We start from the raw sequence: 143,632 nt of genomic DNA on the forward strand, positions 1-143,632 counted from the left end.
CCTGGGACTCGGACCGTGGCTGAGGAACCTTGTGATCTATGCTATAGGACTGCTGAGTGTAATTTTACTGTTTTTGCTTATTTTGCCTTGTATCTTTAACTGTATTCAAAACATGGTCAGCCGTACAATAGCAAAAACATGGCAAACTAATCTCCTTGCTCAAGAAGAAAACGGGGGAAATGTGGAGAGTATTATTAATAATTGGTTAGCTGAGAAAGGCCATACTGACATAATGCCACTGGTTAAGCTGAAGGAGAAAAGTCAGCAGTCAGCAAGCTGAAAGGAAGAGTCAGCAGTGACCTTGCTGCAACATGAGGATAGGGAGTTGAGATTAGTCCTGAATATATCCTAAGAATATGTAGAAAGTATCAAAAGTAGAACCATAGGAATGTAGAAGTAGGCGTAGGTGCTGATATGTAACTGACCAATCCTGAGCTCAACTTTTGCAATATGTATGAAGCTCATTATTAACTGTATTTAACCCGCCGTACTGATCAATAAAATCGAGCCTGTGATGATCAAATTGATGTCCTGGTTCCCTTCCGCCGACAAGCAAGATATTAGGAAGGTTAAAGCTTAAGAATGGAGCTCTGTGTGTTGTGTTTTAAGGCTTACAAGCAGGTATTGTATTCGAAATAAGCAAGCATTGTTTTAAGCAAAGGTACGTGTGCTTATGGTGTGTGAAAAATTGTAAAAGTTTAGTAGTAATAAAATGGTTCTAAAAATAGTAATACAATTAGAGTAATAATAATTTGGACAATTTGAATTAGGACAATACGAGACAACAAATACAAAGAGTTACGGACCTCTGGGTACCTTTTTCTGGGCAGCATGAGCCCGAAAAAGGACCCCCGCTAACAAAGATTAACCCTTAAAAACAATAGCCCATTGCATATTCATGCACTTCATACATGATGCATAAATTCCATTCAAACACAGGATTCTGTCTGGTCAGTGTCAGCTTCTTCCTCTGAATCCTAACAGCACCTTCGAGGCAGGAAGAAGTTCGTTTCTTCTGGTAAGAGAGCAATAAATTATTTTTCTCTGAAAGATTCAGGTGTCCTGTGGCTGCTATCTCGCTGGAAGTCCTTTCTTTAAAAAAGTATCCTACGTGGCATCGTTTCTATTTTAACAATTTTTATAACCTAAAACTATATTTAACATGGTACTTAAGAGAATTAATACAGCATTACTTTCTAACACAACACATATAATATTCATTTAATATTTGCGAGAAGCCAATCATAAAATACAGGCATTTTCACATTTACCATATGTATTTTGGTGTATTGATTAGTAGTGCTGTATTAACAGTTTAATAATAAATGTAGTCTTGTAATTAAAAGGTAACTTTTGTAGTTAAAAGAAGAACTATGTCAGTGAGGTTTTTTTAAAGAAAGGAATGAGGCACTCGCATCAGATAGCAGCCACAGGACACCTGAATCTTTCAGAAAAAAGAATTTTTTGCTCTCTTACCAGAAGAAACGAACTTCTTCCCGCCTCAAATGGGCTGTTAGGATTAGAAGGAAGAAGTTGATGATGGCCAGACAGAATCCTGTGTTTGAATGGAATTTATGCATCATGTATGAGGTGTATGAATATGCAACGGGTTATTGTTTTTAAGGGTTAATCTTTGTTAACCGGTGCCCTTTTTCAGGCTCGTGCTGCCCAGAAAAAGGTACCCGGACATCCATAATTCTTTGTATTTGTTGTCTCGTATTGTCCTAATTCAAATTGTCCAAATTATTATTACTCTAATTGTATTACTGTTTTTAGAACCATTTTATTACTATTAAACTTTTAAAATTTTAAAAACAAGTGATTGGCGTTTTTCACAGGAGTTGAGTCCCAAATATATTTTGGTGTCGCTGAGAGAGGTATTTTTAATTTATTTGATGAAGGGGGTACTTTTGGATCTCTCAGGAGTGCAAAGGGGAGCAGGGGAAGCGCTGAGTGCCTAGAGTGGGGGGATGCTGGAGAAAGGGGACCCTGGAACACCTGATGTAAAATTTCAATAGCGAATGTGAATTTTACTTCTATACCTTTTATTTTAAAGCAAGCACGCAGCGCTGGGTGGCTGGGGAGTCACTGCTCCACTCATAGCACACACAGTTCAGTAAATTATATATACCGTTTTTAAGCCTACAAAGCATTTTCCAATATGCTTGGTTAGTCCAAATTAGCAAATATCAATAAGCTGGGAGCAGTAATTTCACAATATTTCTAGGTGGTCATTGATTGCTATCCTTCTTGTGATTGTCTGGAGGGAGGCCTTGCACTGGTGTCTGCTACATGATTTGTCAAGTGCATCAAGCTTTTTATTATACATAAGCTTTTAATTGCTTTGTTACAATATCTCTTAGCTTTACCCCAACTTCCTCTATTTTATTCTAAGCATCAGTCGTCTTGCTGCCTCATCTCTTTTGCTCTACTATACTTCTTTGATTTTGATGCTTTATTTGTCTATTTGGTCAGAAAGTTTCAAAACCTTTCTTTGTGTCTTGTTTTGGACACAGCAGATAGAAGCATTTGCTGATTCCATTCCCAATTGGCACGTGTCACAAAAACAATTTCCACAGAATCAGGGGAGGGTGAGCCCTGGGACCCCCAAAACCCCCTCAGCATGCCTGAGCAGGACCCGGGAGAGGGGGAATGCCCAGGACCCACAGGCCCCCCATCAGCTGTGAGAAGAGGGACCCCCATAAGCCCAAAATAAGGACACTGGAAACGAGGCACTCCTGGGAGAGGTTTTTGGAATTCCTGATTTTTGGAGGTATTTCTGGCCACCAGACACTCAGTGACTTCTAGAGATGGACTTGGCCAGTGGGACCTTCAAAGCCAATGTCCTGGCTTAGGGCAATTTTGGGAGGAAAAACTCTAAAGGTGTTTCCTGTAGAAGAGCAAAGTCAAGTGGCCCCTCCTCCAGCTGGTTCTGGAAAAGTATTTTCTTTGAGAGAAGTGGAAAAAAACTGTTTATTGAACAGGCAAAGCACTCACCAGCCCCAAAAATGAACAGTATTAAACAATAAAATCTCTTGCTGCTCCAAAAGAGATGACAAACTCACAAAGTCCCTCCGTGAGCTGTAGCATGGCTTGCTCAGTCTCTTATCAGTCTCTTATCAGTCTCTCTGGGGCTGGAAATGCCATGGCCCAGCCCCGGTGGGGCACAGGTGTGAGCACCTGGTGCTCTTCTGGGTGTTCAATCCAGAGCAGGTTTAGACAGGTCCAAAGAAAAGGATAAACCAAAAACCACAGTCCAGGGAGCTTCTCTTCCTCTGCTAGCTCAAACTGACTAACAGCAAAGGAGGGCTCTGTCCCGCTGTCTGTCCATCTGCAGACAAGAGAGGAGGAGGAATGTGGAGGAGTGAGAGAGGTTCTGAAAACAAACTCCGTGCTTCTTCTTCCTCCCTCTCTGCTCTCAGAACCAGTGTTAAAGGTGCAAAGCTTATTTCAGACAAATGGGGATACGAGCATCATAATTTCACCCCTGGGACCCCCAAAAGACCCTCAGCCTCTGTAAGCAGGACCCGGGAGAGGGGGAATGCCCAGGCCCCACAGCCCCCCCAGCAGCTCTGAGAAGAGGGACCCCCATAAGCCCAAAGTGAGGACACTGGAAACAGGGAACTCCTGGGAGAGGTTTTTGGACTCCTTGATTTTTGGAGGTATTTCTGGCCACCAGACGTCCGGTGACTTCTAGAGATGGACTTGGCCAGTGGGACCTCCGAAGGCAATGCACTCACATCTTGTTTTTCCCCCAAATCAGGATTTCCCATTCCCAAACCTCATCTGGATGGAGAAGGCTGTGAGGAAGAGGAAGATGCCCCAGGGCACTGAGGCAGGTGAGAAGGAAGTCAGTGCCCCTTTTCCCCTCTGTCCTGCTCCGTCTCCCAGCCCAGCACGGCCCCAGGTGCAGCACAGCCCCACTGCTGATGCTGTCCAGCCAGGGATGCTCTGGGGGATCTCCTTCCCCTTCCCTGTGGCACGGAGGCAAATCCCAGCCTCTCCTTGTCCTTCCTCCCCCAGGGAAGGAGCTGAGGATGGAGACCAGGGAGGACAAATCCTCACAGCAGAACCTGGTGGAAGAGGCCATTTTGAGCAGCTCCAGGGCACAGGAATCCACTGGGCAGGAAAAGCCCCGGAGATCCTTCAAGAGGAGGGGCTGCAAACCCAGCCCAGGGTGCTCCGAGGAGGAGAGACTCAGCCTGTGCCTGGAAGGCAGCCAGAGATCTGGCCAGAGCGCTGAAGTGGTGGTCCATGAGCAGCTTGATGATGGCAAGAAGCCCCACCAGTGCTTGGAATGTGGGAAGAGTTTCGGCAGGAGCGACCACCTGCTCATCCACCAGAGGACCCACACCGGGGAACGGCCCTATGAGTGTAGGGAATGTGGGAAGAGCTTCAGGATCAGCTCCCACCTGATTGTCCACCAGAGGACCCACACCAATGAACGGCCCCACAAGTGTGGGGAATGTGGGAAGAGCTTCAGGATCAACTCCAACCTGATCGCCCACCAGAGGATCCACACCAATGAACGGCCCTATAAATGTGGAGAATGTGGGAAGGGCTTCAGGAGGAGCTCCAGCTTGAAACTCCACCAGATGATCCACACTGGGATACGACCCTTTGTGTGTGGGGAGTGTGGGAAGGGCTTCCGTGACAGCTCCCGCCTGATCATCCACCAGACAATGCACACTGGGGAGTGCCCCTACACGTGCTCAGAGTGTGGGAAGAGCTTCATTGAGAACTCCAGCCTGATTCTGCACCAGAGGATCCACACTGGGGAGAGGCCCTACAAGTGCAGGGAATGTGGGAAAAGCTTTAGGCAGAGCTGCCATCTGAATGCCCACCAGAGGATCCACACTGGGGAGAGGCCCTATAAGTGCAGGGAATGTGGGAAAAGCTTCATCGACCCCTCCGGCCTGAGTGTCCACCAGAGGATCCACACTGCGGAGAGGCCTTACAGGTGTGGGGAATGTGGGAAAAGCTTCAGTCGGAGCACTAGGCTGATTCTGCACCAGACGATCCACACCAGGGAGAGGCCTTACAGGTGTGGGGAATGTGGGAAATGCTTCAGGCAGAACTCTAGGCTGATTGCCCACCAGAGAATCCACACTGGGGAGAGATCCTATGAGTGTTCTGAGTGTGGGGAGAGGTTTCAGAGCCGATACCGTCTCCTCAAGCATCAGCAGATTCACACAGAATAGAGGCCGTTCTGCTGCCCTGACTGCAGGAAGGGCTTTTAGAAAAACTGCACTCTCGTCACCCACCAGTGGATCCACACTGGGGAGAGGCCCTGACAGTGTCCCAAGTGTGGGAAGAACTTCTCCCAGAACTCTGCCGTGACCCAACACCAAGGGAGGCAGCAGTAAGGGATGCCCAACAAGTGCCCTGTGTGCAGGAAGAGTGTTGCCTTGATTTTAAAGATTTTCTGAGCCTTCTAATGTTTACATTCTTGTAGCAAACTTTCTCAAACACTTTCTGTAAATAACTTCTTGTTTGGCATTCTTTTATAGAAGAAGAAAAATATGATGGACTGTTAGTTTGTCCAGTGTCATTGGAGAGGTGGCACTTTCACCCTCCAATCCATGGTCGCTTTTAGAAAACTGTAAATGTTGGAGTCAGGAAATAAACTTCCCTTTTCTTCCCCTTGAGAGCAGCAGTGTGTGCGCTCATGTTGTTTTGTGTCCTACAGTGACAGGAAGAGCTTTGAGTGCTGCTTCAACTCCATCCCCCATTGGGGACCCCCACTGGATGGTCCACAGTGACCCTCGCTGGGCGGAGACTTGGTCATCCATGATCCTGGTGATCCATGTTGGGAAGACACCTGGCTGGTGGTCCCCACATCTTCCTGGCTCTCCTTGGGCACTTGGACACGGCCAGAGAAAAATCCATTGGGATGCAAACAGACATCAGAATTTCATAGTGGACAGCACAGTTTTTTACTTTCGACCCCAAAACAGTCTCACCTTTTGCATCCAGTCATTGCTTCGAGTGGCATCCAGAATTCCAAATGGTGTTGGAGGTCTTTTCCAACCTGAATCATTCCATGAGTCTAATTCTCTCTGGCCCACCAGCATCTTCCACAGCCAAATGGTGATTGACTGGGGCAAAACCCAGGATTTTGGAGACAATGGAGTGGAAATCTTTCTAGAAAAGGTCCTTTCTACCCGCCCAGGCACACGGATACTCAGCCAGCATGGACACATAAATGCTTTTATTTTGGCCTTTATTTTCTTTCATTTTTCATTATCCTTCACCCAACATTGGGGTAAATATAAAGACATTCAACTAAGACATGGATGGTGACATTGTGGGACTTGGGTGGGGACATGGTAGGGATGGGGACAAGGACGTGGGTGGGGATATGGTGGGGATGGGGACAAGGACCTGGGTGGGGATGTGGTGGGGATGTGGACAAGGACCTGGGTGGGGATGTGGTGGGGATGGGGACAAGGACCTGGGTGGGGATGGCGATATTGGGCATGGGGGGTGTCACAGATAGAGATGGTGGCATGGGGCTCTATGGCCATGGATGAGGAAATGGGGGACATGGCCATGGATGGTGACACAAGTGGCCTAGAGACAAGTCCATGGGTTGACATGTCCATGCCATGGGGTGTCCCATGGCCAAGGACAACACATCCCCACCACCACCATGATACTGTCCCTTTCATGCTGCCATTTATTCCCTGCTCCTCCCCATTGTCACCCCACTGTGAACCCAGCCAGGGACAGGGGTGACATTTGGGGACACTCCTGTCCCCACTCCAGCACATACCTGGGGCCAGCAGAGAAGGGGATGAAGGACGACGGGGACCGTTCCTTGCTGTTTTCCAGACTGAACCTCAGAGGACTGAACACCTGGGGTGACACCAACACAGTCACACCGAGGGGACACAGCTGTCACCACCATGGTGACAGGGACACCTCATAGGGTGGCCCTACCTCACGCTTGGGCCAGAGGTCTGGGTTGTGGTGGGTCCCATAGATGCTCATCAGGCAGATGACCCCTGCTGGGATGGGAATGGCCACTTTAGGGACAGCAGATGAGGATGGGTGGTGACACTGGGGACACCCTGGCCATGCCATACCCTTGGGGATGACACGGCCATCGCGCAGGGGGATGTCCTCGGTGCAGCGCCAGGACACAGCAGTGACAGGAGGGTGCAGCTGCAGGCTCTCCTTGATGCACGTGGTGGTGAAGGGCAGCTGGGACAGGTCGTCCCTGGAGACAAGCGGGGGTGGCATCGTGTCCCCAAGCCACATGACCGGGGTGGCCCTGGGGACATCTCACCATTCAATGTCTGCAGTGTCCCGGCCAGCCAGGAGCTCCTGTACCTGCTGGCGGCATCGCTCCTGGTGCTCAGGATGGCCGGCCAGGTTGTAGAAGAGCCATGACTGGCCACTGGCCGTGGTGTCATGGCCTGTGGGGACACTGGGTGAGTGAGGGGACACTGGAGTGGCTCCTCCCCAGTGGCACCTGGGAGCTCGTGCTCACCCTCAAACATGAAGGTGTCAGCCTCAGCCGCGATGTCCTCGTCCGACAGGGTGCGGCCATTCTCGTCCTGCAGAGGCAAGATGAGCCACGGGCCACTGGGGCCACCAGTCTGTGGGCCACCTGGGGCCAAATCCCATCCATGGCCACCACCCTATGGCACCACCATCCCACTGGCCACCAGCTCTATGGTCAATGCTGCCCATGGCCACCACTGTTCCCCTGTAGCCACCAGTCTATGTCCAAGCCTCCCATGGCCACCAGCATCCTACTGGCCTCTATGGTCAATCCTTCCATGGCCACCACCACTCTCTTGACCACTTTCATGCCCCATGGCCACCACCCCAGCCCCACCTTGGTGAGCAGCAGGATGTACTCGCTGGGCTGCCTGTACCAGGGACGATGTGGGGACACTGTGGCCACCAGCATGGATGATAGCAGGACCATTGGGCCACCAGAATGGCCAACAGGGACAGTGATTGGACAGGATGGCCAGTGGGGACCATGGCAGAGCCAGCACAGCCACCAGGATGGCCAGCAGGGACAATGGTAGGGCCACCAGGATGGTGTCATGATCCGCTCGTACAAGCGAGGGTCATGATGGTTTGTTAACTGATCTGAGTGCAAAAGCAACACGGAAGGGGATTTTGGTATTAATCAAAACAAATGCACCTCTTGTTGAGTGCCCACAGCAGATGTGATGGAAGGATTAGAAAGGAGAATAAAGGAGAGAGAGAGAGAGAGAGAGAAAGAGGGGAGGAATAGCTGCCAGTGGAGAGATGAAACCCTTGTGGTCCAGCCAATAGATCCGTCTTGTCACGTCAGGGAGAATCTCAAAGTCTTGGTTCTGTTATAGTCCTCCACCAAGGGGGGGAGCAGGTAAGTCTATTGAAAGCACCGAGAGGGAACAGGTGAGTTTACAGACAGTCCATGTTCTCAGCAGTGAGTGAGACCAATTGTTTTCTTGGTCCAGGGAACACACCTGCAGGCAACACTTGGCAAACATCTGGCTTCAGTTCGGCCAGCCCCCTGTGTTAGAGTTATAGGGGTCTCAGTCTCAGCCCTTGGGAGGGGGCTTCAGTCTCCGTCACAGCGGTCGTGAGGCAGCTGAGGGAAACCTCAGAGTGTCTCTTACAGATGATCAGTGGGGACAGGTGTCAATCACTCCTGGCCGTGGGTCTCATAGCTGAAGATGCACTTCTGGAGCGTGTCCAGGGTGAGGAGGCTCAGGGGCTGCAGCTCCTCCAACTCCACCGGCCCCCACCAGCTGCCACTGCTGCAGCCGCCCACTTGGCCTGCGGGGAAGGGCTGGGTTGGGGAGGGAACAGGGAGGGGATCAGGGACATGGGATAAATTTGGGGGTGGGACAGGGGTGGGAGAGGGGGAGGAGTTGAAGAGAAGGTGTGGAACAGGAATGTGGTGATAAATGAGGGGTGGGGTTGGGGTTTGGGGGCAGCTTTGAGTTTGGGGTATGGGACAGTACAGAATTTGGGTACAGGACGGGGCTCGGGGTGCAGGACAGGACTCAGGATGCAGCAGTGGGTGCAGGACAGAATTTTGGGTGCAGGACTGTCCTATGGTGATGTTATGATGCCTGTATCCCCATCCATGTGTTCTGTTTATGCTGGATATTATGTTCTGTGCCTTCAAGACTGGCTCTGAAGAGCGAAGTTTTGTTTTGGTTTTGTTATCAGCCGCTCCCCCACGGCTGGCGGGACACAGAGACAGGGCAGTGCATGGTGCTGCTTTTGCTTTTTGCTTGGCTTTTTGCTTTGCTCTTGCTTTTGTTTCTGCTCATTACTTAGTTTAGCTAAGCACTCCGAATTTTTCCCTGGACTGTTTTTCCTTTCTCTTTTTTGGAACCACTCCAACCTGCTCCGGACTGGGACCTGGGAAACACTGAGAGTTTGCACCTTGTGGCTGCAGCAGCTGCCCCAGCACCAGAGGGACTGATAACAGAGCGACCACTCCCAAGAGAGACTTTCTGAATTTGTCATCTTTTTCAGAGTGGTGAAAGAGTGTTGTCACCTGGTATTGTTCATTTTGTGTGCTGGGGGTGCTTTGCCTGTTAAATAAACAGGTTCTTTCCACTTCTCTCCAGGGAATCCTTCCTGACCCAGTTGTGGGGAGGGGCAATGTGCGTTTGCTTTCTGGAGGAGCCCCTTTGGAGGTTTTCTCCCAATTTTGCCCTAAACCAGGACAAAATTTGGTGCCCAACGTGTGGGGCTTGAGAGAGAGTGGAAAAAACCCTGTTCTGACTGCATTTTGGTTGCCATTACTCTGTGTTGGTATAAAGCAGTTAATGGCCATGTTTTTTGAATTCATAATGTCTCTTGGGGTGGAGGCTTGCATGCATTTCTGGTCCCTAGGTGCAGAGGATCATTAATGGGACATCACACCATGATTAATATGATAAGGGAAACCAATTTATTACAAAAAGCAAGCCATATTTATATTGTTCTCTATTGTTCACACCTCAAGCTGATACATGATTGGTTAAATCCTTTTTACGCACGCATTTTGATATTTCAGTTAATTTTAGTTAGTCTTTCTTCTTCATGCATCTCGCTGTGGTTTTCTTGTCTGCCTTTGCATCCTGAACCGTCTGCTGCTGAGCGTGTTCTCCTTCTTTTGTGTCCTTCAAGGGCATGGTGACCTCACTCAGGTTCTATGAAGGCTGGATTGTGAACATGTTGCATATGTCCATTGTCCTCCAAAAAACCCTCAGCACTCCTCCCGGTGCTTTCTGGTCATTCAAGTGCCCTTCAGCTGACTGGTTTCATGCTTTGAGCTTCAGGGAATTGCCCAATCTTTCTGAAGCTGAAATAAATATCATATTAGTCAACATCTTAATTGTGTTTATATCTCACAGAATTGCCTTTTCTTTTGCCTTTGTCTAAAACTGTTCCTGTGCGGAAATCTCTGGGGGATGGTGGACATGTCAGATGCTGCTGGGACATCCCAGAGCACTTGGACCTTGGCTCTGCACAGGAGAGCTCTTCATCCCCTTTCTCTCTTTTCCTCCCTCTGGGCATGGAGGGAGCTCCTGACTTCAGTGTGTGACTCGTGTGTGCAAAGAGCAAATCTGGGCAGAATTGGGGCAGGGAGGGTTTGGGAGGACCTTGGGATCTGTGCTGGGCACAGAAGGTGCTTTCCACTGCTCTGAGGCTGTCTGCTGTGGAAAGTGGATTTAATATCCAGCAGAGGAATGACTTTTGCATTTGATGGAACTGTGTCTTCCCTTGGCTTTGTTGGCTGAAAAGATACAGAGGAGCACACACAGAGTTACCAACTGCTGGATTCCAGCAGTGTTCAGATAGAAATTACAAAAGGAGGCAGGGTCAAGATGTGTGCTTGCCTTGTGGTCAGTCTTCAATACCCCTTGGTCTCTCTGGGCCCTTCCCCCAGGTGGGGCTTGGGCTCATTTGGTCCCTCAGGAGCTGGGCTGGGGGCTGCAGAGGTGGCTGTGGAGCATTGTCTGTGCTGTGCCAGGGACTGGCAGCCACTGCTGGGCTGGGATAGAGGCTCTGGGGGGATTGGGGCTCCAGGGCAGGGCAAGGCTGGACCTGCCCCTTCCTCCCTCACACATTAAATGTTTAGAGCCAACAATCTCCTCCAGTCTGTCACAACAGGGAATGCTGGAAGTGAAATCCCAGTTGTGGCCATGGGCACCTGGCTGAGAAGGACAGTTTTGTTCCATAGGAAGGAAAGCACAGAGCCTCAGTGTTTGGAAGGCAGGTGAGAGTCTCACTAGGCCAAGGCCAGCCAGACTTGTCAGGAATGGCAGATTTTTTTTGGGAGCAGTCTTTGGATTTAGGGAATTCTGGAGGTGGAAGACCAATCTCAGCCATGCATGCCTGGAGAAGTAGGACAGTTCTTTCTCATAGGGAGGAAAGCACGGAGCCTTCCCCAGTGTTTTGGGGACAGATGGGAGGTGACTCTCCTGAAAACATTGCCTGCCACACTTGTCCTGGCAATATTCCTATGGGAAAAATTTGGAGTTGAAATCCCAGTTCTGGCCATGAGTAATTAGAAGAGATTGACAGTTCCTTTCCTAGCAAGGAAAGCACAGAGCCGCAGTGCTCCAGGAGCTGATGAAAGGCAGCCTTTGACATTCCAACATCAGCCAGAGCTGTCCAGTGGCCCCTGGGAGGCCAAGCCAGCCAGGCCTGTTCCATGTTCCCTCAGTTCCATGAGACCCAATGGTCCCTTGCTTCCATGTGTCCCTGAGGTGCCATAATGCCCCCTTGGTGACACCAGGCCCTGAAGGGTCCCAATGGTCTCCATGGTTCCATCAGGCCCCACAGAACCATAATGGTCTCTGAGTCCATGAAGCCCCGCTGTGTCACCAAGGCCCCTTGGTTCCATGGGCTCCAGGGGTGCCACAATGATCCCCTTGGTTCCATGAGGTTCCATAGTGCCACCACGGTGTCCTTGGACCTGCTGGGACTCTCAGTGTGTTCCCAGACACCCCCAGCATGGTTACAGACACTCCCAGTATATCCCAGTTGCCTTCAGCATACTCACAGTCATTCCCAGTCACATCCACTTGGCCCAGTAAGATTCCACTTTCCACCAGTATGATCCCAGTCACTCCCAGTGAAGGGAACGGACCGGGATGGACTGGGACAGGCTGGGATGGACTGGGACACCGGGATACACCAGGCAGGATACACTGGGACACACTGGGATACACTGGGACACACTGGGATATACTGGGATACACCGGGACATACCAAGACACACCAGGATACTCCAGGATACACCAGGACACCCTGGGATTCACCGTGCCCAGCACTGGGACCCACTGGGAGCAGGATCAGAGCACACTGGGACTCAGCAGGGCCAGAACTGGGGCAAAAGGGATCACAGTGGGACCCACTGGGATATACTGGGAGTGACTGCAACCATACTGGGGATGACTGGGAACACACTGAGAGTGACTGGAGTCACTGAGTCTACATTGGGGGCAACTGGGAAGACTGGGATCACAGTGGATTCCTACCGGGGTCATACTGGGAGTGACTGGGTCTGTGCTAGGGTGTCCTGGTTTTGGTTTGCTAATATAAGATCTCTTTAATTTTGAGATTTTTTTTGGCTAATGCACTAAAGAATGTGGTGGGTTTGGTGTTGGTTAATTACTAATACACTTATTTTTGGTTGTGAGATAGGATTAGGAGAAAGGTAAAGCAGGCTCAAAACTTTAAAAGGGTAGAAAGAAAAATTTTAGTAATAGTAAGTAAAAAGAAAAAAAAAGGTAGTAAGAATCAAAGCAAACTTTTTAGAATACTTCTCCCCACAACTTTTTCTTTCTCACTGACAATGTAAAGAAACTAAACTTAAGATTTCTAGTCAGTTTACTACCTCTCAAAGAGTCTTTTTTTAGTTCACTTAGGGAGAGAAGTCCCTCTTGATAAAGTTATGGAGACTTTTCTACAAAAGGAAAAAAACAGTTTTCTCGTGGTTCTCAATTTTGTCATGAATAACAACTGCCAGGGGAACCTTGCTATCGTAAAATCTTTCTTATTTCTACAAACCTTCCCACAGCTTGGAGACGGGCTATGTTGATTGATGGGGTATTGTTTTAAAGATGAACTGTTCAAAGGCAAAAGTTCTCATTATCTATCTCTAAAATCATCTTCATCTCTGGGAGCACAGATCTTCATTTTTAGAAGCACAAGACTGTGCTCTTTCTTTGTGCAAACTTCTCATGAGATTACAGCTATTTCAACATCTGCTTACTTTAACATAGAAGCCTTTACCTAATATCAATTCAAACACTTTCATTTCCTTATAGTTTTATGTGTTATAAGGGAAAAGAGTCTTTTCTTTATAGCTTACAAGAGGATTTCAGCTCTAAAAACAAAGCATCTTCTCCCCCTCCCTTCTGGGCCTTACTTACCTTCTTCTTTATTACCTTTAATATCTTCATCTTGTTTTTAATATACGTGCATGTTGTTCTTTTCTCTCACTCAGAAGAAGACTGAAGCACTGAAAAAGTTAACATCACGCCTGAAGCCTACCTAACCCACCAATAACTACTAACAGAAAGCTGTGGCTCAGTTGTGTTCAGATCAGCTTTGTAGTTAGTGTTTAGTTTTCTACACCAGCCACAGAAGTCTCTGGTCTCAGCCAGGCTAAGAAGAAGAAGCAGCAGCCTGACAGCGAGATCTTCACAGCCACAGCCAGCCCTGCTCTGGCTAAAGCTCTGCAGCCTCCCCTGTCTCCTTGCCCGGCAGCTGCTGAAGCCCAGCCCGGCCAAACCAGAGCCCATGGAGAGAGAAGCCAGCAAGCAGCCCAGGAAATAGAGAAGAAGTCCAGCCTGCAGCAAGACGGCCCAGCCCAGCCCAGACACAGAGCTGAAGCCCAAACCGAAACCCAGCACCTCCCTGCCGACCAACAAAGAAAAGAAAAGTTTCTGAATTTTTTGGTCTTTACCATGTGTGTTTCACAAAAGCGTGTCTAGCTTTTCAGCAGCTCAACAGACTCTCAGATACACAAAAAACTTTGCATCACTTCCCTACATTTCCTCCCATTCCCAAACGTAACACAGGGGCCACTGGGAACAACTGGGATCAGACTGGGAGCAACTGGGAGCAGCTAGGACCAAGCTGGGAGCAACTGGGATCATCATGGCATCAGAGTAGGATCATACTGGGAGGGACTGGGTCTGTGCTAGAGGCAACTGGGATCACACTGGGAGGAAATGGGGACATGCTGGGGACCAATGGGATCATACTGGGAGCAACTGGCACCACACTGAGGGTGACTGGGATCCTTCTGGAATCATACTGGAAGTGACTAGGGGCAGGCTGAGGGCAATTGGGACCATGTTGGGGCAACTGGGATATACAGGAAATGACAGGAATCATGCTGGAGGTGACTGGGAGTGGCTGTGAGCAAATGGAATCATACCGGAAGCTACTGGGAGCAACTGGGAGTGAGTGGAAACACATTAGGGACAACTGGGATGTACTGGGAGAGACCAGGAGTGACTGGAATCACAAAAGAACCATAAAGGAAGTCACTGGAATAATACTGGGAGTATCTGGGATTGACTGGAATCCTACTGGGCGTGACTGGAATCCTACTGGGTGACTTGGAGTGACTGGGACCATACTGGGGGCAAATGGCACTGTACTGAGAGTGACTGGGTTCATCCTGGAATCATACTGGGAAGGACTGGAACCATACTGGGAGTGTCTGGAACTGTAGTAGGGCTGAATGGGAACACCTGGGATCATACTGGGAGTGACTGGGATGATACTGGGATCACACTGAGTGTAACTGGAAGTGACTGGGACCATCCTGGGGGTGACTGGGAGCCACAGGGCCCATGCTGGGAGTGACCTGGGGGGAACTGGGGGAACTGGCCCGGCTGGGGCTCAGGGTTGTTCTCCCCCAGGGCTGCCCTGGCTCCTGCTGCCACCCTGGGCCCCACAGAGCCGAGGGACAGGGGACAGCTGAGGGACAGGAGACAGGGGCAGGGACGTGGAGAGGTAGAAGGGAGTTCCAGGGGGTCCTTGAGCCCAGGAAAGGGGAGTCCAGGGTTTCCCAAAAAGGGGGGACAAGAGTGGGGACAGCAGGGATGTTCGAGAACGAGGAGTTCAGGGGGTCTCTGGTTTTGCACACAGCTGGGGCTGGGGACTGGGAAAGGCAGGAATGGGGGACCAAGGCATTCCAGGGCATCCCAGGGTCAAGCCAATGGCCAGTCTGGAGGCTGGGAGCCATGGAATGGCCGGGAAAAGGGGAGCAGAGAGCCCTGATGTCCAGGAATGGGGTGTGAAAAATGCATGTATTTTATGATTGGCTTTTCACAAATATTAAAATGAATATTATATGTGTTGTATTAGAAAGCAATGCTGTATTAATTTTCTTAAGTACTGTGTTAAATATAGTTTTAGGTTATAAAAATTGTTAAAATAGAACTATGCTATGTAAGATGCTTTGTTTAAAAGAAAGGACTTGCAGCGAGATAACTTGCAGCCACAGGACACCTAGATCTTTCAGAGAAAAAGAATTTATGGCCTTCTTATCGGAAGAAACAAACTTCTTCCCACCTTGGAGGTGCTATTAGGATTAGAGGGAAGAAGTTGACACTGGTCAGACAGAATCCTGTGTTTGAATGGAATTTATGCATCATGTATGAAGTGTATGAATATGCAACGGGCTGTTGTTTTTAAGGGTTAATCCTTTGTTACCAGGGGTCCTTTTTTGGGCCGTGATGCCCAGAAAAAGGTACCTGGACGTCCATAACTCTTTGTTTTTATTGTCTCATATTGTCTTAATTCAATTTGTCCAAATTGTTATTACTCTAATTGTGTTACTATATAACCATCTTATTACTATTAAACTTTAAAAATTTTAAAAACAAGTGATTGGCGTTTTTCACAATTTGGTAGCAGAGGATGGTTACTAACTCCTCGCTGCCGGTGCTTTGGGAGAGTCAGAGTGGGGAAGGCGCGCCCTGCCCTCTTTGGCAGCCTCGCTCTGCTTCCCCTGAAGTGACCGACAGACGCAGGTTACGATCTGTGGACAAAAGGAGACAACAAAACAAAGAGAACGGGAAAAGGGTCCCTACAACTGCTGTAATTTGCCCCCTAAGAGTAGTAGTGCGCACGAAGAACCCGGGAAGGAAAAAGGATTGGTAAGTATTTCTCGGGGGGCAGGTACGGGGGGATGAATGTGTGTGAATGAGAGGCGGGCTGGTTGTCCCAGACCTGCCAAGTGAGTGCGGAGTCTCCCACGCTGCGTTTCCGACTTTGCGCTGGAAAAGCGGCCAGTAAAGAGACAAAGCGACTCATAAGAGAGTGAAAGAATCCCCGGGGGTGACTGGGACTGGGTCTCAGGGAGGGGTTGGACCCCTCAGTGGTGGGGAGCAAGGTTTCCTAGCCCAATCCACTAGGAAACAGGGCAGGAGGGGCTCCTAAAACCTGCTGGGTTGAGGGATTTATATTCCAAGAGCATCCAAGAGCAGGGTTGAGCAGAATTCTGTCCGAGTGAGGATATGCCCGGGAACACTCAGGGTGGGACAACACAGCTAGATTGGGGGATAAAAAAATGCCCAAGAACATCCAGGTTTGGACAACACAGCAGAACAAATTAAATGCCAAAGAGCATCTGTAGTTGTACCACACCGCTGGGTTGAGGGACAGAAAATGCCCAAGAGCATGTGAGGTTGAACAACACAGCTGGATTGAAGGAAAATTACCCGAGAGCATCTGGGGTTGGACAACACGACAGGATTGAGGGAGAAATTGCCCAAGAGCATTTGGGGTTGGATAACACAGCTGGGTTGAGGGATATCCAATAGCACCGGGACTGGCCAGTAACACCTAAACTTGTAATAGGCGATGTGAAAGTAAAAGGTACCTTATTGTTGTTTTGTGGTGTGTGAGAGTGACACACACACAGAGCCAGCCTCAACTTCCTGGGCAGGTGGGAAGGGGGAGGTGTGGAAAGAGCGAGTGACCTGCACACCAGGCTGCAGCTCCCGGCTGGGTGGGGGCTTCTGGGCCCAAGAGGAGCGAGTGACCTGCGAACCAAGCTAGCGTTCCCTGGGCGTGTGAGGGGCCGTAGCTGAAGAGTGTGAAAGACACGCAGACAGCCTCACAGGGGAACGGGCACCAGAGGCAGCCAGAGTCAGGGCCCTTCTAGGGGGCCTGGTGACACTGAGACCTGGAGGTAAACCCCAAAGCGAAAGAGGGGGCCACAAGGACCTGTGATTTCCCAGCAATAAGGATCCCCTTTGTGTCTTGAGAGTGTGAAGGAATGTGTGAAAGTGAATGAGAAATAAAAGTGAGTGAATGTAGACGAATGAAAGTATAGGTAATGTCGATTGTGCATTTTAAGCCTTACCGTATCTCCTTGGAGGGAGTTGGATTGTATTGAAAAGCAGTGTGAGAAAAAGGGGTTTTTTTGGGTGTAAGTAGTTGAAAGAAAAGTGGTATTTAAGTTGTTAGTAAAAAGTGAAAAACAGAAGCAGGGGACGAATAGATAGAAAACTGAAAAATGAGACAGAAATTCAGTAAGGTGGATACAGGAAAAGAAAAGCAGAAAAAAAATACCAACAGAAATACCCCAAGACAGCACTTTGGGAGTTATGTTAACAAACAGAAATACAACTCCTTGCAAAATACAGGGTATGCAGAAGTTGATGAGAAAAAACATGCAAACTTGTGAATTATATACTTAAAAACAGCATTAGAAAATTTAACACAAAAGAGTTATATATTGATTCAAGGTATGCCTTTAGAGTAGCACATACCTTAAGAAAAATTTTAAAAGGGAGATTGCTTAATTAAAGAAGAAAAAGATTAGTACATGAGAAACTTATTTTCGAGGTTTTAGAGGCATTACAATTACCTAAGAGAGATAGCAATAGTACATATTAAAGGACACCAAAAGGTAAAGACCTAGAAATAAGAAGAAATAAAATAAATAACTGGCAGATCAAGAAGCTAAAGATGCAGCAGAAAATAGAGCTGAAAGAGTTAATATTAACTCCAAATGAAGAAAAAAAAAGGGGGGGGGAATTAAAACAAGATTGTGGCGAACAAGATAAATCGGGGAAATAGAAACATCTTGATATGGAAGACAATTAGATAATAAAACGCTTACGAGGGAATAGCAGAGGACGTGTATCAAAAAGCCCGGTGGGATACACAGGCTAGGTGTGATCATTTTTTTAAAAGAACTATGGGTGCATTGAGACCTTTAGAGTAAAAAACAAGTACCTGAAACATGTATAATTTGCCAAAAGATAAATAAAAGGGTGATGAGAAAAACAATATGAGAAGGTCGTCATTTAGCTCGTCGACCATTTCAAAGCATCCAAAAAGCAAAACGGGGAAAGTATAGAGCTGAGAACAAATTACCTCATCCATTCCCGTTCGTTCCCCCACTCGTTCGCACCAGCCCTCCCAGCCCCTGTGCCGGCTCCGGCACAGTCCGTCTGTCCCGGTCCGTCTGTCCCGGTCCGTCTGTCCCGGTCCGGCCGCCTGGCCCGCGTTCTTGCCGGGGGTGGCGGTCTGTCCTGCCGTGTGCACCGTGGTTACCGCGCTGATCGCACCGAGGGGAGTCCCGTCTGTCCCATCCCCGGCTGCCCTGACTCTGTCGGCTCCCGCCGCTGCAGCCGGGGTCAGTCCCGGCTTTGTCTCTGCCGGATCAGCCACCGTGAGCCGAGTGAGGGCGATCCCCGCTCCAGCTCGGTCTGCACAGGAACAGCCCCTCGGGCGATCCCAGCCACAGACCCCGCCTTTGGAGCCCCCAGACCCTGAGCTGTGCCGATCCCCTCGGGCCATCCCGGCTGCAGACCCCGCCTCTGGAGCCCCCAGACCCTGAGCTGTGCCGATCCCCTCGGGCCATCCCGGCTGCAGACCCCGCCTCTGGAGCCCCCAGACCCTGAGCTGTGCCGATCCCCTCGGGCCATCCCGGCTGCAGACCCCGCCTCTGGAGCCCCCAGACCCTGAGCTGTGCCGATCCCCTCGGGCCATCCCGGCTGCAGACCCCGCCTCTGGAGCCCCCAGACCCTGAGCTGTGCCGATCCCCTCGGGCCATCCCGGCTGCAGACCCCGCCTTTGGAGCCCCCAGACCCTGAGCTGTGCCGATCCCCTCGGGCCATCCCAACCACAGACACCGCCTCTGGAGCCCCCAGACCCTGAGCTGTGCCGATCCCCTCGGGCCATCCCAGCCACAGACCCCGCCTCTGGAGCCCCCAGACCCTGAGCTGTGCCGAGCCCCTCGGGCCATCCCAGCCACAGACCCCGCCTTTGGAGCCCCCAGACCCTGAGCTGTGCCGATCCCCTCGGGCCATCCCAGCCACAGACCCCGCCTCTGGAGCCCCCAGACCCTGAGCTGTGCCGATCCCCTCGGGCAATCCCGGCTGCAGACCCCGCCTCTGGAGCCCCCAGACCCTGAGCTGTGCCGATCCCCTCGGGCCATCCCGGCTGCAGACCCCGACTTTGGAGCCCCCAGACCCTGAGCTGTGCCGAGCCTCCCCGTCCTGCCCTGAGCTCCATTCCCTTGGTAACCACAGCTCCGGCTGCTTAAGGAAACTCTCTAAAGGAATCACTTTATTGAAACACTAAAAAATCAGTTAGAAGAAAGCCCTCTCCTGATTCTTCCTAAAAATACGTGAGAAAGGCTGTAGAAGATAAAAATCCAAAAAGAATGGGATAAAGAGATTGGTCTATTTCCATTAAGAGAGGTTCTCAAAGGGGGGTGATGGATCAGAGTTTGTAAATGCTTCTTTGACTTTGTCTGTGGTCTGAAATTTTAAGAAATAAATAAAAGAGATATTTGGAGAATCCCATAGGCATAGCTGAACAATTAGACCAACTTTTAGGTCCAAACATGTATACTTGAGAACAGATGTGGTTGGTAATGAAAATAATATTTTTCTCAGGAAGAAAAGCAATTAATCAGAGCAACTGAAAAAAAAGCTTAAGAAAAAGATAATCTGCAGGGACCCCCAGAGAAGACAAAATGCCAACTGTACCTCCTGAATGGGGTTAAAATAATGAGGAGGGGAGTAAACACATGAACAGTTATTGTAATTACATAACCAAGAGAATAAATGAGACAGCATATCAAAGGCGAAATGTGAAAACAAAAGATTTTTGAGAGACAGCTTTTAGAGGGGAAAGAAAAAACTCCAACTAAATAGATAAACAAACTTTAGAGAAAAAGGAAAATGGTCCTAAGTAAGCAGAAGATCTGAAAATCTTTAAAGAAATGGGCCCATAAAAAAAAAAAAAAAAGTCATAGGCTTTAATTTTTTTGGGGGGGAACAAATACCATGAGGAGCCTGTGATAACTTTAAAAGTGGGTCCCCAAGAAGAAGAATTGGAATTTGTTATAGACACAGGGGCAGAGAAAACCTGCCTGTTAAACGTTCCAAAAGGTTATAGTGTGAGCAAACATATAGTGAAAGTAACAGGGGCAAAAAGAGGAAGTTTTACATTTCTGGTCATTAAAGATGTGGTAATTGAGGGAAGAAACTAAAATTTAGATGGGAGATGTGTTATTGGTCCCAGGGGCAGGTAGCAATTTATTGGGAAGAGTCTTACAAGTGCAATTAAGAGTAAGAGTTATATCAGAAAATAAGAAAATGACAGCTAGAGTTTTGAAATTAAGCCAAGAGGATGAAGAAAAAAAAATCAACAAAGAAGTTTGGGCTGGAGAAAGAAATAGGGGAAGAATAAATATCGACCCCATAAGGGTTACAACTGAGAGAGGAGAAAGAGAGAAGTTGAAGTAGAGAAGTAGTTAGGAAACTCTGAGATGTTAGAATGTGAAGTGATGACATCTTGGTGCTAGAAGAGAGCAGAAGTGTGAATGCAAGTTTTTTGCATGAAAGGCAGAGAAGTATCTTAACACATGGTTGTTAAGAGGTTATTCAATGCCACACTGGGGTCCGGAAAAGCCTTAGCAGAACGGGCCCTCCTTGAAGAGAAAAGAGGATAAGTTGACGAGAGAAAGAGAAAGAATGTCAGGAGCACCTGGGCACGCCAGGTTTGGGGTTGTCAAGGCTGGGAGGTGTCTGAGCGCTCCCTGCGATCGGCGGGGTCTCGGGGGCTGCGGCACGGACCGATCCATGGAGGTGCCCCGGGCGGGGCTGGCAGCAGAGGACACAGGTTTGCGGCCAGGAGCGGGCTGGCTCCGGGGCAGAGCTGCCGGGGGGCTCCCAGACTGTCGGGGTGCCGAGCCCAGGATGGCAGCGTCAGCCTGGAAGTAGGCCGAGAGAGAGAAGGGGAGAGAGAGAGAGAGAGAGAGGGAGAGGGAGAGGGCAAAAGAGACCCAGGGCAGCCCCCAGGGTCCCCATGCCCGGGGCTGCTCTCCCCTGCCCCGGCCCTGCAGCCAAGGGGCCGCACCGGGGGAAGGGCCAAGAACAGCATTGACAGCAGGGCTGTGAAAAGAGGGGCAGGGGGGACTAGCACTAAAAGATAAAATCAAAGCAGAGATTGCTGACTCTCCAAACCTCACAAAGCGGTTTGTTTTTCTTAAGTAAGAAGTTTTTTGGATTTTTTTTTTCTTTTGTGTGTTTTGTTTGCCGTTAACGAGAAGGCTTTTTTCCTGAAGAAGAGGCTGCTGTAGAGAAAGCTTTTAGCTAAACCCAGAAAGTTTAGAAGGAAAGTGAAACGTAAAAGTTAATGCAGTATTATCTTTCTTTTATTATCTATGCTATTAAGAAGTCCTTTCCAGGTACTACTGAAGCAACAATCAAAATCACGGAAAGAGAGTGAATTCATGCCAGCAGAATCAAAGGACTTGTGAAGAAACTTGAGGAACGGACTATCATATTTAAACCGGGTGATACTGAACTGACTTTCCAATGGGGACTGAGTGGTAATGGTTTGAGAAAACCCAAATGATCCAAGAAATGTACAAAGAATAACACTGAATTAAGAAATAAGATAATGCTTATATCACTGGATTTGAGCACTGCCTGAATAAAACATCTCCTTGGGGGAGGAATACCTCAGATAGAAAGATCAAGAACGTTTTTGTATTCTGACCTTAGCCCTAGAATTGTACAAGGGAGAAGGGGAATTACTATTTCCATTGGTAAACTTTACTTGATTCATTCCAATACTGGACATGCTAGGTGGGTTATAAGTAAATGCTTAAATTGTAAGAGTAATTAGTGTTGTGATTCGCAAAATTTATGCTCTTATTGCAAAAAGTGTTAAAGTACTGACTTGGTTTTGTGGATGGGAATTATTAGTGCCTGTTAAATGAGAGATACCTGAGGAACAGTCAGAGACCACAGTTAAAGAGTGTCAAAACCAATTTGCCTAGCAATTAGTTAAGAGAAAGTGACAAGAAAATAGAGGGCAAGACCAGATTGGCCTCTGTATTTCACCACCAAGAAGATCAAATAAACCTGCTGTGGGTTGCAACCTCACAGGCATGGGAGGTGGGAGTATAAGCCATACTGGACCTCTGTTATTCCTGTTTCTGGCACTCACTTGTTGTTTTTCCCTTTCGGGATACCAGCAGGATTGTGTCACAAATGCTACAGAAAGCATCACATAGAAAGAAACCAAAGTTCCTCCTTTATTACACACACCTATGTCAACAGCCACTGTTATAACCCAGCCAAATTAAGAACTTGTAGGCAAAACAGAGTAAATTATTAGATTACAAGAAACTTAAGAAAAAGTGGCAATAGATTTAGAACTGAATGTCCAAAAGGAGAGAGAGGGATTTGTTTTAAATTTAATCTTGAAGATGCGGTTCAAGATTTGGAAAAAAAACCCCAAATAATAAAGGAAAAGGTAAAACCAGCACAGCAATCTAACTCTGTATTGACTCCAAATTATCTGTTGAATTGTATTACAAGACTCCAAGCAGTTATAGAAATGATAGCAAATAAGGCTGCCCAGGCATTAGAGTTAACATTAAGTCAGCTAAGCCAAACAAAAACTGTAGGGTATCAGAAAGGTTCGCTTTAGACTATTTATTGGCCAAAGAAGGGGGTGTTTGTGGAAAGTTCAATATATCAGATCGTTGAAAATTGATGACCACAGAAAAGTCATTCTAGCAAAAGCAAAAGAAATCAAAAAGAAAAATATATACGCATATAACAACCCAGGTACCAGTCCAAAAATTAGAAAACAATGTTAAAATCTAGCTGGTGGGGTAATGTATTAGAAGAAATTAAGATCTTTCATTTGTGTTACAACTGTTTTTATATTTCTTTCTTGTGTAATCCCGTGTTTTATTTTACCAGCATAGTCCAGAAGATATAAGTAGAAAAAAAATATTGCTCAAGCCAAATGATTTACAAAGAGTAAGAGTGGGGATTGTGAAAAATGCATGTATTTTATGATTGGCTTTTCGCAAATATTAAAATGAATATTATATGTGTTGTGTTAGAAAGCAATGCTGTATTAATTTTCTTAAGCACTGTGTTAAATATAGTTTTAGGTTATAAAAATAGAAACTATGCTATGTAAGATGCTTTGTTGAACAGAAAGGGCTTGCAGCGAGATAGCAGCCACAGGACATCTAAATCTTTCAGAGAAAGGGAATTTCTTGCCTTCTTATCAGAAAAAATGAACTTCTTCTCACCTTGGAGGCACTGTTAGGATTAGAAGGAAAGAAGTTGACAACGACCAGACACAATCCTGTATTTGAATGGAATTTATGCATCATGTATGAAGTATATGAATATGCAACAGGCTATTGTTCTTAAGGGTTAATCCTTTGTTAATGGGTGTCCTTTTTCAGGCTCCTGATGCCCAGAAAAAGGTACCCGGACATCCGTAACTCTTTGTTTTTATTGTCTCATATTGTCTTAACTCAATTTATCCAAATTGTTATTACTCTAATTGTGTTACTATTTTTATAACTATTTTATTACTATGAAACTTTTTAAAATTTTAAAAACACGTGATTGGCGTTTTTCACACTGACTGTTCACCGCTGCCAATGCTCACAGTATTCTCCTAACACACTTGAGCTTCCTGTCTTTCAGTGAGAGAAAGATTCAGCTAAAGTCAAGGAAAGAGGGCAGGGGAGATGGAAACCTTCCCTTGGGATGCTTTTAGGAAGGCCTGAAGGGACCCTGCCTTTCCTTGGAACAGAGGTGGTCACCATGCATGGTGTTGCCTGACCTGCCCTAGGTGCTCCTCTGTTCCAGAAGGACTTTTGCCCACTTCATCACTTGTCTGTCCCTCCAATTCCAGGGCCTCAAACCTGCTCTGTGAGATACTAAACCTGTAAGTCAGCTGTAAGTTTTCAGAATATGGCACTGACCGTGGCTCTAAGTAAGTTTTTTTAATCAGGCTTACAATATATTTTGAGAAGAAGAAGGAACAGAAGGGGTAGATACCACACAAGAATCCAGCAGAGTCTTCCCAGCTTTTTTGTCTGGGTTCTATGAAGCACAATGCCCAGTGCTTGCATTATGCTGTCTTTTCATGTGTTCTGGTGACCAGAACCATCCCATGGCCAGGCCCAGGATAATTTGGGTGCCAAAGTCCCATTGCCTGCAAACATCACACTCTTTTTTACCCAGCTGGTGCTCAGCTCAGCATATTTGCTGAGACAACTTTAGGACTGTTTTCCTTAACTTGGCAGTTCTAGCAGATGTCCTTATGGCCCCTAAATTCTGCATCCTTTGTGTCCACTATCAATGGGCATCCTTCTTCCCAAGCTTTGTCAACCTCCCTCTGGGTCTGAGATCAGTGAAACGGGCCCAGCCCTGAGTCTTAAAGACAATTCTAGCAACAACTACTTTGCTTTTCTAATACCTGGCCATCACTTCGAGCTTGTAGGCTGCTATGTGTGTCACAGGTTAAATGTCTCTTCCTGTTGATCAGGCTTGGAAGTGCGGACAGCCCAGGCATGACAGGATATGTTTTCTTCAGGAAATGGGACGTAGGGCCCAGCTTGCACCAGGTCCAGGCCCGCGCCTTCCAGAGCGCCAGAAGGTTCGCGGCACCATTGCAGGGCTCAGGGCGCCTCCTTGTGGGCAAGAGTCGCCTCGACAGCGCGGGCGCCGCGCGGCGGGGCCAGAGGGCGGGAAAGGGCGGGCGGGTGTGAGGGGCGGGGCGGTTCGTGCCTAGAGCCGAGCCCGCGCTGGGCCTCGGCGCCTTCCCGGCTCGGTGTTGGGAGCGAGCTGCCGCTGCTCGGGCTCTGGGAGAAGCGTGCGGCCGCTGCGGAGTCCCAGCCCGCAGATCTGGCTGCTGGCCGAGGCTGCAGTGCAGAGCTGCCATGCCAGAGCTGCCGTGCGCCGTGGCACTGCCAGAGCCCCTGGCAGAGCCGGGCTGGAAGTGCCGACAGCTGAGGGAAGCCCTGCCATGGCAGCGCCCCAAGCTCTTGTTTATCCCACAGAAAGAGAGGATCAGCACCTGGAGGTGACTGCGTCATTCCTGGAAAGGGACTATCTGCTTACAGTTGCGATGTCTGGCAGCAAGCAGGACGGCGCTGGTGCCAGGGAGCCAAGTGAGGGCAAAGCAGCCCTGTGACAGCCTGGCCCAGGGGCTCTTGTGGCAGCAGGCAGCGTGGGGATCAGAACAGAGGCAGGGGGAGGCAGGAGCTGCTCGGCCATGCCAGGGCTGGGAGCCTCCTTCCTGCCCAAGTGGGGCCCAGCTGGGCCAGGGGGCAGCTCCTGGGACAGCCGTGCCCGCAATGGCCCCTGCTCTGCAAGGCCTCCAGCGCTGCCCATCAGCCAGGCAGGGACAGAGCAGCCTTGGGGCCGATGCTGCTGCAGGCTCAGAGCCCCGCACAGCTGCTCATGCCCGGTGCCATTGGCTCTGTCCCCTGCAGCCTGCATGCTGTGTCACCGTGCAGAGGCTGAGCCCTGTGCCTCCCCTGGCCCTGGCAACTGTTCCTGTGCTGCTCCTGCACTGCCCAGGGCACCCACGGGCCCTGCTTGGGCCGCACGCAGACCAGAACCAGCTGGGGCTGTGACAGCTCTGCTGCTCTGGGCCCAGCCCTTGGGCAAAGCACCCACCTGTCCCTGGGCTGGGGGCAGTGCCCAGGCTGGGCTTGGCAGAGCCCGTCCGCTCCTGGAGGGCTGGGGGCACTGCTCTGGCCTGGCCTGGCCCGGCCCTGGGGTCCCTTGGCATTCCTGCTTGCCCTTGCATCCACCAGGGATGGGCTGCAGCTCAATGGCCCCGGCCTGGCCGCACACTCAGGCCTGGAGCCTTCCCATGGCTCCCCAGGGCACGAGAGCCTCAGCCCCAGCTCCCAAACACGACCTAACAGGGTTTGCTGATATTGATCCCTGTTAGACCTTTGAAAGCATGTTGAAAGTAACCTTGTTTGGCAACTCCTTCAAGGAACAAACGTGATTCGCTTCTAATCAGTAAAAACTTTATTGGTTTGCTTGCACTTCCTATAGGGTATCCTAATGCTTCCTTTGGCGTTCCAGAAAATAATGAAAATCTAACAAATTCTAAAGAGAAGTTCTTGAATCCACTATGAGGAGAAGTCTCTACATTCACTATCCTTACATACACTTAAGTAGCTGCTCCTGTAACACACAAAGATGTAGTGGTTTACCTGACTGGACCACACAACAGGATGTTATACACACCGCTACACTAAAAAACTCCTCTTCCCTGTTCATCACAAATTTAAAGCTCTTCTCGAGGTCCTGACTTAATTTTACATGCACATTCATACCTGCAATCCCTCCCCATGCTCAGTTTTCACCTAGACTTACCAGGGAACAGATGTTCCATACTTACCTCAAGCAATAATCTACGTCTGTCTTCCTAACCCTCTTTTTCTTCACTGACTTCTACTAATCTACAAAATAACTTGGACCCTCTGCACAAAAGAAACATCCAATTAATAGCCTTAAACACTTGTGATTGTGCTGCTACTTCTAACAATCTTGACCACCACAGCACTAAAATCAGAAATCAATTCTTCACATCCTTCCTGTTCTCCTGCCCCCACCACGCCTTGGCTCCAGCAGAAATGTTCCCTACTGCAGCCTGGTGTGCTAAGAACAATCAAAGGCAGCAGCACTTTTCCTCAACATGCTGCAATCTGAATTGCAGTGAAATTGCAGCTGTTGCATTAGAAGCTCAGCACCAGCACCCCACATCTTCCCCCAGAACTGAGGCCTGCTGAGGCCTGAGCTCTCCATTTCAACACACCCTGTAAATCAGGCTGCCTGGAAGATTGCAGGCTGGTAACTGTGTGAACACAGCAGTGCATTTCAGCAGAGTTATGGAATCAGTCTCATGGAAGGCACATCCTTTAAGCTTAAGACTCTATTCTACAAAATCTAGCCAGCAATTGTTTTGGTGGCCTGTGCAGGTTTTGGGGACTGTGCATGTTTCCTTTGGATGTTGTTTTCTTTGTTTCTAAATACAAAATTCACTGGATTCAGAAGCAAAACCCCAGCTTCATTAGAACAAAGAACCACAGGGACATATGTGGCTGACAAGAACACTCCTCATTTCTAATAGTAACACCAGAAAGAGAGGAAAAAGATAAAGATGATTTAAATACCCGAAAGGATCCGAAATGTCTACATAAGCTGTCAAGTGACTAAGTTTTTGGTAACCTCTAAAAGTCCAGATTCCTATTCGGTAATTGTCTGAAAGAAAAGAAAGCCAGAAAATCTGGTTGACCTTTATTTTGCCAGGACTTTCTCACGGGATTCTACCACAACTTGGATCACAAGTGAGGGTGGCAAATTTTGACTAGAAAACTTTGATAACTAGGCAGCATTTTTTCCTCCTCACTGAATTACAGGAAGGGTTTAAAAGGAAAAAAAAATATAAAAGAGCGTAAAGAAATTCTATCATACCTCTTAGGCGTTCATCATCTTTGGAGAACAAAAAAAAAAAACTCTAGCACTTCCTGTGCATGGTAAAGAAAGAAACCTAGAAAAGGACAAAGGGATTTGAGCATCCTAAATTGTACTATCAAATTTCATGAACACAAGTTAATCCTGTAGTGCTTCAGAGAAATGCCATACATTGAAAAGCTTTATTCCCTAGAAACCAAATAAATCTTTTTATTTTCCAAATCCTCTTTTAAAGAGAAAACTGACTGTGTCTTTGGCTTTTGGCCAAACTCAGTTTGGAGTTGGTCAAACCAAAATGACCCAGTTAATTTCCTGTGCTCTGCTCTTTCTTTCCATATTCACATTCACATCCAATGGGTTGCTGGGAGTTTTGACTCTGTGCAGCACAAACGGTTTTCTAAGATGACTTTCATTGCTCAGAGGTGTGCAATGTCAGTTTCCCATTCCCTGAGTGCTGCTATTAATATTCCCACAGCATCCAACTACTACAGCCAAGTAGACAACAAAGAGAAATGGAACTTGCATTTCTTGGTCCTGTTCAATTTCTGACATCTCAGGCTCATCGTCACCCTCAGAACTGCTGTCCTGGAAACGTGGATCCTCTTGCCATGTGGCTTTTACTGGCTTTATTGTCCCAAGCGCGTGAGGCTCTGCAATGACAGCACCAATAGAGAAAAAAAGCCAAAACCAGATTATTCCTATAATCATCAGGAAAAATTCATCCTTTCACGTGAAACACTTACAGTGGAGAAGAGAGATTTAGGAAGGACAGAATCTGACCCTGCCAGATTTTCTAAGCTACATTTCTGCTCCACTTTGTATTTTCCACTTTGTTCCAGGGATCCCTTATGTATTCTTAAACATTTCTCATTGCATTCAGAAGACACTGAATACCTTTTCAGTTCAGCACAAGTCTGGGGGGCTCGTTGCTTTGTGCTGTTGCGTTGGGTTTTTTAATATTTTGGGTAACTTCACGGGGTTTCTTTTCTCTCCTACATGACTGGGACTTGAGTTAATGTTGTTTCATCTTCATTTCAGACGGCCTCGTTTTATCTAAGGTTAGGACACCCCAATGATCATGTGTCATTCCATTTCCTTTTTCTAAAGGTCCAAGAGTAGAATTCAGTAACAAACAGAATGTTCATGGATCTTGGGGCCAGCTCTCGGACTTTGCTCCTCCCTCTACATTACGCACATTTCCTTAAAAGCCTTGTGAGTTCCTATGAAACTTGATATGACTGGTGTGTCACCTTTTTCCCTGTTTGAGGAATTCAGGGCATGAGAACAAGCTTTTTCACCACTCAGCAAAAACCCCCAATGCCTTCTCAAAGCATGCCTTTCAGAATTCCTGAGATGCAAGCATGAGGCACCTCTCAATAATCTACCACAACCCTAGCAAGCAGAAATGAAGATCAAAATGCTTCTGCCTAATTACTGACTTCTGTTGCTGAAAATCCCCTGCATCCTGACCTTTTTTACACCATATTGCCCTACAGTGCCTGCCAGAAGCTCTTCCTTAGCAATGGCACTGTTAGAAGGGTTCTGCTGTTACCTTCTTTGATGCCCAACTCCTCTGTGCCTCCAAAGAAAGAAAACTTGAAGTAACTCGTCTCCTGAGCTGCATCATCCTCAGGCAAAGGTCCCAAATGGTCATCTGGGGCAGAGTCCTGTGCATCCTCTTTGTCCCAGGGTATTTCCTCAGTCTGGTTTGCTCTTTGAAGGTCTTTCAAAGAATAAACCAGAATAGACGGAGGAAATACCGTCTATTCTGGTTTGTTCTTTGAAAGGCCTCTTTCAAATCCGCAGCAATGGTGTAGGAGTTGTCTTCAGACAGTGAGGAAGTGTCTCATCTCTTTCTTCTTTTTTTGGCTTTACTGAAATGAGATTGTTCAAGGATAGCAACACAGCACACGTCCTTTTCGGACACAGCTTCCCTAAGAGCCACCTTGCTCTGAATGTCTCCCTAAGCATATCCAAGCCCATTAAGGAGTGGTTCATTATCAAGGGTAAGCAGTGGGGAAACATCTGAGGTTGAAGTCTAAAGGCAGGAACAAGAGTCCTTTTTAATTAGCCACATCCTTAAGTGACTTTTCACTGAATACACAGTTACACAGAAATCAAGGTATTTAGCCCAGACTTCTTCCTGCCAGTAGAAACATCAAGAGCTAATAGGGTTTGCCCACAGAGCTGCACATCTCAGGGTCCCTGCACTGACCGTTCTCACCTTCACTTCTGGCAAGGAACACACGGCCTAGAAAGAAAAGATGACGGCGCTACGTGCTGCTGTTGGAGGTCCCAGTTGAGGTCCGACGTCGCTGGTGGGAGCGGCTGCTCCTGCGGGATGTCCCCGACCATGTCCCCCTACGCCTGGGCCTCTCAGCACTCGCTGCTGTCGTCCTGCTCCTGTCCTGGCGACTCCTGGACCGCACAGTTTGAGTCGAGGCCCGGCGCTGCTGGCGGGAGCGGCTGCGTCTGGGGAATGGCCCTGACCATGTCTCCCTTCGCCTGGGCCTCTCAGCCCTTGTCCTTGTCCCACTGCTGCTGCCGCGGCGACTCCTGGAGCGGACAGGTGGACTCTGGGCCCAGCCTTGCTGGCGGGAGCGCCTGCGTCTGGGGGATGGCCCTGACCATGTCTCCCTTCGCCTGGGCCTCTCAGCCCTTGTCCCTGTCCCACTGCTCCTGTCACAGCAGCTCCTGGAGCGGACAGGTGGACTCCGGGCCCAGCCTTGCTGGTGGGAGCGCCTGCGTCTGGGGGATGGCCCTGACCATGTCTCCCTTTGCCTGGGCCTCTCAGCCCTTGTCCCTGTCCCACTGCTCCTGTCACAGCAGCTCCTGGAGCGGACAGGTGGACTCCGGGCCCAGCCTTGCTGGCGGGAGCGCCTGCGTCTGGGGGATGGCCCTGACCATGTCTCCCTTCGCCTGGGCCTCTCAGTCCTTGGCCCTGTCCCTCTGTTCCTGTCATGGCAACTCCTGGAGCGGACAGGTGGACTCTGGGCACGACCTTGCTGGCGGGAGCACCTGCGTCTGGGGGATGTCCGTGATGGTGTCTCCCTTTTCTTGGGCCTCTCAGCCCTTGGCCCTGTCCTACTGTTCCTGTCACGGTGACTCCTGGAGCGGACAGGTGGACTCTGGGCGCGACTTTGCCGGCGAGAGGAGCTTCGCCTGCGGCTGGGCCCAGCACGTCTGGAATGGACCCTGTCCTCAGGGTCAGGGGACGTGCTGCGTGTTGCCCTTGATCTGCTGATGCTGCTGGTGTCCAGTGAGGAAGATGGCAGCGCCTGCTGCCATGCTGTGTGTTGGGGCCTGCTGTGGCTGCCCGTCTCTGGAGATGGAGGTGGGGAAACCAGCACCAGTGGCACAGGGCTGTGGGAGCTGGGGCTGATGGCCTCAGATTCTGACCAGCCACGAGCAGATTGTAGTCCTGACTGTCTGGCCGGCCTGGGGCCATTGAGCTCTGTCTCATCCCTGGAGGCTGTAAGGGCAAGCAGGAATGTCAAAGATCACCCAGGCCCCGGCCAGGCCAGGCCAGAGCAGTGCCTCCAGCCCTCCAGCAGTGGATGCTGCGCTCTGCCAAGCCCGGCCTGGGCACTGCCCTAGCCCAGGGACACCGGGGACTTTGACTCATACATGTTCCGAGCCCAGCACAGCTGTCACACTCCCATCTCTGTGTGCTGTTCCTCAGGCCAGAGCAGCGCCTGTGGGTGCCCTCAGCAGCACAGGAGGAGCACAGGAGCAATTGCCAGGGCCTGGGGAGGCAAACAAGCTCATAGCACTGAGAACAAAAAGTGTACCAGCACGTGGTTGTCTAGCCAAGCGCTTCTGCTTCTTCCTGCTTTGAGCCCTTGTCGAGACACAGGTTCCCTGCAGAGCCCCAGGTGCAGCTTCCCAACTTACCCCTGTTCCTCTGCCTCCTCCCTGCCCCCAGGGTAAAGGCAATCCCTGGCATTGCATTGGCCGTGCCTCACTCCTAGATCTGCGAAGGCATCGTTGTCCTCCCACGTTGGCTGTCTGATGGAGAAAGGAAGAGATGATGAATTTCTGCTGCTCTCCCTCACGGAGGTCCAGGGTGTCCCAGCTCTTTCTCCAGCACTTTTCCAAGTTGGGGGTGAAGCTGAAGCCCAGACTCACAGGACAGGGCAGGGCCAGGGCTCCTGGGGCAGGGCCTGGCACAGCACAGCACTTGCACCCTCCTGGCTGGTGGGCCAGGCAGAAGGACACCAACCTGAAGGGGACTCGGATCCCCAAGATGAACATTTCAACAGGGAATTCCCCACTGTCTCTGCACAGGGGGCACTGGAAATAGAAAGCACCAGCGCGCAAGGCCTGTCCCTGCAGGGCAAACACAGGCAGGGTGAGCGAGGCCCTGCTGCTGCTGCTGCTGAGCACCTGCTGTGCCCCAGGGCTCAGGGGAGGGCTCCTACCTGGATGCAGTCCCTGTGGAACCAGGCCTTTTTGCACGCTGGGCACACCAATGTTGTGAAGGTCTTTCTGTCCTCCACAGGTTCCATGCAGATGGGGCAAACGGTGTCCGGCTCAGGAGTCGCATCCACCTCCTGCTCTGGACGGTGCTCAGGGCAGAAAGAGCTGGGGGCAAAGGGATGGGGAAAGTGAGAAATGCTGGATCATTCCCCAGGGGTGGCCATAAAGAGAGATGAGGTACCTGAACGGAGTAACGTATAGATTGACACAGCCGCCCTCCTTGGTACAGGGCAAGTGGAACCATCTGTCACAGTTCTCCCTGCAGCACATGATGGTTGCCCCGCTCTGGCCGCAGACGCAGCAGCGCTGGAAAGAGCCAAGCAGCTGCATCAGCAGCAGCAGCAGCAGCAGCAGCAGCCTCGAGGCCTCCCCAGGCAGCCCCAGGGCTAAGGGCAGGGCGCAGGACGTGGCCGCTGCCGGCTCCCAGCCCACAGAGACGCCAGCTGGAGGAGGGAGGCTGTTGTGCCAGGGCCTCTGTGCCAGAGCTGCTGGGAGCCAGACTTTGTCCCGACTGTTGGGCCGGCCTTTCTTTCCTGCAGTCTGGGCTAAGCTCTGGCAAACCTCGCCAGGCACAAATCTCCCTGCTCTTGTCAGGCTCTCACCTTCTGTGCCGCCCGCCGCACTGCAATTAGGAGATCTCGAGGGAGAAAGTCCATGAGTCCCCCGCGGTCCGTCTCTTGCCGAAATAGTAGAGTGGCGAAGAACTGCAGCCAAAGGGAGAAGCTGATGAGGAGGGGGCGGGAGGAGCTGCCCATTGCAAAGGTGGAGGGAGCGCCCGGAGCCACTCACCATGCAGAACACGTGGGCACAGAGCCCACCCTTCTGCAGTTTGTCACCGCATATGTCCGGGTCAGCCTCGGCACGGCGACACAGCATGCAGGCTGCAGGGGACAGAGCCAATGGCACCGGGCATGAGCAGCTGTGCGGGGCTCTGAGCCTGCAGCAGCATCGGCCCCAAGGCTGCTCTGTCCCTGCCTGGCTGATGGGCAGCGCTGGAGGCCTTGCAGAGCAGGGGCCATTGTGGGCACGGCTGTCCCAGGAGCTGCACCCTGGCCCAGCTGGGCCCCACTTGGGCAGGAAGGAGGCTCCCAGCCCTGGCATGGCCGAGCAGCTCCTGCCTCCCCCTGCCTCTGTTCTGATCCCCACGCTGCCTGCTACCACAAGAGCCCCTGGGCCAAGCTATCAGAGAGCTGCTTTGCCTTCACCTGGCTCCCTGGCACCAGGACCCTCCTGCTTTCTGTCAGACATGGCGGCTGTCTACGCTGAGTCTATCTCTTCGAGGGACGCGGTCACTTCGAGGTGCTGTTCCTCTCTGTCTATGGGAGAAAGAAGGGGGTGGGGAGTTTGCAGAACAGGCCCAGAACCACGAGGCTCTACTCCCTGCTCAGCCCTGCGTGAGCCCTGCTCCTGTCTGTTTCTCCTCCCGTCGTCGCCTTGAGTAACACTGCAGTGTCCTCTGGCTGTTCCTCTGCTGATTCTGTGATTTTGGGAAGGGAGAGGCAGGTGAGCCTGCAGCACAGGCCCAGAGCCCCGAGGTGTGGGGCCCCTCTGGTCCCTGGAGAGCCACATCCCCGCCCTACCTTCTCCTCCCGTTGTCAGGTCGCACTGACACTCGGCTTGAGCCCCGCGTTCCCTTTTGTGGCCTTGGTGGCACAGGTCACAATGGCCACTCTGACATCAGCACCGTGTACCCAAAATCGGGGCAGCCATGGCCCCAGGTCCCTGGCAACCACTTGTGGCGGCCCCCTTGGGCACCGAGCTTCTAAAATGGTCCGAGAGTTTGCTCAGGGTGGAAGCAGGGCCAGGACTCCTGCAGCAAGTGCAGGGTCAAATGCCAGGCCCTGGGGCAGCCATCCAGGGTGGTACTGTAGGCACGGAGGTGCTGTTCAGGCACTGCCACACTAGGGCTCCGGCCCCGGCCAAGGGAAATTTCTGCCCCTGGCAGGCGGTGGCCCAGAGAGCCCGTGCGGAGTCAGCTGCACTACAGGGATTCAAACCCTGCTCTAGGTGAACTGATGTTTTCATCAAGACCTGTCTGCAGAAAACTAAGATGAACCTGATTTGATGCTGCTGCTGATCACCATTGGGTACAGGAGATAAACCTGGACACCACCACAGCTGCCTCCGTTATCCTGCCATCATATGAACTAACAACTTTGACTTTCCATATAAATGGAAAAATTAGTATTAAGCTTCTGAGAAGCGTCATCTTTTATACTGACTCAGCAGAAAGACAGAAAATTCACTGAGAATTTTCTGTGTACATTTGACAGGAGAGCTTGCAACTGTCCTCCACTCAAGTCAAATACAGGAGGATGCTTTTCCTACATTATAGGAACTTTGCCAGTTTGGTCCATGCTTTCCTACTAGAAAATACATTGGAAAAAATTAGGAAGAGAAGCACAAACAATTCTTGTCAATTTTTCTCTTTCGTGTCTTTGCAAACATGCTCCTGGAAATGCAGATCCATGACTTGTGGAACAATCAGTGGCATCTCTGGGAAGCAGGGCAGGGACTGACAGGCAAGGACACACTGCACCTGCCTGATGCTGGGGCAGCAGGAGTTTGCCCATTTTCCTGTCTCCATGGGAGAGCCACCTTGGCTGGGAAACGATCCCTTCACTGGTCTAGGAGGGAGGCACGGCCAGTGCAATGCCAGGGAGCGCCTTTACCCTGGAAGCAGGGAGGAGGCAGAGGAAGAGGGGGGAAGTTAGGAAGCTGCACCCGGGGCTCTGTAGGGCTCCCGGCTAGGTCTCGAAGCACAAGGAGCCAGAAGAGCTTGGCCGGACAATCCCGAGCTCTGGACACCTTGTCCTCAGCACCGGGAACCCGTTTGCTTCTCCAGGCCCTGGGCACTGCTCCCGTGCTGCTCATGCAATTACACACAGACACAGAGCTACCTGCTCTGTCTCAACCCTCTTCAGCACTGAACAGCACAACACAGTAACATGTTCTCTTCAGTACATGGTCTAATTATTAATAGTCCTGCAAAGACTCACATTCAAAGCACACACAAAAACCCCAAACCCTGGTACAAACCTTGCATCAACACAAAATGCATGTTGCTGTTCAGAAACACAGGGCAGCACTTTTGGCCAATGCTTTTTCCTATAAGATCTTTCAAAGGATTGCAAAAGTGACATTGTTTGGCAACTTCTTCAAGGAACAGACAGGAGAGGCTTCTGAGTTTTTAAAGATTTATTGGTTTGCTTTCACTTTCCTTTTGGCATCCTTACACTTCACCCAGCATTCCAGAAAATCGTGAAAATCCAAAATAATATCAGGGGAAGTTTCTGAATTCATTCATGTTTCTCCCAAAGACTTTCTTGACATACATACAAGTGACTGGTCCTATGACATACAGAGACGCAGTGGTTTCCCTGACTGGACATTACAAGACAACGTTATAGACTCCACTATACTAAAACACTTCTGTTGCCTGGTAATTACAAAGCCTGAAGCTCTTCTAGAGGCTTTTCCCAGTGCAGCTTCATTAGGTTCCTCTCTGCCCAACTCTCGAGCCTCTCCAGGTCTCACTGAAGGGCAGCAGAGCCTTGTGGTGCCTCAGGCCCTGCTCCCAATTCTGTCCCATCAGCAAACACTGAGGGAACACTCTGTCCCTTCTGCCAGGTCACTGGGGAATAAGGCAAACAAGGCTGGGCCCAGCACGGCGCCCTGAGCTCACAGCTACCTGAGTTTGGAGCTCCCCTGTCCACTTCTCTGCCCCACTGTCCCTGAGCTGCCTCAGGGGCCTGTTATGGGAGGCAGGGACAAAGCCTTGCTGAAGTCCCAGCTGGCAACAACCACTGCTCTCCCCTCACAAGCCCAGCCAGTCACTGCAGCACAGGTGGTTATGGGATTGGTCAAGCATGGTTTCCATTCCTGTTATTCCACAGGCTTAGAGATGGCATCCAAGAGGAGCTGTTCTGTCACCTTTCTGGGGATGGAGCTGAGGCTGATGGCCCTGCAGTTTCCTGGCTCTTTCTTGGTGCCCTTTTGCAAGACTGCAGTGATGTTGGCTTTCCTCCACTGCTCATGCCTCTCTCCAGGGCTGTCTCCTTCCCTAACCTGCTGGCAGAGCACCCTGTGCCAGAGGCAGGAGCAGAGATTTCCCTTGGCCCCAAAAGGGAACACTGGGCTCAGGCCGAGTGTCAGTGTGACCTGACAACGGGAGGAGAAGGCATGAAGGAGCAGAGCTCACTCAGGGCTGAGCAGGCAGTAGAGCCCTCGTGGCTCTGGGCTTGCTCTGCAAGCTCCTTGGCCTCTACTTTCTCCACAGAGAGAGAGGAACAGCACCTCAAAGCGACCAGGAAACCCGGCCATGGAGCGAGGCTGGGGCTCTGACACCTCAGGGAAACCGGACACGGAGCGGGACTGGGGCTGTCAGCCCTCAGGGAAACTGGCCATGGAGTGGGGCTGGGGCTGTCAGCCCTCAGGGAAACTGGCAATGGAGCGGGGCTGGGGCTGAGACACCTCAGGGAAACTGGCCATGGAGTGGGGCTGGGGCTGTGACACCTCAGGGAAAGCGGCCATTGAGTGGGGCTGGGGCTGTGACACCACAGGGAAAGCGGCCATGGAGCGGGGCTGGGGCTGTGACACCTCAGGAAACCGGCCATGGAGCGGGACTGGGACTGTGACACCTCAGGGAAACTGGCCATGGAGTGGGGCTGGGGCTGTCAGCCCTCAGGGAAACCAGCCATGGAGTGGGACTGGGGCTGTGACACCTCAGGAAACCGGCCATGGAGCGAGACTGGGACTGCCAGCCCTCAGGAAACCCGGCCATGGGGCTGGGGCTGCAGCTGTGACACCTCAGGGAAAGCAGCCATGGGTGTGGCTTGGCTTTTGACACCTCAGGGAACTCACCATGGCAGCCACCTCCAGGGGTTTTGAAGTACTTGTTTCTTGGTTTAATGCCCTTCCAAGATCAATTTTCCTGATCCTTATCCATGTTTTGGACAAGTATTGCCTCCTGAACAGGCCACCTCCTGGATGTGCAATGATTCCATCTGATCCAGCTGTGCCTCTTCCTTTCTCAAGGGATGGACAGAGGGGCTCTATTGAAGGTGGCATTTCCTGCAGGAAGGGAGGTGATGCCAGACACAGCCACAGGAGGTAGTTGCTCTGCTTCTGGGCCTGAGCCCTGCTGAGGCTTGAGCTGCCCTCTCTGCTGCTTGGCACTGCGGGCACAGCCCGGATAAGATGGGCACAGCCCAGAGGAATTGTCCCGAGCAGGCTCAGGGCACTCGGGTACTGAGCTGTCCTGCTGGGCTCCCTCCGTGGGAGACATGTCCCAAAACCTGGGAGCGGCTGCACAGGGTGCCCGTGGTGGGGAAAGGGCAGAGGGGGAGAGCAAGGCTCCAGTGTGTCCTGAGAGGGCCTGGCTATGTGCCCGTGGGCTGTGGGAGCTGTTCCATGGGCAGGTGGGCAAGCAGGAGGGAGGGACGGAGGTTGGGAGCGACAGCTGTGGCACTGCAGATTTCCCCAAGCATTTAGTGAGGGTTTCCTGTGTGGCAGGGAGAGAGCCCCAGGGCCCTGGGCTGCTCCAGCTGCCCCTCCAGGCATGTTGGACAGCACCTGCAAAGAGCGTACAGAGTGACCAGGAGCCACAGGCTTCCACAGCCTTACCCCACCCCCTTGCAGTCCCCAATTCCCCAAGGGAGAAGGAGATCCCAACACACCATGGAAATGGTTCTGTAGCATCTGTGATCCCTCCTCGACTGGGATCATGACTTGGATTACTTGGAAATGCTGGTGAATGGTGCTTTGAAGACCTTGTCAGATGTTGGAGGCATGTTCTGAATGTACCTTTCCTGACAGAATAATCTGTGTCAGTATGCCAAGAGCTTACCATGAGCCAGTTCCCTTAAATTTCACTGAAGGTAGATCAGTTCTGGAAACCTTACCCTGCTCCCTTCTGGAGCCCTGAGGGATCCCACAGGATCACTGGCAGTGGGAGGAAGGGGCATTTAGCTGTCCATCCTCCTCCCGTGTGCAATGCCACTGTGTCCTTCTGTGTGCTCTGTGCAGCCACAGAGAAGAGCAGAGAGGGAAGGGGCTGGGCCCAGGGCTGTGCCTGGGGGCTGAGCCTTTCTCATCTCCTTTGCCGCCCCCAGGGAGCCCGAGCTGCTTCTGCTGCCACTGCTAAGCCCTGGCCCTGCCTGGGGCTGGGTTTCAAGCTGCTGGCTGCTCCAGGGAGTCCTTTCTGCCCCGACTGCCCCACAAGGGGCTCCTTCCATCCCAGTGTGGGGCCACTGCAGGCACGAGGTCCCCCTGGCCCTGCTCCTGAGTGGAAGGCAGAGCCAAGGGAGTGCCTTGGAGGGCACCAATCACCCAGATGCCCTCACTGCCACTCGGGCCTGAAGGAGAATCTTCAGCAGTGCCATTGGAGCTGTTGTGTCCTGCCTTTCTTTGCAGCTGAGCCTGTTGCTAAAGGTGATCTGGCTTCCCATCCCATGTTCAGGATTGAGCCTCTGGGAGAGGGTGAGGGTACGCCAAGGCCTTTCCCCTGTGAGACCTGCCAGCTCAGAGCCCAAAGCTCGGCCAGGGGGGCATCGCTGCAGGTGCCAGGACAGAGCCATGCATGTGTGTGCCCTCACCCTGCACGATCCACTCACAACTTCTGCTCAGCACTGGCAGGTGTTTGAAGGACGGTGGGCCATGGCCCAGCTGAAAAAGCCCAGATGATTTGTTGATTTTATCCGATTTTGCATAAGCATGACGTTCTGAACATGCCATTAAAGAAATGGAGAATTTCTTTAAAGGTGTACTTTTTGTTTCTCAAGTGATGGGCCAAAAGTTAGGACAGAAGGAGGTGTTTCCCCAACAAAGCAGAGGCCGATTGGCAGCCTCTGCTGCAGGAAGGAAGTCCGAGCCAAACACAGGCATGGGCACAGGCACAGAAGGTAATTGCTGTGCCAGGCTCAGCAGGGCTCAGCCATTGGCAGAGCTGTGTGGCTGCAGCTCTTCTTCTTCTACCAGGGCCTCCCTTGCACAGCCCGGCAAAGCTGGAGGTGCCTTTGGAGCTCGTTCAGAGCCCTGGGAAAAGGGGACTCGTGCACCAACGTCCCTCCCGCTGCAGCTGCTCTGGAGCTGGCCCTGAGTGCCCAGAGGCCCAAGGCACAGGAGCAGCCCCGAGCGGGAGCCCTGCCGCGAGCCGAGGGCCAGAGCCAGCCTTGGCTCCTGACTGGACAGGGGCTGCACTGGGTCCTGACAGGGCCTGACTCTGTGCCCTGGGGCGGGGGGAGCTGTCACGGGGCAGGGAGGGCCAGGGCTGGCAGGGGCTGCTCAGGGATGGCTGTGGCCCGTGTCCCTCCAAGCAGCGACTGCCCAAAAAGCTGCGCTGCCCCCGGGCTCTCCTCCCGGCCTGCTGGGCTTTGTTGGGTGGCACAGCCTGTGCCAAGGGGCAGCAAGGTCCCTGCAGGCCCCAGCTCTGGGGGAAACGGAGAATGTCCTGCCCGCATCCACCGTGCTGCCAGCTCAGCAGTGCAGCACAGCAGGGGCTGACGATCCCCATCGCTCCCACAGGTGCAGCTGGAACCACAGCACATGTTCCTGATTCCCAGAAGGGCCTTGGAAGGGGTTTCTGTCAGGGAACAGGCTTCTGGCTAGGGTTACTGGCAGGCCTGCTTGTCTTGGAGCTGATCTTCATCTTATGCTCTGTCCGAAGTTGGACTTGCTGGAAGAGAAAAGAGTGAGTGTTTAGTTCACCTTTCCCTCAAACAGCTTCTTTTGAAAGTCTACGTCAGACAGAAAACATTCCCAGTGAGGTTGCAGTGTAGGGGTGGCCAGTCCTTGATTGTCCAAAGAACTCTGCTGAGGGTTCTGCTGCTGCCCAGAGCTTTCATTGGCCTCCTAATTGCTGGGCCCTGTCCTGGGGGGGCCCGCTGGGGCTGCAGCCAGTGCTGGCTCCCACTGAGGCTGCCTGGCCAAGAGCAGCCCCAGGGGCACTGGGCAGAGGCAAAGCACGGTGGGGAGGAGAAAGAGCAGGGACGAGATTGCCCTTGAAAGGCAGAGGCGCTCTGGGGCCCGCTCCTGGCCAGGGAGCCTGCCCAGAGCCGTGCCCTGCGGGCCGGGGCCTTGAGGGACAGCTGTGCAGCTGGGCCAAGCTGTGCCAGCAGCTCCAGCCGTGCTGGGGAGCCTTGCCAGCTCTGGGCCCGGCTGTGCAGGAGGCTCCCTGTGTGCCACTGGCAGCTGGGGCCCCAGCCACCTCTTCTTTCCACAGTTCCACCTCTGGACAGGAGTTTTAAGATGGTGGCTGCATGTCACACCCAAACAGCAGGAGCACCTCCTCCAGCAGTTAGAAGGGCCTGGGCAGCCCTGTCATGAGTTCTGAGAAGAAGACTGCAGAACAGCCATCGACAAGGAAATCTCCTATTCTCCTGGATATCCCACTGCCACCTCCTCTCCCCATGTATATCCCCAAGCTACTTCCATCTCTTTTTTAATCCTCCTCTGTCCTGTCCCGACTTCTTCTATAGACCCCAGGAGCAGCCCAGCACCCTCCTGCCCCTCCTGAGTCCAACATGTCCCTTCCTCTGCCCCTGAGACCCCTGGGCCTGCCCTCTTAACAACACTGAAGTTATCCCCGCTCTCTGCCAGGCTAGGTGATGGCCCTTTCTTTAGTTGCACTAAAGGGAAGGTGCCGTCACCCCAGTGTTTGGGTGGCAGCAGCAGCAAAGCCCGGCCGGCAGCACCACTGGCTGAGCTCCATGGCCAGGAGCAGCTGTGGATGCCCACGATGTCAGCAGGCAGGAGCCAGGCAGGGGCTGCTGTGACCAGCGGCGGGGTCCCGAGGGCTGGGGGAGCCCAGTGGGCAGGCAGCAGCATGGGGCTCCCGAGAAAAAGCAACCCCATTTTCTTAATTTTTCACTTTTAGATATTAGAAATTTGTAGAAATATTTCAAAATATTTTTTCTGTAGACAGACACCCCCAAATATTTCTTCCCAATTCCTATAGTACTTAAAGATTTTTTAAAGTAGTTTTAGAATCCAAAAAAATGACCTCATTTTGTCTTCAGTTTTCATTTTTAAAAATATTTAGAAATATCTCTTGTGTAGAGAAATCCTCATATGTTTCATTCCTTTTTCCACAACACATCTGTATTTTTGAAACTGGTTTTAGAGGTCTGGAAAATATTTTCCCCTTATACAATAAAAAATAAAATTGCATTTCACTGGTAATCTTTATTCTAGGAAGAAGTAAGACCCCTTCAGCCAGCCAGCCTGCTGCAGAGGCTCTTTTCCCACAGGAGCTTTGTACCTAGTCACAACCAACATACATAAAACCTTTTCCCAGATATTTCCTGGGATTTATGACAAGCTCACGTCTTAATTTTCTCAGACAAATTTTGAGCACAGTGGGAATGTCTTCAAATTACCATCTTTGTTTGCTTCTGGTGGAACTCCCTCCGTTCTAGAGCAGGGCCTTCTCTCAGCTTCCTGCTGCGCCCGGGCTCTCCTCCCGGCCTGCTGGGCTTTGTTGGGTGGCACAGCCTGTGCCAAGGGGCAGCAAGGTGCCTGCAGGCCCCAGCTCTGGGGAAATGGAGAACGTCCTGCCCGCATCCACCGTGCTGCCAGCTCAGCAGTGCAGCACAGCACGGGCTGACGATCCCCATCGCCCCCACAGGTGCAGCTGGAACCACAGCACATGTTCCTGATTCCCAGAAGGGCCTTGGAAGGGGTTTCTGTCAGGGAACAGGCTTCTGGCTAGGGTTACTGGCAGGCCTGCTTGTCTTGGAGCTGATCTTCATCTTATGCTCTGTCCGAAGTTGGACTTGCTGGAAGAGAAAAGCGTGAGTGTTTAGTTCACCTTTCCCTCAAACAGCTTCTTTTGAAAGTCTACGTCAGACAGAAAACATTCCCAGTGAGGTTGCAGTGTAGGGGTGGCCAGTCCTTGATTGTCCAAAGAACTCTGCTGAGGGTTCTGCTGCTGCCCAGAGCTTTCATTGGCCTCCTAAATGCTGGGCCCTGTCCTGGGGGGGCCCGCTGGGGCTGCAGCCAGTGCTGGCTCCCACTGAGGCTGCCTGGCCAAGAGCAGCCCCAGGGGCACAGGGCAGAGGCAAAGCACGGTGGGGAGGAGAAAGAGCAGGGACGAGATTGCCCTTGAAAGGCAGGGGAAGGGAGAATGTTGCTTATCGGAAGAAGCCCCAAAGAGCTGCTGGAAGGGGTGCTGCCTGATCAAGGACCCCCGAGAAGCGGAGGGAGGGCGTATCGGCTGATGGGGTGTCTTGAGGAGCGGCTGGGGAGAGTGGGGGTGTCCCTTAGTGGGGAGGAGCAGCCGGAGCGCTTGCACGGTCCGGTGGTGGGGAGGCCGGCGGGGCAGTCGGAGTAGGCTCAGCCCGGCCGGTGGGCACGGCTCACCCTGCCCGCCCGCAGGACCACGGCGCAGTTCCTGTTGGAGGCGGACCTGCACGGGCTGCTGAAGCTGGACACGCTGATCCCGAACGCGCCGCCTGCGCCATGGCAGCGCAAGGCCAAGGAGAGCGGCCCCGGGCCCAGCCCTGTTGGCGTGTCCCCCATAAAGCCGGCATGTCGCTCCCACAGCCCCAGGAAGACGCCATCCAAGACACCCGGTGAGCGCCGGCCACCGGCGGCAGAGGTTGAGTGCGGGAGCCTGGCCCAGGCTGCTTGTCCGTAGCCATGGGGCCCTGGGCTCCCTGCCACGCTGCCCTACCGGCTGCTGCTCAGGCAGGAGGAGGTGGGCTGTGCTCCTGACAGCCACCCACCTCCTTGCCAGCATGAGGGGCAGAGCTCTGAGCACTGGGGCTGGCCAGCTGCTGTTCGGCCAGCTGAGCCTTGCTGGCACAGCTGTATGCTAGGACGAGTGTGGGCAGGACTGTCAGCTGACAGCTTTACATCCTGTGACCGTTTTTGTATCTTCCCCTTATCTCTGGACTCTGGAATTGTTGCACTAGACCCAAGGAGTTGCACCACACAGTCCCTAACCAACTTGGTGGCAGGGAGGAAAATATAAGTTAGTTGGGACTGGGTGGCATGTGACCTCAGAGTCCTACTTGTCTGGTGGGTGTGATGTGGAAGAGTGTTGGGTTTGCTCCCGTGAAAGCTCGAATACAGGCTGTTAAATAGCTGTAAGACAATATTTTCATATGTGAATGCAGGTAAATCTGGATCCAAAATTCAAAGCACCCCCACAAAGGCTGGGGGGATTGCTACATTCCCAAACGCAGCACTATGCAGATGGAGATGGCAAATTTCCTCCTAACCAAAGAGAATGACCCTGCTGAGGATTCCCCTACCAAGAAGGTGAGCATGTTGCTAAGTTACAATTACTTCAATAACTGCTACGCCTTCCTGCCCCTTTACAGAGCAGTGAACAATAGGTTCTATCAAGGGGGCACACGGCACTGACAAGTCCCAGCCATCACTACTTGCAGCTCTGGGCTTCAGGAGCCTAGGATGAGACTGAAGCTGTAGAGACTGCCATGCACTCGAAGCCTATGCTGCTTCTGGTAGCAAAATTTAGCTTTTGACTAACGAGGCTTTAAAATGTAGCAGGCAACAAAAACACAAAGCTGTAAGCCTATGCAAAGTGAAACTGCTGGTGGTAGCTATTCTAGGACAAGGTCTCCACAGGGAACACTTCTGGAATGTTTTACACTGTGTTCTGAAATCTGTTTATGAAGCATTTGGTCGCTTTGTGGCTGTGGCTTTTCCCTCTGGCAATGACACTGAATTTGCCATTGTTTGAAAATGTGAGCAGGACAATGTATGAAAGTCTGAGGAAAACTGCTTTGACCTGCCTCTGTGTGACTGACCCTTGCAGCACAGTCAAACATCTTCAGATTCTAAGAGAAGGGGACTTAGGTGTCTGTTTAAATTGTAGTGTGGGAATTGTTTTAAATGCATTGCACTGAGGGTGATTTGTCTCTGTAGGAGCAACAGAAAGCCTGGGCAGTGAATCTGAATGGTTTTGATGTGGAAGAGGCAAAGATCCTCCACCTCAGAGGAAAACCACAGAATGCTCCACAAGGTATGATACAGGCTCCGTGTGAGCTGAATCAGCAGGAGGGATCAGGTCAGGGGAACAGCAACACAGAGGCTCTGTGTGTGGTCACAGGAGAAATCAACTGGTTTCTGAGAGCTGTACAGGCTGGAGTCTCCTTTCTTAAGGTTCCTGAGGTCGAGGGAGGGCATAACAGTTAAAGTGAATTTATTTAGGAGAGTTGCTATGACTGCCAGTTGGTCACCTGTTACAGGGCTTGCAAGGGTCTTCAGGGTGGAGAGAGAGATGAGAATCTTGACCTCATGTTCAGAAGGCTTGATTTAATATTTTATGATTTATATTACATTATTACTATACTAAAAGAAATAGAAGGAAAGTTCTCAGAAGCTAGCTAAGCTAAGAATAGGAAAAGAATGAATAAACAAAGGGCTGTGTCTCAGCAGAGGGTGAGACCCAGCTCCGCTGTGAGTGGTCAGTAAATCCAAACATTCACCCAAGACTGATCATGCATCCACCTGTTGCATTCCCCAGCAGCAGATAACCATTGTTTACCTTTTGTTGCTGAGGCCACAGCTTCTCAGAAGGGGGAAAAATCCTAAAGAAAGGATTTTTATGGAAAGATGTCGGTGACAGCTACCGGTACTGCAGGTTCCAAACGTTCATGAAGTCTGTAAGAGCATCAAAGCCTCTGCTGTGCACTTTCTAGCTTAAACTGCAACTAAATATAATGGGATTCAAAAACCCAAGTGTTTGTTAAATTTGTTTCCATGAATGAGGAAATTGTAGCTCACCCCTGCTCAGCAGTTCATTCTGCCAGTGATTTTAGTGCACTGCAGGCTTGTGAGTGTTTCTCTTAGGACTTTATTTTCACTCCAAGGGATTCCTAGTTGGGTGAGCAGCACTCAGCTGGGAGGAAACTAACTCAGGTTAACAAACCTGTTCCCCTGCACACAGACTATCAGAATAACCTGAAAGTGCTCTACAGTCAGAAAATGGCACCTGGATTGAGCAGGAAGAAGAGCAGATATATTCCCTCAAAGCCAGAACGGGTCTTGGATGCACCAGAGATATTCAACGGCTACTGTAAGTAGGCTACAGGTGTGGAGAGTATTATTAATAATTGGTTAGCTGAGAAAGGCCACACTGATATAATGCCACTGGTTAAGCTGAAGGAGAAAAGTCAGCAGTCAGCAAGCTGAAGGGAAGAGTCAGCAGTGACCTTGCTGCAACATGAGGATAGGGAGTTGAGATTAGTCCTGAATATATCCTAAGAATATGTAGAAAGTATCAAAAGTAGAACCATAGGAATGTAGAAGTAGGCGTAGGTGCTGATATGTAAGCTGACCAATCCTGAGCTCAACTTTTGCAATATGTATGAAGCTCATTATTAACTGGATTTAACCCGCCGTACTGATCAATAAAATTGAGCCTGTGATGATCAAACTGATGTCCTGGTTCCCTTCCGCCGACAAATGGTGGAGAATGCGGGCATAACCGAATCTCTGCCCTTTTTCTCGGATTAAAAGAAAAAGGGATTACACCACGGTCGAGGAAGTTGGATTTGGGTCCTTGCAGCTGGGACGGTGCCGGAATTTGAAGCACCCTTAAGGTTCACAACTGTGACTTAAGCCAATACGTGTCCGCCGGAGCCTGGAGAGCTGCAACAGCGCGCGCTGATTAATAGGTATGGATAGGCAAGCGGCGTATGATTTATTTACTGCCTATTTAGAGCGGCGTGGGATAAAAGGGATAGATTTAAAAAAGGAGTTACCAGAGTTATTAGCTTATGGCCATGCTAAGGGTATCTTTTCTAATCCTCATACAGTTCATGAGCTAGCAGAGTGGAAGATGTTTGGGGAAATATTGTGGGATACAATACTAGACGATGATAAGTCAGCAAAGAAATTCGGGAAGTTATGGCGGGTGGTGTATAACACGTTACTTCAGCAGGTCTCTGAGAGAAAGGCAGCAGAAACGGCAACAGAAGCTCATAAGAGGAATATAGGGTATGGTCATGAAGATGATCCCCTGGCACCTTCTGTAACTAAGGTACTTATGCCTAAGAGTCCCCAGCAAAGTGGTGTGGAGGATTTCTCTATAGGCGCAGTGGAACCGTCTGCACCTTTCCTGTCAGAGGGGGAGGGCGAGTCGGATGGTGGAGGTAGGAGCAAGCCAGCTTTGCCTCCGCCACCAGCTTCAAGCGGGTCGGATGGTGGGGGTGGGAGCAAGCCAGCTTCGCCTCCGCCGCCAGCCTTGCCTCCGCTGCTTCCCCTGAGTGAGCCGGCTCCAGCGGGGGGGCTGATTGCACCCGCAGGCCGGCTCCGCTTGAGTCGGCTCTGGTTCCACTGTCAGCTCCAGCGGGGAAGCCGCTTCCCCCGCGCGAGCCAGCCCCTGCTTCACTGCCTTCCCCGTGCGAAACCTCGGTGTCTGCACCGAAGCGCCAGCAGCATAGCACCCTTAAAGAGCCAGATCCCATCCCAGGGGCGCACCGTGATCCATGGGGGGAGATGGCTAAACAGAGGAGGGAAGCTTGGGCTGCTTTGGCGAAAGAAGTAATGCAAATGGGGGATGGTGAGGCGGTGGAAATAGCTTCTAGTCTTGCATGTCCAGTCACATACACACCACAGTATGATGCACAGAGAAACCTTACGCATAATATAGCAGAATATACTCCCTTAGATTGGAAGCTGTTAACTCAGCTACGTTCTACGGTTAGTCAGTTTGGAGTAAAAAGTGAACCTGTTAGGCAAATGTTAGATTATCTTTTTAATACTCAGGTTTTATGTCCTAATGATTTAAGAGGAATAGTTCGGTTGATATTCACTCAGCATCAGCAGTTATTGTTTAACGCCCATTGGCAAGCGTTGGTAAATGAATCGGTTGCTGTACAACGAGCCCAGGGAGACCCATTACATGGAGTAACAGTAGAGGAGCTGATGGGCTTAGGGGCATATTTGCGTACAGAGGCACAGATGATATCGGGAGCAGATAAACTTAGAGAGTCTATGTGGTTAGTGCGTGCTGCAATAGATATGGTTAAAGAGCCAGGAGGGTTACCGGCTTATATGGGCATTAAACAAGGTAGAGAAGAATTATTTGGAAATTTTATCGATAGAACAACTTCACAGGCATTTATAGCAGAAGCCTTAAAGGAATTAGGATTAGGGTTACAAAAGCAAGCAGAGTCCACTCAAAATCAGGTGTTAGCTGCTCTTGCTTCTCTCCGAAATGGCTCACTGGCATTCACGCAAGGAGGCTCGAGACCATTCATCACACAAGTTGCCGCCGTGACATCGGAGACACCAGCAGCTGCCGTGACATTGCTGCTACCTTCTGTCTGCAACCCGCAACAACCGGGAGCCTCGGCTTGGACTTACCAGCAGCAGTAGACGTCGCACTAAGGACGAACCGGCCTGAGAGGATACCCACTGGAGTAAAGGGTCCTCTTATATTAAATGGACGAACATGTGGAGCATTATTGCTGGGACATTCCTCTATAACTATGTTGGGATTATTTGTTTTGCCTGGTGTTATCGATGCGGACTTTACAGGGGAAATACAAATTATGGCTTACACCCTTTATCCTCCGATTAAAATTACAAAAGGACAACGCATTGCTCAGTTGGTACCACTGTCACAAATGACATCAGGAATGCAATCATTTACTGGGCAAGCACGGGATGAAAAATGTTTTGGCTCTACTGGTGTTACACTTTTAACTGTGGATTTACAAAATAGACCAAAGCAAAAGGTTGAAATTACCTATGGGCATCAAAGCATAACCCTTTATGGATTATTGGATACAGGAGCAGATACTAGCATCATTTCTCCAGAAGCATGGCCACAACATTGGCCTCTATTTCCTTCATCAAACATGCTCACAGGAGTGGGAGGATTTACATTGGCAAGCAGGTCGCCATCTTTGTCTGTGTGCATTGAGAATCAACAAATATCTGCTGTGTTTTCAATTGTTCAACTGCCTCCTACAGTTTCCTGCTTAATTGGAAGGGACATTTTAACACAATTGGGAGTGGTGTTAACTAATCAGCACCCTTTGGGGTAATTGCCATTGCTTGGACTTTCCCCATTCCACTCACCTGGAAAACGGATACACCGGTGATGGTTAAGCAATGGCCATTAAAAGGGGAGAGTCTTATGCATGCCCATGAATTGGTACAGGAACAATATACAAAGGGACACCTACGACTGTCCACAAGCCCTTGGAATACACCTATTTTTGTAATCAAAAAGAAATCAGGGAAATATCGTTTGATACATGATTTGAGGGCTGTAAATGACCAAATGGAACCAATGGGGGCCTTACAGCCTGGTCTTCCAAATCCAGCTATGATTCCAGAACACTGGCCACTTTTAATTATTGACCTAAAGGATTGTTTTTTCACTATTGGCCTGCGTCCTGATGACATGAAGAGATTTGCTTTTACTTTACCAGCAATAAATCGTGGGGAACCAGATAAAAGATTTGAATGGACATCTCTTCCACAGGGCATGCGCAACTCTCCCACTTTATGTCAGCTTTATGTTGATGCTGCATTACAGCCACTACGTCGTAAATGGCCAGCAACTATAATATATCATTGCATGGACGATATTTTGTTTGCACAGCAACAGCCATTCTCCTCTTTACAGATTAACACCATTAAAAATACTCTTGCTGCATATTCACTTGTTATTGCTGCAGAGAAAATTCAGACTACAAAGCCCTGGAAATATTTGGGATGGACTTTGATGGATCAAATAGTGATACCACAAAAATTGGAATTACAATTGGACATTAAGACTCTACATGATGCACAGAAGTTGCTGGGAGACTTACAGTGGCTGAAGCCTATTGTGGGAATACCAAATCACTTATTAGAAGCCCTACGGCCTTTGTTAAAAGGTGTGGACCCTACTACTCCTGTACACCTGACAAAGGAGCATCGTCTTGCCTTGCAGCAAATTAGTAACTGTGTACAGCAAGGGTATGTGTCTCGTCGACAACTCGACCACCCCATTGACCTTACTATCTGGAATAGCCCTTGCCACTTGCTTGGTGCTCTCTCTGAGTTGCAAAAGAAAACGGGGGAGATACGGGTATTGGAATGGTTATCACCACCACTACAGCATAAGAAAACAATATCTTCAAAAATTGAACAATTGGCTGCATTAATCAAAAAGGGGCGTCTCAGAATTCTTGAAGTGGATGGTAGAGGACCTGCTACTATTAGATTACCTATGGAAAAAGAAACCTTGGACTGGTACTTGATTGATTCAAAGAATTTACAAGAAGCATTATTGATGTCACCTGCTAAAGTGGAGACTAGTAAATTAGTGCCTAGAGTTTTGCAATGGATGACAGAATGGAACTGGATCACTCGACCTTTGAGAGAAGAAAACCCCATAGAAGGAGCTATTACAGCTTTTACAGATGCAGGAAAGAAATCAAGGCGTGCTGCTGTTACCTGGCAAGAAAAAGGACAATGGAAGCATCAACTCCTCACAGCAGACCCTGCAGATAGCTTACAAACTTTGGAATTGTTAGCAGTAGTATGGGCGGTGTCCAACTTACAGGAGCCTTTAAATGTGGTCACAGACTCTATGTATGTTGCAGGAGTAGTCAAACGAATAGAGGAAGCAGCAATTAAGGAAGTGAATAATAAAGGATTGTATGACTTACTGATACAGTTAAGGAAGGCTTTACGGGTAAGAGCAAACGGTACCCTTAAGCAGTATATTGACAAACATCAAGATTTGACAGATCCACAAGCATGTTTGGCTAAGGTTTTGTATGTGATTAATCATTTATGCATTTTTGGGGAAGATGATACCCCCCCTGCAATGAAACATCATCCGAGGTCAGGTCAGGAAAATACTAAGGAAACAGAGGTCTTGGTTAAGTATAAGAACCCGAGTACAGGATTATGGGAAAAACCTGCAAAAGTATTATATTGGGGTCGGGGGTATCTTTGTGTTTCCTCACCTACAGGGCCTTTGTGGGTGCCTGCTAAGTGGACTAAACCTGTTTTTGATGCAGCCTCTTGTGAGTCGCCTTACGGAGGAGGACAGGGAGCGACTGGGGAAGAAACTGCTTCTAGTCCTACAACCACTACTGTTACAATTGAAGGGGTACTCGGAAGCGGTGGACAGAGCACTGACACGTCACTACCAGACAGCCCAGGAGTTGATTGGTTTCATTGACTCATTATCAACTTTTCACTTAACAGATCCAGCGAAACTACATTGCCTTGACTGTCACAATCCACATTGTGCTGCCTGGATAGCTCTACGTTGTGGGGGTTGTAAAAGAACTTTTTGGATAGAACAATCATTATTACGAGATTTGTGGTGTCATACTTGTGAACACGAGCATACGTGGGGAAAAAGCTGGCAAGATGAATTAAGGAGACAAACGGGGCAAAACGCATATATAGCTTTAAATCTTTATGAGTCTCCTGAACAGAAGGTTCTTGCTTATTATCGATGGGAAATACAATGTATTGTAAATAGAATTAAGGTTCAAAGTAAATCACGTATAGTTTCTATAAGGTGTAGGAAATTAGTGCCTTTAACACAGCATTCAGTTGTAGGACCCTTCCAAGGGGATCCTGATAGAGCATTAGATTGCTGCATTGACAAGTTGCAAAAATTAAGTTTGAAAGTGGCAGGACCAGTGAAATTAGGAGCAGCAAGATTGAAGACAGATAAGAAAAAGAAGGCAAAAAAGGGAACGGTCTCATTTGAATAGGGGTATCAGTGATTGCTAATTAATTTTCTATGTTTAGAACACTTTTACTGTTGTGGGACCCTCAGGAAGATATAGTTGTTGAGGAGGATAACGAACAAGAACTACGATTACGAAATAAGATACGCCTTGTGTTAAAGAAAGACCTTGAGCTGTTAGCCTCATATAGTAAAAAAGCTGAAGAGGCTTTGAGACCACCACCATTGAATTGGTTGCTTTGGATTGAAGAACCACAATTTTATACTGTTCCTTTCTTATACTCACTTCCTTGTTATGTTTGCAAAAGGGATAATGATAAATGCAATGCATGGGTAGCTTTGCATTGTGCAGATTGTAATCAGGTTTACTGGTATCCACAGAGGTCATTGGGATATTTATGGTGTACATCTTGTTTTGGAAAGTGGATTCGAAATCATATCTGGGTTAGAGCTCTTGAACAAAGTACTGGCCTGCCAGGACGGACAGGATTACAGCTCTTTGAGAGTGCAGAACAAGTGATTATAGCATATCTTAGGTGGAAGTTACAGGAAAACCTTAGAATATTTGAAATTACTAAAGCCTCACGCATCATAGCAGCTCGCTGCAAAGCTGATTTGCCTTCAAACTTACCTCATGCTATACCTGTGAGCAAGGATGCTGATTTAGAATTAGATCAGTATATTCAAGAATTGACTCAGCCTTACAATAGACAATCTAGCAAACCAGGGAAAAGACAGCGAAGAAAGAAAAAACAACGTAAGCAGAAGGAAGAAAAGGAGAAGCAAAGCAAGCAGAAAGAAAAATGAGGTTTGTTTTTGTAATACTGCTCAATGCTGTAGCAAGTGAAGCAGTAGGAGTAACACACTTTAGTCAACCAAGGGAAAATTTATGGGTAACACTTGCTAATCAAACTAACCAATCATCACTTTGTCTTAGTCTTGGAGGAGTCACTAACCCATTTCGAACATGCCTGGTGGGACTTCCGGTGTGGTCTCCGGGAGAATTTTGCAGTTTGATAAACAATCAAACCTTATGTATGTCTAACATGTCAAACATCACATTGCCGGTGCAACAAGGGTATACTGCAGGTCAGAGTGATGGCTATCGTCAATGCTTACTAATCCAATCACTTAACACCTCTTTGCATTCTCCTCCTGAGGAATTGGATCTTTTTGGAAGTACAAATGCCAGCATATCTAACACTACAGCTGGTGGATGGTTTAGCTTCAAACTTTTGGGTGCTCAGAATTTAAACCAACCTAAAGAAACATGGGCCACCCTAGATTCATCCCTGAATGTGAGTGAATTCTCTCCACAGCATTACAGTCAATGTAACGGCACAAATATCACAGCACCAATGAAATTAGCCACAGGAATATTTTTGATTTGTGGAGACAGGGCATGGAGTGGTATACCAGCTAAACCACAGGGTGGAGCCTGTTTTTTGGGAAAATTGTCACTGTTTCATCCTAATGTGTCCTTGCTAATGCAGCTGAGTCAAAATTCAAACAGGAAAAAACGTAGCATACATGACTTAGACTGCAGCAAGATAGGAGATCCACGGTTTTGGGGCACATTCAAACAGGTGGTTGTTTCAACTATCTTACCAGGAGGATCTGCCAATAAAGCCATGAATTTAGCAAAACAATTAGGATGCTGGGCAAGGGATGAGCTGAACAAGACATCACAAATTCTAGACATGTTAACTGCAGATGTGCAAAGTGTTAACCATGCTGTTTTGCAAAATAGAGCTGCTGTAGATTTTTTGCTCTTAACACAAGGACATGGATGTGAAGAGTTCGAGGGAATGTGTTGCATGAATCTGTCTGATCATTCAGTGTCCATTCACACTAAGATAAAAGAATTACAACAGGGACTTCACAAACTTAAGGAAGAAGACGGTTTAGGAATTGACGAATGGCTTAAAGGCCTGGGACTCGGACCGTGGCTGAGGAACCTTGTGATCTATGCTATAGGACTGCTGAGTGTAATTTTACTGTTTTTGCTTATTTTGCCTTGTATCTTTAACTGTATTCAAAACATGGTCAGCCGTACAATAGCAAAAACATGGCAAACTAATCTCCTTGCTCAAGAAGAAAACGGGGGAAATGTGGAGAGTATTATTAATAATTGGTTAGCTGAGAAAGGCCATACTGACATAATGCCACTGGTTAAGCTGAAGGAGAAAAGTCAGCAGTCAGCAAGCTGAAAGGAAGAGTCAGCAGTGACCTTGCTGCAACATGAGGATAGGGAGTTGAGATTAGTCCTGAATATATCCTAAGAATATGTAGAAAGTATCAAAAGTAGAACCATAGGAATGTAGAAGTAGGCGTAGGTGCTGATATGTAACTGACCAATCCTGAGCTCAACTTTTGCAATATGTATGAAGCTCATTATTAACTGTATTTAACCCGCCGTACTGATCAATAAAATCGAGCCTGTGATGATCAAATTGATGTCCTGGTTCCCTTCCGCCGACAAGCAAGATATTAGGAAGGTTAAAGCTTAAGAATGGAGCTCTGTGTGTTGTGTTTTAAGGCTTACAAGCAGGTATTGTATTCGAAATAAGCAAGCATTGTTTTAAGCAAAGGTACGTGTGCTTATGGTGTGTGAAAAATTGTAAAAGTTTAGTAGTAATAAAATGGTTCTAAAAATAGTAATACAATTAGAGTAATAATAATTTGGACAATTTGAATTAGGACAATACGAGACAACAAATACAAAGAGTTACGGACCTCTGGGTACCTTTTTCTGGGCAGCATGAGCCCGAAAAAGGACCCCCGCTAACAAAGATTAACCCTTAAAAACAATAGCCCATTGCATATTCATGCACTTCATACATGATGCATAAATTCCATTCAAACACAGGATTCTGTCTGGTCAGTGTCAGCTTCTTCCTCTGAATCCTAACAGCACCTTCGAGGCAGGAAGAAGTTCGTTTCTTCTGGTAAGAGAGCAATAAATTATTTTTCTCTGAAAGATTCAGGTGTCCTGTGGCTGCTATCTCGCTGGAAGTCCTTTCTTTAAAAAAGTATCCTACGTGGCATCGTTTCTATTTTAACAATTTTTATAACCTAAAACTATATTTAACATGGTACTTAAGAGAATTAATACAGCATTACTTTCTAACACAACACATATAATATTCATTTAATATTTGCGAGAAGCCAATCATAAAATACAGGCATTTTCACATTTACCATATGTATTTTGGTGTATTGATTAGTAGTGCTGTATTAACAGTTTAATAATAAATGTAGTCTTGTAATTAAAAGGTAACTTTTGTAGTTAAAAGAAGAACTATGTCAGTGAGGTTTTTTTAAAGAAAGGAATGAGGCACTCGCATCAGATAGCAGCCACAGGACACCTGAATCTTTCAGAAAAAAGAATTTTTTGCTCTCTTACCAGAAGAAACGAACTTCTTCCCGCCTCAAAGGGGCTGTTAGGATTAGAAGGAAGAAGTTGATGATGGCCAGACAGAATCCTGTGTTTGAATGGAATTTATGCATCATGTATGAGGTGTATGAATATGCAACGGGTTATTGTTTTTAAGGGTTAATCTTTGTTAACCGGTGCCCTTTTTCAGGCTCGTGCTGCCCAGAAAAAGGTACCCGGACATCCATAATTCTTTGTATTTGTTGTCTCGTATTGTCCTAATTCAAATTGTCCAAATTATTATTACTCTAATTGTATTACTGTTTTTAGAACCATTTTATTACTATTAAACTTTTAAAATTTTAAAAACAAGTGATTGGCGTTTTTCACAGGAGTTGAGTCCCAAATATATTTTGGTGTCGCTGAGAGAGGTATTTTTAATTTATTTGATGAAGGGGGTACTTTTGGATCTCTCAGGAGTGCAAAGGGGAGCAGGGGAAGCGCTGAGTGCCTAGAGTGAGGGGATGCTGGAGAAAGGGGACCCTGGAACACCTGATGTAAAATTTCAATAGCGAATGTGAATTTTACTTCTATACCTTTTATTTTAAAGCAAGCACGCAGCGCTGGGTGGCTGGGGAGTCACTGCTCCACTCATAGCACACACAGTTCAGTAAATTATATATACCGTTTTTAAGCCTACAAAGCATTTTCCAATATGCTTGGTTAGTCCAAATTAGCAAATATCAATAAGCTGGGAGCAGTAATTTCACAATATTTCTAGGTGGTCATTGATTGCTATCCTTCTTGTGATTGTCTGGAGGGAGGCCTTGCACTGGTGTCTGCTACATGATTTGTCAAGTGCATCAAGCTTTTTATTATACATAAGCTTTTAATTGCTTTGTTACAATATCTCTTAGCTTTACCCCAACTTCCTCTATTTTATTCTAAGCATCAGTCGTCTTGCTGCCTCATCTCTTTTGCTCTACTATACTTCTTTGATTTTGATGCTTTATTTGTCTATTTGGTCAGAAAGTTTCAAAACCTTTCTTTGTGTCTTGTTTTGGACACAGCAGATAGAAGCATTTGCTGATTCCATTCCCAATTGGCACGTGTCACAAAAACAATTTCCACAGAATCAGGGGAGGGTGAGCCCTGGGACCCCCAAAACCCCCTCAGCATGCCTGAGCAGGACCCGGGAGAGGGGGAATGCCCAGGACCCACAGGCCCCCCATCAGCTGTGAGAAGAGGGACCTCCATAAGCCCAAAATAAGGACACTGGAAACGAGGCACTCCTGGGAGAGGTTTTTGGAATTCCTGATTTTTGGAGGTATTTCTGGCCACCAGACACTCAGTGACTTCTAGAGATGGACTTGGCCAGTGGGACCTTCAAAGCCAATGTCCTGGCTTAGGGCAATTTTGGGAGGAAAAACTCTAAAGGTGTTTCCTGTAGAAGAGCAAAGTCAAGTGGCCCCTCCTCCAGCTGGTTCTGGAAAAGTATTTTCTTTGAGAGAAGTGGAAAAAAACTGTTTATTGAACAGGCAAAGCACTCACCAGCCCCAAAAATGAACAGTATTAAACAATAAAATCTCTTGCTGCTCCAAAAGAGATGACAAACTCACAAAGTCCCTCCGTGAGCTGTAGCATGGCTTGCTCAGTCTCTTATCAGTCTCTTATCAGTCTCTCTGGGGCTGGAAATGCCATGGCCCAGCCCCGGTGGGGCACAGGTGTGAGCACCTGGTGCTCTTCTGGGTGTTCAATCCAGAGCAGGTTTAGACAGGTCCAAAGAAAAGGATAAACCAAAAACCACAGTCCAGGGAGCTTCTCTTCCTCTGCTAGCTCAAACTGACTAACAGCAAAGGAGGGCTCTGTCCCGCTGTCTGTCCATCTGCAGACAAGAGAGGAGCAGGAATGTGGAGGAGTGAGAGAGGTTCTGAAAACAAACTCCGTGCTTCTTCTTCCTCCCTCTCTGCTCTCAGAACCAGTGTTAAAGGTGCAAAGCTTATTTCAGACAAATGGGGATACGAGCATCATAATTTCACCCCTGGGACCCCCAAAAGACCCTCAGCCTCTGTAACCAGGACCCGGGAGAGGGGGAATGCCCAGGCCCCACAGCCCCCCCAGCAGCTCTGAGAAGAGGGACCCCCATAAGCCCAAAGTGAGGACACTGGAAACAGGGAACTCCTGGGAGAGGTTTTTGGACTCCTTGATTTTTGGAGGTATTTCTGGCCACCAGACGTCCGGTGACTTCTAGAGATGGATTTGGCCAGTGGGACCTCCGAAGGCAATGCACTCACATCTTGTTTTTCCCCCAAATCAGGATTTCCCATTCCCAAACCTCATCTGGATGGAGAAGGCTGTGAGGAAGAGGAAGATGCCCCAGGGCACTGAGGCAGGTGAGAAGGAAGTCAGTGCCCCTTTTCCCCTCTGTCCTGCTCCGTCTCCCAGCCCAGCACGGCCCCAGCTGCAGCACAGCCCCACTGCTGATGCTGTCCAGCCAGGGATGCACTGGGGGGATCTCCTTCCCCTTCCCTGTGGCACGGAGGCAAATCCCAGCCTCTCCTTGTCCTTCCTCCCCCAGGGAAGGAGCTGAGGATGGAGACCAGGGAGGACAAATCCTCACAGCAGAACCTGGTGGAAGAGGCCATTTTGAGCGGCTCCAGGGCACAGGAATCCACTGGGGAGGAAAAGCCCCGGAGATCCCTCAAGAGGAGGGGCTGCAAACCCAGCCCAGGGTGCTCCGAGGAGGAGAGACTCAGCCTGTGCCTGGAAGGCAGCCAGAGATCTGGCCAGAGCGCTGAAGTGGTGGTCCATCAGCAGCTTGATGATGGCAAGAAGCCGCACCAGTGCTTGGAATGTGGGAAGAGTTTCGGCAGGAGCGACCACCTGCTCATCCACCAGAGGACCCACACCGGGGAACGGCCCTATGAGTGTAGGGAATGTGGGAAGAGCTTCAGGATCAGCTCCCACCTGACTGTCCACCAGAGGATCCACACCAATGAACGGCCCCACAAGTGTGGGGAATGTGGGAAGAGCTTCAGGATCAACTCCAACCTGATCGCCCACCAGAGGATCCACACCAATGAACGGCCCTATAAATGTGGAGAATGTGGGAAGGGCTTCAGGAGGAGCTCCAGCTTGAAACTCCACCAGATGATCCACACTGGGATACGACCCTTTGTGTGTGGGGAGTGTGGGAAGGGCTTCCGTGACAGCTGCCGCCTGATCATCCACCAGACAATGCACACTGGGTAGTGCCCCTACACGTGCTCAGAGTGTGGGAAGAGCTTCATTGAGAACTCCAGCCTGATTCTGCACCAGAGGATCCACACTGGGGAGAGGCCCTACAAGTGCAGGGAATGTGGGAAAAGCTTTAGGCAGAGCTGCCATCTGAATGCCCACCAGAGGATCCACACTGGGGAGAGGCCCTATAAGTGCAGGGAATGTGGGAAAAGCTTCATCGACCCCTCCGGCCTGAGTGTCCACCAGAGGATCCACACTGGGGAGAGGCCTTACAGGTGTGGGGAATGTGGGAAAAGCTTCAGTCAGAGCACTAGGCTGATTCTGCACCAGACGATCCACACCAGGGAGAGGCCTTACAGGTGTGGGGAATGTGGGAAATGCTTCAGGCAGAACTCTAGGCTGATTGCCCACCAGAGAATCCACACTGGGGAGAGATCCGATGAGTGTTCTGAGTGTGGGGAGAGGTTTCAGAGCCGATACCGTCTCCTCAAGCATCAGCAGATTCACACAGAATAGAGGCCCTTCTGCTGCCCTGACTGCAGGAAGGGCTTTTAGAAAAACTGCACTCTCGTCACCCACCAGTGGATCCACACTGGGGAGAGGCCCTGACAGTGTCCCAAGTGTGGGAAGAACTTCTCCCAGAACTCTGCCATGACCCAACACCAAGGGAGGCAGCAGTAAGGGATGCCCAACAAGTGCCCTGTGTGCAGGAAGAGTGTTGCCTTGATTTTAAAGATTTTCTGAGCCTTCTAATGTTTACATTCTTGTAGCAAACTTTCTCAAACACTTTCTGTAAATAACTTCTTGTTTGGCATTCTTTTATAGAAGAAGAAAAATATGATGGACTGTTAGTTTGTCCAGTGTCATTGGAGAGGTGGCACTTTCACCCTCCAATCCATGGTCGCTTTTAGAAAACTGTAAATGTTGGAGTCAGGAAATAAACTTCCCTTTTCTTCCCCTTGAGAGCAGCAGTGTGTGCGCTCGTGTTGTTTTGTGTCCTAGAGTGACAGGAAGAGCTTTGAGTGCTGCTTCAACTCCATCCCCCATTGGGGACCCCCACTGGATGGTCCACAGTGACCCTCGCTGGGCGGAGACTTGGTCATCCATGATCCTGGTGATCCATGTTGGGAAGACACCTGGCTGGTGGTCCCCACATCTTCCTGGCTCTCCTTGGGCACTTGGACACGGCCAGAGAAAAATCCATTGGGATGCAAACAGACATCAGAATTTCATAGTGGACAGCACAGTTTTTTACTTTCGACCCCAAAACAGTCTCACCTTTTGTATCCAGTCATTGCTTCGAGTGGCATCCAGAATTCCAAATGGTGTTGGAGGTCTTTTCCAACCTGAATCATTCCATGATTCCAATTCTCTCTGGCCCACCAGCATCTTCCACAGCCAAATGGTGATTGACTGGGGCAAAACCCAGGATTTTGGAGACAATGGAGTGGAAATCTTTCTAGAAAAGGTCCTTTCTACCCGCCCAGGCACACGGATACTCAGCCAGCATGGACACATAAATGCTTTTATTTTGGCCTTTATTTTCTTTCATTTTCCATTATCCTTCACCCAACATTGGGGTAAATATAAAGACATTCAACTAAGACATGGATGGTGACATTGTGGGACTTGGGTGGGAACATGGTAGGGATGGGGACAAGGACGTGGGTGGGGATATGGTGGGGATGGGGACAAGGACCTGGGTGGGGATGTGGTGGGGATGTGGACAAGGACCTGGGTGGGGATATGGTGGGGATGGGGACAAGGACATGGCTGTGGATGGCGATATTGGGCATGGGGGGTGTCACAGATAGAGATGGTGACATGGGGCTCTATGGCCATGGATGAGGAAATGGGGGACATGGCCATGGATGGTGACACAAGTGGCCTAGAGACAAGTCCATGGGTTGACATGTCCATGCCATGGGGTGTCCCATGGCCAAGGACAACACATCCCCACCACCACCATGATACTGTCTCTTTCATGCTGCCATTTATTCCCTGCTCCTCCCCATTGTCACCCCACTGTGAACCCAGCCAGGGACAGGGGTGACATTTGGGGACACTCCTGTCCCCACTCCAGCACATACCTGGGGCCAGCAGAGAAGGGGATGAAGGACGACGGGGACCGTTCCTTGCTGTTTTCCAGACTGAACCTCAGAGGACTGAACACCTGGGGTGACACCAACACAGTCACACCGAGGGGACACAGCTGTCACCACCATGGTGACAGGGACACCTCATAGGGTGGCCCTACCTCACGCTTGGGCCAGAGGTCTGGGTTGTGGTGGGTCCCATAGATGCTCATCAAGCAGATGACCCCTGGTGGGATGGGAATGGCCACTTTAGGGAGAGCAGATGAGGATGGGTGGTGACACTGGGGACACCCTGGCCATGCCATACCCTTGGGGATGACACAGCCATCACACAGGGGGATGTCCTCGGTGCAGCGCCAGGACACAGCAGTGACAGGAGGGTGCAGCCGCAGGCTCTCCTTGATGCACGTGGTGGTGAAGGGCAGCTGGGACAGGTCGTCCCTGGGGACAAGCGGGGGTGGCATCGTGTCCCCAAGCCACATGACCGGGGTGGCCCTGGGGACATCTCACCATTCAATGTCTGCAGTGTCCCGGCCAGCCAGGAGCTCCTGTACCTGCTGGCGGCATCGCTCCTGGTGCTCAGGATGGCCGGCCAGGTTGTAGAAGAGCCATGCCAGGCCACTGGCCGTGGTGTCATGGCCTGTGGGGACACTGGGTGAGTGAGGGGACACTGGAGTGGCTCCTCCCCAGTGGCACCTGGGAGCTCGTGCTCACCCTCAAACATGAAGGTGTCAGCCTCAGCCGCGATGTCCTCGTCTGACAGGGTGCGGCCATTCTCGTCCTGCAGAGGCAAGATGAGCCACGGGCCACTGGGGCCACCAGTCTGTGGGCCACCTGGGGCCAAATCCCATCCATGGCCACCACCCTATGGCACCACCATCCCACTGGCCACCAGCTCTATGGTCAATGCTGCCCATGGCCACCACTGTTCCCCTGTAGCCACCAGTCTATGTCCAAGCCTCCCATGGCCACCAGCATCCTACTGGCCTCTATGGTCAATCCTTCCATGGCCACCACCACTCTCTTGACCACTTTCATGCCCCATGGCCACCACCCCAGCCCCACCTTGGTGAGCAGCAGGATGTACTCGCTGGGCTGCCTGTACCAGGGACGATGTGGGGACACTGTGGCCACCAGCATGGATGATAGCAGGACCATTGGGGCCACCAGAATGGCCAGCAGGGACAGTGATTGGACAGGATGGCCAGTGGGGACCATGGCAGAGCCAGCACAGCCACCAGGATGGCCAGCAGGGACAATGGTAGGGCCACCAGGATGGTGTCATGATCCGCTCGTACAAGCGAGGGTCATGATGGTTTGTTAACTGATCTGAGTGCAAAAGCAACACGGAAGGGGATTTTGGTATTAATCAAAACAAATGCACCTCTTGTTGAGTGCCCACAGCAGATGTGATGGAAGGATTAGAAAGGAGAATAAAGGAGAGAGAGAGAGAGAGAGAAAGAGGGGAGGAATAGCTGCCAATGGAGAGATGAAACCCTCGTGGTCCAGCCAATAGATCCGTCTTGTCACGTCAGGGAGAATCTCAAAGTCTTGGTTCTGTTATAGTCCTCCACCAAGGGGGGGAGCAGGTAAGTCTATTGAAACCACCGAGAGGGAACAGGTGAGTTTACAGACAGTCCATGTTCTCAGCAGTGAGTGAAACCAATTGTTTTCTTGGTCCAGGGAACACACCTGCAGGCAACACTTGGCAAACATCTGGCTTCAGTTCGGCCAGCCCCCTGTGTTAGAGTTATAGGGGTCTCAGTCTCAGCCCTTGGGAGGGGGCTTCAGTCTCCGTCACAGCGGTCGTGAGGCAGCTGAGGGAAACCTCAGAGTGTCTCTTACAGATGATCAGTGGGGACAGGTGTCAATCACTCCTGGCCGTGGGTCTCATAGCTGAAGATGCACTTCTGGAGCGTGTCCAGGGTGAGGAGGCTCAGGGGCTGCAGCTCCTCCAACTCCACCGGCCCCCACCAGCTGCCACTACTGCTGCCGCCCACTTGGCCTGCGGGCAAGGGCTGGGTTGGGGAGGGAACAGGGAGGGGATCAGGGACATGGGATAAATTTGGGGGTGGGACAGGGGTGGGAGAGGGGGAGGAGTTGAAGAGAAGGTGTGGAACAGGAATGTGGTGATAAATGAGGGGTGGGGTTGGGGTTTGGGGGCAGCTTTGAGTTTGGGGTATGGGACAGTACAGATTTTGGGTACAGGACGGGGCTCGGGGTGCAGGACAGGACTCAGGATGCAGCAGTGGGTGCAGGACAGAATTTTGGGTGCAGGACTGTCCTATGGTGACGTTATGATGCTTGTATCCCCATCCATGTGTTCTGTTTATGCTGGATATTATGTTCTGTGCCTTCAAGACTGGCTCTGAAGAGCGAAGTTTTGTTTTGGTTTTGTTATCAGCCGCTCCCCCACGGCTGGCGGGACACAGAGACAGGGCAGTACATGGTGCTGCTTTTGCTTTTTGCTTGGCTTTTTGCTTTGCTCTTGCTTTTGTTTCTGCTCATTACTTAGTTTAGCTAAGCACTCCGAATTTTTCCCTGGACTGTTTTTCCTTTCTCTTTTTTGGAACCACTCAAACCTGCTCCGGACTGGGACCTGGGAAACACTGAGAGTTTGCACCTTGTGGCTGGAGCAGCTGCCCCAGCACCAGAGGGACTGATAACAGAGCGACCACTCCCAAGAGAGACTTTCTGAATTTGTCATCTTTTTCAGAGTGGTGAAAGAGTGTTGTCACCTGGTATTGTTCATTTTGTGTGCTGGGGGTGCTTTGCCTGTTAAATAAACAGGTTCTTTCCACTTCTCTCCAGGGAATCCTTCCTGACCCAGTTGTGGGGAGGGGCAATGTGCGTTTGATTTCTGGAGGAGCCCCTTTGGAGGTTTTCTCCCAAATTTGCCCTAAACCAGGACAAAATTTGGTGCCCAACGTGTGGGGCTTGAGAGAGAGTGGAAAAAACCCTGTTCTGACTGCATTTTGGTTGCCATTACTCTGTGTTGGTATAAAGCAGTTAATGGCCATGTTTTTTGAATTCATAATGTCTCTTGGGGTGGAGGCTTGCATGCATTTCTGGTCCCTAGGTGCAGAGGATCATTAATGGGACATCACACCATGATTAATATGATAAGGGAAACCAATTTATTACAAAAAGCAAGCCATATTTATATTGTTCTCTATTGTTCACCCCTCAAGCTGATACATGATTGGTTAAATCCTTTTTACGCACGCATTTTGATATTTCAGTTAATTTTAGTTAGTCTTTCTTCTTCATGCATCTCGCTGTGGTTTTCTTGTCTGCCTTTGCATCCTGAACCGTCTGCTGCTGAGCGTGTTCTCCTTTTGTGTCCTTCAAGGGCATGGTGACCTCACTCAGGTTCTATGAAGGCTGGATTGTGAACATGTTGCATATGTCCATTGTCCTCCAAAAAATCCTCAGCAATCCTCCCGGTGCTTTCTGGTCATTCAAGTGCCCTTCAGCTGACTGGTTTCATGCTTTGAGCTTCAGGGAATTGCCCAATCTTTCTGAAGCTGAAATAAATATCATATTAGTCAACATCTTAATTGTGTTTATATCTCACAGAATTGCCTTTTCTTTTGCCTTTGTCTAAAACTGTTCCTGTGCGGAAATCTCTGGGGGATGGTGGACATGTCAGATGCTGCTGGGACATCCCAGAGCACTTGGACCTTGGCTCTGCACAGGAGAGCTCTTCATCCCCTTTCTCTCTTTTCCTCCCTCTGGGCATGGAGGGAGCTCCTGACTTCAGTGTGTGACTCGTGTGTGCAAAGAGCAAATCTGGGCAGAATTGGGGCAGGGAGGGTTTGGGGGGACCTTGGGATCTGTGCTGGGCACAGAAGGTGCTTTCCACTGCTCTGAGGCTGTCTGCTGTGGAAAGTGGATTTAATATCCAGCAGAGGAATGACTTTTGCATTTGATGGAACTGTGCCTTCCCTTGGCTTTGTTGGCTGAAAAGATACAGAGGAGCACACACAGAGTTACCAACTGCTGGATTCCAGCAGTGTTCAGATAGAAATTACAACAGGAGGCAGGGTCAAGATGTGTGCTTGCCTTGTGGTCAGCCTTCAATACCCCTTGGTCTCTCTGGGCCCTTCCCCCAGGTGGGCCTTGGGCTCATTTGGTCCCTCAGGAGCTGGGCTGGGGCTGCAGAGGTGGCTGTGGAGCATTGTCTGTGCTGTGCCAGGGACTGGCAGCCACTGCTGGGCTGGGACAGAGGCTCTGGGGGGATTGGGGCTCCAGGGCAGGGCAAGGCTGGACCTGCCCCTTCCTCCCCCCCACACAAAATGTTTAGAGCCAACAATCTCCTTCAGTCTGTCACAACAGGGAATGCTGGAAGTGAAATCCCAGTTGTGGCCATGGGCACCTGGCTGAGAAGGACAGTTTTGTTCCATAGGAAGGAAAGCACAGAGCCTCAGTGTTTGGAAGGCAGGTGAGAGTCTCACTAGGCCAAGGCCAGCCAGACTTGTCAGGAATGGCAGATTTTTTTTGGGAGCAGTCTTTGGATTTAGGGAATTCTGGAGGTGGAAGACCAATCTCAGCCATGCATGCCTGGAGAAGTAGGACAGTTCTTTCTCATAGGGAGGAAAGCACGGAGCCTTCCCCAGTGTTTTGGGGACAGATGGGAGGTGACTCTCCTGAAAACACTGCCTGCCACACTTGTCCTGGCAATATTCCTATGGGAAAAATTTGGAGTTGAAATCCCAGTTCTGGCCATGAGTAATTAGAAGAGATTGACAGTTCCTTTCCTAGCAAGGAAAGCACAGAGCCGCAGTGCTCCAGGAGCTGACGAAAGGCAGCCTTTGACATTCCAACATCAGCCAGAGCTGTCCAGTGGCCCCTGGGAGGCCAAGCCAGCCAGGCCTGTTCCATGTTCCCTCAGTTCCATGAGACCCAATGGTCCCTTGCTTCCATGTGTCCCTGAGGTGCCATAATGCCCCCTTGGTGACACCAGGCCCTGAAGGGTCCCAATGGTCTCCATGGTTCCATCAGGCCCCACAGAACCATAATGGTCTCTGGGTTCCATGAAGCCCCGCTGTGTCACCAAGGCCCCTTGGTTCCATGGGCTCCAGGGGTGCCACAATGATCCCCTTGGTTCCATGAGGTTCCATAGTGCCACCACGGTGTCCTTGGACCTGCTGGGACTCTCAGTGTGTTCCCAGACACCCCCAGCATGGTTACAGACACTCCCAGTATATCCCAGTTGCCTTCAGCATACTCACAGTCATTCCCAGTCACATCCACTTGGCCCAGTAAGATTCCACTTTCCACCAGTATGATCCCAGTCACTCCCAGTGAAGGGAACGGACCGGGATGGACTGGGACAGGCTGGGATGGACTGGGACACCGGGATACACCAGGCAGGATACACTGGGACACACTGGGATACACTGGGACACACTGGGATATACTGGGATACACCGGGACATACCAAGACACACCAGGATACTCCAGGATACACCAGGACACCCTGGGATTCACCGTGCCCAGCACTGGGACCCACTGGGAGCAGGATCAGAGCACACTGGGACTCAGCAGGGCCAGAACTGGGGCAAAAGGGATCACAGTGGGACCCACTGGGATATACTGGGAGTGACTGCAACCATACTGGGGATGACTGGGAACACACTGAGAGTGACTGGAGTCACTGAGTCTACATTGGGGGCAACTGGGAAGACTGGGATCACAGTGGATTCCTACCGGGGTCATACTGGGAGTGACTGGGTCTGTGCTAGGGTGTCCTGGTTTTGGTTTGCTAATATAAGATCTCTTTAATTTTGAGATTTTTTTTGGCTAATGCACTAAAGAATGTGGTGGGTTTGGTGTTGGTTAATTACTAATACACTTATTTTTGGTTGTGAGATAGGATTAGGAGAAAGGTAAAGCAGGCTCAAAACTTTAAAAGGGTAGAAAGAAAAATTTTAATAATAGTAAGTAAAAAGAAAAAAAAAGGTAGTAAGAATCAAAGCAAACTTTTTAGAATACTTCTCCCCACAACTTTTTCTTTCTCACTGACAATGTAAAGAAACTAAACTTAAGATTTCTAGTCAGTTTACTACCTCTCAAAGAGTCTTTTTTTAATTCACTTAGGGAGAGAAGTCCCTCTTGATAAAGTTATGGAGACTTTTCTACAAAAGGAAAAAAACAGTTTTCTCGTGGTTCTCAATTTTGTCATGAATAACAACTGCCAGGGCAACCTTGCTATCGTAAAATCTTTCTTATTTCTACAAACCTTCCCACAGCTTGGAGACGGGCTATGTTGATTGATGGGGTATTGTTTTAAAGATGAACTGTTCAAAGGCAAAAGTTCTCATTATCTATCTCTAAAATCATCTTCATCTCTGGGAGCACAGATCTTCATTTTTAGAAGCACAAGACTGTGCTCTTTCTTTGTGCAAACTTCTCATGAGATTACAGCTATTTCAACATCTGCTTACTTTAACATAGAAGCCTTTACCTAATATCAATTCAAACACTTTCATTTCCTTATAGTTTTATGTGTTATAAGGGAAAAGAGTCTTTTCTTTATAGCTTACAAGAGGATTTCAGCTCTAAAAACAAAGCATCTTCTCCCCCTCCCATCTGGGCCTTACTTACCTTCTTCTTTATTACCTTTAATATCTTCATCTTGTTTTTAATATACGTGCATGTTGTTCTTTTCTCTCACTCAGAAGAAGACTGAAGCACTGAAAAAGTTAACATCACGCCTGAAGCCTACCTAACCCACCAATAACTACTAACAGAAAGCTGTGGCTCAGTTGTGTTCAGATCAGCTTTGTAGTTAGTGTTTAGTTTTCTACACCAGCCACAGAAGTCTCTGGTCTCAGCCACGCTAAGAAGAAGAAGCAGCAGCCTGACAGCGAGATCTTCGCAGCCACAGCCAGCCCTGCTCTGGCTAAAGCTCCGCAGCCTCCCCTGTCTCCTTGCCCGGCAGCTGCTGAAGCCCAGCCCGGCCAAACCAGAGCCCATGGAGAGAGAAGCCAGCAAGCAGCCCAGGAAATAGAGAAGAAGCCCAGCCTGCAGCAAGACGGCCCAGCCCAGCCCAGACACAGAGCTGAAGCCCAAACCGAAACCCAGCACCTCCCTGCCGACCAACAAAGAAAAGAAAAGTTTCTGAATTTTTTGGTCTTTACCATGTGTGTTTCACAAAAGCGTGTCTAGCTTTTCAGCAGCTCAACAGACTGTCAGATACACAAAAAACTTTGCATCACTTCCCTACATTTCCTCCCATTCCCAAACGTAACACAGGGGCCACTGGGAACAACTGGGATCAGACTGGGAGCAACTGGGAGCAGCTAGGACCAAGCTGGGAGCAACTGGGATCATCATGGCATCAGAGTAGGATCATACTGGGAGGGACTGGGTCTGTGCTAGAGGCAACTGGGATCACACTGGGAGGAAATGGGGACATGCTGGGGACCAATGGGATCATACTGGGAGCAACTGGCACCACACTGAGGGTGACTGGGATCCTTCTGGAATCATACTGGAAGTGACTAGGGGCAGGCTGAGGGCAATTGGGACCATGTTGGGGCAACTGGGATATACAGGAAATGACAGGAATCATGCTGGAGGTGACTGGGAGTGGCTGTGAGCAAATGGAATCATACCGGAAGCTACTGGGAGCAACTGGGAGTGAGTGGAAACACATTAGGGACAACTGGGATGTACTGGGAGAGACCAGGAGTGACTGGAATCACAAAAGAACCATAAAGGAAGTCACTGGAATAATACTGGGAGTATCTGGGATTGACTGGAATCCTACTGGGCGTGGCTGGAATCCTACTGGGTGACTTGGAGTGACTGGGACCATACTGGGGGCAAATGGCACTGTACTGAGAGTGACTGGGTTCATCCTGGAATCATACTGGGAAGGACTGGAACCATACTGGGAGTGTCTGGAACTGTAGTAGGGCTGAATGGGAACACCTGGGATCATACTGGGAGTGACTGGGATGATACTGGGATCACACTGAGTGTAACTGGAAGTGACTGGGACCATCCTGGGGGTGACTGGGAGCCACAGGGCCCATGCTGGGAGTGACCTGGGGGGAACTGGGGGAACTGGCCCGGCTGGGGCTCAGGGTTGTTCTCCCCCAGGGCTGCCCTGGCTCCTGCTGCCACCCTGGGCCCCACAGAGCCGAGGGACAGGGGACAGCTGAGGGACAGGAGACAGGGGCAGGGACGTGGAGAGGTAGAAGGGAGTTCCAGGGGGTCCTTGAGCCCAGGAAAGGGGAGTCCAGGGTTTCCCAAAAAGGGGGGACAAGAGTGGGGACAGCAGGGATGTTCGAGAACGAGGAGTTCAGGGGGTCTCTGGTTTTGCACACAGCTGGGGCTGGGGACTGGGAAAGGCAGGAATGGGGGACCAAGGCATTCCAGGGCATCCCAGGGTCAAGCCAATGGCCAGTCTGGAGGCTGGGAGCCATGGAATGGCCGGGAAAAGGGGAGCAGAGAGCCCTGATGTCCAGGAATGGGGTGTGAAAAATGCATGTATTTTATGATTGGCTTTTCACAAATATTAAAATGAATATTATATGTGTTGTATTAGAAAGCAATGCTGTAGTAATTTTCTTAAGTACTGTGTTAAATATAGTTTTAGGTTATAAAAATTGTTAAAATAGAACTATGCTATGTAAGATGCTTTGTTTAAAAGAAAGGACTTGCAGCGAGATAACTTGCAGCCACAGGACACCTAGATCTTTCAGAGAAAAAGAATTTATGGCCTTCTTATCGGAAGAAACAAACTTCTTTCCACCTTGGAGGTGCTATTAGGATTAGAGGGAAGAAGTTGACACTGGTCAGACAGAATCCTGTGTTTGAATGGAATTTATGCATCATGTATGAAGTGTATGAATATGCAACGGGCTGTTGTTTTTAAGGGTTAATCCTTTGTTACCAGGGGTCCTTTTTTGGGCCGTGATGCCCAGAAAAAGGTACCTGGACGTCCATAACTCTTTGTTTTTATTGTCTCATATTGTCTTAATTCAATTTGTCCAAATTGTTATTACTCTAATTGTGTTACTATATAACCATCTTATTACTATTAAACTTTAAAAATTTTAAAAACAAGTGATTGGCGTTTTTCACAATTTGGTAGCAGAGGATGGTTACTAACTCCTCGCTGCCGGTGCTTTGGGAGAGTCAGAGTGGGGAAGGCGCGCCCTGCCCTCTTTGGCAGCCTCGCTCTGCTTCCCCTGAAGTGACCGACAGACGCAGGTTACGATCTGTGGACAAAAGGAGACAATAAAACAAAGAGAACGGGAAAAGGGTCCCTACAACTGCTGTAATTTGCCCCCTAAGAGTAGTAGTGCGCACGAAGAACCCGGGAAGGAAAAAGGATTGGTAAGTATTTCTCGGGGGGCAGGTACGGGGGGATGAATGTGTGTGAATGAGAGGCGGGCTGGTTGTCCCAGACCTGCCAAGTGAGTGCGGAGTCTCCCACGCTGCGTTTCCGACTTTGCGCTGGAAAAGCGGCCAGTAAAGAGACAAAGCGACTCATAAGAGAGTGAAAGAATCCCCGGGGGTGACTGGGACTGGGTCTCAGGGAGGGCTTGGACCCCTCGGTGGTGGGGAGCAAGGTTTCCTAGCCCAATCCACTAGGAAACAGGACAGGAGGGGCTCCTAAAACCTGCTGGGTTGAGGGATTTATATTCCAAGAGCATCCAAGAGCAGGGTTGAGCAGAATTCTGTCCGAGTGAGGATATGCCCGGGAACACTCAGGGTGGGACAACACAGCTAGATTGGGGGATAAAAAAATGCCCAAGAACATCCAGGGTTGGACAACACAGCAGAACAAATTAAATGCCAAAGAGCATCTGTAGTTGTACCACACCGCTGGGTTGAGGGACAGAAAATGCCCAAGAGCATCTGAGGTTGAACAACACAGCTGGATTGAAGGAAAATTACCCGAGAGCATCTGGGGTTGGACAACACGACAGGATTGAGGGAAAAATTGCCCAAGAGCATTTGGGGTTGGATAACACATCTGGGTTGAGGGATATCCAATAGCACCGGGACTGGCCAGTAACACCTAAACTTGTAATAGGCGATGTGAAAGTAAAAGGTACCTTATTGTTGTTTTGTGGTGTGTGAGAGTGACACACACACAGAGCCAGCCTCAACTTCCTGGGCAGGTGGGAAGGGGGAGGTGTGGAAAGAGCGAGTGACCTGCACACCAGGCTGCAGCTCCCGGCTGGGTGGGGGCTTCTGGGCCCAAGAGGAGCGAGTGACCTGCGAACCAAGCTAGCGTTCCCTGGGCGTGTGAGGGGCCGTAGCTGAAGAGTGTGAAAGACACGCAGACAGCCTCACAGGGGAACGGGCACCAGAGGCAGCCAGAGTCAGGGCCCTTCTAGGGGGCCTGGTGACACTGAGACCTGGAGGTAAACCCCAAAGCGAAAGAGGGGGCCACAAGGACCTGTGATTTTCTAGCAATAAGGATCCCCTTTGTGTCTTGAGAGTGTGAAGGAATGTGTGAAAGTGAATGAGAAATAAAAGTGAGTGAATGTAGACGAATGAAAGTATAGGTAATGTCGATTGTGCATTTTAAGCCTTACCATATCTCCTTGGAGGGAGTTGGATTGTATTGAAAAGCAGTGTGAGAAAAAGGGGTTTTTTTGGGTGTAAGTAGTTGAAAGAAAAGTGGTATTTAAGTTGTTAGTAAAAAGTGAAAAACAGAAGCAGGGGACGAATAGATAGAAAACTGAAAAATGAGACAGAAATTCAGTAAGGTGGATACAGGAAAAGAAAAGCAGAAAAAAAATACCAACAGAAATACCCCAAGACAGCACTTTGGGAGTTATGTTAACAAACGGAAATACAACTCCTTGCAAAATACAGGGTATGCAGAAGTTGATGAGAAAAAACATGCAAACTTGTGAATTATATACTTAAAAACAGCATTAGAAAATTTAACACAAAAGAGTTATACATTGATTCAAGGTATGCCTTTAGAGTAGCACATACCTTAAGAAAAATTTTAAAAGGGAGATTGCTTAATTAAAGAAGAAAAAGATTAGTACATGAGAAACTTATTTTCGAGGTTTTAGAGGCATTACAATTACCTAAGAGAGATAGCAATAGTACATATTAAAGGACACCAAAAGGTAAAGACCTAGAAATAAGAAGAAATAAAATAAATAACTGGCAGATCAAGAAGCTAAAGATGCAGCAGAAAATAGAGCTGAAAGAGTTAATATTAACTCCAAATGAAGAAAAAAAAAGGGGGGGGGGAATTAAAACAAGATTGTGGCGAACAAGATAAATCGGGGAAATAGAAACATCTTGATATGGAAGACAATTAGATAATAAAACGCTTACGAGGGAATAGCAGAGGACGTGTATCAAAAAGCCCGGTGGGATACACAGGCTAGGTGTGATCATTTTTTTAAAAGAACTATGGGTGCATTGAGACCTTTAGAGTAAAAAACAAGTACCTGAAACATGTATAATTTGCCAAAAGATAAATAAAAGGGTGATGAGAAAAACAATATGAGAAGGTCGTCAGTTAGCTCGTCGACCATTTCAAAGCATCCAAAAAGCAAAACGGGGAAAGTATAGAGCTGAGAACAAATTACCTCATCCATTCCCGTTCGTTCCCCCACTCGTTCGCACCAGCCCTCCCAGCCCCTGTGCCGGCTCCGGCACAGTCCGTCTGTCCCGGTCCGTCTGTCCCGGTCCGTCTGTCCCGGTCCGGCCGCCTGGCCCGCGTTCTTGCCGGGGGTGGGGGTCTGTCCTGCCGTGTGCACCGTGGTTACCGCGCTGATCGCACCGAGGGGGGTCCCGTCTGTCCCATCCCCGGCTGCCCTGACTCTGTCGGCTCCCGCCGCTGCAGCCGGGGTCAGTCCCGGCTTTGTCTCTGCCGGATCAGCCACCGTGAGCCGAGTGAGGGCGATCCCCGCTCCAGCTCGGTCTGCACAGGAACAGCCCCTCGGGCGATCCCAGCCACAGACCCCGCCTCTGGAGCCCCCAGACCCTGAGCTGTGCCGATCCCCTCGGGCGATCCCAGCCACAGACCCCGCCTTTGGAGCCCCCAGACCCTGAGCTGTGCCGATCCCCTCGGGCCATCCCAGCTGCAGACCCCGCCTTTGGAGCCCCCAGACCCTGAGCTGTGCCGATCCCCTCGGGCCATCCCGGCTGCAGACCCCGCCTCTGGAGCCCCCAGACCCTGAGCTGTGCCGATCCCCTCGGGCGATCCCAACCACAGACCCCGCCTCTGGGGCCCCCAGACCCTGAGCTGTGCCGATCCCCTCGGGCGATCCCAACCACAGACCCCGCCTCTGGGGCCCCCAGACCCTGAGCTGTGCCGATCCCCTCGGGCCATCCCAACCACAGACCCCGCCTCTGGAGCCCCCAGACCCTGAGCGGTGCCGAGCCCCTCGGGCAATCCCGGCTGCAGACCCCGCCTCTGGAGCCCCCAGACCCTGAGCTGTGCCGATCCCCTCGGGCCATCCCGGCTGCAGACCCCGACTTTGGAGCCCCCAGACCCTGAGCTGTGCCGATCCCCTCGGGGAATCTCGGCTGCAGACCCCGTCTCTGGAGCCCCCAGACCCTGAGCTGTGCCGAGCCCCTCGGGCCATCCCAACCACAGACCCCGCCTCTGGAGCCCCCAGACCCTGAGCTGTGCCGAGCCTCCCCGTCCTGCCCTGAGCTCCATTCCCTTGGTAACCACAGCTCCGGCTGCTTAAGGAAACTCTCTAAAGGAATCACTTTATTGAAACACTAAAAAATCAGTTAGAAGAAAGCCCTCTCCTGATTCTTCCTAAAAATACGTGAGAAAGGCTGTAGAAGATAAAAATCCAAAAAGAATGGGATAAAGAGATTGGTCTATTTCCATTAAGAGAGGTTCTCAAAGGGGGGTGATGGATCAGAGTTTGTAAATGCTTCTTTGACTTTGTCTGAGGTCTGAAATTTTAAGAAATAAATAAAAGAGATATTTGGAGAATCCCATAGGCATAGCTGAACAATTAGACCAACTTTTAGGTCCAAACATGTATACTTGAGAACAGATGTGGTTGGTAATGAAAATAATATTTTTCTCAGGAAGAAAAGCAATTAATCAGAGCAACTGAAATAAAAGCTTAAGAAAAAGATAATCTGCAGGGACCCCCAGAGAAGACAAAATGCCAACTGTACCTCCTGAATGGGGTTAAAATAATGAGGAGGGGAGTAAACACATGAACAGTTATTGTAATTACATAACCAAGAGAATAAATGAGACAGCATATCAAAGGCGAAATGTGAAAACAAAAGATTTTTGAGAGACAGCTTTTAGAGGGGAAAGAAAAAACTCCAACTAAATAGATAAACAAACTTTAGAGAAAAAGGAAAATGGTCCTAAGTAAGCAGAAGATCTGAAAATCTTTAAAGAAATGGGCCCATAAAAAAAAAAAAAAGTCATAGGCTTTAATTTTTTGGGGGGGAACAAATACCATCAGGAGCCTGTGATAACTTTAAAAGTAGGTCCCCAAGAAGAAGAATTGGAATTTGTTATAGACACAGGGGCAGAGAAAACCTGCCTGTTAAACGTTCCAAAAGGTTATAGTGTGAGCAAACATATAGTGAAAGTAACAGGGGCAAAAAGAGGAAGTTTTACATTTCTGGTCATTAAAGATGTGGTAATTGAGGGAACAAACTAAAATTTAGGTGGGAGATGTGTTATTGGTCCCAGGGGCAGGTAGCAATTTATTGGGAAGAGTCTTACAAGTGCAATTAAGAGTAAGAGTTATATCAGAAAATAAGAAAATGACAGCTAGAGTTTTGAAATTAAGCCAAGAGGATGAAGAAAAAAAAATCAACAAAGAAGTTTGGGCTGGAGAAAGAAATAGGGGAAGAATAAATATCGACCCCATAAGGGTTACAACTGAGAGAGGAGAAAGAGAGAAGTTGAAGTAGAGAAGTAGTTAGGAAACTCTGAGATGTTAGAATGTGAAGTGATGACATCTTGGTGCTAGAAGAGAGCAGAAGTGTGAATGCAAGTTTTTTGCATGAAAGGCAGAGAAGTATCTTAACACATGGTTGTTAAGAGGTTATTCAATGCCACACTGGGGTCCGGAAAAGCCTTAGCAGAACGGGCCCTCCTTGAAGAGAAAAGAGGATAAGTTGACGAGAGAAAGAGAAAGAATGTCAGGAGCACCTGGGCACGCCAGGTTTGGGGTTGTCAAGGCTGGGAGGTGTCTGAGCGCTCCCTGCGATCGGCGGGGTCTCGGGGGCTGCGGCAGGGACCGATCCATGGAGGTGCCCCGGGCGGGGCTGGCAGCAGAGGACACAGGTTTGCGGCCAGGAGCGGGCTGGCTCCGGGGCAGAGCTGCCGGGGGGCTCCCAGACTGTCGGGGTGCCGAGCCCAGGATGGCAGCGTCAGCCTGGAAGTAGGCCGAGAGAGAGAAGGGGAGAGAGAGAGAGAGAGAGGGAGAGGGAGAGGGCAAAAGAGACCCAGGGCAATTCCCAGGGTCCCCATGCCCGGGGCTGCTCTCCCCTGCCCCGGCCCTGCAGCCAAGGGGCCGCACCGGGGGAAGGGCCAAGAACAGCACTGACAGCAGGGCTGTGAAAAGAGGGGCAGGGGGGACTAGCACTAAAAGATAAAATCAAAGCAGAGATTGCTGACTCTCCAAACCTCACAAAGCGGTTTGTTTTTCTGAAGTAAGAAGTTTTTTGGTTTTTTTTTCTTTTGTGTGTTTTGTTTGCCGTTAACGAGAAGGCTTTTTTCCTGAAGAAGAGGCTGCTGTAGAGAAAGCTTTTAGCTAAACCCAGAAAGTTTAGAAGGAAAGCGAATCGTAAAAGTTAATGCAGTATTATCTTTCTTTTATTATCTATGCTATTAAGAAGTCCTTTCCAGGTACTACTGAAGCAACAATCAAAATCACGGAAAGAGAGTGAATTCATGCCAGCAGAATCAAAGGACTTGTGAAGAAACTTGAGGAACGGACTATCATATTTAAACCGGGTGATACTGAACTGACTTTCCAATGGGGACTGAGTGGTAATGGTTTGAGAAAACCCAAATGATCCAAGAAATGTACAAAGAATAACACTGAATTAAGAAATAAGATAATGCTTATATCACTGGATTTGAGCACTGCCTGAATAAAATATCTCCTTGGGGGAGGAATACCTCAGATAGAAAGATCAAGAACGTTTTTGTATTCTGACCTTAGCCCTAGAATTGTACAAGGGAGAAGGGGAATTACTATTTCCATTAGTAAACTTTACTTGATTCATTCCAATACTGGACATGCTAGGTGGGTTATAAGTAAATGCTTAAATTGTAAGAGTAATTAGTGTTGTGATTCGCAAAATTTATGCTCTTATTGCAAAAAGTGTTAAAGTACTGACTTGGTTTTGTGGATGGGAATTATTAGTGCCTGTTAAATGAGAGCTACCTGAGGAACAGTCAGAGACCACAGTTAAAGAGTGTCAAAACCAATTTGCCTAGCAATTAGTTAAGAGAAAGTGACAAGAAAATAGAGGGCAAGACCAGATTGGCCTCTGTATTTCACCACCAAGAAGATCAAATAAACCTGCTGTGGGTTGCAACCTCACAGGCATGGGAGGTGGGAGTATAAGCCATACTGGACCTCTGTTATTCCTGTTTCTGGCACTCACTTGTTGTTTTTCCCTTTCGGGATACCAGCAGGATTGTGTCACAAATGCTACAGAAAGCATCACATAGAAAGAAACCAAAGTTCCTCCTTTATTACACACACCTATGTCAACAGCCACTGTTATAACCCATCCAAATTAAGAACTTGTAGGCAAAACAGAGTAAATTATTAGATTACAAGAAACTTAAGAAAAAGTGGCAATAGATTTAGAACTGAATGTCCAAAAGGAGAGAGAGGGATTTGTTTTAAATTTAATCTTGAAGATGCGGTTCAAGATTTGGAAAAAAAAAAAACCAAATAAGAAAGGAAAAGGTAAAACCAGCACAGCAATCTAACTCTGTATTGACTCCAAATTATCTGTTGAATTGTATTACAAGACTCCAAGCAGTTATAGAAATGATAGCAAATAAGGCTGCCCAGGCATTAGAGTTAACATTAAGTCAGCTAAGCCAAACAAAAACTGTAGGGTATCAGAAAGGTTCGCTTTAGACTATTTATTGGCCAAAGAAGGGGGTGTTTGTGGAAAGTTCAATATATCAGATCGTTGAAAATTGATGACCACAGAAAAGTCATTCTAGCAAAAGCAAAAGAAATCAAAAAGAAAAATATATACGCATATAACAACCCAGGTACCAGTCCAAAAATTAGAAAACAATGTTAAAATCTAGCTGGTGGGGTAATGTATTAGAAGAAATTAAGATCTTTCATTTGTGTTACAACTGTTTTTATATTTCTTTCTTGTGTAATCCCGTGTTTTATTTTACCAGCATAGTCCAGAAGATATAAGTAGAAAAAAAATATTGCTCAAGCCAAATGATTTACAAAGAATAAGAGTGGGGATTGTGAAAAATGCATGTATTTTATGATTGGCTTTTCGCAAATATTAAAATGAATATTATATGTGTTGTGTTAGAAAGCAATGCTGTATTAATTTTCTTAAGCACTGTGTTAAATATAGTTTTAGGTTATAAAAATAGAAACTATGCTATGTAAGATGCTTTGTTTAACAGAAAGGGCTTGCAGCGAGATAGCAGCCACAGGACATCTAAATCTTTCAGAGAAAGGGAATTTCTTGCCTTCTTATCAGAAAAAATGAACTTCTTCTCACCTTGGAGGCACTGTTAGGATTAGAAGGAAAGAAGTTGACAATGACCAGACACAATCCTGTATTTGAATGGAATTTATGCATCATGTATGAAGTATATGAATATGCAACAGGCTATTGTTCTTAAGGGTTAATCCTTTGTTAATGGGTGTCCTTTTTCAGGCTCCTGATGCCCAGAAAAAGGTACCCGGACATCCGTAACTCTTTGTTTTTATTGTCTCATATTGTCTTAACTCAATTTATCCAAATTGTTATTACTCTAATTGTGTTACTATTTTTATAACTATTTTATTACTATGAAACTTTTTAAAATTTTAAAAACAAGTGATTGGCATTTTTCACACTGACTGTTCACCGCTGCCAATGCTCACAGTATTCTCCTAACACACTTGAGCTTCCTGTCTTTCAGTGAGAGAAAGATTCAGCTAAAGTCAAGGAAAGAGGGCAGGGGAGATGGAAACCTTCCCTTGGGATGCTTTTAGGAAGGCCTGAAGGGACCCTGCCTTTCCTTGGAACAGAGGTGGTCACCATGCATGGTGTTGCCTGACCTGCCCTAGGTGCTCCTCTGTTCCAGAAGGACTTTTGCCCACTTCATCACTTGTCTGTCCCTCCAATTCCAGGGCCTCAAACCTGCTCTGTGAGATACTAAACCTGTAAGTCAGCTGTAAGTTTTCAGAATATGGCACTGACCGTGGCTCTAAGTAAGTTTTTTTAATCAGGCTTACAATATATTTTGAGAAGAAGAAGGAACAGAAGGGGTAGATACCACACAAGAATCCAGCAGAGTCTTCCCAGCTTTTTTGTCTGGGTTCTATGAAGCACAATGCCCAGTGCTTGCATTATGCTGTCTTTTCATGTGTTCTGGTGACCAGAACCATCCCATGGCCAGGCCCAGGATAATTTGGGTGCCAAAGTCCCATTGCCTGCAAACATCACACTCTTTTTTACCCAGCTGGTGCTCAGCTCAGCATATTTGCTGAGACAACTTTAGGACTGTTTTCCTTAACTTGGCAGTTCTAGCAGATGTCCTTATGGCCCCTAAATTCTGCATCCTTTGTGTCCACTATCAATGGGCATCCTTCTTCCCAAGCTTTGTCAACCTCCCTCTGGGTCTGAGATCAGTGAAACGGGCCCAGCCCTGAGTCTTAAAGACAATTCTAGCAACAACTACTTTGCTTTTCTAATACCTGGCCATCACTTTGAGCTTGTAGGCTGCTATGTGTGTCACAGGTTAAATGTCTCTTCCTGTTGATCAGGCTTGGAAGTGCGGACAGCCCAGGCATGACAGGATATGTTTTCTTCAGGAAATGGGACGTAGGGCCCAGCTTGCAACAGGTCCAGGCCCGCGCCTTCCAGAGCGCCAGAAGGTTCGCGGCGCCATTGCAGGGCTCAGGGCGCCTCCTTGTGGGCAAGAGTCGCCTCGACAGCGCGGGCGCCGCGCGGCGGGGCCAGAGGGCGGGAAAGGGCGGGCGGGTGTGAGGGGCGGGGCGGTTCGTGCCTAGAGCCGAGCCCGCGCTGTACCTCGGCGCCTTCCCGGCTCGGTGTTGGGAGCGAGCTGCCGCTGCTCGGGCTCTGGGAGAAGCGTGCGGCCGCTGCGGAGTCCCAGCCTGCAGATTTGGCTGCTGGCCGAGGCTGCAGTGCAGAGCTGCCATGCCAGAGCTGCCGTGCGCCGTGGCACTGCCAGAGCCCCTGGCAGAGCCGGGCTGGAAGTGCCGACAGCTGAGGGAAGCCCTGCCATGGCAGCGCCCCAAGCTCTTGTTTATCCCACAGAAAGAGAGGATCAGCACCTGGAGGTGACTGCGTCATTCCTGGAAAGGGACTATCTGCTTACAGTTGCGATGTCTGGCAGCAAGCAGGACGGCGCTGGTGCCAGGGAGCCAAGTGAGGGCAAAGCAGCCCTGTGACAGCCTGGCCCAGGGGCTCTTGTGGCAGCAGGCAGCGTGGGGATCAGAACAGAGGCAGGGGGAGGCAGGAGCTGCTCGGCCATGCCAGGGCTGGGAGCCTCCTTCCTGCCCAAGTGGGGCCCAGCTGGGCCAGGGGGCAGCTCCTGGGACAGCCGTGCCCGCAATGGCCCCTGCTCTGCAAGGCCTCCAGCGCTGCCCATCAGCCAGGCAGGGACAGAGCAGCCTTGGGGCCGATGCTGCTGCAGGCTCAGAGCCCCGCACAGCTGCTCATGCCCGGTGCCATTGGCTCTGTCCCCTGCAGCCTGCATGCTGTGTCACCGTGCAGAGGCTGAGCCCTGTGCCTCCCCTGGCCCTGGCAACTGTTCCTGTGCTGCTCCTGCACTGCCCAGGGCACCCACGGGCCCTGCTTGGGCCGCACGCAGACCAGAACCAGCTGGGGCTGTGACAGCTCTGCTGCTCTGGGCCCAGCCCTTGGGCAAAGCACCCACCTGTCCCTGGGCTGGGGGCAGTGCCCAGGCTGGGCTTGGCAGAGCCCGTCCGCTCCTGGAGGGCTGGGGGCACTGCTCTGGCCTGGCCTGGCCCGGCCCTGGGGTCCCTTGGCATTCCTGCTTGCCCTTGCATCCACCAGGGATGGGCTGCAGCTCAATGGCCCCGGCCTGGCCACACACTCAGGCCTGGAGCCTTCCCATGGCTCCCCAGGGCACGAGAGCCTCAGCCCCAGCTCCCAAACACGACCTAACAGGGTTTGCTGATATTGATCCCTGTTAGACCTTTGAAAGCATGTTGAAAGTAACCTTGTTTGGCAACTCCTTCAAGGAACAAACGTGATTCGCTTCTAATCAGTAAAAACTTTATTGGTTTGCTTGCACTTCCTATAGGGTATCCTAATGCTTCCTTTGGCGTTCCAGAAAATAATGAAAATCTAACAAATTCTAAAGAGAAGTTCTTGAATCCACTATGAGGAGAAGTCTCTACATTCACTATCCTTACATACACTTAAGTAGCTGCTCCTGTAACACACAAAGATGTAGTGGTTTACCTGACTGGACCACACAACAGGATGTTATACACACCGCTACACTAAAAAACTCCTCTTCCCTGTTCATCACAAATTTAAAGCTCTTCTCGAGGTCCTGACTTAATTTTACATGCACATTCATACCTGCAATCCCTCCCCATGCTCAGTTTTCACCTAGACTTACCAGGGAACAGATGTTCCATACTTACCTCAAGCAATAATCTACGTCTGTCTTCCTAACCCTCTTTTTCTTCACTGACTTCTACTAATCTACAAAATAACTTGGACCCTCTGCACAAAAGAAACATCCAATTAATAGCCTTAAACACTTGTGATTGTGCTGCTACTTCTAACAATCTTGACCACCACAGCACTAAAATCAGAAATCAATTCTTCACATCCTTCCTGTTCTCCTGCCCCCACCACGCCTTGGCTCCAGCAGAAATGTTCCCTACTGCAGCCTGGTGTGCTAAGAACAATCAAAGGCAGCAGCACTTTTCCTCAACATGCTGCAATCTGAATTGCAGTGAAATTGCAGCTGTTGCATTAGAAGCTCAGCACCAGCACCCCACATCTTCCCCCAGAACTGAGGCCTGCTGAGGCCTGAGCTCTCCATTTCAACACACCCTGTAAATCAGGCTGCCTGGAAGATTGCAGGCTGGTAACTGTGTGAACACAGCAGTGCATTTCAGCAGAGTTATGGAATCAGTCTCATGGAAGGCACATCCTTTAAGCTTAAGACTCTATTCTACAAAATCTAGCCAGCAATTGTTTTGGTGGCCTGTGCAGGTTTTGGGGACTGTGCATGTTTCCTTTGGATGTTGTTTTCTTTGTTTCTAAATACAAAATTCACTGGATTCAGAAGCAAAACCCCAGCTTCATTAGAACAAAGAACCACAGGGACATATGTGGCTGACAAGAACACTCCTCATTTCTAATAGTAACACCAGAAAGAGAGGAAAAAGATAAAGATGATTTAAATACCCGAAAGGATCCGAAATGTCTACATAAGCTGTCAAGTGACTAAGTTTTTGGTAAACTCTAAAAGTCCAGATTCCTATTCGGTAATTGTCTGAAAGAAAAGAAAGCCAGAAAATCTGGTTGACCTTTATTTTGCCAGGACTTTCTCACGGGATTCTACCACAACTTGGATCACAAGTGAGGGTGGCAAATTTTGACTAGAAAACTTTGATAACTAGGCAGCATTTTTTCCTCCTCACTGAATTACAGGAAGGGTTTAAAAGGAAAAAAAAATATAAAAGAGCGTAAAGAAATTCTATCATACCTCTTAGGCGTTCATCATCTTTGGAGAACAAAAAAAAAAAACTCTAGCACTTCCTGTGCATGGTAAAGAAAGAAACCTAGAAAAGGACAAAGGGATTTGAGCATCCTAAATTGTACTATCAAATTTCATGAACACAAGTTAATCCTGTAGTGCTTCAGAGAAATGCCATACATTGAAAAGCTTTATTCCCTAGAAACCAAATAAATCTTTTTATTTTCCAAATCCTCTTTTAAAGAGAAAACTGACTGTGTCTTTGGCTTTTGGCCAAACTCAGTTTGGAGTTGGTCAAACCAAAATGACCCAGTTAATTTCCTGTGCTCTGCTCTTTCTTTCCATATTCACATTCACATCCAATGGGTTGCTGGGAGTTTTGACTCTGTGCAGCACAAACGGTTTTCTAAGATGACTTTCATTGCTCAGAGGTGTGCAATGTCAGTTTCCCATTCCCTGAGTGCTGCTATTAATATTCCCACAGCATCCAACTACTACAGCCAAGTAGACAACAAAGAGAAATGGAACTTGCATTTCTTGGTCCTGTTCAATTTCTGACATCTCAGGCTCATCGTCACCCTCAGAACTGCTGTCCTGGAAACGTGGATCCTCTTGCCATGTGGCTTTTACTGGCTTTATTGTCCCAAGCGCGTGAGGCTCTGCAATGACAGCACCAATAGAGAAAAAAAGCCAAAACCAGATTATTCCTCTAATCATCAGGAAGAATTCCTCCTTTCACGTGAAACACTTACAGTGGAGAAGAGAGATTTAGGAAGGACAGAATCTGACCCTGCCAGATTTTCTAAGCTACATTTCTGCTCCACTTTGTATTTTCCACTTTGTTCCAGGGAGCCCTTATGTATTCTTAAACATTTCTCATTGCATTCAGAAGACACTGAATACCTTTTCAGTTCAGCACAAGTCTGGGGGGCTCGTTGCTTTGTGCTGTTGCGTTGGGTTTTTTAATATTTTGGGTAACTTCACGGGGTTTCTTTTCTCTCCTACATGACTGGGACTTGAGTTAATGTTGTTTCATCTTCATTTCAGACAGCCTCATTTTATCTAAGGTTAGGACACCCCAATGATCATGTGTCATTCCATTTCCTTTTTCTAAAGGTCCAAGAGTAGAATTCAGTAACAAACAGAATGTTCATGGATCTTGGGGCCAGCTCTCGGACTTTGCTCCTCCCTCTACATTAACGCACATTTCCTTAAAAGCCTTGTGAGTTCCTATGAAACTTGATATGACTGGTGTGTCACCTTTTTCCCTGTTTGAGGAATTCAGGGCATGAGAACAAGCTTTTTCACCACTCAGCAAAAACCCCCAATGCCTTCTCAAAGCATGCCTTTCAGAATTCCTGAGATGCAAGCATGAGGCACCTCTCAACAATCTACCACAACCCTAGCAAGCAGAAATGAAGATCAAAATGCTTCTGCCTAATTACTGACTTCTGTTGCTGAAAATCCCCTGCATCCTGACCTTTTTTACACCATATTGCCCTACAGTGCCTGCCAGAAGCTCTTCCTTAGCAATGGCACTGTTAGAAGGGTTCTGCTGTTACCTTCTTTGATGTCCAACTCCTCTGTGCCTCCAAAGAAAGAAAACTTGAAGTAACTCGTCTCCTGAGCTGCATCATCCTCAGGCAAAGGTCCCAAATGGTCATCTGGGGCAGAGTCCTGTGCATCCTCTTTGTCCCAGGGTATTTCCTCAGTCTGGTTTGCTCTTTGAAGGTCTTTCAAAGAATAAACCAGAATAGACGGAGGAAATACCGTCTATTCTGGTTTGTTCTTTGAAAGGCCTCTTTCAAATCCGCAGCAATGGTGTAGGAGTTGTCTTCAGACAGTGAGGAAGTGTCTCATCTCTTTCTTCTTTTTTTGGCTTTACTGAAATGAGATTGTTCAAGGATAGCAACACAGCACACGTCCTTTTCGAACACAGCTTCCCTAAGAGCCACCTTGCTCTGAATGTCTCCCTAAGCATATCCAAGCCCATTAAGGAGTGCTTCATTATCAAGGGTAAGCAGTGGGGAAACATCTGAGGTTGAAGTCTAAAGGCAGGAACAAGAGTCCTTTTTAATTAGCCACATCCTTAAGTGACTTTTCACTGAATACACAGTTACACAGAAATCAAGGTATTTAGCCCAGACTTCTTCCTGCCAATAGAAACATCAAGAGCTAATAGGGTTTGCCCACAGAGCTGCACATCTCAGGGTCCCTGCACTGACCGTTCTCACCTTCACTTCTGGCAAGGAACACACGGCCTAGAAAGAAAAGATGACGGCGCTACGTGCTGCTGTTGGAGGTCCCAGTTGAGGTCCGACGTCGCTGGTGGGAGCGGCTGCTCCTGCGGGATGTCCCCGACCATGTCCCCCTACGCCTGGGCCTCTCAGCACTCGCTGCTGTCGTCCTGCTCCTGTCCTGGCGACTCCTGGACCGCACAGTTTGAGTCGAGGCCCGGCGCTGCTGGCGGGAGCGGCTGCGTCTGGGGAATGGCCCTGACCATGTCTCCCTTCGCCTGGGCCTCTCAGCCCTTGTCCTTGTCCCACTGCTGCTGCCGCGGCGACTCCTGGAGCGGACAGGTGGACTCTGGGCCCAGCCTTGCTGGCGGGAGCGCCTGCGTCTGGGGGATGGCCCTGACCATGTCTCCCTTCGCCTGGGCCTCTCAGCCCTTGTCCCTGTCCCACTGCTCCTGTCACAGCAGCTCCTGGAGCGGACAGGTGGACTCTGGGCCCAGCCTTGCTGGCGGGAGCGCCTGCGTCTGGGGGATGGCCCTGACCATGTCTCCCTTCGCCTGGGCCTCTCAGTCCTTGGCCCTGTCCCTCTGTTCCTGTCATGGCAACTCCTGGAGCGGACAGGTGGACTCTGGGCACGACCTTGCTGGCGGGAGCACCTGCGTCTGGGGGATGTCCGTGATGGTGTCTCCCTTTTCTTGGGCCTCTCAGCCCTTGGCCCTGTCCTACTGTTCCTGTCACGGTGACTCCTGGAGCGGACAGGTGGACTCTGGGCGCGACTTTGCCGGCGAGAGGAGCTTCGCCTGCGGCTGGGCCCAGCACGTCTGGAATGGACCCTGTCCTCAGGGTCAGGGGACGTGCTGCGTGTTGCCCTTGATCTGCTGATGCTGCTGGTGTCCAGTGAGGAAGATGGCAGCGCCTGCTGCCATGCTGCGTGTTGGGGCCTGCTGTGGCTGCCCGTCTCTGGAGATGGAGGTGGGGAAACCAGCACCAATGGCACAGGGCTGTGGGAGCTGGGGCTGATGGCCTCAGATTCTGACCAGCCACGAGCAGATTGTAGTCCTGACTGTCTGGCCGGCCTGGGGCCATTGAGCTCTGTCTCATCCCTGGAGGCTGTAAGGGCAAGCAGGAATGTCAAAGATCACCCAGGCCCCGGCCAGGCCAGGCCAGAGCAGTGCCTCCAGCCCTCCAGCAGTGGATGCTGCGCTCTGCCAAGCCCGGCCTGGGCACTGCCCTAGCCCAGGGACACCGGGGACTTTGACTCATACATGTTCCGAGCCCAGCACAGCTGTCACACTCCCATCTCTGTGTGCTGTTCCTCAGGCCAGAGCAGCGCCTGTGGGTGCCCTCAGCAGCACAGGAGGAGCACAGGAGCAATTGCCAGGGCCTGGGGAGGCAAACAAGCTCATAGCACTGAGAACAAAAAGTGTACCAGCACGTGGTTGTCTAGCCAAGCGCTTCTGCTTCTTCCTGCTTTGAGCCCTTGTCGAGACACAGGTTCCCTGCAGAGCCCCAGGTGCAGCTTCCCAACTTACCCCTGTTCCTCTGCCTCCTCCCTGCCCCCAGGGTAAAGGCAATCCCTGGCATTGCATTGGCCGTGCCTCACTCCTAGATCTGCGAAGGCATCGTTGTCCTCCCACGTTGGCTGTCTGATGGAGAAAGGAAGAGATGATGAATTTCTGCTGCTCTCCCTCACGGAGGTCCAGGGTGTCCCAGCTCTTTCTCCAGCACTTTTCCAAGTTGGGGGTGAAGCTGAAGCCCAGACTCACAGGACAGGGCAGGGCCAGGGCTCCTGGGGCAGGGCCTGGCACAGCACAGCACTTGCACCCTCCTGGCTGGTGGGCCAGGCAGAAGGACACCAACCTGAAGGGGACTCGGATCCCCAAGATGAACATTTCAACAGGGAATTCCCCACTGTCTCTGCACAGGGGGCACTGGAAATAGAAAGCACCAGCGCGCAAGGCCTGTCCCTGCAGGGCAAACACAGGCAGGGTGAGCGAGGCCCTGCTGCTGCTGCTGCTGAGCACCTGCTGTGCCCCAGGACTCAGGGGAGGGCTCCTACCTGGATGCAGTCCCTGTGGAACCAGGCCTTTTTGCACGCTGGGCACACCAATGTTGTGAAGGTCTTTCTGTCCTCCACAGGTTCCATGCAGATGGGGCAAACGGTGTCCGGCTCAGGAGTCGCATCCACCTCCTGCTCTGGACGGTGCTCAGGGCAGAAAGAGCTGGGGGCAAAGGGATGGGGAAAGTGAGAAATGCTGGATCATTCCCCAGGGGTGGCCATAAAGAGAGATGAGGTACCTGAACGGAGTAACGTATAGATTGACACAGCCGCCCTCCTTGGTACAGGGCAAGTGGAACCATCTGTCACAGTTCTCCCTGCAGCACATGATGGTTGCCCCGCTCTGGCCGCAGACGCAGCAGCGCTGGAAAGAGCCAAGCAGCTGCATCAGCAGCAGCAGCAGCAGCAGCAGCAGCCTCGAGGCCTCCCCAGGCAGCCCCAGGGCTAAGGGCAGGGCGCAGGACGTGGCCGCTGCCGGCTCCCAGCCCACAGAGCCGCCAGCTGGAGGAGGGATGCTGCTGTGCCAGGGCCTCTGTGCCAGAGCTGCTGGGAGCCAGACTTTGTCCCGACTGTTGGGCCGGCCTTTCTTTCCTGCAGTCTGGGCTAAGCTCTGGCAAACCTCGCCAGGCACAAATCTCCCTGCTCTTGTCAGGCTCTCACCTTCTGTGCCGCCCGCCGCACTGCAATTAGGAGATCTCGAGGGAGAAAGTCCATGAGTCCCCCGCGGTCCGTCTCTTGCCGAAATAGTAGAGTGGCGAAGAACTGCAGCCAAAGGGAGAAGCTGATGAGGAGGGGGCGGGAGGAGCTGCCCATTGCAAAGGTGGAGGGAGCGCCCGGAGCCACTCACCATGCAGAACACGCGGGCACAGAGCCCACCCTTCTGCAGTTTGTCACCGCATATGTCCGGGTCAGCCTCGGCACGGCGACACAGCATGCAGGCTGCAGGGGACAGAGCCAATGGCACCGGGCATGAGCAGCTGTGCGGGGCTCTGAGCCTGCAGCAGCATTGGCCCCAAGGCTGCTCTGTCCCTGCCTGGCTGATGGGCAGCGCTGGAGGCCTTGCAGAGCAGGGGCCATTGTGGGCACGGCTGTCCCAGGAGCTGCACCCTGGCCCAGCTGGGCCCCACTTGGGCAGGAAGGAGGCTCCCAGCCCTGGCATGGCCGAGCAGCTCCTGCCTCCCCCTGCCTCTGTTCTGATCCCCACGCTGCCTGCTACCACAAGAGCCCCTGGGCCAAGCTATCAGAGAGCTGCTTTGCCTTCACCTGGCTCCCTGGCACCAGGACCCTCCTGCTTTCTGTCAGACATGGCGGCTGTCTACGCTGAGTCTATCTCCTCGAGGGACGTGGTCACTTCGAGGTGCTGTTCCTCTCTGTCTATGGGAGAAAGAAGGGGGTGGGGAGTTTGCAGAACAGGCCCAGAACCACGAGGCTCTACTCCCTGCTCAGCCCTGCGTGAGCCCTGCTCCTGTCTGTTTCTCCTCCCGTCGTCGCCTTGAGTAACACTGCAGTGTCCTCTGGCTGTTCCTCTGCTGATTCTGTGATTTTGGGAAGGGAGAGGCAGGTGAGCCTGCAGCACAGGCCCAGAGCCCCGAGGTGTGGGGCCCCTCTGGTCCCTGGGCAGCCACATCCCCGCCCTACCTTCTCCTCCCGTTGTCAGGTCGCACTGACACTCGGCTTGAGCCCCGCGTTCCCTTTTGTGGCCTTGGTGGCACAGGTCACAATGGCCACTCTGACATCAGCACCGTGTACCCAAAATCGGGGCAGCCATGGCCCCAGGTCCCTGGCAACCACTTGTGGCGGCCCCCTTGGGCACCGAGCTTCTAAAATGGTCCGAGCGTTTGCTCAGGGTGGAAGCAGGGCCAGGACTCCTGCAGCAAGTGCAGCGTCAAATGCCAGGCCCTGGGGCAGCCATCCAGGGTGGTACTGTAGGCACGGAGGTGCTGTTCAGGCACTGCCACACTAGGGCTCCAGCCCCGGCTAAGGGAAATTTCTGCCCCTGGCAGGCGGTGGCCCAGAGAGCCCGTGCGGAGTCAGCTGCACTACAGGGATTCAAACCCTGCTCTAGGTGAACTGATGTTTTCATCAAGACCTGTCTGCAGAAAACTAAGATGAACCTGATTTGATGCTGCTGCTGATCACCATTGGGTACAGGAGATAAACCTGGACACCACCACAGCTGCCTCCGTTATCCTGCCATCATATGAACTAACAACTTTGACTTTCCATATAAATGGAAAAATTAGTATTAAGCTTCTGAGAAGCGTCATCTTTTATACTGACTCAGCAGAAAGACAGAAAATTCACTGAGAATTTTCTGTGTACATTTGACAGGAGAGCTTGCAACTGTCCTCCACTCAAGTCAAATACAGGAGGATGCTTTTCCTACATTATAGGAACTTTGCCAGTTTGGTCCATGCTTTCCTACTAGAAAATACATTGGAAAAAATTAGGAAGAGAAGCACAAACAATTCTTGTCAATTTTTCTCTTTCGTGTCTTTGCAAACATGCTCCTGGAAATGCAGATCCATGACTTGTGGAACAATCAGTGGCATCTCTGGGAAGCAGGGCAGGGACTGACAGGCAAGGACACACTGCACCTGCCTGATGCTGGGGCAGCAGGAGTTTGCCCATTTTCCTGTCTCCATGGGAGAGCCACCTTGGCTGGGAAACGATCCCTTCACTGGTCTAGGAGGGAGGCACAGCCAGTGCAATGCCAGGGAGCGCCTTTACCCTGGAGGCAGGGAGGAGGCAGAGGAAGAGGGGGGAAGTTAGGAAGCTGCACCCGGGGCTCTGCAGGGCTCCCGGCTAGGTCTCGAAGCACAAGGAGCCAGAAGAGCTTGGCCGGACAATCCCGAGCTCTGGACACCTTGTCCTCAGCACCGGGAACCCGTTTGCTTCTCCAGGCCCTGGGCACTGCTCCCGTGCTGCTCATGCAATTACACACAGACACAGAGCTACCTGCTCTGTCTCAACCCTCTTCAGCACTGAACAGCACAACACAGTAACATGTTCTCTTCAGTACATGGTCTAATTATTAATAGTCCTGCAAAGACTCACATTCAAAGCACACACAAAAACCCCAAACCCTGGTACAAACCTTGCATCAACACAAAATGCATGTTGCTGTTCAGAAACACAGGGCAGCACTTTTGGCCAATGCTTTTTCCTATAAGATCTTTCAAAGGATTGCAAAAGTGACATTGTTTGGCAACTTCTTCAAGGAACAGACAGGAGAGGCTTCTGAGTTTTTAAAGATTTATTGGTTTGCTTTCACTTTCCTTTTGGCATCCTTACACTTCACCCAGCATTCCAGAAAATCGTGAAAATCCAAAATAATATCAGGGGAAGTTTCTGAATTCATTCATGTTTCTCCCAAAGACTTTCTTGACATACATACAAGTGACTGGTCCTATGACATACAGAGACGCAGTGGTTTCCCTGACTGGACATTACAAGACAACGTTATAGACTCCACTATACTAAAACACTTCTGTTGCCTGGTAATTACAAAGCCTGAAGCTCTTCTAGAGGCTTTTCCCAGTGCAACTTCATTAGGTTCCTCTCTGCCCAACTCTCGAGCCTCTCCAGGTCTCACTGAAGGGCAGCAGAGCCTTGTGGTGCCTCAGGCCCTGCTCCCAATTCTGTCCCATCAGCAAACACTGAGGGAACACTCTGTCCCTTCTGCCAGGTCACTGGGGAATAAGGCAAACAAGGCTGGGCCCAGCACGGCGCCCTGAGCACACAGCTACCTGAGTTTGGAGCTCCCCTGTCCACTTCTCTGCCCCACTGTCCCTGAGCTGCCTCAGGGGCCTGTTATGGGAGGCAGGGACAAAGCCTTGCTGAAGTCCCAGCTGGCAACAACCACTGCTCTCCCCTCACAAGCCCAGCCAGTCACTGCAGCACAGGTGGCTATGGGATTGGTCAAGCATGGTTTCCATTCCTGTTATTCCACAGGCTTAGAGATGGCATCCAAGAGGAGCTGTTCTGTCACCTTTCTGGGGATGGAGCTGAGGCTGATGGCCCTGCAGTTTCCTGGCTCTTTCTTGGTGCCCTTTTGCAAGACTGCAGTGATGTTGGCTTTCCTCCACTGCTCATGCCTCTCTCCAGGGCTGTCTCCTTCCCTGACCTGCTGGCAGAGCACCCTGTGCCAGAGGCAGGAGCAGAGATTTCCCTTGGCCCCAAAAGGGAACACTGGGCTCAGGCCGAGTGTCAGTGTGACCTGACAACGGGAGGAGAAGGCATGAAGGAGCAGAGCTCACTCAGGGCTGAGCAGGCAGTAGAGCCCTCGTGGCTCTGGGCTTGCTCTGCAAGCTCCTTGGCCTCTACTTTCTCCACAGAGAGAGAGGAACAGCACCTCAAAGCGACCAGGAAACCCGGCCATGGAGCGAGGCTGGGGCTCTGACACCTCAGGGAAACCGGACACGGAGCGGGACTGGGGCTGTCAGCCCTCAGGGAAACTGGCCATGGAGTGGGGCTGGGGCTGTCAGCCCTCAGGGAAACTGGCAATGGAGCGGGGCTGGGGCTGAGACACCTCAGGGAAACTGGCCATGGAGTGGGGCTGGGGCTGTGACACCTCAGGGAAAGCGGCCATTGAGTGGGGCTGGGGCTGTGACACCACAGGGAAAGCGGCCATGGAGCGGGGCTGGGGCTGTGACACCTCAGGAAACCGGCCATGGAGCGGGACTGGGACTGTGACACCTCAGGGAAACTGGCCATGGAGTGGGGCTGGGGCTGTCAGCCCTCAGGGAAACCAGCCATGGAGTGGGACTGGGGCTGTGACACCTCAGGAAACCGGCCATGGAGCGAGACTGGGACTGCCAGCCCTCAGGAAACCCGGCCATGGGGCTGGGGCTGCAGCTGTGACACCTCAGGGAAAGCAGCCATGGGTGTGGCTTGGCCTTTGACACCTCAGGGAACTCACCATGGCAGCCACCTCCAGGGGTTTTGAAGTACTTGTTTCTTGGTTTAATGCCCTTCCAAGATCAATTTTCCTGATCCTTATCCATGTTTTGGACAAGTATTGCCTCCTGAACAGGCCACCTCCTGGATGTGCAATGATTCCATCTGATCCAGCTGTGCCTCTTCCTTTCTCAAGGGATGGACAGAGGGGCTCTATTGAAGGTGGCATTTCCTGCAGGAAGGGAGGCGATGCCAGACACAGCCACAGGAGGTAGTTGCTCTGCTTCTGGGCCTGAGCCCTGCTGAGGCTTGAGCTGCCCTCTCTGCTGCTTGGCACTGCGGGCACAGCCCGGATAAGATGGGCACAGCCCAGAGGAATTGTCCCGAGCAGGCTCAGGGCACTCGGGTACTGAGCTGTCCTGCTGGGCTCCCTCCGTGGGAGACATGTCCCGAAACCTGGGAGCAGCTGCACAGGGTGCCCGTGGTGGGGAAAGGGCAGAGGGGGAGAGCAAGGCTCCAGTGTGTCCTGAGAGGGCCTGGCTATGTGCCCATGTGATGTGGGAGCTGTTCCATGGGCAGGTGGGCAAGCAGGAGGGAGGGATGGAGGTTGGGAGCGACAGCTGTGGCACTGCAGATTTCCCCAAGAATTTAGTGAGGGTTTCCTGTGTGGCAGGGAGAGAGCCCCAGGGCCCTGGGCTGCTCCAGCTGCCCCTCCAGGCATGTTGCACAGCACCTGCAAAGAGCGTACAGAGTGACCAGGAGCCACAGGCTTCCACAGCCTTACCCCACCCCCTTGCAGTCCCCAATTCCCCAAGGGAGAAGGGGATCCCAACACACCATGGAAATGGTTCTGTAGCATCTGTGATCCCTCCTCGACTGGGATCATGACTTGGATTACTTGGAAATGCTGGTGAATGGTGCTTTGAAGACCTTGTCAGATGTTGGAGGCATGTTCTGAATGTACCTTTCCTGACAGAATAATCTGTGTCAGTATGCCAAGAGCTTACCATGAGCCAGTTCCCTTAAATTTCACTGAAGGTAGATCAGTTCTGGAAACCTTACCCTGCTCCCTTCTGGAGCCCTGAGGGATCCCACAGGATCACTGTCAGTGGGAGGAAGGGGCATTTAGCTGTCCATCCTCCTCCTGTGTGCAATGCCACTGTGTCCTTCTGTGTGCTCTGTGCAGCCACAGAGAAGAGCAGAGAGGGAAGGCGCTGGGCCCAGGGCTGTGCCTGGGGGCTGAGCCTTTCTCATCTCCTTTGCAGCCCCCAGGGAGCCCGAGCTGCTTCTGCTGCCACTGCTAAGCCCTGGCCCTGCCTGGGGCTGGGTTTCAAGCTGCTGGCTGCTCCAGGGAGTCCTTTCTGCCCCGACTGCCCCACAAGGGGCTCCTTCCATCCCAGTGTGGGGCCACTGCAGGCACGAGGTCCCCCTGGCCCTGCTCCTGAGTGGAAGGCAGAGCCAAGGGAGTGCCTTGGAGGGCACCAATCACCCAGATGCCCTCACTGCCACTCGGGCCTGAAGGAGAATCTTCAGCAGTGCCATTGGAGTTGTTGTGTCCTGCCTTTCTTTGCAGCTGAGCCTGTTGCTAAAGGTGATCTGGCTTCCCAGCCCATGTTCAGGATTGAGCCTCTGGGAGAGGGTGAGGGTACGCCAAGGCCTTTCCCCTGTGAGACCTGCCAGCTCAGAGCCCAAAGCTCGGCCAGGGGGGCATCGCTGCAGGTGCCAGGACAGAGCCATGCATGTGTGTGCCCTCACCCTGCACGATCCACTCACAACTTCTGCTCAGCACTGGCAGGTGTTTGAAGGACGGTGGGCCATGGCCCAGCTGAAAAAGCCCAGATGATTTGTTGATTTTATCCGATTTTGCATAAGCATGACGTTCTGAACATGCCATTAAAGAAATGGAGAATTTCTCCATCTTTTAAGGTGTACTTTTTGTTTCTCAAGTGATGGGCCAAAAGTTAGGACAGAAGGAGGTGTTTCCCCAACAAAGCAGAGGCCGATTGGCAGCCCCTGCTGCAGGAAGGAAGTCCGAGCCAAACACAGGCATGGGCACAGGCACAGAAGGTAATTGCTGTGCCAGGCTCAGCAGGGCTCAGCCATTGGCAGAGCTGTGTGGCTGCAGCTCTTCTTCTTCTACCAGGGCCTCCCTTGCACAGCCCGGCAAAGCTGGAGGTGCCTTTGGAGCTCGTTCAGAGCCCTGGGAAAAGGGGACTCGTGCACCAACGTCCCTCCCGCTGCAGCTGCTCTGGAGCTGGCCCTGAGTGCCCAGAGGCCCAAGGCACAGGAGCAGCCCCGAGCGGGAGCCCTGCCGTGAGCCGAGGGCCAGAGCCAGCCTTGGCTCCTGACTGGACAGGGGCTGCACTGGGTCCTGACAGGGCCTGACTCTGTGCCCTGGGGCGGGGGGAGCTGTCACGGGGCAGGGAGGGCCAGGGCTGGCAGGGGCTGCTCAGGGATGGGTGTGGCCCGTGTCCCTCCAAGCAGCGACTGCCCAAAAAGCTGCGCTGCCCCCGGGCTCTCCTCCCGGCCTGCTGGGCTTTGTTGGGTGGAACAGCCTGTGCCAAGGGGCAGCAAGGTCCCTGCAGGCCCCAGCTCTGGGGGAAATGGAGAATGTCCTGCCCGCATCCACCGTGCTGCCAGCTCAGCAGTGCAGCACAGCACGGGCTGACGATCCCCATCGCTCCCACAGGTGCAGCTGGAACCACAGCACATGTTCCTGATTCCCAGAAGGGCCTTGGAAGGGGTTTCTGTCAGGGAACAGGCTTCTGGCTAGGGTTACTGGCAGGCCTGCTTGTCTTGGAGCTGATCTTCATCTTATGCTCTGTCCGAAGTTGGACTTGCTGGAAGAGAAAAGAGTGAGTGTTTAGTTCACCTTTCCCTCAAACAGCTTCTTTTGAAAGTCTACGTCAGACAGAAAACATTCCCAGTGAGGTTGCAGTGTAGGGGTGGCCAGTCCTTGATTGTCCAAAGAACTCTGCTGAGGGTTCTGCTGCTGCCCAGAGCTTTCATTGGCCTCCTAATTGCTGGGCCCTGTCCTGGGGGGGCCCGCTGGGGCTGCAGCCAGTGCTGGCTCCCACTGAGGCTGCCTGGCCAAGAGCAGCCCCAGGGGCACTGGGCAGAGGCAAAGCACGGTGGGGAGGAGAAAGAGCAGGGACGAGATTGCCCTTGAAAGGCAGAGGCGCTCTGGGGCCCGCTCCTGGCCAGGGAGCCTGCCCAGAGCCGTGCCCTGCGGGCCGGGGCCTTGAGGGACAGCTGTGCAGCTGGGCCAAGCTGTGCCAGCAGCTCCAGCCGTGCTGGGGAGCCTTGCCAGCTCTGGGCCCGGCTGTGCAGGAGGCTCCCTGTGTGCCACTGGCAGCTGGGGCCCCAGCCACCTCTTCTTTCCACAGTTCCACCTCTGGACAGGAGTTTTAAGATGGTGGCTGCATGTCACACCCAAACAGCAGGAGCACCTCCTCCAGCAGTTAGAAGGGCCTGGGCAGCCCTGTCATGAGTTCTGAGAAGAAGACTGCAGAACAGCCATCGACAAGGAAATCTCCTATTCTCCTGGATATCCCACTGCCACCTCCTCTCCCCATGTATATCCCCAAGCTACTTCCATCTCTTTTTTAATCCTCCTCTGTCCTGTCCCGACTTCTTCTATAGACCCCAGGAGCAGCCCAGCACCCTCCTGCCCCTCCTGAGTCCAACATGTCCCTTCCTCTGCCCCTGAGCCCCCTGGGCCTGCCCTCTTAACAACACTGAAGTTATCCCCGCTCTCTGCCAGGCTAGGTGATGGCCCTTTCTTTAGTTGCACTAAAGGGAAGGTGCCGTCACCCCAGTGTTTGGGTGGCAGCAGCAGCAAAGCCCGGCCGGCAGCACCACTGGCTGAGCTCCATGGCCAGGAGCAGCCGTGGATGCCCACGGTGTGGGCAGGCAGGAGCCAGGCAGGGGCTGCTGTGACCAGCGGCGGGGTCCCGAGGGCTGGGGGAGCCCAGTGGGCAGGCAGCAGCATGGGGCTCCCGAGAAAAAGCAACCCCATTTTCTTAATTTTTCACTTTTAGATATTAGAAATTTGTAGAAATATTTCAAAATATTTTTTCTGTAGACAGACACCCCCAAATATTTCTTCCCAATTCCTATAGTACTTAAAGATTTTTTAAAGTAGTTTTAGAATCCAAAAAAATGACCTCATTTTGTCTTCAGTTTTCATTTTTAAAAATATTTAGAAATATCTCTTGTGTAGAGAAATCCTCATATGTTTCATTCCTTTTTCCACAACACATCTGTATTTTTGAAACTGGTTTTAGAGGTCTGGAAAATATTTTCCCCTTATACAATAAAAAATAAAATTGCATTTCACTGGTAATCTTTATTCTAGGAAGAAGTAAGACCCCTTCAGCCAGCCAGCCTGCTGCAGAGGCTCTTTTCCCACAGGAGCTTTGTACCTAGTCACAACCAACATACATAAAACCTTTTCCCAGTTATTTCCTGGGATTTATGACAAGCTCACGTCTTAATTTTCTCAGACAAATTTTGAGCACAGTGGGAATGTCTTCAAATTACCATCTTTGTTTGCTTCTGGTGGAACTCCCTCCGTTCTAGAGCAGGGCCTTCTCTCAGCTTCCTGCTGCGCCCGGGCTCTCCTCCCGGCCTGCTGGGCTTTGTTGGGTGGCACAGCCTGTGCCAAGGGGCAGCAAGGTCCCTGCAGGCCCCAGCTCTGGGGAAATGGAGAACGTCCTGCCCGCATCCACCGTGCTGCCAGCTCAGCAGTGCAGCACAGCACGGGCTGACGATCCCCATCGCCCCCACAGGTGCAGCTGGAACCACAGCACATGTTCCTGATTCCCAGAAGGGCCTTGGAAGGGGTTTCTGTCAGGGAACAGGCTTCTGGCTAGGGTTACTGGCAGGCCTGCTTGTTTTGCAGCTTATCTTCATCTTATGCTCTGTCCGAAGTTGGACTTGCTGGAAGAGAAAAGCGTGAGTGTTTAGTTCACCTTTCCCTCAAACAGCTTCTTTTGAAAGTCTACGTCAGACAGAAAACATTCCCAGTGAGGTTGCAGTGTAGGGGTGGCCAGTCCTTGATTGTCCAAAGAACTCTGCTGAGGGTTCTGCTGCTGCCCAGAGCTTTCATTGGCCTCCTAAATGCTGGGCCCTGTCCTGGGGGGGCCCGCTGGGGCTGCAGCCAGTGCTGGCTCCCACTGAGGCTGCCTGGCCAAGAGCAGCCCCAGGGGCACAGGGCAGAGGCAAAGCACGGTGGGGAGGAGAAAGAGCAGGGATGAGATTGCCCTTGAAAGGCAGGGGAAGGGAGAATGTTGCTTATCGGAAGAAGCCCCAAAGAGCGGCTGGAAGGGGTGCTGCCTGATCAAGGACCCCCGAGAAGCGGAGGGAGGGCGTATCGGCTGATGGGGTGTCTTGAGGAGCGGTTGGGGAGAGTGGGGGTGTCCCTTAGTGGGGAGGAGCGGTCGGAGCGCTTGCACGGTCCGGTGGTGGGGAGGCCGGCGGGGCAGTCGGAGTAGGCTCAGCCCGGCCGGTGGGCACGGCTAACCCCGCCCGCCCGCAGGACCACGGCGCAGTTCCTGTTGGAGGCGGGCCTGCACGGGCTGCTGAAGCTGGACACGCTGATCCCGAACGCGCTGCCTGCGCCATGGCAGCGCAAGGCCAAGGAGAGCGGCCCGGGGCCCAGCCCTGTCGGTGTGTCCCCCATAAAGCCGGCATGTCGCTCCCACAGCCCCAGCAAGACGCCATCCAAGACACCCGGTGAGCGCCGGCCACCGGCGGCAGAGGTTGAGTGCGGGAGCCTGGCCCAGGCTGCTTGTCCGTAGCCATGGGGCCCTGGGCTCCCTGCCACGCTGCCCTACCGGCTGCTGCTCAGGCAGGAGGAGGTGGGCTGTGCTCCTGACAGCCACCCACCTCCTTGCCAGCATGAGGGGCAGAGCTCTGAGCACTGGGGCTGGCCAGCTGCTGTTCGGCCAGCTGAGCCTTGCTGGCACAGCTGGATGCTAGGACAAGTGTGGGCAGGACTGTCAGCTGACAGCTTTACATTCTGTGAGCGTTTTTGTATCTTCCCCTTATCTCTGGACTCTGGAATTGTTGCACTAGACCCAAGGAGTTGCACCACACAGTCCCTAACCAACTTGGTGGCAGGGAGGAAAATATAAGTTAGTTGGGACTGGGTGGCATGAGACCTCAGAGTCTTACTTGTCTGGTGGGTGTGATGTGGAAAAGTGTTGGGTTTGCTCCCGTGAAAGCTCTAATACAGGCTGTTAAATAGCTGTAAGACAATATTTTCATATGTGAATGCAGGTAAATCTGGATCCAAAATTCAAAGCACCCCCACAAAGGCTGGGGGGGATCGCTACATTCCCAAACGCAGCACTATGCAGATGGAGATGGCAAATTTCCTCCTAACCAAAGAGAATGACCCTGCTGAGGATTCCCCTACCAAGAAGGTGAGCATGTTGCTAAGTTACAATTACTTCAATAACTGCTACGCCTTCCTGCCCCTTTACAGAGCAGTGAACAATAGGTTCTATCAAGGGGGCACACGGCACTGACAAGTCCCAGCCATCACTACTTGCAGCTCTGGGCTTCAGGAGTCTAGGATGAGACTGAAGCTGCAGAGACTGCCATGCACTCGAAGCCTATGCTGCTTCTGGTAGCAAAATTTAGCTTTTGACTAACGAGGCTTTAAAATGTAGCAGGCAACAAAAACACAAAGCTGTAAGCCTATGCAAAGTGAAACTGCTGGTGGTAGCTATTCTAGGACAAGGTCTCCACAGGGAACACTTCTGGAATGTTTTACACTGTGTTCTGAAATCTGTTTGTGAAGCATTTGGTCGCTTTGTGGCTGTGGCTTTTCCCTCTGGCAATGACACTGAATTTGCCATTGTTTGAAAATGTGAGCAGGACAATGTATGAAAGTCTGAGGAAAACTGCTTTGACCTGCCTCTGTGTGACTGACCCTTGCAGCACAGTCAAACATCTTCAGATTCTAAGAGAAGGGGACTTAGATGTCTGTTTAAATTGTAGTGTGGGAATTGTTTTAAATGCATTGCACTGAGGGTGATTTGTCTCTGTAGGAGCAACAGAAAGCCTGGGCAGTGAATCTGAATGGTTTTGATGTGGAAGAGGCAAAGATCCTCCACCTCAGAGGAAAACCACAGAATGCTCCAGAAGGTATGATACAGGCTCCGTGTGAGCTGAATCAGCAGGAGGGATCAGGTCAGGGGAACAGCAACACAGAGGCTCTGTGTGTGGTCACAGGAGAAATCAACTGGTTTCTGAGAGCTGTACAGGCTGGAGTCTCCTTTCTTAAGGTTCCTGAGGTCGAGGGAGGGCATAACAGTTAAAGTGAATTTATTTAGGAGAGTTGCTATGACTGCCAGTTGGTCACCTGTTACAGGGCTTGCAAGGGTCTTCAGGGTGGAGAGAGAGATGAGAATCTTGACCTCATGTTCAGAAGGCTTGATTTAATATTTTATGATATATATTACATTATTACTATACTAAAAGAAATAGAAGGAAAGTTCTCAGAAGCTAGCTAAGCTAAGAATAGGAAAAGAATGAATAAACAAAGGGCTGTTTCTCAGCAGAGGGTGAGACCCAGCTCCGCTGTGAGTGGTCAGTAAATCCAAACATTCACCCAAGACTGATCACGCATCCACCTGTTGCATTCCCCAGCAGCAGATAACCATTGTTTACCTTTTGTTGCTGAGGCCACAGCTTCTCAGAAGGGGGAAAAATCCTAAAGAAAGGACTTTTATGGAAAGATGTCGGTGACAGTTACTGGTACTGCAGGTTCCAAACGTTCATGAAGTCTGTAAGAGCATCAAATCCTCTGCTGTGCACTTTCTAGCTTAAACTGCAACTAAATATAATGGGATTCAAAAACCCAAGTGTTTGTTAAATTTGTTTCCATGAATGAGGAAATTGTAGCTCACCCCTGCTCAGCAGTTCATTCTGCCAGTGATTTTAGTGCACTGCAGGCTTGTGAGTGTTTCTCTTAGGACTTTATTTTCACTCCAAGGGATTCCTAGTTGGGTGAGCAGCACTCAGCTGGGAGGAAACTAACTCAGGTTAACAAACCTGTTCCCCTGCACACAGACTATCAGAATAACCTGAAAGTGCTCTACAGTCAGAAAATGGCACCTGGATTGAGCAGGAAGAAGAGCAGATATATTCCCTCAAAGCCAGAACGGGTCTTGGATGCACCAGAGATATTCAACGACTACTGTAAGTAGGCTACAGGTGTGGAGAGTATTATTAATAATTGGTTAGCTGAGAAAGGCCACACTGATATAATGCCACTGGTTAAGCTGAAGGAGAAAAGTCAGCAGTCAGCAAGCTGAAAGGAAGAGTCAGCAGCGACCTTGCTGCAACATGAGGATAGGGAGTAGAGATTAGTCCTGAATATATCCTAAGAATATGTAGAAAGTATCAAAAGTAGAACCATAGGAATGTAGAAGTAGGCATAGGTGCTGATATGTAAGCTGACCAATCCTGAGCTCAACTTTTGCAATATGTATGAAGCTCATTATGAACTGTATTTAACCCGCCGTACTGATCAATAAAATCGAGCCTGTGATGATCAAATTGATGTCCTGGTTCCCTTCCGCCGACAAGCAAGATATTAGGAAGGTTAAAGCTTAAGAATGGAGCTCTGTGTGTTGTGTTTTAAGGCTTACAAGCAGGTATTGTATTCGAAATAAGCAAGCATTGTTTTAAGCAAAGGTACGTGTGCTTATGGTGTGTGAAAAATTGTAAAAGTTTAGTAGTAATAAAATGGTTCTAAAAATAGTAATACAATTAGAGTAATAATAATTTGGACAATTTGAATTAGGACAATACGAGACAACAAATACAAAGAGTTACGGACCTTTGGGTACCTTTTTCTGGGCAGCATGAGCCCGAAAAAGGACCCCCGCTAACAAAGATTAACCCTTAAAAACAATAGCCCATTGCATATTCATGCACTTCATACATGATGCATAAATTCCATTCAAACACAGGATTCTGTCTGGTCAGTGTCAGCTTCTTCCTCTGAATCCTAACAGCACCTTCGAGGCAGGAAGAAGTTCGTTTCTTCTGGTAAGAGAGCAATAAATTATTTTTCTCTGAAAGATTCAGGTGTCCTGTGGCTGCTATCTCGCTGGAAGTCCTTTCTTTAAAAAAGTATCCTACGTGGCATCGTTTCTATTTTAACAATTTTTATAACCTAAAACTATATTTAACATGGTACTTAAGAGAATTAATACAGCATTACTTTCTAACACAACACATATAATATTCATTTAATATTTGCGAAAAACCAATCATAAAATACAGGCATTTTCACATTTACCATATGTATTTTGGTGTATTGATTAGTAGTGCTGTATTAACAGTTTAATAATAAATGTAGTCTTGTAATTAAAAGGTAACTTTTGTAGTTAAAAGAAGAACTATGTCAGTGAGGTTTTTTTAAAGAAAGGAATGAGGCACTCGCATCAGATAGCAGCCACAGGACACCTGAATCTTTCAGAAAAAAGAATTTTTTGCTCTCTTACCAGAAGAAACGAACTTCTTCCCGCCTCAAAGGGGCTGTTAGGATTAGAAGGAAGAAGTTGATGATGGCCAGACAGAATCCTGTGTTTGAATGGAATTTATGCATCATGTATGAGGTGTATGAATATGCAACGGGTTATTGTTTTTAAGGGTTAATCTTTGTTAACCGGTGCCCTTTTTCCGGCTCGTGCTGCCCAGAAAAAGGTACCCGGACATCCATAATTCTTTGTATTTGTTGTCTCGTATTGTCCTAATTCAAATTGTCCAAATTATTATTACTCTAATTGTATTACTGTTTTTAGAACCATTTTATTACTATTAAACTTTTAAAATTTTAAAAACAAGTGATTGGCGTTTTTCACAGGAGTTGAGTCCCAAATATATTTTGGTGTCGCTGAGAGAGGTATTTTTAATTTATTTGATGAAGGGGGTACTTTTGGATCTCTCAGGAGTGCAAAGGGGAGCAGGGGAAGCGCTGAGTGCCTAGAGTGGGGGGATGCTGGAGAAAGGGGACCCTGGAACACCTGATGTAAAATTTCAATAGCGAATGTGAATTTTACTTCTATACCTTTTATTTTAAAGCAAGCACGCAGCGCTGGGTGGCTGGGGAGTCACTGCTCCACTCATAGCACACACAGTTCAGTAAATTATATATACTGTTTTTAAGCCTACAAAGCATTTTCCAATATGCTTGGTTAGTCCAAATTAGCAAATATCAATAAGCTGGGAGCAGTAATTTCACAATATTTCTAGGTGGTCATTGATTGCTATCCTTCTTGTGATTGTCTGGAGGGAGGCCTTGCACTGGTGTCTGCTACATGATTTGTCAAGTGCATCAAGCTTTTTATTATACATAAGCTTTTAATTGCTTTGTTACAATATCTCTTAGCTTTACCCCAACTTCCTCTATTTTATTCTAAGCATCAGTCATCTTGCTGCCTCATCTCTTTTGCTCTACTATACTTCTTTGATTTTGATGCTTTATTTGTCTATTTGGTCAGAAAGTTTCAAAACCTTTCTTTGTGTCTTGTTTTGGACACAGCAGATAGAAGCATTTGCTGATTCCATTCCCAATTGGCACGTGTCACAAAAACAATTTCCACAGAATCAGGGGAGGGTGAGCCCTGGGACCCCCAAAACCCCCTCAGCATGCCTGAGCAGGACCCGGGAGAGGGGGAATGCCCAGGACCCACAGGCCCCCCATCAGCTGTGAGAAGAGGGACCCCCATAAGCCCAAAATAAGGACACTGGAAACGAGGCACTCCTGGGAGAGGTTTTTGGAATTCTTGATTTTTGGAGGTATTTCTGGCCACCAGACACTCAGTGACTTCTAGAGATGGACTTGGCCAGTGGGACCTTCAAAGCCAATGTCCTGGCTTAGGGCAATTTTGGGAGGAAAAACTCTAAAGGTGTTTCCTGTAGAAGAGCAAAGTCAAGTGGCCCCTCCTCCAGCTGGTTCTGGAAAAGTATTTTCTTTGAGAGAAGTGGAAAAAACTGTTTATTGAACAGGCAAAGCACTCACCAGCCCCCAAAATGAACAGTATTAAACAATAAAATCTCTTGCTGCTCCAAAAGAGATGAAAAACTCACAAAGTCCCTCCGTGAGCTGTAGCATGGCTTGCTCAGTCTCTTATCAGTCTCTTATCAGTCTCTCTGGGGCTGGAAATGCCGTGGCCCAGCCCCGGTGGGGCACAGGTGTGAGCACCTGGTGCTCTTCTGGGTGTTCAATCCAGAGCAGGTTTAGACAGGTCCAAAGAAAAGGATAAACCAAAAACCACAGTCCAGGGAGCTTCTCTTCCTCTGCTAGCTCAAACTGACTAACAGCAAAGGAGGGCTCTGTCCCGCTGTCTGTCCATCTGCAGACAAGAGAGGAGGAGGAATGTGGAGGAGTGAGAGAGGTTCTGAAAACAAACTCCGTGCTTCTTCTTCCTCCCTCTCTGCTCTCAGAACCAGTGTTAAAGGTGCAAAGCTTATTTCAGACAAATGGGGATACGAGCATCATAATTTCACCCCTGGGACCCCCAAAAGACCCTCAGCCTCTGTAAGCAGGACCCGGGAGAGGGGGAATGCCCAGGCCCCACAGCCCCCCCAGCAGCTCTGAGAAGAGGGACCCCCATAAGCCCAAAGTGAGGACACTGGAAACAGGGAACTCCTGGGAGAGGTTTTTGGACTCCTTGATTTTTGGAGGTATTTCTGGCCACCAGACGTCCGGTGACTTCTAGAGATGGACTTGGCCAGTGGGACCTCCGAAGGCAATGCACTCACATCTTGTTTTTCCCCCAAATCAGGATTTCCCATTCCCAAACCTCATCTGGATGGAGAAGGCTGTGAGGAAGAGGAAGATGCCCCAGGGCACTGAGGCAGGTGAGAAGGAAGTCAGTGCCCCTTTTCCCCTCTGTCCTGCTCTGTCTCCCAGCCCAGCACGGCCCCAGCTGCAGCACAGCCCCACTGCTGATGCTGTCCAGCCAGGGATGCAATGGGGGGATCTCCTTCCCCTTCCCTGTGGCACGGAGGCAAATCCCAGCCTCTCCTTGTCCTTCCTCCCCCAGGGAAGGAGCTGAGGATGGAGACCAGGGAGGACAAATCCTCACAGCAGAACCTGGTGGAAGAGGCCATTTTGAGCGGCTCCAGGGCACAGGAATCCACTGGGGAGGAAAAGCCCCGGAGATCCCTCAAGAGGAGGGGCTGCAAACCCAGCCCAGGGTGCTCCGAGGAGGAGAGACTCAGCCTGTGCCTGGAAGGCAGCCAGAGATCTGGCCAGAGCGCTGAAGTGGTGGTCCATGAGCAGCTTGATGATGGCAAGAAGCCTCACCAGTGCTTGGAATGTGGGAAGAGTTTCGGCAGGAGCGACCACCTGCTCATCCACCAGAGGACCCACACCGGGGAACGGCCCTATGAGTGTAGGGAATGTGGGAAGAGCTTCAGGATCAGCTCCCACCTGATTGTCCACCAGAGGATCCACACCAATGAACGGCCCCACAAGTGTGGGGAATGTGGGAAGAGCTTCAGGATCAACTCCAACCTGATTGCCCACCAGAGGATCCACACCAATGAACGGCCCTATAAATGTGGAGAATGTGGGAAGGGCTTCAGGAGGAGCTCCAGCTTGAAACTCCACCAGATGATCCACACTGGGATACGACCCTTTGTGTGTGGGGAGTGTGGGAAGGGCTTCCGTGACAGCTCCCGCCTGATCATCCACCAGACAATGCACACTGGGGAGTGCCCCTACACGTGCTCAGAGTGTGGGAAGAGCTTCATTGAGAACTCCAGCCTGATTCTGCACCAGAGGATCCACACTGGGGAGAGGCCCTACAAGTGCAGGGAATGTGGGAAAAGCTTTAGGCAGAGCTGCCATCTGAATGCCCACCAGAGGATCCACACTGGGGAGAGGCCCTATAAGTGCAGGGAATGTGGGAAAAGCTTCATCGACCCCTCCGGCCTGAGTGTCCACCAGAGGATCCACACTGGGGAGAGGCCTTACAGGTGTGGGGAATGTGGGAAAAGCTTCAGTCAGAGCACTAGGCTGATTCTGCACCAGACGATCCACACCAGGGAGAGGCCTTACAGGTGTGGGGAATGTGGGAAATGCTTCAGGCAGAACTCTAGGCTGATTGCCCACCAGAGAATCCACACTGGGGAGAGATCCTATGAGTGTTCTGAGTGTGGGGAGAGGTTTCAGAGCCGATACCGTCTCCTCAAGCATCAGCAGATTCACACAGAATAGAGGCCCTTCTGCTGCCCTGACTGCAGGAAGGGCTTTTAGAAAAACTGCACTCTCGTCACCCACCAGTGGATCCACACTGGGGAGAGGCCCTGACAGTGTCCCAAGTGTGGGAAGAACTTCTCCCAGAACTCTGCCGTGACCCAACACCAAGGGAGGCAGCAGTAAGGGATGCCCAACAAGTGCCCTGTGTGCAGGAAGAGTGTTGCCTTGATTTTTAAAGATTTTCTGAGCCTTCTAATGTTTACATTCTTGTAGCAAACTTTCTCAAACACTTTCTGTAAATAACTTCTTGTTTGGCATTCTTTTATAGAAGAAGAAAAATATGATGGACTGTTAGTTTGTCCAGTGTCATTGGAGAGGTGGCACTTTCACCCTCCAATCCATGGTCGCTTTTAGAAAACTGTAAATGTTGGAGTCAGGAAATAAACTTCCCTTTTCTTCCCCTTGAGAGCAGCAGTGTGTGCGCTCGTGTTGTTTTGTGTCCTACAGTGACAGGAAGAGCTTTGAGTGCTGCTTCAACTCCATCGCCCATTGGGGACCCCCACTGGATGGTCCACAGTGACCCTCGCTGGGCGGAGACTTGGTCATCCATGATCCTGGTGATCCATGTTGGGAAGACACCTGGCTGGTGGTCCCCACATCTTCCTGGCTCTCCTTGGGCACTTGGACACGGCCAGAGAAAAATTCATTGGGATGCAAACAGACATCAGAATTTCATAGTGGACAGCACAGTTTTTTACTTTCGACCCCAAAACAGTCTCACCTTTTGCATCCAGTCATTGCTTCGAGTGGCATCCAGAATTCCAAATGGTGTTGGAGGTCTTTTCCAACCTGAATCATTCCATGATTCTAATTCTCTCTGGCCCACCAGCATCTTCCACAGCCAAATGGTGATTGACTGGGGCAAAACCCAGGATTTTGGAGACAATGGAGTGGAAATCTTTCTAGAAAAGGTCCTTTCTACCCGCCCAGGCACACGGATACTCAGCCAGCATGGACACATAAATGCTTTTATTTTGGCCTTTATTTTCTTTCATTTTTCATTATCCTTCACCCAACATTGGGGTAAATATAAAGACATTCAACTAAGACATGGATGGTGACATTGTGGGACTTGGGTGGGGACATGGTAGGGATGGGGACAAGGACGTGGGTGGGGATATGGTGGGGATGGGGACAAGGACCTGGGTGGGGATGTGGTGGGGATGGGGACAAGGACCTGGGTGGGGATATGGTGGGGATGGGGACAAGGACATGGCTGTGGATGGCGATATTGGGCATGGGGGGTGTCACAGATAGAGATGGTGACATGGGGCTCTATGGCCATGGATGAGGAAATGGGGGACATGGCCGTGGATGGTGACACAAGTGGCCTAGAGACAAGTCCATGGGTTGACATGTCCATGCCATGGGGTGTCCCATGGCCAAGGACAACACATCCCCACCACCACCATGATACTGTCCCTTTCATGCTGCCATTTATTCCCTGCTCCTCCCCATTGTCACCCCACTGTGAACCCAGCCAGGGACAGGGGTGACATTTGGGGACACTCCTGTCCCCACTCCAGCACATACCTGGGGCCAGCAGAGAAGGGGATGAAGGACGACGGGGACCGTTCCTTGCTGTTTTCCAGACTGAACCTCAGAGGACTGAACACCTGGGGTGACACCAACACAGTCACACCGAGGGGACACAGCTGTCACCACCATGGTGACAGGGACACCTCATAGGGTGGCCCTACCTCACGCTTGGGCCAGAGGTCTGGGTTGTGGTGGGTCCCATAGATGCTCATCAGGCAGATGACCCCTGCTGGGATGGGAATGGCCACTTTAGGGACAGCAGATGAGGATGGGTGGTGACACTGGGGACACCCTGGCCATGCCATACCCTTGGGGATGACACAGCCATCACACAGGGGGATGTCCTCGGTGCAGCGCCGGGACACAGCAGTGACAGGAGGGTGCAGCCGCAGGCTCTCCTTGATGCACATGGTGGTGAAGGGCAGCTGGGACAGGTCGTCCCTGGGGACAAGCGGGGCTGGCATCGTGTCCCCAAGCCACATGACCGGGGTGGCCCTGGGGACATCTCACCATTCAATGTCTGCAGTGTCCCGGCCAGCCAGGAGCTCCTGTACCTGCTGGCGGCATTGCTCCTGGTGCTCAGGATGGCCGGCCAGGTTGTAGAAGAGCCATGCCAGGCCACTGGCCGTGGTGTCATGGCCTGTGGGGACACTGGGTGAGTGAGGGGACACTGGAGTGGCTCCTCCCCAGTGGCACCTGGGAGCTCGTGCTCGCTCTCAAACATGAAGGTGTCAGCCTCAGCCGCGATGTCCTCGTCCGACAGGGTGCGGCCATTCTCGTCCTGCAGAGGCAAGATGAGCCACGGGCCACTGGGGCCACCAGTCTGTGGGCCACCTGGGGCCAAATCCCATCCATGGCCACCACCCTATGGCACCACCATCCCACTGGCCACCAGCTCTATGGTCAATGCTGCCCATGGCCACCACTGTTCCCCTGTAGCCACCAGTCTATATCCAAGCCTCCCATGGCCACCAGCATCCTACTGGCCTCTATGGTCAATCCTTCCATGGCCACCACCACTCTCTTGACCACTTTCATGCCCTATGGCCACCACCCCAGCTCCACCTTGGTGAGCAGCAGGATGTACTCGCTGGGCTGCCTGTACCAGGGACGATGTGGGGACACTGTGGCCACCAGCATGGATGATAGCAGGACCATTGGGGCCACCAGAATGGCCAGCAGGGACAGTGATTGGACAGGATGGCCAGTGGGGACCATGGCAGAGCCAGCACAGACACCAGGATGGCCAGCAGGGACAATGGTAGGGCCACCAGGATGGTGTCATGATCCGCTCGTACAAGCGAGGGTCATGATGGTTTGTTAACTGATCTGAGTGCAAAAGCAACACGGAAGGGGATTTTGGTATTAATCAAAACAAATGCACCTCTTGTTGAGTGCCCACAGCAGATGTGATGGAAGGATTAGAAAGGAGAATAAAGGAGAGAGAGAGAGAGAGAGAGAGAAAGAGGGGAGGAATAGCTGCCAGTGGAGAGATGAAACCCTCGTGGTCCAGCCAATAGATCCGTCTTGTCACGTCAGGGAGAATCTCAAAGTCTTGGTTCTGTTATAGTCCTCCACCAAGGGGGGGAGCAGGTAAGTCTATTGAAAGCACCGAGAGGGAACAGGTGAGTTTACAGACAGTCCATGTTCTCAGCAGTGAGTGAGACCAATTGTTTTCTTGGTCCAGGGAACACACCTGCAGGCAACACTTGGCAAACATCTGGCTTCAGTTCGGCCAGCCCCCTGTGTTAGAGTTATAGGGGTCTCAGTCTCAGCCCTTGGGAGGGGGCTTCAGTCTCCGTCACAGCGGTCGTGAGGCAGCTGAGGGAAACCTCAGAGTGTCTCTTACAGATGATCAGTGGGGACAGGTTTCAATCACTCCTGGCCGTGGGTCTCATAGCTGAAGATGCACTTCTGGAGCGTGTCCAGGGTGAGGAGGCTCAGGGGCTGCAGCTCCTCCAACTCCACCGGCCCCCACCAGCTGCCACTACTGCTGCCGCCCACTTGGCCTGCGGGGAAGGGCTGGGTTGGGGAGGGAACAGGGAGGGGATCAGGGACATGGGATAAATTTGGGGGTGGGACAGGGGTGGGAGAGGGGGAGGAGTTGAAGAGAAGGTGTGGAACAGGAATGTGGTGATAAATGAGGGGTGGGGTTGGGGTTTGGGGGCAGCTTTGAGTTTGGGGTATGGGACAGTACAGATTTTGGGTACAGGACGGGGCTCGGGGTGCAGGACAGGACTCAGGATGCAGCAGTGGGTGCAGGACAGAATTTTGGGTGCAGGACTGTCCTATGGTGACGTTATGATGCTTGTATCCCCATCCATGTGTTCTGTTTATGCTGGATATTATGTTCTGTGCCTTCAAGACTGGCTCTGAAGAGCGAAGTTTTGTTTTGGTTTTGTTATCAGCCGCTCCCCCACGGCTGGCGGGACACAGAGACAGGGCAGTGCATGGTGCTGCTTTTGCTTTTTGCTTGGCTTTTTGCTTTGCTCTTGCTTTTGTTTCTGCTCATTACTTAGTTTAGCTAAGCACTCCGAATTTTTCCCTGGACTGTTTTTCCTTTCTCTTTTTTGGAACCACTCCAACCTGCTCCGGACTGGGACCTGGGAAACACTGAGAGTTTGCACCTTGTGGCTGCAGCAGCTGCCCCAGCACCGGAGGGACTGATAACAGAGCGACCACTCCCAAGAGAGACTTTCTGAATTTGTCATCTTTTTCAGAGTGGTGAAAGAGTGTTGTCACCTGGTATTGTTCATTTTGTGTGCTGGGGGTGCTTTGCCTGTTAAATAAACAGGTTCTTTCCACTTCTCTCCAGGGAATCCTTCCTGACCCAGTTGTGGGGAGGGGCAATGTGCGTTTGCTTTCTGGAGGAGCCCCTTTGGAGGTTTTCTCCCAAATTTGCCCTAAACCAGGACAAAATTTGGTGCCCAACATGTGGGGCTTGAGAGAGAGTGGAAAAAACCCTGTTCTGACTGCATTTTGGTTGCCATTACTCTGTGTTGGTATAAAGCAGTTAATGGCCATGTTTTTTGAATTCATAATGTCTCTTGGGGTGGAGGCTTGCATGCATTTCTGGTCCCTAGGTGCAGAGGATCATTAATGGGACATCACACCATGATTAATATGATAAGGGAAACCATTTTATTACAAAAAGCAAGCCATATTTATACTGTTCTCTATTGTTCACCCCTCAAGCTGATACATGATTGGTTAAATCCTTTTTACGCACGCATTTTGATATTTCAGTTAATTTTAGTTAGTCTTTCTTCTTCATGCATCTCGCTGTGGTTTTCTTGTCTGCCTTTGCATCCTGAACCGTCTGCTGCTGAGCGTGTTCTCCTTCTTTTGTGTCCTTCAAGGGCATGGTGACCTCACTCAGGTTCTATGAAGGCTGGATTGTGAACATGTTGCATATGTCCATTGTCCTCCAAAAAATCCTCAGCAATCCTCCCGGTGCTTTCTGGTCATTCAAGTGCCCTTCAGCTGACTGGTTTCATGCTTTGAGCTTCAGGGAATTGCCCAATCTTTCTGAAGCTGAAATAAATATCATATTAGTCAACATCTTAATTGTGTTTATATCTCACAGAATTGCCTTTTCTTTTGCCTTTGTCTAAAACTGTTCCTGTGCGGAAATCTCTGGGGGATGGTGGACATGTCAGATGCTGCTGGGACATCCCAGAGCACTTGGACCTTGGCTCTGCACAGGAGAGCTCTTCATCCCCTTTCTCTCTTTTCCTCCCTCTGGGCATGGAGGGAGCTCCTGACTTCAGTGTGTGACTCGTGTGTGCAAAGAGCAAATCTGGGCAGAATTGGGGCAGGGAGGGTTTGGGGGGACCTTGGGATCTGTGCTGGGCACAGAAGGTGCTTTCCATTGCTCTGAGGCTGTCTGCTGTGGAAAGTGGATTTAATATCCAGCAGAGGAATGACTTTTGCATTTGATGGAACTGTGTCTTCCCTTGGCTTTTTTGGCTGAAAAGATACAGAGGAGCACACACAGAGTTACCAACTGCTGGATTCCAGCAGTGTTCAGATAGAAATTACAAAAGGAGGCAGGGTCAAGATGTGTGCTTGCCTTGTGGTCAGTCTTCAATACCCCTTGGTCTCTCTGGGCCCTTCCCCCAGGTGGGCCTTGGGCTCATTTGGTCCCTCAGGAGCTGGGCTGGGGCTGCAGAGGTGGCTGTGGAGCATTGCCTGTGCTGTGCCAGGGACTGGCAGCCACTGCTGGGCTGGGATAGAGGCTCTGGGGGGATTGGGGCTCCAGGGCAGGGCAAGGCTGGACCTGCCCCTTCCTCCCTCACACATTAAATGTTTAGAGCCAACAATCTCCTCCAGTCTGTCACAACAGGGAATGCTGGAAGTGAAATCCCAGTTGTGGCCATGGGCACCTGGCTGAGAAGGACAGTTTTGTTCCATAGGAAGGAAAGCACAGAGCCTCAGTGTTTGGAAGGCAGGTGAGAGTCTCACTAGGCCAAGGCCAGCCAGACTTGTCAGGAATGGCAGATTTTTTTTGGGAGCAGTCTTTGGATTTAGGGAATTCTGGAGGTGGAAGACCAATCTCAGCCATGCATGCCTGGAGAAGTAGGACAGTTCTTTCTCATAGGGAGGAAAGCACGGAGCCTTCCCCAGTGTTTTGGGGACAGATGGGAGGTGACTCTCCTGAAAACATTGCCTGCCACACTTGTCCTGGCAATATTCCTATGGGAAAAATTTGGAGTTGAAATCCCAGTTCTGGCCATGAGTAATTAGAAGAGATTGACAGTTCCTTTCCTAGCAAGGAAAGCACAGAGCCGCAGTGCTCCAGGAGCTGATGAAAGGCAGCCTTTGACATTCCAACATCAGCCAGAGCTGTCCAGTGGCCCCTGGGAGGCCAAGCCAGCCAGGCCTGTTCCATGTTCCCTCAGTTCCATGAGACCCAATGGTCCCTTGCTTCCATGTGTCCCTGAGGTGCCATAATGCCCCCTTGGTGACACGAGGCCCTGAAGGGTCCCAATGGTCTCCATGGTTCCATCAGGCCCCACAGAACCATAATGGTCTCTGAGTCCATGAAGCCCCGCTGTGTCACCAAGGCCCCTTGGTTCCATGGGCTCCAGGGGTGCCACAATGATCCCCTTGGTTCCATGAGGTTCCATAGTGCCACCACGGTGTCCTTGGACCTGCTGGGACTCTCGGTGTGTTCCCAGACACCCCCAGCATGGTTACAGACACTCCCAGTATATCCCAGTTGCCTTCAGCATACTCACAGTCATTCCCAGTCACATCCACTTGGCCCAGTAAGATTCCACTTTCCACCAGTATGATCCCAGTCACTGCCAGTGAAGGGAACGGACCGGGATGGACTGGGACAGGCTGGGATGGACTGGGACACCGGGATACACCAGGCAGGATACACTGGGACACACTGGGATACACTGGGACACACTGGGATATACTGGGATACACCGGGACATACCAAGACACACCAGGATACTCCAGGATACACCAGGACACCCTGGGATTCACCGTGCCCAGCACTGGGACCCACTGGGAGCAGGATCAGAGCACACTGGGACTCAGCAGGGCCAGAACTGGGGCAAAAGGGATCACAGTGGGACCCACTGGGATATACTGGGAGTGACTGCAACCATACTGGGGATGACTGGGAACACACTGAGAGTGACTGGAGTCACTGAGTCTACATTGGGGGCAACTGGGAAGACTGGGATCACAGTGGATTCCTACCGGGGTCATACTGGGAGTGACTGGGTCTGTGCTAGGGTGTCGTGGTTTTGGTTTGCTAATATAAGATCTCTTTAATTTTGAGATTTTTTTTGGCTAATGCACTAAAGAATGTGGTGGGTTTGGTGTTGGTTAATTACTAATACACTTATTTTTGGTTGTGAGATAGGATTAGGAGAAAGGTAAAGCAGGCTCAAAACTTTAAAAGGGTAGAAAGAAAAATTTTAATAATAGTAAGTAAAAAGAAAAAAAAAAGGTAGTAAGAATCAAAGCAAACTTTTTAGAATACTTCTCCCCACAACTTTTTCTTTCTCACTGACAATGTAAAGAAACTAAACTTAAGATTTCTAGTCAGTTTACTACCTCTCAAAGAGTCTTTTTTTAATTCACTTAGGGAGAGAAGTCCCTCTTGATAAAGTTATGGAGACTTTTCTACAAAAGGAAAAAAACAGTTTTCTCGTGGTTCTCAATTTTGTCATGAATAACAACTGCCAGGGCAACCTTGCTATCGTAAAATCTTTCTTATTTCTACAAACCTTCCCACAGCTTGGAGACGGGCTATGTTGATTGATGGGGTATTGTTTTAAAGATGAACTGTTCAAAGGCAAAAGTTCTCATTATCTATCTCTAAAATCATCTTCATCTCTGGGAGCACAGATCTTCATTTTTAGAAGCACAAGACTGTGCTCTTTCTTTGTGCAAACTTCTCATGAGATTACAGCTATTTCAACATCTGCTTACTTTAACATAGAAGCCTTTACCTAATATCAATTCAAACACTTTCATTTCCTTATAGTTTTATGTGTTATAAGGGAAAAGAGTCTTTTCTTTATAGCTTACAAGAGGATTTCAGCTCTAAAAACAAAGCATCTTCTCCCCCTCCCATCTGGGCCTTACTTACCTTCTTCTTTATTACCTTTAATATCTTCATCTTGTTTTTAATATACGTGCATGTTGTTCTTTTCTCTCACTCAGAAGAAGACTGAAGCACTGAAAAAGTTAACATCACGCCTGAAGCCTACCTAACCCACCAATAACTACTAACAGAAAGCTGTGGCTCAGTTGTGTTCAGATCAGCTTTGTAGTTAGTGTTTAGTTTTCTACACCAGCCACAGAAGTCTCTGGTCTCAGCCACGCTAAGAAGAAGAAGCAGCAGCCTGACAGCGAGATCTTCGCAGCCACAGCCAGCCCTGCTCTGGCTAAAGCTCCGCAGCCTCCCCTGTCTCCTTGCCCGGCAGCTGCTGAAGCCCAGCCCGGCCAAACCAGAGCCCATGGAGAGAGAAGCCAGCAAGCAGCCCAGGAAATAGAGAAGAAGCCCAGCCTGCAGCAAGACGGCCCAGCCCAGCCCAGACACAGAGCTGAAGCCCAAACCGAAACCCAGCACCTCCCTGCCGACCAACAAAGAAAAGAAAAGTTTCTGAATTTTTTGGTCTTTACCATGTGTGTTTCACAAAAGCGTGTCTAGCTTTTCAGCAGCTCAACAGACTGTCAGATACACAAAAAACTTTGCATCACTTCCCTACATTTCCTCCCATTCCCAAACGTAACACAGGGGCCACTGGGAACAACTGGGATCAGACTGGGAGCAACTGGGAGCAGCTAGGACCAAGCTGGGAGCAACTGGGATCATCATGGCATCAGAGTAGGATCATACTGGGAGGGACTGGGTCTGTGCTAGAGGCAACTGGGATCACACTGGGAGGAAATGGGGACATGCTGGGGACCAATGGGATCATACTGGGAGCAACTGGCACCACACTGAGGGTGACTGGGATCCTTCTGGAATCATACTGGAAGTGACTAGGGGCAGGCTGAGGGCAATTGGGACCATGTTGGGGCAACTGGGATATACAGGAAATGACAGGAATCATGCTGGAGGTGACTGGGAGTGGCTGTGAGCAAATGGAATCATACCGGAAGCTACTGGGAGCAACTGGGAGTGAGTGGAAACACATTAGGGACAACTGGGATGTACTGGGAGAGACCAGGAGTGACTGGAATCACAAAAGAACCATAAAGGAAGTCACTGGAATAATACTGGGAGTATCTGGGCGTGACTGGAATCCTACTGGGTGACTTGGAGTGACTGGGACCATACTGGGGGCAAATGGCACTGTACTGAGAGTGACTGGGTTCATCCTGGAATCATACTGGGAAGGACTGGAACCATACTGGGAGTGTCTGGAACTGTAGTAGGGCTGAATGGGAACACCTGGGATCATACTGGGAGTGACTGGGATGATACTGGGATCACACTGAGTGTAACTGGAAGTGACTGGGACCATCCTGGGGGTGACTGGGAGCCACAGGGCCCATGCTGGGAGTGACCTGGGGGGAACTGGGGGAACTGGCCCGGCTGGGGCTCAGGGTTGTTCTCCCCCAGGGCTGCCCTGGCTCCTGCTGCCACCCTGGGCCCCACAGAGCCGAGGGACAGGGGACAGCTGAGGGACAGGAGACAGGGGCAGGGACGTGGAGAGGTAGAAGGGAGTTCCAGGGGGTCCTTGAGCCCAGGAAAGGGGAGTCCAGGGTTTCCCAAAAAGGGGGGACAAGAGTGGGGACAGCAGGGATGTTCGAGAACGAGGAGTTCAGGGGGTCTCTGGTTTTGCACACAGCTGGGGCTGGGGACTGGGAAAGGCAGGAATGGGGGACCAAGGCATTCCAGGGCATCCCAGGGTCAAGCCAATGGCCAGTCTGGAGGCTGGGAGCCATGGGATGGCCGGGAAAAGGGGAGCAGAGAGCCCTGATGTCCAGGAATGGGGTGTGAAAAATGCATGTATTTTATGATTGGCTTTTCACAAATATTAAAATGAATATTATATGTGTTGTATTAGAAAGCAATGCTGTAGTAATTTTCTTAAGTACTGTGTTAAATATAGTTTTAGGTTATAAAAATTGTTAAAATAGAACTATGCTATGTAAGATGCTTTGTTTAAAAGAAAGGACTTGCAGCGAGATAACTTGCAGCCACAGGACACCTAGATCTTTCAGAGAAAAAGAATTTATGGCCTTCTTATCGGAAGAAACAAACTTCTTCCCACCTTGGAGGTGCTATTAGGATTAGAGGGAAGAAGTTGACACTGGTCAGACAGAATCCTGTGTTTGAATGGAATTTATGCATCATGTATGAAGTGTATGAATATGCAACGGGCTGTTGTTTTTAAGGGTTAATCCTTTGTTACCAGGGGTCCTTTTTTGGGCCGTGATGCCCAGAAAAAGGTACCTGGACGTCCATAACTCTTTGTTTTTATTGTCTCATATTGTCTTAATTCAATTTGTCCAAATTGTTATTACTCTAATTGTGTTACTATATAACCATCTTATTACTATTAAACTTTAAAAATTTTAAAAACAAGTGATTGGCGTTTTTCACAATTTGGTAGCAGAGGATGGTTACTAACTCCTCGCTGCCGGTGCTTTGGGAGAGTCAGAGTGGGGAAGGCGCGCCCTGCCCTCTTTGGCAGCCTCACTCTGCTTCCCCTGAAGTGACCGACAGACGCAGGTTACGATCTGTGGATAAAAGGAGACAATAAAACAAAGAGAACGGGAAAAGGGTCCCTACAACTGCTGTAATTTGCCCCCTAAGAGTAGTAGTGCGCACGAAGAACCCGGGAAGGAAAAAGGATTGGTAAGTATTTCTCGGGGGGCAGGTACGGGGGGATGAATGTGTGTGAATGAGAGGCGGGCTGGTTGTCCCAGACCTGCCAAGTGAGTGCGGAGTCTCCCACGCTGCACTTTCGACTTTGCGCTGGAAAAGCGGCCAGTAAAGAGACAAAGCGACTCATAAGAGAGTGAAAGAATCCCCGGGGGTGACTGGGACTGGGTCTCAGGGAGGGGTTGGACCCCTCGGTGGCGGGGAGCAAGGTTTCCTAGCCCAATCCACTAGGAAACAGGACAGGAGGGGCTCCTAAAACCTGCTGGGTTGAGGGATTTATATTCCAAGAGCATCCAAGAGCAGGGTTGAGCAGAATTCTGTCCGAGTGAGGATATGCCCGGGAACACTCAGGGTGGGACAACACAGCTAGATTGGGGGATAAAAAAATGCCCAAGAACATCCAGGGTTGGACAACACAGCAGAACAAATTAAATGCCCAAGAGCATCTGTAGTTGTACCACACCGCTGGGTTGAGGGACAGAAAATGCCCAAGAGCATCTGAGGTTGAACAACACAGCTGGATTGAAGGAAAATTACCCGAGAGCATCTGGGGTTGGACAACACGACAGGATTGAGGGAAAAATTGCCCAAGAGCATTTGGGGTTGGATAACACAGCTGGGTTGAGGGATATCCAATGGCACCGGGACTGGCCAGTAACACCTAAACTTGTAATAGGCGATGTGAAAGTAAAAGGTACCTTATTGTTGTTTTGTGGTGTGTGAGAGTGACACACACACAGAGCCAGCCTCAACTTCCTGGGCAGGTGGGAAGGGGGAGGTGTGGAAAGAGCGAGTGACCTGCACACCAGGCTGCAGCTCCCGGCTGGGTGGGGGCTTCTGGGCCCAAGAGGAGCGAGTGACCTGCGAACCAAGCTAGCGTTCCCTGGGCGTGTGAGGGGCCGTAGCTGAAGAGTGTGAAAGACACGCAGACAGCCTCACAGGGGAACGGGCACCAGAGGCAGCCAGAGTCAGGGCCCTTCTAGGGGGCCTGGTGACACTGAGACCTGGAGGTAAACCCCAAAGCGAAAGAGGGGGCCACAAGGACCTGTGATTTCCTAGCAATAAGGATCCACTTTGTGTCTTGAGAGTGTGAAGGAATGTGTGAAAGTGAATGAGAAATAAAAGTGAGTGAATGTAGACGAATGAAAGTATAGGTAATGTCGATTGTGCATTTTAAGCCTTACCGTATCTCCTTGGAGGGAGTTGGATTGTATTGAAAAGCAGTGTGAGAAAAAGGGGTTTTTTTGGGTGTAAGTAGTTGAAAGAAAAGTGGTATTTAAGTTGTTAGTAAAAAGTGAAAAACAGAAGCAGGGGACGAATAGATAGAAAACTGAAAAATGAGACAGAAATTCAGTAAGGTGGATACAGGAAAAGAAAAGCAGAAAAAAAATACCAACAGAAATACCCCAAGACAGCACTTTGGGAGTTATGTTAACAAACAGAAATACAACTCCTTGCAAAATACAGGGTATGCAGAAGTTGATGAGAAAAAACATGCAAACTTGTGAATTATATACTTAAAAACAGCATTAGAAAATTTAACACAAAGGAGTTATATATTGATTCAAGGTATGCCTTTAGAGTAGCACATACCTTAAGAAAAATTTTAAAAGGGAGATTGCTTAATTAAAGAAGAAAAAGATTAGTACATGAGAAACTTATTTTCGAGGTTTTAGAGGCATTACAATTACCTAAGAGAGATAGCAATAGTACATATTAAAGGACACCAAAAGGTAAAGACCTAGAAATAAGAAGAAATAAAATAAATAACTGGCAGATCAAGAAGCTAAAGATGCAGCAGAAAATAGAGCTGAAAGAGTTAATATTAACTCCAAATGAAGAAAAAAAAAAGGGGGGGGGGAATTAAAACAAGATTGTGGCGAACAAGATAAATCGGGGAAATAGAAACATCTTGATATGGAAGACAATTAGATAATAAAACGCTTACGAGGGAATAGCAGAGGACGTGTATCAAAAAGCCCGGTGGGATACACAGGCTAGGTGTGATCATTTTTTTAAAAGAACTATGGGTGCATTGAGACCTTTAGAGTAAAAAACAAGTACCTGAAACATGTATAATTTGCCAAAAGATAAATAAAAGGGTGATGAGAAAAACAATATGAGATGGTCGTCAGTTAGCTCGTCGACCATTTCAAAGCATCCAAAAAGCAAAACGGGGAAAGTATAGAGCTGAGAACAAATTACCTCATCCATTCCCGTTCGTTCCCCGACTCGTTCGCACCAGCCCTCCCAGCCCCTGTGCCGGCTCCGGCACAGTCCGTCTGTCCCGGTCCGTCTGTCCCGGTCCGTCTGTCCCGGTCCGGCCGCCTGGCCCGCGTTCTTGCCGGGGGTGGGGGTCTGTCCTGCCGTGTGCACCGTGGTTACCGCGCTGATCGCACCGAGGGGGTCCCGTCTGTCCCATCCCCGGCTGCCCTGACTCTGTCGGCTCCCGCCGCTGCAGCCGGGGTCAGTCCCGGCTTTGTCTCTGCCGGATCAGCCACCGTGAGCCGAGTGAGGGCGATCCCCGCTCCAGCTCGGTCTGCACAGGAACAGCCCCTCGGGCGATCCCAGCCACAGACCCCGCCTTTGGAGCCCCCAGACCCTGAGCTGTGCCGATCCCCTCGGGCCATCCCAGCCACAGACCCCGCCTCTGGAGCCCCCAGACCCTGAGCTGTGCCGATCCCCTCGGGCCATCCCGGCTGCAGACCCCGCCTCTGGAGCCCCCAGACCCTGAGCTGGGCCGATCCCCTCGGGCCATCCCGGCTGCAGACCCCGCCTCTGGAGCCCCCAGACCCTGAGCTGTGCCGATCCCCTCGGGCCATCCCGGCTGCAGACCCCGCCTCTGGAGCCCCCAGACCCTGAGCTGGGCCGAGCCCCTCGGGCCATCCCGGCTGCAGACCCCGCCTCTGGAGCCCCCAGACCCTGAGCTGGGCCGATCCCCTCGGGCCATCCCAACCACAGACCCCGCCTCTGGAGCCCCCAGACCCTGAGCTGTGCCGATCCCCTCGGGCCATCCCGGCTGCAGACCCCGCCTCTGGAGCCCCCAGACCCTGAGCTGTGCCGAGCCCCTCGGGCCATCCCGGCTGCAGACCCCGCCTCTGGAGCCCCCAGACCCTGAGCTGTGCCGATCCCCTCGGGCCATCCCAACCACAGACCCCGCCTCTGGAGCCCCCAGACCCTGAGCTGTGCCGAGCCTCCCCGTCCTGCCCTGAGCTCCATTCCCTTGGTAACCACAGCTCCGGCTGCTTAAGGAAACTCTCTAAAGGAATCACTTTATTGAAACACTAAAAAATCAGTTAGAAGAAAGCCCTCTCCTGATTCTTCCTAAAAATACGTGAGAAAGGCTGTAGAAGATAAAAATCCAAAAAGAATGGGATAAAGAGATTGGTCTATTTCCATTAAGAGAGGTTCTCAAAGGGGGGTGATGGATCAGAGTTTGTAAATGCTTCTTTGACTTTGTCTCAGGTCTGAAATTTTAAGAAATAAATAAAAGAGATATTTGGAGAATCCCATAGGCATAGCTGAACAATTAGACCAACTTTTAGGTCCAAACATGTATACTTGAGAACAGATGTGGTTGGTAATGAAAATAATATTTTTCTCAGGAAGAAAAGCAATTAATCAGAGCAACTGAAATAAAAGCTTAAGAAAAAGATAATCTTCAGGGACCCCCAGAGAAGACAAAATGCCAACTGTACCTCCTGAATGGGGTTAAAATAATGAGGAGGGGAGTAAACACATGAACAGTTATTGTAATTACATAACCAAGAGAATAAATGAGACAGCATATCAAAGGCAAAATGTGAAAACAAAAGATTTTTGAGAGACAGCTTTTAGAGGGGAAAGAAAAAACTCCAACTAAATAGATAAACAAACTTTAGAGAAAAAGGAAAATGGTCCTAAGTAAGCAGAAGATCTGAAAATCTTTAAAGAAATGGGCCCATAAAAAAAAAAAAAAAAAGTCATAGGCTTTAATTTTTTTGGGGGGGAACAAATACCATCAGGAGCCTGTGATAACTTTAAAAGTGGGTCCCCAAGAAGAAGAATTGGAATTTGTTATAGACACAGGGGCAGAGAAAACCTGCCTGTTAAACGTTCCAAAAGGTTATAGTGTGAGCAAACATATAGTGAAAGTAACAGGGGCAAAAAGAGGAAGTTTTACATTTCTGGTCATTAAAGATGTGGTAATTGAGGGAAGAAACTAAAATTTAAATGGGAGATGTGTTATTGGTCCCAGGGGCAGGTAGCAATTTATTGGGAAGAGTCTTACAAGTGCAATTAAGAGTAAGAGTTATATCAGAAAATAAGAAAATGACAGCTAGAGTTTTGAAATTAAGCCAAGAGGATGAAGAAAAAAAAAATCAACAAAGAAGTTTGGGCTGGAGAAAGAAATAGGGGAAGAATAAATATCGAACCCATAAGAGCTACAACTGAGAGAGGAGAAAGAGAGAAGTTGAAGTAGAGAAGTAGTTAGGAAACTCTGAGATGTTAGAATGTGAAGTGATGACATCTTGGTGCTAGAAGAGAGCAGAAGTGTGAATGCAAGTTTTTTGCATGAAAGGCAGAGAAGTATCTTAACACAGGGTTGTTAAGAGGTTATTCAATGCCACACTGGGGTCCGGAAAAGCCTTAGCAGAACGGGCCCTCCTTGAAGAGAAAAGAGGATAAGTTGACGAGAGAAAGAGAAAGAATGTCAGGAGCACCTGGGCACGCCAGGTTTGGGGTTGTCAAGGCTGGGAGGTGTCTGAGCGCTCCCTGCGATCGGCGGGGTCTCGGGGGCTGCGGCACGGACCGATCCATGGAGGTGCCCCGGGCGGGGCTGGCAGCAGAGGACACAGGTTTGCGGCCAGGAGCGGGCTGGCTCCGGGGCAGAGCTGCCGGGGGGCTCCCAGACTGTCGGGGTGCCGAGCCCAGGATGGCAGCGTCAGCCTGGAAGTAGGCCGAGAGAGAGAAGGGGAGAGAGAGAGAGAGAGAGAGAGAGGGAGAGGGCAAAAGAGACCCAGGGCAGCCCCCAGGGTCCCCATGCCCGGGGCTGCTCTCCCCTGCCCCGGCCCTGCAGCCAAGGGGCCGCACCGGGGGAAGGGCCAAGAACAGCACTGACAGCAGGGCTGTGAAAAGAGGGGCAGGGGGGACTAGCACTAAAAGATAAAATCAAAGCAGAGATTGCTGACTCTCCAAACCTCACAAAGCGGTTTGTTTTTCTTAAGTAAGAGGTTTTTTGTTTTTTTTTTTTTCTTTTGTGTGTTTTGTTTGCCGTTAACGAGAAGGCTTTTTTCCTGAAGAAGAGGCTGCTGTAGAGAAAGCTTTTAGCTAAACCCAGAAAGTTTAGAAGGGAAGCGAATTGTAAAAGTTAATGCAGTATTATCTTTCTTTTATTATCTATGCTATTAAGAAGTCCTTTCCAGGTACTACTGAAGCAACAATCAAAATCACGGAAAGAGAGTGAATTCATGCCAGCAGAATCAAAGGACTTGTGAAGAAACTTGAGGAACGGACTATCATATTTAAACCGGGTGATACTGAACTGACTTTCCAATGGGGACTGAGTGGTAATGGTTTGAGAAAACCCAAATGATCCAAGAAATGTACAAAGAATAACACTGAATTAAGAAATAAGATAATGCTTATATCACTGGATTTGAGCACTGCCTGAATAAAACATCTCCTTGGGGGAGGAATACCTCAGATAGAAAGATCAAGAACGTTTTTGTATTCTGACCTTAGCCCTAGAATTGTACAAGGGAGAAGGGGAATTACTATTTCCATTAGTAAACTTTACTTGATTCATTCCAATACTGGGCATGCTAGGTGGGTTATAAGTAAATGCTTAAATTGTAAGAGTAATTAGTGTTGTGATTCGCAAAATTTATGTTCTTATTGCAAAAAGTGTTAAAGTACTGACTTGGTTTTTTGGATGGGAATTATTAGTGCCTGTTAAATGAGAGCTACCTGAGGAACAGTCAGAGACCACAGTTAAAGAGTGTCAAAACCAATTTGTCTAGCAATTAGTTAAGAGAAAGTGACAAGAAAATAGAGGGCAAGACCAGATTGGCCTCTGTATTTCACCACCAAGAAGATCAAATAAACCTGCTGTGGGTTGCAACCTCACAGGCATGGGAGGTGGGAGTATAAGCCATACTGGACCTCTGTTATTCCTGTTTCTGGCACTCACTTGTTGTCTTTTCCCTTTCGGGATACCAGCAGGATTGTGTCACAAATGCTACAGAAAGCATCACATAGAAAGAAACCAAAGTTCCTCCTTTATTACACACACCTATGTCAACAGCCACTGTTATAACCCATCCAAATTAAGAACTTGTAGGCAAAACAGAGTAAATTATTAGATTACAAGAAACTTAAGAAAAAGTGGCAATAGATTTAGAACTGAATGTCCAAAAGGAGAGAGATGGATTTGTTTTAAATTTAATCTTGAAGATGCGGTTCAAGATTTGGAAAAAAACCCCAAATAATAAAGGAAAAGGTAAAACCAGCACAGCAATCTAACTCTGTATTGACTCCAAATTATCTGTTGAATTGTATTACAAGACTCCAAGCAGTTACAGAAATGATAGCAAATAAGGCTGCCCAGGCATTAGAGTTAACATTAAGTCAGCTAAGCCAAACAAAAACTGTAGGGTATCAGAAAGGTTCGCTTTAGACTATTTATTGGCCAAAGAAGGGGGTGTTTGTGGAAAGTTCAATATATCAGATCGTTGAAAATTGATGACCACAGAAAAGTCATTCTAGCAAAAGCAAAAGAAATCAAAAAGAAAAATATATACGCATATAACAACCCAGGTACCAGTCCAAAAATTAGAAAACAATGTTAAAATCTAGCTGGTGGGGTAATGTATTAGAAGAAATTAAGATCTTTCATTTGTGTTACAACTGTTTTTATATTTCTTTCTTGTGTAATCCCGTGTTTTATTTTACCAGCATAGTCCAGAAGATATAAGTAGAAAAAAAATATTGCTCAAGCCAAATGATTTACAAAGAGTAAGAGTGGGGATTGTGAAAAATGCATGTATTTTATGATTGGCTTTTCGCAATAATTAAAATGAATATTATATGTGTTGTGTTAGAAAGCAATGCTGTATTAATTTTCTTAAGCACTGTGTTAAATATAGTTTTAGGTTATAAAAATAGAAACTATGCTATGTAAGATGCTTTGTTTAACAGAAAGGGCTTGCAGCGAGATAGCAGCCACAGGACATCTAAATCTTTCAGAGAAAGGGAATTTATTGCCTTCTTATCAGAAAAAATGAACTTCTTCTCACCTTGGAGGCACTGTTAGGATTAGAAGGAAAGAAGTTGACAATGACCAGACAGAATCCTGTATTTGAATGGAATTTATGCATCATGTATATGTATATCATGTATATCATGTATATGAATATGCAACAGGCTATTGTTCTTAAGGGTTAATCCTTTGTTAATGGGTGTCCTTTTTCAGGCTCCTGATGCCCAGAAAAAGGTACCCGGACATCCGTAACTCTTTGTTTTTATTGTCTCATATTGTCTTAATTCAATTTATCCAAATTGTTATTACTCTAATTGTGTTACTATTTTTATAACTATTTTATTACTATGAAACTTTTTAACATTTTAAAAACAAGTGATTGGCGTTTTTCACACTGACTGTTCACCGCTGCCAATGCTCACAGTATTCTCCTAACACACTTGAGCTTCCTGTCTTTCAGTGAGAGAAAGATTCAGCTAAAGTCATGGAAAGAGGGCAGGGGAGATGGAAACCTTCCATTGAGATGCTTTTAGGAAGGCCTGAAGGGACCCTGCCTTTCCTTGGAACAGAGGTGGTCACCATGCATGGTGTTGCCTGACCTGCCCTAGGTGCTCCTCTATTCCAGAAGGACTTTTGCCCACTTCATCACTTGTCTGTCCCTCCAATTCCAGGGCCTCAAACCTGCTCTGTGAGATACTAAACCTGTAAGTCAGCTGTAAGTTTTCAGAATATGGCAATGACCATGGCTCTAAGTAAGTTTTTTTAATCAGGCTTACAATATATTTTGAGAAGAAGAAGGAACAGAAGGGGTAGATACCACACAAGAATCCAGCAGAGTCTTCCCAGCTTTTTTGTCTGGGTTCTATGAAGCACAATGCCCAGTGCTGGCATTATGCTGTCTTTTCATGTGTTCTGGTGACCAGAACCATCCCATGGCCAGGCCCAGGATAATTTGGGTGCCAAAGTCCCATTGCCTGCAAACATCACACTCTTTTTTACCCAGCTGGTGCTCAGCTCAGCATATTTGCTGAGACAACTTTAGGACTGTTTTCCTTAACTTGGCAGTTCTAGCAGATGTCCTTATGGCCCCTAAATTCTGCATCCTTTGTGTCCACTATCAATGGGCATCCTTCTTCCCAAGCTTTGTCAACCTCCCTCTGGGTGTGAGATCAGTGAAACGGGCCCAGCCCTGAGTCTTAAAGACAATTCTAGCAACAACTACTTTGCTTTTCTAATACCTGGCCATCACTTCGAGCTTGTAGGCTGCTATGTGTGTCACAGGTTAAATGTCTCTTCCTGTTGATCAGGCTTGGAAGTGCGGACAGCCCAGGCATGACAGGATATGTTTTCTTCAGGAAATGGGACGTAGGGCCCAGCTTGCAACAGGTCCAGGCCCGCGCCTTCCAGAGCGCCAGAAGGTTCGCGGCGCCATTGCAGGGCTCAGGGCGCCTCCTTGTGGGCAAGAGTCGCCTCGACAGCGCGGGCGCCGCGCGGCGGGGCCAGAGGGCGGGAAAGGGCGGGCGGGTGTGAGGGGCGGGGCGGTTCGTGCCTAGAGCTGAGCCCGCGCTGTAACTCGGCGCCTTCCCGGCTCGGTGTTGGGAGCAAGCCGCCGCTGCTCGGGCTCTGGGAGAAGCGTGCGGCCGCTGCGGAGTCCAAGCCCGCAGATCTGGCTGCTGGCCGAGGCTTCAGTGCAGAGCTGCCATGCCAGAGCTGCCGTGCGCCGTGGCACTGCCAGAGCCCCTGGCAGAGCCGGGCTGGAAGTGCCGACAGCTGAGGGAAGCCCTGCCATGGCAGCGCCCCAAGCTCTTGTTTATCCCACAGAAAGAGAGGATCAGCACCTGGAGGTGACTGCGTCATTCCTGGAAAGGGACTATCTGCTTACAGTTGTGATGTCTGGCAGCAAGCAGGACGGCGCTGGTGCCAGGGAGCCAAGTGAGGGCAAAGCAGCCCTGTGACAGCCTGGCCCAGGGGCTCTTGTGGCAGCAGGCAGCGTGGGGATCAGAACAGAGGCAGGGGGAGGCAGGAGCTGCTCGGCCATGCCAGGGCTGGGAGCCTCCTTCCTGCCCAAGTGGGGCCCAGCTGGGCCAGGGGGCAGCTCCTGGGACAGCCGTGCCCGCAATGGCCCCTGCTCTGCAAGGCCTCCAGCGCTGCCCATCAGCCAGGCAGGGACAGAGCAGCCTTGGGGCCGATGCTGCTGCAGGCTCAGAGCCCCGCACAGCTGCTCATGCCCGGTGCCATTGGCTCTGTCCCCTGCAGCCTGCATGCTGTGTCACCGTGCAGAGGCTGAGCCCTGTGCCTCCCCTGGCCCTGGCAACTGCTCCTGTGCTGCTCCTGCACTGCCCAGGGCACCCACGGGCCCTGCTTGGGCCGCACGCAGACCAGAACCAGCTGGGGCTGTGACAGCTCTGCTGCTCTGGGCCCAGCCCTTGGGCAAAGCACCCGCCTGTCCCTGGGCTGGGGGCAGTGCCCAGGCTGGGCTTGGCAGAGCCCGTCCGCTCCTGGAGGGCTGGGGGCACTGCTCTGGCCTGGCCTGGCCCGGCCCTGGGGTCCCTTGGCATTCCTGCTTGCCCTTGCATCCACCAGGGATGGGCTGCAGCTCAATGGCCCCGGCCTGGCCGCACACTCAGGCCTGGAGCCTTCCCATGGCTCCCCAGGGCACGAGAGCCTCAGCCCCAGCTCCCAAACACGACCTAACAGGGTTTGCTGATATTGATCCCTGTTAGACCTTTGAAAGCATGTTGAAAGTAACCTTGTTTGGCAACTCCTTCAAGGAACAAACGTGATTCGCTTCTAATCAGTAAAAACTTTATTGGTTTGCTTGCACTTCCTATAGGGTATCCTAATGCTTCCTTTGGCGTTCCAGAAAATAATGAAAATCTAACAAATTCTAAAGAGAAGTTCTTGAATCCACTATGAGGAGAAGTCTCTACATTCACTATCCTTACATACACTTAAGTAGCTGCTCCTGTAACACACAAAGATGTAGTGGTTTACCTGACTGGACCACACAACAGGATGTTATACACACCGCTACACTAAAAAACTCCTCTTCCCTGTTCATCACAAATTTAAAGCTCTTCTCGAGGTCCTGACTTAATTTTAAATGCACATTCATACCTGCAATCCCTCCCCATGCTCAGTTTTCACCTAGACTTACCAGGGAACAGATGTTCCATACTCACCTCAAGCAATAATCTACGTCTGTCTTCCTAACCCTCTTTTTCTTCACTGACTTCTACTAATCTACAAAATAACTTGGACCCTCTGCACAAAAGAAACATCCAATTAATAGCCTTAAAGACTTGTGATTGTGCTGCTACTTCTAACAATCTTGACCACCACAGCACTAAAATCAGAAATCAATTCTTCACATCCTTCCTGTTCTCCTGCCCCCACCACGCCTTGGCTCCAGCAGAAATGTTCCCTACTGCAGCCTGGTGTGCTAAGAACAATCAAAGGCAGCAGCACTTTTCCTCAACATGCTGCAATCTGAATTGCAGTGAAATTGCAGCTGTTGCATTAGAAGCTCAGCACCAGCACCCCACATCTTCCCCCAGAACTGAGGCCTGCTGAGGCCTGAGCTCTCCATTTCAACACACCCTGTAAATCAGGCTGCCTGGAAGATTGCAGGCTGGTAACTGTGTGAACACAGCAGTGCATTTCAGCAGAGTTATGGAATCAGTCTCATGGAAGGCACATCCTTTAAGCTTAAGACTCTATTCTACAAAATCTAGCCAGCAATTGTTTTGGTGGCCTGTGCAGGTTTTGGGGACTGTGCATGTTTCCTTTGGATGTTGTTTTCTTTGTTTCTAAATACAAAATTCACTGGATTCAGAAGCGAAACCCCAGCTTCATTAGAACAAAGAACCACAGGGACATATGTGACTGACAAGAACACTCCTCATTTCTAATGGTAACACCAGAAAGAGAGGAAAAAGATAAAGATGATTTAAATACCCGAAAGGATCCGAAATGTCTACATAAGCTGTCAAGTGACTAAGATTTTGGTAAACTCTAAAAGTCCAGATTCCTATTCGGTAATTGTCTGAAAGAAAAGAAAGCCAGAAAATCTGGTTGACCTTTATTTTGCCAGGACTTTCTCACGGGATTCTACCACAACTTGGATCACAAGTGAGGGTGGCAAATTTTGACTAGAAAACTTTGATAACTAGGCAGCATTTTTTCCTCCTCACTGAATTACAGGAAGGGTTTAAAAGGAAAAAAAATATAAAAGAGCGTAAAGAAATTCTATCATACCTCTTAGGCGTTCATCATCTTTGGAGAACAAAAAAAAAAAAACTCTAGCACTTCCTGTGCATGGTAAAGAAAGAAACCTAGAAAAGGACAAAGGGATTTGAGCATCCTAAATTGTACTATCAAATTTCATGAACACAAGTTAATCCTGTAGTGCTTCAGAGAAATGCCATACATTGAAAAGCTTTATTCCCTAGAAACCAAATAAATCTTTTTATTTTCCAAATCCTCTTTTAAAGAGAAAACTGACTGTGTCTTTGGCTTTTGGCCAAACTCAGTTTGGAGTTGGTCAAACCAAAATGACCCAGTTAATTTCCTGTGCTCTGCTCTTTCTTTCCATATTCACATTCACATCCAATGGGTTGCTGGGAGTTTTGACTCTGTGCAGCACAAACGGTTTTCTAAGATGACTTTCATTGCTCAGAGGTGTGCAATGTCAGTTTCCCATTCCCTGAGTGCTGCTATTAATATTCCCACAGCACCCAACTACTACAGCCAAGTAGACAACAAAGAGAAATGGAACTTGCATTTCTTGGTCCTGTTCAATTTCTGACATCTCAGGCTCATCGTCACCCTCAGAACTGCTGTCCTGGAAACGTGGATCCTCTTGCCATGTGGCTTTTACTGGCTTTATTGTCCCAAGCGCGTGAGGCTCTGCAATGACAGCACCAATAGAGAAAAAAAGCCAAAACCAGATTATTCCTCTAATCATCAGGAAGAATTCCTCCTTTCACGTGAAATACTTACAGTGGAGAAGAGAGATTTAGGAAGGACAGAATCTGACCCTGCCAGATTTTCTAAGCTACATTTCTGCTCCACTTTGTATTTTCCACTTTGTTCCAGGGATCCCTTATGTATTCTTAAACATTTCTCATTGCATTCAGAAGACACTGAATACCTTTTCAGTTCAGCGCAAGTCTGGGGGGCTCATTGCTTTGTGCTGTTGCGTTGGGTTTTTTAATATTTTGGGTAACTTCACGGGGTTTCTTTTCTCTCCTACATGACTGGGACTTGAGTTAATGTTGTTTCATCTTCATTTCAGACGGCCTCATTTTATCTAAGGTTGGGACACCCCAATGATCATGTGTCATTCCATTTCCTTTTTCTAAAGGTCCAAGAGTAGAATTCAGTAACAAACAGAATGTTCATGGATCTTGGGGCCAGCTCTCGGACTTTGCTCCTCCCTCTACATTAACGCACATTTCCTTAAAAGCCTTGTGAGTTCCTATGAAACTTGATATGACTGGTGTGTCACCTTTTTCCCTGTTTGAGGAATTCAGGGCATGAGAACAAGCTTTTTCACCACTCAGCAAAAACCCCCAATGCCTTCTCAAAGCATGCCTTTCAGAATTCCTGAGATGCAAGCATGAGGCACCTCTCAATAATCTACCACAACCCTAGCAAGCAGAAATGAAGATCAAAATGCTTCTGCCTAATTACTGACTTCTGTTGCTGAAAATCCCCTGCATCCTGACCTTTTTTACACCATATTGCCCTACAGTGCCTGCCAGAAGCTCTTCCTTAGCAATGGCACTGTTAGAAGGGTTCTGCTGTTACCTTCTTTGATGCCCAACTCCTCTGTGCCTCCAAAGAAAGAAAACTTGAAGTAACTCGTCTCCTGAGCTGCATCATCCTCAGGCAAAGGTCCCAAATGGTCATCTGGGGCAGAGTCCTGTGCATCCTCTTTGTCCCAGGGTATTTCCTCAGTCTGGTTTGCTCTTTGAAGGTCTTTCAAAGAATAAACCAGAATAGACGGAGGAAATACCGTCTATTCTGGTTTGTTCTTTGAAAGGCCTCTTTCAAATCCGCAGCAATGGTGTAGGAGTTGTCTTCAGACAGTGAGGCAGTGTCTCATCGCTTTCTTCTTTTTTTGGCTTTACTGAAATGAGATTGTTCAAGGATAGCAACACAGCACACGTCCTTTTCGGACACAGCTTCCCTAAGAGCCACCTTGCTCTGAATGTCTCCCTAAGCATATCCAAGCCCATTAAGGAGTGGTTCATTATCAAGGGTAAGCAGTGGGGAAACATCTGAGGTTGAAGTCTAAAGGCCGGAACAAGAGTCCTTTTTAATTAGCCACATCCTTAAGTGACTTTTCACTGAATACACAGTTACACAGAAATCAAGGTATTTAGCCCAGACTTCTTCCTGCCAGTAGAAACATCAAGAGCTAATAGGGTTTGCCCACAGAGCTGCACATCTCAGGGTCCCTGCACTGACCGTTCTCACCTTCACTTCTGGCAAGGAACACACGGCCTAGAAAGAAAAGATGACGGCGCTACGTGCTGCTGTTGGAGGTCCCAGTTGAGGTCCGACGTCGCTGGTGGGAGCGGCTGCTCCTGCGGGATGTCCCCGACCATGTCCCCCTACGCCTGGGCCTCTCAGCACTCGCTGCTGTCCTCCTGCTCCTGTCCTGGCGACTCCTGGACCGCACAGTTTGAGTCGAGGCCCGGCGCTGCTGGCGGGAGCGGCTGCGTCTGGGGGATGGCCCTGACCATGTCTCCCTTCGCCTGGGCCTCTCAGCCCTTGTCCCTGTGCCACTGCTGCTGCCGCGGCGACTCCTGGAGCGGACAGGTGGACTCTGGGCCCAGCCTTGCTGGCGGGAGCGGCTGCGTCTGGGGAATGGCCCTGACCATGTCTCCCTTCGCCTGGGCCTCTCAGCCCTTGTCCCTGTCCCACTGCTCCTGTCACAGCAGCTCCTGGAGCGGACAGGTGGACTCCGGGCCCAGCCTTGCTGGCGGGAGCGCCTGCGTCTGGGGCATGGCCCTGACCATGTCTCCCTTCGCCTGGGCCTCTCAGTCCTTGGCCCTGTCCCTCTGTTCCTGTCATGGCAACTCCTGGAGCGGACAGGTGGACTCTGGGCACGACCTTGCTGGCGGGAGCACCTGCGTCTGGGGGATGTCCGTGATGGTGTCTCCCTTTGCTTGGGCCTCTCAGCCCTTGGCCCTGTCCTACTGTTCCTGTCATGGCGACTCCTGGACCGGACAGGTGGACTCTGGGCGTGACTTTGCCGGCGAGAGGAGCTTCGCCTGCGGCTGGGCCCAGCATGTCTGGAATGGACCCTGTCCTCAGGGTCAGGGGACGTGCTGCGTGTTGCCCTTGATCTGCTGATGCTGCTGGTGTCCAGTGAGGAAGATGGCAGCGCCTGCTGCCATGCTGCGTGTTGGGGCCTGCTGTGGCTGCCCGTCTCTGGAGATGGAGGTGGGGAAACCAGCACCAATGGCACAGGGCTGTGGGAGCTGGGGCTGATGGCCTCAGATTCTGACCAGCCACGAGCAGATTGTAGTCCTGACTGTCTGGCCGGCCTGGGGCCATTGAGCTCTGTCTCATCCCTGGAGGCTGTAAGGGCAAGCAGGAATGTCAAAGATCACCCAGGCCCCGGCCAAGCCAGGCCAGAGCAGTGCCCCCAGCCCTCCAGCAGTGGATGCTGCACTCTGCCAAGCCCGGCCTGGGCACTCCCCTAGCCCAGGGACACCGGGGACTTTGACTCATACATGTTCCGAGCCCAGCACAGCTGTCACACTCCCATCTCTGTGTGCTGTTCCTCAGGCCAGAGCAGCGCCTGTGGGTGCCCTCAGCAGCACAGGAGGAGCACAGGAGCAATTGCCAGGGCCTGGGGAGGCAAACAAGCTCATAGCACTGAGAACAAAAAGTGTACCAGCACGTGGTTGTCTAGCCAAGCGCTTCTGCTTCTTCCTGCTTTGAGCCCTTGTCGAGACACAGGTTCCCTGCAGAGCCCCAGGTGCAGCTTCCCAACTTACCCCTGTTCCTCTGCCTCCTCCCTGCCCCCAGGGTAAAGGCACTCCCTGGCATTGCATTGGCCGTGCCTCACTCCTAGATCTGCGAAGGCATCGTTGTCCTCCCACGTTGGCTGTCTGATGGAGAAAGGAAGAGATGATGAATTTCTGCTGCTCTCCCTCACGGAGGTCCAGGGTGTCCCAGCGCTTTTCCAAGTTGGGGGTGAAGCTGAAGCCCAGACTCACAGGACAGGGCAGGGCCAGGGCTCCTGGGGCAGGGCCTGGCACAGCACAGCACTTGCACCCTCCTGGCTGGTGGGCCAGGCAGAAGGACACCAACCTGAAGGGGACTCGGATCCCCAAGATGAACATTTCAACAGGGAATTCCCCACTGTCTCTGCACAGGGGGCACTGGAAATAGAAAGCACCAGCGCGCAAGGCCTGTCCCTGCAGGGCAAACACAGGCAGGGTGAGCGAGGCCCTGCTGCTGCTGCTGCTGCTGCTGAGCACCTGCTGTGCCCCAGGGCTCAGGGGAGGGCTCCTACCTGGATGCAGTCCCTGTGGAACCAGGCCTTTTTGCACGCTGGGCACACCAATGTTGTGAAGGTCTTTCTGTCCTCCACAGGTTCCATGCAGATGAGGCAAACGGTGTCCGGCTCAGGAGTCACATCCACCTCCTGCTCTGGACGGTGCTCAGGGCAGAAAGAGCTGGGGGCAAAGGGATGGGGAAAGTGAGAAATGCTGGATCATTCCCCAGGGGTGGCCATAAAGAGAGATGAGGTACCTGAACGGAGTAACGTATAGATTGACACAGCCGCCCTCCTTGGTACAGGGCAAGTGGAACCATCTGTCACAGTTCTCCCTGCAGCACATGATGGTTGCCCCGCTCTGGCCGCAGACGCAGCAGCGCTGGAAAGAGCCAAGCAGCTGCATCAGCAGCAGCAGCAGCAGCAGCAGCCTCGAGGCCTCCCTAGGCAGCCCCAGGGCTAAGGGCAGGGCGCAGGACGTGGCCGCTGCCGGCTCCCAGCCCACAGAGCCGCCAGCTGGAGGAGGGAGGCTGCTGTGCCAGGGCCTCTGTGCCAGAGTTACTGGGAGCCAGACTTTGTCCCGACTGTTGGGCCGGCCTTTCTTTCCTGCAGTCTGGGCTAAGCTCTGGCAAACCTCGCCAGGCACAAATCTCCCTGCTCTTGTCAGGCTCTCACCTTCTGTGCCGCCCGCCGCACTGCAATTAGGAGATCTCGAGGGAGAAAGTCCATGAGTCCCCCGCGGTCCGTCTCTTGCCGAAATAGTAGAGTGGCGAAGAACTGCAGCCAAGGGGAGAAGCTGATGAGGAGGGGGCGGGAGGAGCTGCCCATTGCAAAGGTGGAGGGAGCGCCCGGAGCCACTCACCATGCAGAACACGTGGGCACAGAGCCCACCCTTCTGCAGTTTGTCACCGCACATGTCCGGGTCAGCCTCTGCACGGCGACACAGCATGCAGGCTGCAGGGGACAGAGCCAATGGCACCGGGCATGAGCAGCTGTGCGGGGCTCTGAGCCTGCAGCAGCATCAGCCCCAAGGCTGCTCTGTCCCTGCCTGGCTGATGGGCAGCGCTGGAGGCCTTGCAGAGCAGGGGCCATTGTGGGCACGGCTGTCCCAGGAGCTGCCCCCTGGCCCAGCTGGGCCCCACTTGGGCAGGAAGGAGGCTCTCAGCCCTGGCATGGCCGAGCAGCTCCTGCCTCCCCCTGCCTCTGTTCTGATCCCCACGCTGCCTGCTGCCACAAGAGCCCCTGGGCCAAGCTATCAGAGAGCTGCTTTGCCTTCACCTGGCTCCCTGGCACCAGGACCCTCCTGCTTTCTGTCAGACATGGCGGCTGTCTACGCTGAGTCTATCTCCTCGAAGGACGTGGTCACTTCGAGGTGCTGTTCCTCTCTGTCTATGGGAGAAAGAAGGGGGGGGGGGAGTTTGCAGAACAGGCCCAGAACCACGAGGCTCTACTCCCTGCTCAGCCCTGCGTGAGCCCTGCTCCTGTCTGTTTCTCCTCCCGTCGTCGCCTTGAGTAACACTGCAGTGTCCTCTGGCTGTTCCTCTGCTGATTCTGTGATTTTGGGAAGGGAGAGGCAGGTGAGCCTGCAGCACAGGCCCAGAGCCCCGAGGTGTGGGGCCCCTCTGGTCCCTGGGCAGCCACATCCCCGCCCTACCTTCTCCTCCCGTTGTCAGGTCGCACTGACACTCGGCTTGAGCCCCGCGTTCCCTTTTGTGGCCTTGGTGGCACAGGTCACAATGGCCACTCTGACATCAGCACCGTGTACCCAAAATCGGGGCAGCCATGGCCCCAGGTCCCTGGCAACCACTTGTGGCGGCCCCCTTGGGCACCGAGCTTCTAAAATGGTCCGAGCGTTTGCTCAGGGTGGAAGCAGGGCCGGGACTCCTGCAGCAAGTGCAGGGTCAAATGCCAGGCCCTGGGGCAGCCATCCAGGGTGGCACTGTAGGCAGGGAGGTGCTGTTCAGGCACTGCCACACTAGGGTTCCGGCCCCGGCCAAGGGAAATTTCTGCTCCTGCCCCTGGCAGGCGGTGGCCCAGAGAGCCCGTGCGGAGTCAGCTGCACTACAGGGATTCAAACCCTGCTCTAGGTGAACTGATGTTTTCATCAAGACCTGTCTGCAGAAAACTAAGATGAACCTGATTTGATGCTGCTGCTGATCACCATTGGGTACAGGAGATAAACCTGGACACCACCACAGCTGCCTCCGTTATCCTGCCATCATATGAACTAACAACTTTGACTTTCCATATAAATGGAAAAATTAGTATTAAGCTTCTGAGAAGCGTCATCTTTTATACTGACTCAGCAGAAAGACAGAAAATTCACTGAGAATTTTCTGTGTACATTTGACAGGAGAGCTTGCAACTGTCCTCAACTCAAGTCAAATACAGGAGGATGCTTTTCCTACATTATAGGAACTTTGCCAGTTTGGTCCATGCTTTCCTACTAGAAAATACATTGGAAAAAATTAGGAAGAGAAGCACAAACAATTCTTGTCAATTTTTCTCTTTCGTGTCTTTGCAAACATGCTCCTGGAAATGCAGATCCATGACTTGTGGAACAATCAGTGGCATCTCTGGGAAGCAGGGCAGGGACTGACAGGCAAGGACACACTGCACCTGCCTGATGCTGGGGCAGCAGGAGTTTGCCCATTTTCCTGTCTCCATGGGAGAGCCACCTTGGCTGGGAAACGATCCCTTCACTGGTCTAGGAGGGAGGCACAGCCAGTGCAATGCCAGGGAGTGCCTTTACCCTGGAGGCAGGGAGGAGGCAGAGGAAGAGGGGGGAAGTTAGGAAGCTGCACCCGGGGCTCTGCAGGGCTCCCGGCTAGGTCTCGAAGCACAAGGAGCCAGAAGAGCTTGGCCGGACAATCCCGAGCTCTGGACACCTTGTCCTCAGCACCGGGAACCCGTTTGCTTCTCCAGGCCCTGGGCACTGCTCCCGTGCTGCTCATGCAATTACACACAGACACAGAGCTACCTGCTCTGTCTCAACCCTCTTCAGCACTGAACAGCACAACACAGTAACATGTTCTCTTCAGTACATGGTCTAATTATTAATAGTCCTGCAAAGACTCACATTCAAAGCACACACAAAAACCCCAAACCCTGGTACAAACCTTGCATCAACACAAAATGCATGTTGCTGTTCAGAAACACAGGGCAGCACTTTTGGCCAATGCTTTTTCCTATAAGATCTTTCAAAGGATTGCAAAAGTGACATTGTTTGGCAACTTCTTCAAGGAACAGACAGGAGAGGCTTCTGAGTTTTTAAAGATTTATTGGTTTGCTTTCACTTTCCTTTTGGCATCCTTACACTTCACCCAGCATTCCAGAAAATCGTGAACATCCAAAATAATATCAGGGGAAGTTTCTGAATTCATTCATGTTTCTCCCAAAGACTTTCTTGACATACATACAAGTGACTGGTCCTATGACATACAGAGACGCAGTGGTTTCCCTGACTGGACATTACAAGACAACGTTATAGACTCCACTATACTAAAACACTTCTGTTGCCTGGTAATTACAAAGCCTGAAGCTCTTCTAGAGGCTTTTCCCAGTGCAACTTCATTAGGTTCCTCTCTGCCCAACTCTCGAGCCTCTCCAGGTCTCACTGAAGGGCAGCAGAGCCTTGTGGTGCCTCAGGCCCTGCTCCCAATTCTGTCCCATCAGCAAACACTGAGGGAACACTCTGTCCCTTCTGCCAGGTCACTGGGGAATAAGGCAAACAAGGCTGGGCCCAGCACGGCGCCCTGAGCTCACAGCTACCTGAGTTTGGAGCTCCCCTGTCCACTTCTCTGCCCCACTGTCCCTGAGCTGCCTCAGGGGCCTGTTATGGGAGGCAGGGACAAAGCCTTGCTGAAGTCCCAGCTGGCAACAACCACTGCTCTCCCCTCACAAGCCCAGCCAGTCACTGCAGCACAGGTGGCTATGGGATTGGTCAAGCATGGTTTCCATTCCTGTTATTCCACAGGCTTAGAGATGGCATCCAAGAGGAGCTGTTCTGTCACCTTTCTGGGGATGGAGCTGAGGCTGATGGCCCTGCAGTTTCCTGGCTCTTTCTTGGTGCCCTTTTGCAAGACTGCAGTGATGTTGGCTTTCCTCCACTGCTCATGCCTCTCTCCAGGGCTGTCTCCTTCCCTGACCTGCTGGCAGAGCACCCTGTGCCAGAGGCAGGAGCAGAGATTTCCCTTGGCCCCAAAAGGGAACACTGGGCTCAGGCCGAGTGTCAGTGCGACCTGACAACGGGAGGAGAAGGCATGAAGGAGCAGAGCTCACACAGGGCTGAGCAGGCAGTAGAGCCCTCGTGGCTCTGGGCTTGCTCTGCAAGCTCCTTGGCCTCTACTTTCTCCACAGAGAGAGAGGAACAGCACCTCAAAGTGACCAGGAAACCCGGCCATGGAGCGGGGCTGGGGCTGTGACACCTCAGGGAAACCGGACACGGAGCGGGACTGGGGCTGTCAGCCCTCAGGGAAACTGGCAATGGAGCGGGGCTGGGGCTGAGACACCTCAGGGAAACTGGCCATGGAGCGAGACTGGGGCTGTGACACCTCAGGGAAACTGGCCATGGAGTGGGACTGGGACTGTGACACCTCAGGGAAACCGGTCATGGAGTGGGACTGGGACTGTGACACCTCAGGAAAGCGGCCATGGAGCGAGACTGGGACTGCCAGCCCTCAGGAAACCCGGCCATGGGGCTGGGGCTGCAGCTGTGACACCTCAGGGAAAGCAGCCATGGGTGTGGCTTGGCCTTTGACACCTCAGGGAACTCACCATGGCAGCCACCTCCAGGGGTTTTGAAGTACTTGTTTCTTGGTTTAATGCCCTTCCAAGATCAATTTTCCTGATCCTTATCCATGTTTTGGACAAGTATTGCCTCCTGAACAGGCCACCTCCTGGATGTGCAATGATTCCATCTGATCCAGCTGTGCCTCTTCCTTTCTCAAGGGATGGACAGAGGGGCTCTATTGAAGGTGGCATTTCCTGCAGGAAGGGAGGCGATGCCAGACACAGCCACAGGAGGTAGTTGCTGTGCTTCTGGGCCTGAGCCCTGCTGAGGCTTGAGCTGCCCTCTCTGCTGCTTGGCACTGCGGGCACAGCCCGGATAAGATGGGCACAGCCCAGAGGAATTGTCCCGAGCAGGCTCAGGGCACTCGGGTACTGAGCTGTCCTGCTGGGCTCCCTCCGTGGGAGACATGTCCCGAAACCTGGGAGCGGCTGCACAGGGTGCCCGTGGTGGGGAAAGGGCAGAGGGGGAGAGCAAGGCTCCAGTGTGTCCTGAGAGGGCCTGGCTATGTGCCCGTGGGCTGTGGGAGCTGTTCCATGGGCAGATGGGCAAGCAGGAGGGAGGGACGGAGGTTGGGAGTGACAGCTGTGGCACTGCAGATTTCCCCAAGCATTTAGTGAGGGTTTCCTGTGTGGCAGGGAGAGAGCCCCAGGGCCCTGGGCTGCTCCAGCTGCCCCTCCAGGCATGTTGCACAGGACCTGCAAAGAGCGTGGAGAGTGACCAGGAGCCACAGGCTCCCACAGCCTTACCCCACCCCCTTGCAGTCCCCAATTCCCCAAGGGAGAAGGGGATCCCAGCACACCATGGAAATGGTTCTGTAGCATCTGTGATCCCTCCTCAACTGGGATCATGACTTGGATTACTTGGAAATGCTGGTGAATGGTGCTTTGAAGACCTTGCCAGATGTTGGAGGCATGTTCTGAATGTACCTTTCCTGACAGAATAATCTGTGTCAGTATGCCAAGAGCTTACCATGAGCCAGTTCCCTTAAATTTCACTGAAGGTAGATCAGTTCTGGAAACCTTACCCTGCTCCCTTCTGGAGCCCTGAGGGATCCCACAGGATCACTGGCAGTGGGAGGAAGGGGCATTTAGCTGCCCATCCTCCTCCCGTGTGCAATGGCACTGTGTCCTTCTGTGTGCTCTGTGCAGCCACAGAGAAGAGCAGAGAGGGAAGGGGCTGGGCCCAGGGCTGTGCCTGGGGGCTGAGCCTTTCTCAGCTCCTTTGCAGCCCCCAGGGAGCCCGAGCTGCTTCTGCTGCCACTGCTAAGCCCTGGCCCTGCCTGGGGCTGGGTTTCAAGCTGCTGGCTGCTCCAGGGAGTCCTTTCTGCCCCGACTGCCCCGCAAGAGGCTCCTTCCATCCCAGTGTGGGGCCACTGCAGGCACGAGGTCCCCCTGGCCCTGCTCCTGAGTGGAAGGCAGAGCCAAGGGAGTGCCTTGGAGGGCACCAATCACCCAGATGCCCTCACTGCCACTCGGGCCTGAAGGAGAATCTTCAGCAGTGCCATTGGAGCTGTTGTGTCCTGCCTTTCTTTGCAGCTGAGCCTGTTGCTCAAGGTGATCTGGCTTCCCAGCCCATGTTCAGGATTGAGCCTCTGGGAGATGGTGAGGGTACGCCAAGGCCTTTCCCCTGTGAGACCTGCCAGCTCAGAGCCCAAAGCTCGGCCAGGGGGGCATCGCTGCAGGTGCCAGGACAGAGCCATGCATGTGTGTGCCCTCACCCTGCACGATCCACTCACAACTTCTGCTCAGCACTGGCTAGTGTTTGAAGGACGGTGGGCCATGGCCCAGCTGAAAAAGCCCAGATGATTTGTTGATTTTATCCGATTTTGCATAAGCATGACGTTCTGAACATGCCATTAAAGAAATGGAGAATTTCTCCATCTTTTAAGGTGTACTTTTTGTTTCTCAAGTGATGGGCCAAAAGTTAGGACAGAAGGAGGTGTTTCCCCAACAAAGCAGAGGCCGATTGGCAGCCCCTGCTGCAGGAAGGAAGTCCGAGCCAAACACAGGCATGGGCACAGGCACAGAAGGTAATTGCTGTGCCAGGCTCAGCAGGGCTCAGCCATTGGCAGAGCTGTGTGGCTGCAGCTCTTCTTCTTCTACCAGGGCCTCCCTTGCACAGCCCGGCAAAGCTGGAGGTGCCTTTGGAGCTCGTTCAGAGCCCTGGGAAAAGGGGACTCGTGCACCAACGTCCCTCCCGCTGCAGCTGCTCTGGAGCTGGCCCTGAGTGCCCAGAGGCCCAAGGCACAGGAGCAGCCCCGAGCAGGAGCCCTGCCGCGAGCCCAGGGCCAGAGCCACCCTTGGCTCCCGTTTGGGCAGGGGCTGCACTGGGTCCTGACAGGGCCTGACTCTGTGCCCTGGGGCGGGGGGAGCTGTCACGGGGCAGGGAGGGCCAGGGCTGGCAGGGGCTGCTCAGGGATGGGTGTGGCCCGTGTCCCTCCAAGCAGCGACTGCCCAAAAAGCTGCGCTGCCCCCGGGCTCTCCTCTCGGCCTGCTGGGCTTTGTTGGGTGGCACAGCCTGTGCCACGGGGTGGCAAGGTGCCTGCAGGCCCCAGCTCTGGGGGAAACGGAGAATGTCCTGCCCGCATCCACCGTGCTGCCAGCTCAGCAGTGCAGCACAGCACGGGCTGACGATCCCCATCGCTCCCACAGGTGCAGCTGGAACCACAGCACATGTTCCTGATTCCCAGAAGGGCCTTGGAAGGGGTTTCTGTCAGGGAACAGGCTTCTGGCTAGGGTTACTGGCAGGCCTGCTTGTCTTGGAGCTGATCTTCATCTTATGCTCTGTCCGAAGTTGGACTTGCTGGAAGAGAAAAGGGTGAGTGTTTAGTTCACCTTTCCCTCAAACAGCTTCTTTTGAAAGTCTACGTCAGACAGAAAACATTCCCAGTGAGGTTGCAGTGTAGGGGTGGCCAGTCCTTGATTGTCCAAAGAACTCTGCTGAGGGTTCTGCTGCTGCCCAGAGCTTTCATTGGCCTCCTAAATGCTGGGCCTTGTCCTGGGGGGGCCCACTGGGGCTGCAGCCAGTGCTGGCTCCCACTGAGGCTGCCTGGCCAAGAGCAGCCCCAGGGGCACTGGGCAGAGGCAAAGCACGGTGGGGAGGAGAAAGAGCAGGGACGAGATTGCCCTTGAAAGGCAGGGGAAGGGAGAATGTTGCTTATCGGAAGAAGCCCCAAAGAGCGGCTGGAAGGGGTGCTGCCTGATCAAGGACCCCCGAGAAGCGGAGGGAGGGCGTATCGGCTGATGGGGTGTCCCGAGGAGCGGCTGGGGAGAGTGGGGGTGTCCCTTAGTGGGGAGGAGCAGCTGGAGCGCTTGCACGGTCCGGTGGTGGGGAGGCCGGCGGGGCTGTCGGAGTAGGCTCAGCCCGGCCGGTGGGCACGGCTCACCCTGCCCGCCCGCAGGACCACGGTGCAGTTCCTGTTGGAGGCGGACCTGCACGGGCTGCTGAAGCTGGACACGCTGATCCCGAACGCGCCGCCTGCGCCATGGCAGCGCAAGGCCAAGGAGAGCGGCCCCGGGCCCAGCCCCGTTGGCGTGTCCCCCATAAAGCCGGCATGTCGCTCCCACAGCCCCAGCAAGACGCCGTCCAAGACACCCGGTGAGCGCCGGCCACCGGCGGCAGAGGTTGAGTGCGGGAGCCTGGCCCAGGCTGCTTGTCCGTAGCCATGGGGCTCTGGCTCCCTGCCATGCTGCCCTACCGGCTGCTGCTCAGGCAGGAGGAGGTGGGCTGTGCTCCTGACAGCCACCCACCTCCTTGCCAGCATGAGGGGCAGAGCTCTGAGCACTGGGGCTGGCGAGCTGCTGTTCGCCCAGCTGAGCCTTGCTGGCACAGCTGTATGCTAGGACAAGTGTGGGCAGGACTGTCAGCTGACAGCTTTACATCCTGTGAGCGTTTTTGTATCTTCCCCTTATCTCTGGACTCTGGAATTGTTGCACTAGACCCAAGGAGTTGCACCACACAGTCCCTAACCAACTTGGTGGCAGGGAGGAAAATATAAGTTAGTTGGGACTGGGTGGCATGAGACCTCAGAGTCCTACTTGTCTGGTGGGTGTGATGTGCAAGTGTGTTGGGTTTGCTCCCGTGAAAGCTCTAATACAGGCTGTTAAATAGCTGTAAGACAATATTTTCATATGTGAATGCAGGTAAATCTGGATCCAAAATTCAAAGCACCCCAGCAAAGGCTGGGGGGGATCGCTACATTCCCAAACGCAGCACTATGCAGATGGAGATGGCAAATTTCCTCCTAACCAAAGAGAATGACCCTGCTGAGGATTCCCCTACCAAGAAGGTGAGCATGTTGCTAAGTTACAATTACTTCAATAACTGCTACGCCTTCCTGCCCCTTTACAGAGCAGTGAACAATAGGTTCTATCAAGGGGGCACACGGCACTGACAAGTCCCAGCCATCACTACTTGCAGCTCTGGGCTTCAGGAGCCTAGGATGAGACTGAAGCTGTAGAGACTGCCATGCACTCGAAGCCTATGCTGCTTCTGGTAGCAAAATTTAGCTTTTGACTAACGAGGCTTTAAAATGTAGCAGGCAACAAAAACACAAAGCTGTAAGCCTATGCAAAGTTAAACTGCTGGTGGTAGCTATTCTAGGACAAGGTCTCCACCGGGAACACTTCTGGAATGTTTTACACTGTGTTCTGAAATCTGTTTGTGAAGCATTTGGTCGCTTTGTGGCTGTGGCTTTTCCCTCTGGCAATGACACTGAATTTGCCATTGTTTGAAAATGTGAGCAGGACAATGTATGAAAGTCTGAGGAAAACTGCTTTGACCTGCCTCTGTGTGACTGACCCTTGCAGCACAGTCAAACATCTTCAGATTCTAAGAGAAGGGGACTTAGATGTCTGTTTAAATTGTAGTGTGGGAATTGTTTTAAATGCATTGCACTGAGGGTGATTTGTCTCTGTAGGAGCAACAGAAAGCCTGGGCAGTGAATCTGAATGGTTTTGATGTGGAAGAGGCAAAGATCCTCCACCTCAGAGGAAAACCACAGAATGCTCCAGAAGGTATGATACAGGCTCTGTGTGAGCTGAATCAGCAGGAGGGATCAGGTCAGGGGAACAGCAACACAGAGGCTCTGTGTGTGGTCACAGGAGAAATCAACTGGTTTCTGAGAGCTGTACAGGCTGGAGTCTCCTTTCTTAAGGTTCCTGAGGTCGAGGGAGGGCATAACAGTTAAAGTGAATTTATTTAGGAGAGTTGCTATGACTGCCAGTTGGTCACCTGTCACAGGGCTTGCAAGGGTCTTCAGGGTGGAGAGAGAGATGAGAATCTTGACCTCATGTTCAGAAGGCTTGATTTAATATTTTATGATATATATTACATTATTACTATACTAAAAGAAATAGAAGGAAAGTTCTCAGAAGCTAGCTAAGCTAAGAATAGGAAAAGAATGAATAAACAAAGGGCTGTTTCTCAGCAGAGGGTGAGACCCAGCTCCGCTGTGAGTGGTCAGTAAATCCAAACATTCACCCAAGACTGATCACGCATCCACCTGTTGCATTCCCCAGCAGCAGATAACCATTGTTTACCTTTTGTTGCTGAGGCCACAGCTTCTCAGAAGGGGGAAAAATCCTAAAGAAAGGATTTTTATGGAAAGATGTCGGTGACAGTTACCGGTACTGCAGGTTCCAAACGTTCATGAAGTCTGTAAGAGCATCAAAGCCTCTGCTGTGCACTTTCTAGCTTAAACTGCAACTAAATATAATGGGATTCAAAAACCCAAGTGTTTGTTAAATTTGTTTCCATGAATGAGGAAATTGTAGCTCACCCCTGTTCAGCAGTTCATTCTGCCAGTGATTTTAGTGCACTGCAGGCTTGTGAGTGTTTCTCTTAGGACTTTGTTTTCACTCCAAGGGATTCCTAGTTGGGTGAGCAGCACTCAGCTGGGAGGAAACTAACTCAGGTTAACAAACCTGTTCCCCTGCACACAGACTATCAGAATAACCTGAAAGTGCTCTACAGTCAGAAAATGGCACCTGGATTGAGCAGGAAGAAGAGCAGATATATTCCCTCAAAGCCAGAACGGGTCTTGGATGCACCAGAGATATTCAACGACTACTGTAAGTAGGCTACAGGGTTGAGTGCTGGGCATCCAGAACATTCTGTACTGGATTGCTGTTCCTAGGACAGGGTAACTGGGCTGTCTGTATTATTTTGTGTACCCAGGCTAGCACAGACCACTTCTGGAGTGTCCCTGTGTGGCCTTACAGGCACAGTGGTCTAGGGCACTGTGTAGGTGCCTTGGAGCAGGGTACCTGGCCCCAGCAGCTGGGCATAGTGACACTCAGAAGGCTGCCCCTCACCTGCACGTGTGTGTGTGCACGTGTGCACCCACACCTGCTGCAGCAGCACGGGTGAAGGGCAGGGCTCTCTAGCCAAGCATGGTGTGACCTGCATTGCTCTTTCAAAGTGTAGAACTGAATGTCATAGACTGGAGCTCCCAGAACTTCCTGGCAGTGGTTCTGGATGACACTGTTTATCTGTGGAATCACACTACTAGGGAGATTATCCCCCTGCTGCAGATGGAGCATCCAGATGTTTACATTTCCTCTGCATCATGGATTAAAGAAGGAGACTACCTTGCTGTTGGCACAAGTAGTGCTGAGATTCAGGTGAATGCAGGAGTAAAACTAGAGGTGTTTTCAAGGGATTGACAGAACTGTGGGGCCTGGGGACAAAACCTTGGCTGGCAGAGGAAGGATGCCATGCACCTGACTTGTCTTCCCTGGTGTGGGGTGGAACTGCCCAGTGTGCAAGGCAGGGTTTGATTTGGGCGTTTTCTGATAAGCAGCGTTACCTTCTGTGCTATAGTCATGAGATACATATTTTCTCTGTTCCCTTACTGAGAAAGCTGAATGCCAGAGCCTGTGCAGTGAGGTTCCTAGGGCATAGAAACAGGATTTGGTTTCTTCTGAAGAACTTTTTACTTTGCCTCTCCAGCTATTGTTGCATTTATATTGTTGTACATAATATTTCTAGGGTCTCATACCTTCTGGGTGGTTTTCTCACAGCAGCTCTTCACAGCAGTGCTGTTGTTCCTTCTCAGCCAGGGCTCCTCTACAGCCCTCCCTGAATGCCCCACCCCCTTTTATCCCAGCTACCTCCACAGGCTACTGCCCAATCAAGGACAGTGCAGCTGCAGCCCATTTACAATAACTAGAATCAGGGCAGGGTCACTTATACAATACAGAGATCTTTTACTGCAATACATATATTTATTCAGGCCCCTATAAGCTATGGGACGTTGAGCAGCAGAAACGTCTCCGAACCATGACCAGCCATTGCGCCCGTGTGGGAACCCTCAGCTGGAACAGCTGCATCCTCTCCAGGTAAAGCAGTGGGTCAAGGGCAGTTTCCAGTTGTTGCAAACTCCTATCCCTCAATCTATGTGTGGCATGGGTTAGGGATGGCAGAGAAGTTTGTCCTGGCTTGGGATTCTTACTCAGCCTTATCTGTTGGGGCTGTGAGGAGAAGGCCTCTTTCCTGTATTGCAATTTGTGCTGAAGCTGTAAAGAGCTTGTGTGGGTGTTTCACTCACACCAACAGACCTGTGTTGCTGGTAACACTGGTTGAAACCCAGTGGCAGGTATAGCAGTCTTGCAACAACAAAAATGGATTTGGGTGAAAATGTGCAGCCTGGGGCTGGCTCTGGCATAACGCCTGATGCAAAACAAAAGGTTAGCTCACACTGCAACACCCAGCCTGGATGTCATGCAAGAGCCACGCAAAGCACCACCAACCCTGTGCTCAGCCTTCAGTCATGTATTCTTCCAACAACTCTGATCTCCCTTCCCCTCCTGCTGACAGGAGGCCCTGGTGCCTCACTGAGGCTTCATGCAGGGGAGCAAGCACCAGGGCTCAGCTGACATTTATTGGAGCTTGACTCCCCTACACTTGGAAAAATGCCTTTTTTCCAGGCTGAACTGTGCTGGAGCAAGTTGCAGGAAATATATTTGAGCCCTTACCTGACCAACAACCAGCTCAGCCACGCTGCTTTGCACGGTGGAGCCGCAGTGTCTGAGCCACTCCACCAAGCCTGTGCCTCCCATCAGCCCTCAGTGATTAGCTGAGGGTGGATTATTAACTGTATTCACCTTTCCCTCAGCACAGTACCACACTGTGCCTAGCACCAGCTCTGCCTCCTGCGCCTCACAGCAGCTGGAACCTTCAAAGGTTCCGACTTGTGCTCTGCCAAGGCCAGTGAGTGTGTAACCACACCCACCAGAGCACCCCCCCCCCCCACACACACACATAAAGCTGATATGGGGGGCACAGTCTCAAAAAACAGCCACTGAGCCAGCACCTTCCCAGCAGTGCTGCTGGTGCATCCCCATTTGGCCACTTGGGAAAGATCAGGAGGTCCAAGGATGGAGCTCTCCCTCAGACGCAAATCCTAGGGCCACAGCTGTCTCCAAAGGGGCAGCAGGCAGGAAAAGACTGAAATGCTCTCTTTATGGGCAAAAGAGCTGGTGCAGTAATTCAAATGCCTGGTACAAAAATTCTGTTTAATATTTAGCTCCTATTTAAAACACAGCTTTTCATTTAATTCTATTTACAGAATACTTTCATTTCATTTGTTTCTTTAAAATTACTTAGTTCTCACCTGTTGTATGTCTAGGAATATTTTCTTCCAAAAATAGAAAAAAATAGATGATATCTTTTCAGCAGAAAACATTGGTTGATACAATTTTAAACCATCATGATATGGAAGAATTGTTCTGTCCCTCTCTAAGGTGGAAGAAGCATTTGGATCACAGATCATCTACAATGAAATACTTGACATGTTTAAGATGCTTTCAATCAATTGTGATCGTCAATTGCTTATTCGTTGTAAACAGTCATTTTTCAGTGAAGGGAAAGTGTGTGTGGTATATCTACATGATGTGTTCAAAGCCAGTTCCTACTAATGGCCAGGCTGAATTCCAGTCAATAATGTCCCGAATGATATTTTGCCGCCTTCTTTGGCACTTCATGAAATCTTACCATGATGAAGTGCTGAAACACAGAGATTTTCTCTTAGAGAGTGTCTCATGTTGTAACCCATCCCGTGGATTTTATGCTGTAATTCTTATCTCTTTTAAAATTTGCTATCTTCTGTACAGTTTTCATGAACCTTTCTGTT

This window comes from Melospiza melodia, chromosome 7, assembly GCF_035770615.1.
Source record: "Melospiza melodia melodia isolate bMelMel2 chromosome 7, bMelMel2.pri, whole genome shotgun sequence".
Lineage (NCBI taxonomy): Eukaryota > Metazoa > Chordata > Aves > Passeriformes > Passerellidae > Melospiza > Melospiza melodia.